The 127,508-nt window shown below is 40.5% G+C and overlaps 2 protein-coding genes and 1 long non-coding RNA gene across 4 annotated transcripts; 2 read left to right on the top strand and 1 right to left on the bottom strand.

Moving 5' to 3' along the window:
- Positions 1 to 18,780: 18,780 nt before the first annotated feature.
- Positions 18,781 to 54,873, bottom strand: LOC142102346 (putative G-protein coupled receptor 34). The gene is made up of 2 exons (XM_075187160.1): positions 54,671 to 54,873; positions 18,781 to 22,681 (listed from the first exon to the last, which is right to left on the bottom strand). Exon 2 carries the CDS (start codon positions 22,676 to 22,678, stop codon positions 21,617 to 21,619), a length of 1,062 nt encoding a protein of 353 aa, XP_075043261.1. The 5' UTR covers positions 22,679 to 22,681; positions 54,671 to 54,873; the 3' UTR covers positions 18,781 to 21,616.
- Positions 35,890 to 45,143, top strand: LOC142101540 (uncharacterized). The gene is made up of 4 exons (XR_012679030.1): positions 35,890 to 35,964; positions 36,267 to 36,361; positions 37,616 to 37,719; positions 44,535 to 45,143. It is a non-coding gene; the product is annotated as an uncharacterized LOC142101540 (long non-coding RNA).
- A 21,964-nt stretch (positions 54,874 to 76,837) lies between the features above and the next one.
- On the top strand, positions 76,838 to 101,307 carry LOC142102349 (uncharacterized). Of its 2 annotated transcripts, XM_075187166.1 has the most exons (8): positions 76,839 to 76,953; positions 86,856 to 87,239; positions 88,153 to 88,248; positions 89,333 to 89,455; positions 91,673 to 91,799; positions 94,060 to 94,173; positions 96,898 to 97,005; positions 97,696 to 101,307. In XM_075187166.1, exons 2-8 carry the CDS (start codon positions 86,862 to 86,864, stop codon positions 98,349 to 98,351), a joined length of 1,602 nt encoding a protein of 533 aa, XP_075043267.1. In that variant the 5' UTR covers positions 76,839 to 76,953; positions 86,856 to 86,861; the 3' UTR covers positions 98,352 to 101,307. The 2 variants fall into 2 exon arrangements, with proteins under 2 accessions (XP_075043268.1, XP_075043267.1); XM_075187167.1 differs by lacking the exon at positions 96,898 to 97,005 and having other exon boundaries at positions 76,838 to 76,953.
- Positions 101,308 to 127,508: the final 26,201 nt, after the last annotated feature.

Genomic DNA, 127,508 nt, shown 5'->3' with positions numbered 1-127,508 from the left:
GACTGGCAGTCTTGGTCTAATTTGCAGTCACATTGTACTGTGTTATCAAAATGGGTTCACAGCAGTACACAGAAGACCAAAGCTTTATTGAGACAGACACAAATATAGGGAAGAGTGCATAAATTAAGTCAAGACATTCAACAAAATTTCAAACAGTGATGGGGGAATGGGTTGGAGGGGGTAAGGGAGGGGGAGACACAAGCCCAAGGTTTTATTGAATAAACAGACACATAGAGGGAGAAGGAGAAGAGGGAGACAGAAAATTAATAATCTTCCTCTTCCTAAGGACTGTCAATGGTATTATAGTCTCTTAGCAGACTGTGGATCAGCCTGTGACAGTCCTGGATTGTCATCTTTTCCCTTTTCAAGATGAGAAGATTCCTGGCAAGTCAAATAGCATCCTTAAAGCAGTTCATAAGACACCAGGCCTCCTGGATTGCCCCAATGGTGTGGGTCCCAGGAAATAATCCATAAAATACCAAATGGTATGAAAGGCAAGTTCTGGGCACGTTGTCCTTAAGTTCATGTTCCAAGGCATCCAACAGTGCCTGTGCAGTGGGGCAGTCCCAAAAAATATGTTGTGCTGTTTCCCTTCTGGTGATACAGAAGGGGCAGTGAACATATCGGCACAGGTTCCGGGAGTACATGAATGTCCTGAGAGGCAGATCCCCCTGGATAGCAATCCATGCAATGTCTTTGTGTCTATTAGTCAGCCTCTTAGAGGCCACATTCTCCCACATGTGTTTTTTTGTTGCAGCAGGGAGCCCTGGACTCCATAATGTCTTTAGCTCTGATGAGCTTGTGGACAGTTTTTGGCTTCCACAAGTCTGGATTAAGTCCCTCCAGATGGTGCTCCCTCACAAATTTTTCAATATCCAGGTAAAACCAAGGTGTAGTCCAGTTGTAAGGGAAGGAGCTGTCCCACTTGTCCCAACCAAGGGTCCTCCATAGAGGCAGGAGGAAAAAGCGAAACATGGACTTCCCAGCAGAGCAAATATTCTTTTCAATAAGAGTTCTGCGGATGCAGTTGGAGACAAAGAAAGCTTGCAGCATGGTGGGGATATCCGAGATCCCTTTCCCACCTTTAAAGGACTCCTTGTACATGAACGCCCACTTCACTCTGTCCATGTATTAGCTGTAGAATTATCACAGTTATCCAAGGAATGGGTGGAGCGATCAAATGAATCATAACTGATTTCATGATTCATTCTCAGTTTCACTGTAGCGGCCATGTGCTCAGGGTGACGGCAATCTCTTCGTCATCATCTTCCAAGGCTTAGTCTGCAGGACCAGTACCACACCCATTTGTTTTCTCAGGTCTTTTAGCTGTTCTTTAAACTGGACATATTTATCGTCCTGCCTCAGGGCCTCCCCTGTATTATTCTTCTGAAGCGCAGTGTATCTCTGGTGTACAAGCTTTCTTAAATCCGGGATTTCATCCGGTGGGTCATGTTTTAACTTAAGTAATGTCTCCTCAACGGCGTCTATATATTGGTTTAAATCTCTGTTCAATGCAGAGTAATCCAACATGACAGATTCCATGCTGCCAACATGTTCAGTGTCACAGTCTGTCTGAAGCAGATCTATTGCCACTCCAGTTGTAATATCCATTCCTGTGTCTACATAAGTTTGGCAGTTCTTCAGGGATGACAGGGAGGTATCCACAGAGGAGAAGGAGATTAAAGATGCAGCATGATCAGACATGGTTTAATAATGTAGAGTTCATTGACAGCACTGTTAGGCTTAAGGCAGCTAAGCTATTGTTGGTTTGTTTGGGTCCCCACAAAACATCTAAGCACTTCAGCCACAGAAGTGGCACTGCTTGTCACTTGAGTGCTTGATTTGCTAAAATGTACATGTTCTTTTCAATATCTTTCATAAGGGTGTTTGGGAGGGCCCAAGAACATTTCCATCTTGCATCACTTTTCTTTTCTGCCACTGCTGTGTGGTAATGTTTCCTAGATGTGTTATGAACTGCCGTGTGTTTGTGCCATTGCTCTGTCGCTTACCATTCAGTCGCTGCAGTCTTTGTCCGAAAGTGTATGAAAATAATATTGTGACCTGTGTGGTGGTCAAAATTGACTGCAAATGACTTGAAATCAGTGTTACTGGGGTTAATAATAATGTAAGGAAAAAAAGAACAAAATTATGTGATTTTAGCAAAAAAAAAATAAGGATCTTTGAAAAAAAAAAAGTGGGATCCAAAACCGAAACCAAAACCAAAACATGCAAGAGCGGTTTTGCCAAAACCAAAACACGAAGGTAATCCAGATCCAAAACCAAAACCAAACCCAGACCACGGTGGTCAGTGAACATCTCTAATGACAACACATACAGAGAACTGACAGGCTGCATTCTTATGAATAGCTTCACACAGGACCTGACTCATCTTTAAATATAAGTCCCATTGTGTGCCGTATCTGGCGTGAAATAGCTCTGCGCATGCTCATAAACGGACATTACGCCAATGAACACAATTGCATGCAGTTCATGTCTGAACACAAATGACACTACATGCCTACGACTTGAGAGGCTGAACAGGGGACAGAAGAGGTGAGCGAACGTAGGCATGTACAGTCACAGTGTGCCAATGCAGATGCGGCCAATTCAAGTTTCGGGTCTCTCTTAAGTACGTGTTTTTTAGTATTATAATTTGCACCAGCTACATATATTATATATATATACTTTTTATTATATATATATATAAATATAAATGCCTAGTGGCGTGTGTTAGTCTGTCTGTGTGTGGGGAAAAAAAAACCAAGCTGCAGCGCTACCTGCTGGGCGGAGTTATACACTGACCTACTAAATTCTTAGTGTGTGTGGGAAAAAAAATCAGAAATGGCTGAAATTTTGTATACTAAGATGTTTTTAATTTGTTAATTTGATTTGTTAATTGTTAAAAGTGTTTATAAAGATTTTAAAAAAATATATATATATTTCTTGAAGTAGAAGTGACAGTTGGGAGTGGTTGGTGGTTGCCGGGGGTGACAGTTGGGAGTGGTTGGTGGTTGCCGGGGGTGACAGTGGGGAGTGGTTGGTGGTTGCCGGGGGTGACAGAGCGAGAGGAGTGTGATACTCAGGACCGCTGAGAGAGATCTCTGTGTCTGGATAGACATCTGGATAGATGTGGCGATGAAAATGAAGGATGCGGTGATGGAGAAGAATGATGAGGTGTTGACATGTGGACAAAACCACGTTAAAAAAGGGCGCTTGCGTCGGGAAGTAACGCTCTTCCCCTGAGGAGGCCTGGGCTATGTCCCAAATGCATTACAAGAACTTTTTTAACACCTTAAGTAGCTTGATTTGACTAGAATGCATGAGTATCATGCACGGGTTAACTTGTATATATATATTTTGCATGCGTTCTGAACGGACTTTATATTGCGCATGTGCATGTGCATACCCTGCACACTGCTCTGTCTGTTAACATACAACATGTACTGTTTAAACAGAATTTACTTATGCCCAGATTCAAATGGAAACTTGTCTTGAGATCTGCTTGGATGTGAATATGGGCACACGTACACTCCCGTTTCATACTAGTTTTAATAACGCAGCTTGCGTGCAGGTTGCGTTCGAAGATGAATCAGGCCCTCAATGTCAACTGTTTAGTTGTATGAACTGTTTATGAACATGTAGTTTCTGTGTAACTACAGTACAGGGGTAGGCTGGGCTGGGGGTCAAGGGGGCATTTGCCCCCCAGGCCAGTCCCATTGTGGGCTACCTTGAGCTAGGTTGCTGGGCCACCTCTATTTGTTTTTCTTTAAAATATTCCTAATAGGCTGCTGAGTTGAGTCTTGCCCCCCGGGCTAAAATTTGCCACCCCTTCCCTGCTACAGTACATGCCATTCCCATAGAGTGATTGTAAGGGACCGTTTGAAAACCATTTGGTTGCATACTTGTTGCTTTTGGCCTTGTGAGTTAAGTAGCATTGTTTGAGACAACTGGATAAGTCACCACAGACCATTCCACAGTTTGTGAATTCTACAAAAACATGTAACCTTCTGTCATGGTCCATTTCACCCAGTAAAAAAAAAGTAAGAAATTGGTGGAGAAACAAGTGCACACAACTTTACACTAAGTGAAATGGGTCACAATGGGAGACAAGGATTGGGATCGATAGCCATTGACCCCTTCATACTTCTGAAATTCTACATGTACTAGCAAGAACATTGTCATTGTAAACCTAAAAAATCAAGGGGTATATTTACTAAACTGCGGGTTTGAAAAAGTGGGGATGTTGCCTATAGCAACCAATCAGATTCTAGTTATCATTCATTTAGTACATTCTACAAAATGACAGCTAGAATCTGATTGGTTGCTATAGGCAACATCTTCACTTTTTCAAACCCACAGTTTAGTAAATATACCCTCAAATCATCTTTGGGTCTGGAATAGTATATTGTGCAGATATGACTGCAATTAGTTTGTGTGACTTAGTACATATGTCTGTGTAGAAGTTTAGTCAATGTGGGATTTAGTTCTACCTAGCTTATTCCTTCTATGTAATCTGTACAGGGTCTAAATAAGTCTTGGTGGAATAAGAGTATGACTGCAGCACGGTGGCTAAGTGGTAGCACTTCTGCCTTACAGCACTGGTGTCATGAGTTCAATTCTCAACCATGGCCTTATCTGGGAGGAGTTTGTATGTTCTCCCCGTGTTTGTGTGGGTTTCCTCCAGGTGCTCCGGTTTCCTTCCACACTCCAAAAACATAGGTTAATTGGCTGCGAACAAATTGATCCTAGTCAGTGTGTGTGTGTGTTAGGCAATTTAGACTGTAAGCCCCAATGGAGCAGGGACTGATGTGAGTTCTCTGTACAGCGGTGCGAAATTAGTGGCGCTATATAAATAGCTGACGATGATGACTGTTGCTGAATAGAATGAAAATAAATAGCATTTCATGGTAGCCCATTGGTAGACAAGATGCCAAACTGTTTTAATAAATCAGTGATGGAAGTCAGTGGCACACGAGGAATAAATGAAGGTACAGCTATTGTGCACTTACTTCTTAAGATAAATGTGGACAAGGTGAAAGGAAATACTGCTTTTTGTGAAAAAGCCTGTGTGCTTGGGCTGCACTTTTTGTCATAGGCATCAAAGACTTTAGTGTGCTGGCATTTCCCCTATTTCAACAAAAATGGGTTGCATCACAGGCATAATAAAGCCACCCATGTGTAATTTGGCTAAAAGAGAAGTAACATAATCAAACAAAATGACATGTATCCAGGGCCGGATTAAGGGAATGGAGGCCCCTGGGCTAAGGGGGCCTCCATTCCCCCGTGAGGGCCCCATCCCCCACGATCCGGCTGCCCGCTGGAAAGTTGGCATATATATTGGTTATGACAGCCTGATATCGAGAGAAAGTCATTATAATACAGTGTAGAGGGTGTTGCTAACCAACTGTACTGCAATACTGTTATTACAGAAAAAATTGCATATTTCTATAATAGTGATGCTCTAATTAGAGTTTTTACATTTCTTGTTTGTAAATATAGTTAGAATTATTTGCATGCTATCTAGAAAACAACATGTGTGAAATTACTGTATGAGAACAGCTTTTCACCGTTTTGGAAGAATCTATTTTTAGAGGAAAGAACTATTTTTAATAATTTTGTGAGTATTATATCTTTCCTGGCATCTTTGTTCACACTTAACTGCATAGTTGCCTTCTCTCCCGGAACATCCAGGAGATTCACAAATTTTTGGGAGTTCTCCTGGACTCCTGGGATAGCAGGGCAACCTTCTGCATTCTGCCCACTTCATTAGTAAACTGGGTGGGGGTGGGGATAATTGTGGCATTCTGGCAGGGCCTAAAGATGTGATTTACATGACCACAGCAGTGAGACCTTTCCTCCAGGACTGGTTTTATGGCATTTTAACTGTGGGTATGAAGCTTTTTTTTTTTTTTGTGGTTACTTTTAGGGTGTCTTTACATACTACTATATGCAGTAATGTGTGTTGCTTTTCAGGTTATTGTAAAGAGCGAGCAAAGCCACTATTTTACATTCATTTACACTATATGGACAAAAGTATTCGGACGTTTGACCAGTACACCAACAGGTACTGTAATGACATTGTATTCAAATATATATACTTTAATATGGAGATGGAGTTGCCCCCCCCATTTGCAGCAATTACAGTTTCCACTCTTCCTGGAAGGCTTTCCACAATATGTTGGAGTGTTTCTGTGGAAATTTGTGCCCATTCATTCTGTAGAGCATTTATGAGGACAGACACTGATGTGGTAATAGAAGGCCTGGCTCGCAATCTCTGTTCCAGTTCCTCCCAAAGGTGTTTGATGGGTTGAGGTCAGGGCTCTGTGTGGGCCAGTCAAGTTCTTCCACACCAAACTCATCAAACCATGTCTTCTTGTAATCCTTGCGTTGCGCACTGGGGCACAGTCATGTTGGAATAGAAAAAGGCCTTCCCCAAACTGTTGCCATAAAGTTGGAAGCATAGCATTGTCCAAAATGACAAAATGGTGAATCATAAAGATTGCCCCTCGCTGGAGATAAGGGGCCTAGCTTTAACCCTTAAAAATAGCCCCATACCATTATCCCTCCACCATACTTCACAGTTGGCATAATACAGTCAGGCAGGTAACATTCTCCCCCATGCGCAAAACCCAGACTCGCCTACCAAGACTGCCAAACAGAGAAGCGTGATTCATTACTCCACAGAACACGTTTCCACTGCTCCACAGTCCATTGTCGGGGGTGCTTTACACCACTCCATCCGATGCTTGGCATTGATCTTGGTGATGTGGGGCTTGCATACAGATGTCGGCCATGGAAACCCATTCCATTAAGCTACTGCCGCACAGTTTTAGTGCTTACGTTAATGCCAGTGGAAGTTTGGAAGTCTTCAGCTATGGAATCAGCACAGCACTGCAGACTTTTACGCACCATGCGCCTTAGCAGTCATTCGCCCCGCTTTGTGATTTTATATGGTCTTTCGCTTTGTGGCTGAGTTGCTGTAGGTCCTAAACGCTTCCACTTTTAATATTATCACTTACAGTTGGCCGTGGAATATCCAGCAGGGATGAAATTTAACAAATGGTCTTGTTGCAAAGGTGGCATCCTATCACTGTACCATGCTTGAAGTCACTGAGCTCTTCAGAACAACACATTGTGTATCACAAATGTTTGCAAATGGAGTATTGATGGCTTGAATTTATAGACTTCTGGCAACGGGTCTGAGTGAAACACCTCAATTGAATAATTAACAGGTGTGGCCAAAAACTTTTGTCCATATAGTGTATATCAAAGCTGTGTATTACTGAGATGAATAATAGCGTTTATGCTTAAATAAATGTCCACCATGCTCTTTCACTCCTCTGCTGCAGGTTAGGAGGGAGGTACTTCTCTACCTACACAAGCAGGCAGTGACTGACAGCTAGGCAGACTTGCTTTGCAGAAACAGTGAATGGTTTGGTAGAATTCTCATTTGACCTGTATGAGATCCTATGAGGATATGTCCCAAAGATGTGAGAGGAGTTTCTGCCATCTGTAGTGGAGTGGGAAGGTAATACTTCTCTTTTTTACACAACTGTAGTGGAATGTCAGGGTAACTAACACCGAATGAATGTTACCTTCCTGATTTTTGTATCTGAAAATATATTCATATGTTCTATGTTTATTTCACTTTTCCAATATATACTTGATGACAAAGCTCGGAAAATTATTTGATTTAAATTTTGCATTCAATCATTTCGGATTTGGTTTGTTAGAAAACGATGACTACTTGCTGAATGTGTTGAAGGACAGGGTGTTTTTTCTTTCTATCTAACCTACCACATAGCCCTTGTAAATGTTGGCTTTTATCTATATTTTTTTTTCTATATCAGCAATCAGAGTTGAAACAGTCACAATAGACAAAGACACGTGGAAGAGCGCAGAAACAGACCAAAGGTACATTTAAGAGATAACGCAGCTAATAACATCACTTTAGGATGGAGATCAGCTCTCACAGAGTTCAGCTTATTTTTTATTATTTTCTATACATGATAATCCTCCATGAGTTCACTCCAGTAACAATACTTCTCTTTCTCTGATGCTTTTGCTGTCTTTTCCTGGAACTAAATATCTCAGCCTTTGTGGTTTGATCGCGGAAACCTCAAATAACTTTCACAATGACTAAGTGTTTAAAACCAAGATGTTTCTGTGAAGTATTGTGGCCCTCTGAGCCTTCAATTGCTGTCCCCAGCTCCTTCCTGCTTTGTCAGATTTGTGATAGTTTATAACACTTGTTTAAAATGCCTTCTGATTGTTTTAACTTATTACCGATATTGAGGGTAATGTGCACCCCTCATAAAGATTACTGGGCCACCCATGTGGCCCCTGAGGTGTATCAGGTTACCTTTTAACTGATCTAAGATGTAAGTGTTATTGCAGTCTAGCTAATCATCAGTTGTTTTTTTGGATCAATTCTCTTCTGTCCAACATCCTGGCTCTTCCATGGGTTTAGCAGGATACATGGGCTTATACTCCATTAAAAGGTAGCTACCTTCACAATTTAACATTTTTCCACTTATGTAGACTCTAAAGCCGACCCGGCCAACCTGTGGCTCTCCAGGCTTTGTGCCACTTACGTAGACTCTAAAGCCGACCCGGCCAACCTGTGGCTCTCCAGGCTTTGTGCCACTTATGTAGACTCTAAAGCCAACCCGGCCAACCTGTGGCTCTCCAGGCTTTGTGCCACTTATGTAGACCCTAAAGCCGACCCGGCCAACCTGTGGCTCTCTAGACTTTGTGCCACTTATGAAGACTTTAAAGCGGACCCCGCCAACCTGTGGCTCTCCAGGCTTTGTGCCACTTATGTAGACCCTAAAGCGGACCCGGCCAACCTGTGGCTCTCCAGGCTTTGTGCCACTTATGTAGACTCTAAAGCCGACCCGGCCAACCTGTGGCTCTCCAGGCTTTGTGCCACTTATGTAGACCCTAAAGCCGACCCGGCCAACCTGTGGCTCTCTAGGCTTTGTGCCACTTATGTAGACTCTAAAGCCGACCCGGCCAACCTGTGGCTCTCCAGGCTTTGTGCCACTTATGTAAACCCTAAAGCCGACCCGGCCAACCTGTGGCTTTCCAGGCTTTGTGCCACTTATGTAGACCCTAAAGCCGACCCGGCCAACCTGTGGCTCTCTAGGCTTTGTGCCACTTATGTAGACCCTATAGCCGACCCGGCCAACCTGTGGCTCTCTAGGCTTTGTGCCACTTATGTAGACTCTAAAGCCGACCCGGCCAACCTGTGGCTCTCTAGGCTTTGTGCCACTTATGTAGACCCTAAAGCCGACCCGGCCAACCTGTGGCTCTCTAGGCTTTGTGCCACTTATGTAGACTTTAAAGCCAACCCGGCCAACCTGTGGCTATCAAGGCTTTGCTACACTGCGAGTCCCAGCATGCGGCTGGCTATCTACTGGCAAAGCATACCGGTGCTTACAGTTTCACAACACCTAGAGAGCCGCAGATTAGCCAGGCCTACTCCAGTATTCAATGATTTTAAAGAGTAACTCTACTCAAAAAAGATGGTGCCTTATTAAAATCCTTATCCTGGGTACTAGAAATTCCTGCCTGTCCTAGTACTTCTGCAAGACCAGGTGAAATCTTCTCGCCAGTGGATTTACCAGCGCCCACTTGATGTATAGGGCATAGCCTTATTGGCTCATGACGGGCCATAGGGCTTTTTGTCCTATAATAAATACGTCCCTTATTCCAGTAGATTGTAATATTCAGCATTATAGTTTTTGAAATAGTAACATACTTTTTGAATGGTGTTACCTTAAAGTTCCCAAGATAATTGCTTGTTTTAGGAAAGATGCAGAAATTCGGTGTAGGACAATGTTATTCATAGGGGGAATTCAATTTCCCCCCAGAATACCACCACGATAAACCTATTACCATTAACACGGTAATTTTAACACAGATTTCTACTCACGGCTCCCTTAGCCAGTGTTGAAATTACAATATTAACGGTAATAATGCGCACTATTACCGTAATTTCTGTAAAAGTGCGCAGGCCGTATTACTTTTTACAGTAACACGGCCAATTGAATTCCCCCCATAGTGACCAATTATATTCTGATTTTTTTTTTACCCTGCCAAAACCGTGTTGTGCTGTAGGGGACAAATTTAAAATATGTGGACAGATTTAGAGTTGGGAGGGGACATTTACTAGCTGATCTTTAAATCGGACTGTTAAATTAAGCTGCCCAGAATGTAATTGCTACAAACAAAGTGGTAGTATTTTCCCTTCATTCAAAAGCACAAAATTGCATTTGCAACCCTTATATCGCAACATGGTCATATTCGCCCAACTCTCCTGGAATTTCTATAAGACTCACAAATTCTGGGTAGGTCTCCAGGGAGAGCAAACCATTCTCCCGAATCCTGCCCACTTCCTAATGGAAGTGGCAAAGTGATGAGATCGTGGCATTGCATCATGGTGCCAAAATAATTGATTTGCGATACCTCGACCCTCTCAACACTTGTATTACACCTTCCCTATGGGATCTCGCAGAGGGGTGATAAAACAAGTTGGCAAGTATGGTCTAGGTGCAAATTTGCACCATCCTTTAGCTCAGTGATGGGCAACATGAAGTAGCTGGAGAGATGCAGGAGCAGCCCTCCAGCCTTTAAAGGGGCCGTACAAAGGAAGAAGGGGGAGCACATTGACTTCCTCCTCCCCTGGGTATGCACTGTGCAGAGAAGGCTACGTGATGCAGAAGTCGGCTGTCCCCATTGTAATCAGATCAGAAGCAGCCAACTGGGGGGTCTGCAAGCGAAGGTTCAGCGACCTGCAGGCCGTCTACTGCCTACTGCTGCTTTAGCTGGATTTACTGTAAATCAGACCCTTAGATAGTAAATACAAGAAACGACAACTATGCCTGTCAAGAAGGAAAGGCGACAGGGAAAAGAAAAACATTAAGGCTTGTTCAATAATGCATCCAGTGCTAAATGTGCTGTAACCCATAGCAACCAATTAGATTCCAGCTGTAATTTGTTCTATCATAGTAGGGGTTTTAAAAGCTAATGTCTGTTTGATAATAGCTTATATTTGTTCAGAATATTATTAGACAAGCCCCACCACTTTCACACAAGGAAAACATGTTCCTATATATAGTAAATACATGAACAAATAAATATGAATCAAGGTTTTCTCATTATGAAATTAATAGTAATGGCATCCTGAACCTATAGCAAACAATAAAGCACATGGAATAAATTAGGATGAATGTGATCTGTATGTTTTGGAAGTGAGTGCACCCTGATTTCCGTGTAAGCAGTGTTCTAGAGCAGGATATGCAAAGTTAGGAACAAGGAAGGACAAACGAAACAAAGCCAACTAAACATATTTTCCTAAATTTGTCTGTTAAAATAAATGGAGGAAGAAAATAAAGAGAGGACTTGACAAACACAAGAGCAGATCTTATAACGTCCAAAAATAAAGTATATATAATATGAATTCTGGAAAAATGTATTATTATAATGTATGTAGGATTCATTGCATCTCAAAAGTGGAACATCATCGCCATAAAAACATACAGGAAATAGGTAAGAGAGGCATAACTGAAAAGAAATATAATATGAAGAGATCATGCATTCGGTCTCGAGTACCTCTACGCTGATGACACCCAAATATATATGTCTCTTCCCCTGACTTATATCAAAATACTCTCCCTCACACTCTCTTAGATTTACCACCGACCTGCGCCTTCTCTCATCTCTGGTAACCACATCTCACTCCCACCTACAAGACTTCTCCCCTGCTGCTCCCCACTTATGGAATTCCCTACCACGCTCAATCAGGCTTTCCCACAGCTTTCAACTCTTTAGGCGCTTTTTGAAAACCCATCTCTTTTTTGAAGGTGACCTTATCCCCTATAATACTATTCACACTAATACACCCTCACATCTGTCCTAATCTCCACTCTGAACCACACTCGCTCCTCTTGTTTCAGCTGTGCCCTCTTCCACTTAGAATGTAAGCTCTCTAATGAGCAGGATCCTCCATACCCTTTGTTTTCATTTCAGTATTTATTTTGTCTACCTTGTATGTCCCTGTTTTGTGTATGTACTGTTTTACTATACGGAGCTGCGGAGCACTGTGGTGCCTTAAAAATCGATAATAATAATAATGCATGCCATATATCATATAGAGTATTAGTATCTATTGTCCAATTTGCTTAGGACTTAGGATAAAGTTATATTTATGTAATCTGAAGCATTATGCCTAATATATATATATATATAATATATATATATATATATATATATATATATATAAAGTTAACCCGTGCATGATACTCATGCATTCTAGTCCAATCAAGCTACTTAAGGTCTTAAAAAGGTTCTTGTCATGCATTTGGGCCTAGCCCAGGCCTCCTCAGGGGAAGAGCGTTACTTCCCGACGCAAGCAGCCTTTTTAATGCGTGCGTGTTCATGAGGTAAAATTACCTCACGAAAATGAGTTTGACCCCTCAACTCGTAAATTTAGCCTTTACTACCCCTCCCACGGGGGGAAGGGGGGATGATGGAAGTTAACTGACTTGACTATTCTAACTTTTTTGTCAAATAATGTCAGTATACCAAATTTCAGGTCAATTGGATGAGCCCTTTCTGAGAAAATAGTTTTTTACACACACACACACACACACACACACACACTAACGCACGCCTCTACACATGTGTGTTCATGAGGTAAAATTACCTCACGAAAATGAGTTTGAGCCCTACCAAATTTCAGCCCTTTTTGAATTTTTTTCCCCACACACACTAAGAATTTAGTAGGTCAGTGTATAACTCCGCCCAGCAGGTGGCGCTGCAACTTGTTTTTTTTTTTTTCACACACACACAGACAGGCAGACGCCACTAAGCATTTATATATTAGATAGATATATATATATATATATATATATATATATATATATATATATATATACTAAATTAGATTGCTCTTCTCATTAAATTGTATAGCAATGCTCCTCACAGTGACTGTGGGCACTCGAAGATCATGTCTGTGTATGATATTTTGTGTGTATATTAATCTGATGGGATAATTACAGCCAGATGTGTCATTAGTATGTTCAGGAGCCTTCTGTTGGTTTTACCTAAATGCAGAACTTGGCCATATTAAAGTTCAAGTTAGTTTAAATCTCCATATATTGAGATGGAAAATAGGTAATATATTACTCCTCTCAATTGTACTTTATCAGCCAATCTGGAAGCTGCCATGATGACCAACAACTTTTAATAATAATGATAATGTCTGCCCTAGCATACATTGCTGCTATTGACCATTTATCATCCTGTGTAATTAGTTGGGGATATGTGTGACCTTTCCAGAAATATGGTAACTGTATAGTAGCAACTAATAAGAGCTGTTGTTATATTCAAAGAAATGCTTGGAATAAACTTAGACTAAACCTGTCCAATTTAAGGGTTGTTTCTATAAACCTCCTGATTTGACGGACTCCCCAAAATACAGTCTAGTTAAGAGAAGGGAGAGTGTTTATCACTCCTATCAATCTCACCCCTCCCTGTGTATGTAGTAGTGTAGTGTATGTGCCTATTAATGAACTGGGAATCAAAAACACTATTGTAAAGAACACGTTTCTGTCTTTTTCCTTATTCTTCTATGCAGGGGTGGTGGAAGTGGTAATTTAGAAGTGGCCGTATGAAAAATTTAATGGGAATGTAAGTGAATGGAATGTAGTAGTTTTACAGTAGAAGAAGTAACGTTATGGAATACCTCCGTATACACCCCCACTTTCATCACTGCTTCTATGTTATAAGACATTTATTTTGTTTTGATTCTATAAGGTTGACCTTTACTAAGGGCTAGATTTACTAAGCTGCTGGTTTGAAAAAGTGGGGATGTTGCCTATAGCAACCAATCAGATTCTAGCTTTCATTTATTTAGTACCTTCTACGAAATGATAGCTAGAATCTTATTGGTTGCTATAGGCAACATCCCCACTTTTTCAAACCCGCAGCTTAGTAAATCTAGCCCTAAATGTGATAAGGCAATCCAACCTTTATCCAGAGGGTGCTGAATGGCAGCAGCAATGTGGCATATTTTTCTTTCAGGCACAATCTGCAGCTGGGTAAGATACATTTTATTTAATTATTGTGCCATTGACTTCTAGAACTTGGAGAACAGGTTTTAATTTTGTTCTGTTAGGGCCTGTACTCACGGGCCTTAATATTATATGTTCAACGCGGTTGTTAAAGCCTGGTAATTGCACTTTAAAGCCCTGTCCTGTGCCCACGCTTCACTTTCCAGTGAAAAAATTGTCAGTGCCAGCTGCATTCAGAAGCTTATTATAGGTGTATTTCAAAGCCTGTGTGTGGGAGTTCTTACTGGAATATAGAAGAAAAGATAACAAAATGATGACACAGTCATTGTGACATTTAATGCAGAAATTCCACCCCGTGGTGCTGATTTGACATTTTAGGTCATTTAAATACAAAAAAAAAAAAAAAAGAAAAATATTCAGATTTAAGGTAAATATAAAACTACAGTACCAGCTCATAGAATGTTAAGAAGATATTAGTTTAGTCTTTGTACCCCAAGAGATCACTAGATCTGGTTAAGGTACATAACATATACAGTCTCTCTCCCCACCAAGTCTTCCCAGCTCAGTCTACCAATCGATCTGTAGTAAAGTGTAGTCACTGTAATGCAATGTATGTCATGTAGGAAGTCATTCTCAGAACCATGAGCTGGTCTTATATAAAAGCCTCAAACTAGGAAGGAGTCTGAGCTTCCCTTGATGGGAAAAACTAAGGCTTAGCAAACATAGGTCTATACCTCCCATCTGTACCGAATTAGATGGGACAGTCCTGATTTGAGAACTCTGTCCTGCCATTCCAATGTGTATAAATTCATTTACTTTCATGCAGCGGTGAACGGGAGCTGTATGAGCATGTAAATTTCATGGTCTTTTAAGGGGAGGGGATGGTAGTAAGAGGAGGCCAACAGCTTGAGAATGCACTCCCACAGGGATGTGGCCACGCCCCCAAAATGATAGACCCACGGCCCGGTTTTCACATGGTCATGTCCCAACACCCTTGCTGCCCCGATTTGAACAGCCACAATATTGGGCGGTGTACAGGTCTGTGCCTGAAAATGATCCCCTTAAACTTGGCAAAAGGTAGAAAGCTGCACAGAGTGTTTAAGACTTCTGAGCCAACACATATTGCTCATTACACAGAGATAACCGGTTGTCCTTGGCAATGAACCCAAGATTTCAACTATTCTCTCCAATAGGGTTGTCAGATGAGATCTCTAAATAAAATCACATTTGAAACGTGTCATTCCCATGTATGCTGTATCTTTAAAGTTTTTACTATGCAGCATTCATGTGAATATATTACAGTGCAAACTGTATTTCATATGTGTCCTGATTTCCAAAGCTGATCTACCTTAAGTCACCAGCATCCACATGTCCTAGTTTATTGCATTGTCTCTCTTTGTACAGGGCAAAGTTAGGACAGCTCCTGGGGGCAGATTAGTATATTGTCTGGGTTCCCACACCTGCAAAGTTTGGAAGGCACTGCTGGAAAAGTCTTCAGGATATCCTTATGCCTTTTATTTGAGAAGCATGGTATATCAATGTAAGAACTGATCCTCCAAGTTCCATATCTTTGGAGCAGATTTTACTCTGATATATAGAGCAATCCAACTATCCCTAGAGCAGGATAGGCCTGCTGTATTGTGCAGCAATAATCCACCCCCCTCCACTCAGTGGTAGCGGGATGGGGGGGGGCTAAGGTTGAACAGCAGGATGGATGCTCTGCTAGTCTCATTAGCACGTGCCTTGTCTGCTTACTCTGTGTTTTGTCTGAAGAATACTATCACAGCAGGCCTTCTACAATGACTCTTTCGATCTGATATGAAATTCTCTGCTCCTGAACTCTCCACTCAGTTTACTATTGTAGTTACATGGGCTGTATAAATAAATTAACAATAAAAGTGTTCTTAAACCAAAATTAATTTGGCACATTAACGGCAATTGCAGATTGAGTGAGTTATGGTCACAGGTGACGTTCCATTGCTGAAGTCTGGAACTTGGGGTGTACTTTGGAGACGCTGTGCAACATACAAGTTTGGCACAATTGTCCACATGAACGAAACAACTCCAAATAGTGACATTAAAAATTATAATCTCTGCTTGTACATGAAAAAAATAATAACAAAGGGATACAGCTATATGAATACATGCATGAAAATGCACCTAACAAACATATGATGATAAGATGACGTTAGAAACTACTGATGCATCTAAGACTCCACAAAGTTTATGAGCTTTGTCAACTTAAGGTGGAGGAGATCTCCTACTTGAGTCAGGAATGTAAATAACAGTTCCCGCTCACTCCTGCTCTAATCTCTCTTCTTAAAGGGAAAAGGTATTCCTATGGTGTCCCCTCCCCTTAGTCAGACCCCGGGAAACACAGCTGCATGTAACAGCCCTGGTAGAACCGGCAAATTAATTTTGAATTTTGTAAACCAGCTTTAAATTTCAGTGGAGGGGGCGTGTGAGTAGGAGGACCAATAACAAGCTGCAAACTCTTCATTGTGGCTTGTGATTGGTCCTTGCACTCACCCCCTGCTACTACAAAACACCCCTTCCTGCTTGATTCTTGCCCTGGGGAGTGAGGGAAACAGAGGAGGCCCAGGGAAAAAAGGCATCTTAGGAAAATATTTACCTAGGTGTTAGTGCAGCTTTAATAGTGGTGTGCAGTATATATGCATAAATTCTGTTTTGTTACTGTCAGATACATATCTAATGCATGTAATTGTTTATCAGCTTATCTCTTAAACTGTCAGAGTGCAGCTGTTAAATTGGCAGTGGATTCAGTGTTTAACCTTCATTAGCTAATTTGGCCTAGGTTATGACAATTGAAAAATAAAGAGACAAAAAAGTATTATTACACCTTACAATGGAGTCTGGTATTACTTTTAGTTGTACAACACATTGCATTTTTCTAAACAGAGTTATCAATTTTATATTAATAAAGGCACACGATTGCATAGGACATGCTGCCTATACTGGTAAAGAGCCAAACACTAACTCCCATCCCACAACTTCCTGCTTCTGCTGCCTGGCAGCCTTCTGGAGTAACAAATAGCACATTGTCTATAACATCTAAAAGTGCTTTGTGTCAGCAGGAAGTGAGAGTTGGCAATTGGCTTTATCACGGCCAAAGCCCACGTGCCTCTAGAGCAGTGGTCGGGGAACAGGGGTAAATTACCCCAAATGGGGTAAAAATGAAATTCCTGGGGGTAATGCTGCCGATTCACATGCTGTCAGTTGGATTGTAGACCCCTTTAAATGTGAAATTGCTGTTGTACCAGAAGAGCCTCAAGGGTTGGCAGAGGCACTTCTTGAGCTTCGATGCAATAATGAAGCACGTATTACATTTGAAAACAAAGCAGATCTGTCATATTTTTGGATGTCAACAGCTGCAAAGGCATTCAAAATTGCACGAGGATGCAGTCAAAAAGTTGCTGCCTTTTGCAACAACCTACCTTTGCGAACAAGGATTTTCCACTCTAACGAATATAAAAACAAAGCAGAGAAATCGATTGGATGCTGAAGACTGTATCCAAACTGCTCTGACATCAAAATGCCCCAATATTGATGCTCTCGTATCAAAAATGAAGCAACCTCATTTCTCCAAAACCTGAACTTTTGAAGTTGAAGCTTTCAAAGAAATTTTGAATAGATTAAATACAATTTTGAATTCCAAAAAGGTAAAAAAGTTCCCAGACCCCTGCTCTAGAATCATAGGTCTGTGTCAGCAATACTTTCTCTTACCTTGTTAATTACTACCTCTGCTCCGACTAGCTTCAGGCTAATTCCAGAAGACCAGAGGTAAAGGAGTACAAGCTTAGTGATATATAATAGTACGGTGGCCTTTTTTTAGGAGATATCTCAATCCATCTCCAAAAACATGTTATCCATGTTTTGTGACCTAAATCCCCCAACCACCTGGTCTAAACTCCATCAGGTATAGGATGTAAGATTTTATTCCTGGTATCTCAGTGGACCTCACCAAAAAAAAAAAAAAAAAAAAAAGCTCACAACAGATGAGCTGTGCTATTAATCTGCTTTTTAATTACATGCCAGTGCTTTGCATTCTCTCTGTGTGCCAGATGTCCTCAAGCTGACAGAAAAAGGTAAGAAGAAGCAATTATGTTCATCTTGCGTGGACTTCAGTTAATGATCCTGGAGCAATGTCTGTAAAACACATAGACCACCAACTGGAGAGATGATGAAACGTACCTCATTTGGAGCTGAATCATCTGCAACAGGGTGTGCTATGTCATGGATTCTTACTAGGCTGAAGCTATACACTAAGCGGTTTATTATGTTGTCTCTGGGACAAACAAGATTTTATTTTCAAACATATTTTAGCAACGGCAGTAACGCTTCTTATCAGATATTGGTTCTTCTCTATCCGTATCTGGATTACAACTTCCTCTCCAGCCAACAATCTTACTCCAAGTTCTCTTCCTCCGACAGCCATGCTTGGAAGCAGACAAGGCAGTTGTGTTGTGTGCAATGAGATGGACGGATGTAGTTTGCATTTTTGCTGTGAACGGATAGTCAGACTTGTCCTGTTACTGATGGCACATAGCCAGTAAACGATTTTGGTCTACAGCTGACTCACTCTGTAGTAGCCAGAGAGTTGACCTATGTTGTGTATAGAGCTTCACACGAGGAAGTGTTATAGTTCTTGTAAGATAGATTTTAGAAAGAATACACATTTTTAAGTGATCTATTTTTTTTATTAGGGTCATCAAAACCAAAATGAAATACAAGTATAAAAGTCACAAATATAATATCACAAGTTTAAAAATATATCAGCAGGACTATACAACAGTCCATCAATTAATGTGCAGACTCTGTGGGAGTCATATTTAAGGCATGTTTTATTTTTAAGCCACTTGGACTAAATGTCTTTTCATTAAAATCCACTAGAACCTTCTAAGCTAACAAGACATTTAATTTGCTACAAGAAAAAATGTGCAACTATTTAAAAATGAACTGCATATAAAAAACGTTTAGCGTTCAGTACTTTTAAATGATGTGTCATTGCTACTGAACTCTTTATTGTATGTGGGATAACATAACTGAAATAAAGCTAATGACAACAGACAATGTGTCACCCAGGACATGACATATCTGCCAACTGTGATAATACTCTGCTTTTCCACTTGTTTTCAAATGGCAAAATCTTGGAATGATTAATTAATTAAATTCAGTCTTTAACCTTCATTAGCTAAAATGGCCTAGATTATGGCAATTGGAAAATAAAGAGACAAAACAAAAGTATTGTCACACCTTACAATGGAGTCTGGTAATACTTTTAGTTGTACAACACTTTGCATTTTTCTAAACAGAGTAATCAATTTTATATTTCCCTATTTGAAAAATAGATAAAAAGAACTTGTCAGTAAGGTTTTCAAATAGACGATATGGCTTTCCTCTGCTGTCTTTTTTTCTGAGGTTGATGCTTAATGTTAGAAGATTGCATAGGGGCATATCAAATTTATGCCTGAAAAGTATTTACCTTTGTGGATAACTTTAATCAACTTCATGAATAATAACCAGGGGTGCAGCAAGGTTGCGTGGCACATAGGGGCAGCATCCAAGTTGAGTGGGTACTCACATGACCTCACGTGCATGCCTGTAATGACTTGATTCACTTGGCATCACATGCGTGTGCACATCCCAGTACCCAGCAGTTACACTTCCATTCTGCAGATCTGTGAATCATATAGACATGCAGGACAGTGATGATAAATAAATGGTGATGATGATGACAGTGAGTAGAGGAGGAAAGCAATGAGAGGGGCCCTTGGCTTGGGGAATGGACTACATGAAGCCCTACTTAAACCAGCTTTCTTGGCGACTGCGGAACCCTAAGCCAGCAGACAGTATCCCTGTCGACCAGAGCCCCCACGGACACCCCAACATTGATTATAATTATTAAGCATTCTCACTGCATGCAGATGCATCCACTGCAGTTCCACCCAGCATGTTCCGCTCACCTCTCCTCCCTCCCAAGTACCTATAGCTGGAGCTAGTAGCAACAGTCCTCAATCAGGGAAGCAGAGAGAAGAGCAAACTGACACCTACATCAATTACCTGTGCTCCCTCCTGCACCTCTCCTCATGGTTGGAACAGCCCTGACTCTATATATAATGCTACATTTATTTAATCGGATAAATAGAACACAGTTATGTTCATACAACATTCTAAAACAACTTCAAGATTTGAAACTGGGCAGCAGAACACCAGAAATCAGGGCTGCAATTAGACAGTATATTTTTTTTCTACTGAAACTGTTCTAATGAATGGTGATTAAACTAGGAAAGTTGCTATAATGACAGGGAGCTAGGAACACCAAATAACAAATTTGGGGGACAAGGCCGCGGGGAAGCGTCATTCTTATACAAGTGCTCCCACAATTTAGATTTGTAGAAGATTTTATTTAGATGCACAAACAATTTACTGACCGACTTTCACTTATTTCTGAATATCACTTTTGAGATCAACTGAAGGTGTTCTGCAAATCTGACCTATCTGCCCATAAAATCTAGTTTAGTGCTATTTGTGTTCATGTATAACACACACACACAACATTTAGGAAGCAAGCACACAATACAAAAATATAGATGTTTATTCAGCCCATATTAAGTGAACTGTGGCCCAACAATCGTTTTCGATCTTCAAAGGAAATCTTTAGCAAGCCCTTGATAGAGATCTCATTTAGAGATGGAAATCATAGTTGAGCACACTGTTTACTTAATATGGGCTGAATAAATTCTGAACTTCTTCTTTACATGTCTGATGGCTTCCTGCAAGTTTTGATACATTTGCTGTCCTACATTGAGTTTAAAAACCTGCTTGAGACCAACTGAGTGCAACCAGTTGTATTTTTAAATATAACTAAAGAAAGCCACATTACAAATGCTCTAAAAAACCTTGCAAACAGTTTAGATGTAATTTGTAAATCTATATTCATTCATTAGTTATCCTTCAAATCTTAGGTTCCCTAGAAATATCTATAAAGGCTATGGTAAGATATATTTTTTATGAATAAGATCCTGCATTTCTACCATGTATAACATGATGTATACAGCCTTTTCCATGAAAAATCTGAACTATAAATCAAAACGTCCTTATAAGTTTACACACATACACTTTGCTTGAGACGTTGGTGGATTCAACCCTTATTGTGACAGACTGTCTTGTTTAATCAACATAACCCATCAATCATCACTCTCAAATAATAGAGAGTGTAAGCACATTCATGCAGACTAGACTTCTACTTCTACGTCCAATGTTTGGGATGTGCAAGCTGTACTGTTGACCAGGGCCGGTGTAATAGGTATGTTCAGTACGTAGAAGACACATTGCAACATTACCATGCTACGTTTTTAATCAACACAGAGAACGTCAAAGTCCTTGTAGTACACCAACAGCTGGAGAGGTTGCATAAACCTCTGCTTCACTCGGTAAACTCTCCAAATTCTTTCCATCAACCACTCAGGAACAGGTGCTACTGTAGGAGGTGACGGTAAACAGAGCAGAATCCGGATTCACATTTCAGTAACTGATCTGTTGCAGTTTGTCCCTCTGTCCTGATTGTTCATAATGAGTTTGAGCTTTCCCTGAATGGTGAAAATGACAGCTCTTTTGAAGCTGTCGGACAAGAAGAAATAAATCACAGGATCCAGGCAGCTGTTGAGCGTAGATAAACACAGCACTAATTCATTAGTAATATGTAAAGTCTGTTTCCAGGACAGGCTGGAAATAGTATCTAACTGGGCTAGGACATAGGGTGTCCTTACTAAGTGATATGGAACAAAACAGACAATGAAGATAATTAAGACAATAAAAGATTTTTTCATTGCCCTGTTGCTATTCCTTTTCGTTTGTGGCTGAGCCCTTCCCAAAGATGCTTTGTGGAGCTTGGCAAAGATTTTTGCATAAAAATAGACAAAAAGAAAAAGAAGGACAAAGAAAGCAATCACGGCACTTAGGTTGATTGCAGCTGCCATAGTCCCCTTTTTCTTGAAATGGAAGCACTTCTGACTGCAAGGTTCATTGTCTTTCTTCTCAAACAGAAATGGTACAATGCAGACCAAGTTAATCGCCCAGACAACAAGAGTGGCTCTAGTGCTCCATGACACACTATGGATTTTGTACTGTTGTAGAGGTCTAATTATTTTCAGATAGCGGTCCATACTTATGAGGCTCAGGAACATAATACTGGCATACATGTTCAAGTAGAAGAAGGCACCAATGATCTGGCATAGGAGCGCATGACCATTATTGTTCTGATAGGCAATGCGGAAGGGCAAGCACAATGCTAGCAGTAGATCAGCTACTGCAAGGTTCCTCATGTATATGATCATGGAGGTACATTTTTGAGAGTTTGTCCAGAAAATGAGGAGAGCCAGTAGGTTTGTTAGGAGGCTGAGACCACATACAAGTGAATAGACAATTGGAAGCACCCAAGACAGGATTCCATCTTGGATATCACAATCACTGAAAGAAGGTGATGTTGATCCATTGGTCTCTAAAAACATTGGTTTTGCGGTCTCCAGAGTCCATGTTTTCGTGGTCACATCAAATGATAAGTTTCTCAGAACATCCATAATCTGAAAAAAGAAGAACATCACATGAACACAGATAGCATCACATGAAACAGCAGAAAATACTAAATCGTTCCACCTTCCTTAATTAAATAGTAAGCTGGAAAACAATCCATAAGGAATGTGTGTTTTTCGCTTATATTTATAGCATAATATTTGGACAAAGTTATCCTTTAATTTGCACAAGCTTATTATTTGTGTTTCTTTTTTACCAACAGTTTAAAATAATGCTTATTATCAAAGTCTCTACAATAGCTTTGCCTTTCTCTGTGCAGTTAGTAGACATCATTTATGAAGCGCGCTAGATGCACACTGCAAAATAGGTTTTGCACCAATCCCCCTTGGATGATTTTCCCAGCACAGTTCAAAGTGCAAGATTATGCTTCACTCTTGATTACCTAGAAGTGCACCAAGGATTCCAGGTTGTAGGAAGAACCTTGAGGCACGCTGCATATGTTTAAACACCACACCAATGTCCAACTTCCTACCACTTTAAAACCAGCCATTTTATTTAATACAACTTTTCTGTTTTTATCTCAATTTACTGTTTAATTTATCGTCATTTATGGCTTAAACTAACCATGAGAGTGAGAGGACCTCAGGGTCGTCTTTGTTAGGTGACACTTTTATGTCTTTTAAGCTTTTCTTACATTAGGCAAAGTGTGTCTAGTAATGTGCTTCTCCAGCTCTGTTAACTCCTGATCAGTGGCGCAAATGTTATGACTCTAAAATAGCTTAATTGTTAGCAACTCCTATCGGCACACGTACAACTTTGATCAGCTGACTAATTTGCTCACTTGGGCCTGATATTGTAAATAAGCCACACTCAGGCCCGGCGCTTCCATAGGGCAGCATTAGGCAGCTGCCTAGGGTGCCGGGACCTGGAGGGCGCCGCAGACCAGTTTTTTTTAATTAGAAAAGTCTAATAGACTTTCTTCATTGTTTTGCGGCGGCCAGCAGCTGTTTCAATGTGCCGTCAGTGTCTCTCACTGACAGACTGTCAGAGATGTCAGTCTGTCAGTGAGCGGGCATGATCTCTAAAGAGACTTTTTGCTTTTTATTTTTGAAGTACCCGGTAGTACCAACGTACTACCATTTACCTAAAATCCATAAATCTCTTGTATCGCCCCCGGGGAGACCCATTATCTCCGGAGTGGGCTCCCTCACTAGTAATCTCTCCTTTTTTGTGGACACTTATCTTCAACCATTCATTGTGTCTTTGAGGTCACATATTAAAGATACCACAAGTTTTCTGAAACTTATCCGTAATATAGTTTGGGAACCCACATATCATTTTTTGACCTGTGACGTCGAAGCCCTCTATTCTAACATACCTCATAATAAGGGCCTGGATGCCATCAAATACTTTTTGGATAAGCAGGAGACTAGGGATCAATCAATGTCAGATTTCATACTTTCCTTTATCAAATTCATTTTGGAGCATAACTATTTTTTGTTTGACTCTCAATATTATTTACAGGATCGGGGGACGGCCATGGGGACCAGGTTCGGCCCGAGTTACGCAAATCTTTATATGGGTCTTTTCGAAGACCAATACATATGGGATTCTGCATTTGGGGCGAACCTGGTCCTCTATGGCTGTTATATAGATGACCTCTTTTTTTACCTGGAATGGAGATTTATCCACCATGTCATCATTTCTGTCTCATCTTAACTCAAATACTTTTGGTTTAAAGTTTACTACCACTCATCATTCATCTTCTATTTTTTTTTTAGATGTAACATTAAAACTATCTGATAATAGGATAGTATCGGAAAATTATTCAAAGAAAGTTGACACGCTGAACTTTCTGCATTACAATAGCAGTCACCATAAACCCTGGCAGGACAATATTCCTAGAGGTCAGTTCTTACGGATTAAAAGGAATTGCTCGGAAGCTGAAGATTATGACCTCCATTCACACAAGCTCTTCAAGGCATTTCAAGAACAGGGTTATCCGGATTCCATTCTAAATAAGGCTCTTTTGGAAGTTAGGGAAATCGATAGGTCCCATCTATTCACTGAGACCCCAAGACACATTAAGAATGATAAGTCTTTATCTTTTGTTACACAGTTTAATTCAGCAGCAGGTGCTATTAAGCAAGCTATAAACAAAAATCTTTTGTTATTAGAATTAGATGAATTTATAGGTCATGACATCAGGACTATGAACAATGTGGTATTTAGGAGAGCTAAAAACCTTAAAGAGAAGCTTGCTCCCAGTTTCTTTAAAAATCCTTCTGTGCCTCATATTGTATATAAATCTGTTCAATTTGCAGACAGATGGCTAAGTAGAACGAATGGCTTCTATAAATGTGGCAAACTTAAATGCATTACTTGTGGCTTTGCAGACCATCAGACTCATGAATTCCTCTCCTTTACATCAGGAGAGAGATTCCCTATTAAGAAAGTTCTATGTAGTAAATTGTGCTTGTGGTGTCCAATATGTTGGACGCACGATTAGATCATTGAATGTGCGATTTTTGGAGCATAGACGCAACATTTTGAACAAAGTTAAAACCCATAGTTTGTCGATGCATATTGATACCTGCCAAGGTGGAATTCTTTCTGGCCTGAAAGTCAGAGCGATTGAACAAGTGTTGAAGACCAAAAGAGGGGGAGACAGATACAATCTACTCTGTAAATGTGAGGCTTTTTGGATTTATAAGCTCAAAACCCTGTCTCCTCTTGGGCTAAATGAAAGTATTGAACTTAATAATTTATAACCCTGTATTAGTCAGATACGATTGTTTTGGATTAATCTATAGATCTGTCTGGATACACTCTGTACTGATATATAGCTTTGATGCTAGATTTATATAAATCAAGCTGGAGAATGACTTAATGTCTATTTTTTAGCTCAAGTTTCTTTTCCCTATAGAATGGTAACCTTTGTTAAGAATGTATTTATATGCTTATTCTAATTGCATTATCTTATTAACTTGTTTTAGGTGGTATATCTTTAAGGGGGGGATGTCGTTGTTTCCATAGGGCATTCATGTAGAATGTAGTTCATATACCAGTGGATTATTGATAGTATAAATTGTCTTCTATTTCACAAATCTTATTCAGGGATTATTTCAAATGAGTTTCATAATATATCCCTATATTCCAATGTATGGATGATTGATTAGATACTAATCATATTTTGATGCTTTTGTTCTAAGAACTGAACTATACAAGAGTTTTTGGCGATGCAATTAAGAACTTTTCTCACAGGTTTTCTGTTATTTATTCAGTGCCTTGTGAATAGAGAGTGAAAATTGGATAAGCTTTGTTATACTCACAAAAGTCTTCTAACTGGTTGATACTTACCACACAAATGGGCGTTCATGCTAATTATTGTACCTCAACATGTTTTTAATTCAAATCGAGACCATATATGATCACTATTGTGTTGATTGGTCCTGTGTAATTAGGGCAGAACAAGATTTTTATCAATAATACACAAGTTTTAATACTGTTCATTAGGAATATTTTCCGTAATCTATGTGTCACGGGCACTAGGAGTCTTTACCCAGGGATCACCAGGTGATAGGCTTACCAGAGCAGTATAGGTGGTAATATGGTACTCTGGTAGCAGGGTGATCACGGAACAGGAAATAGCAGATGATGAGATGCTCAGGAAAGTCTATGACTAGCAGCACTGGCAATATGGAGGTAGTAATACACGAGGAACTGTATGGACAAAGGACACGTGAAGGTAGTCAGTGGTCTGCGGTAGCAAGTTGTACCACTGCTATAGTGAGGAGGAATGTCCAACAGAAACGAGGAGGTGATGAGAGTCAGCGGTCTGCGGATAGCAAGTTGTACCGCTGTCTGAGTGAAGGAATGGAATCCAAGTGGAGGTATCCGGGGAGTCAGTGGTCTGCGTTAGCAAGTTGTACCACTGCTATGTGAGAGGATACTGGAACAGGTGAAACTGTAAACAGGAGTCAGTGGTCTGCCACTAGCAAGTTGTACTACTGAATATATATGTGAGGAGGTGCACGGGGAGAGACTGCAACACAATATATACACGGGCACCTTGACTTTGATCCACAGTAATATGCACAATATAAATGTATAAATGACTGAACAACACTGCCAATATAGAAAGTCTCTTGAAGTAATCCGGCATGAGATAACACAGTCAATGATGGCAGTAGTGTCAGCAGATAGTACACTCCAGAGGAGAACCAACACAGTCAATGATGGCAATAGACTCAGCGGATAGTACACTCCAGAGGAGAACCAACACAGTCCAGCAAGGTATGCAATACACAGCACAGTCAATGGGAAGTATGCATACCGTGGTTCAGGAGAAGGCAGTCAGACAGGAGTGCAGAGATACCTGAAGGGCAGGAGGCCAGCAGGATACAAGTCCCTGGATGGGTGAAGCAGGGGTCTAGCAGGTGCAGCGCACAGGTAGGTAGACCAGCAGGGAACACAGGAAGGCGTGGAGAGCGGATCAGCAGTAGATGGATGAGTAGCGCTGAGAAGTAACAGCAGCGGGTCTCTGCGGGAATACGGAGGTAACCAATAGCAACCAGCAGGTGCAGTAACGATGGGACACCGGAGCAGAGTTGAACTGGAACAGATGATCACGGAGAGTAGCGGGTAGCAATAGTGGCAGCAGACTCAAGGAAACACGGTAGAGTAGACGAGGACTGAAGACTGAAGCGCACAGAGGCAGCGGATAGGAATCAGCTAAACAGTCACGATGAAACACAGACGGGTTGCAGGTTGAAGACTGTAGTGCACGGAGGCAGCGGATAGGAATCAGCTGGCAGTCACGATGATGAAACACAGACGAGTTGCAGGTTGAAGCCTGTAGTGCACGGAGGCAGCGGATAGGAATCAGCTGGCAGTCACAATCATGAACAGGTGAGTGGATGTGGTTGAAGCCTGTAATGCACGGAGGCAGCGGATAGGCATCAGCTAACAGTCCCAATGATACATGGTAGAGTTGAAGTGATTAGAAGACTGTAGTGCACGGAGGCAGCGGATAGGAATCAGCTCACAGTCACGATGATATAGTAGATGGTAGAAGTGGTATGGGAACCACAGTAGCAGAAGTGGTTTGGAAACCACAGAGGTAGAAGTGGTTTGGAAACCACAGGAATCAGCAGGGCTGAATGAACAAGGAAACACAGGAACACCTTCAGAGACTCATGGGGAATGAGACTCCAAGATCAGGCAATGTGGTGATGACCACAGGTGCTTAATATAGGGAGGTTGCCTGATCTGCCAATTAAGTTAAAGGAACATACACTGAAGGTTTGGAAAGGGCTGCGCATGCGCAGTCCCTCAGGATAGAGGACGTCCACGGTTCCTAATAGTCCGGGAAGAAGCACTCACAGTCCGGTGAGTGACAGTACCCCCCCTTTTAAAGGTGGGCACAGAACGCCTGGAACCGGGCTTGTCCGGATTTTTGGAATAAAACTTCTTCAGAAGGGCAGGAGCATTAAGATCTTCAGCTTTGATCCATGAACGCTCTTCAGGACCAAAGCCCTTCCAATGAACGAGGAAACGGAGGACTCCTCGCGAAATTTTTGCATCCAATACCTCAGTAATCTCGAAATCCTCCTCCTGATGAACTTGAACTGGCTGCGGTGCTGAGGGAGGAGTCGAGAAACGATTGATAATAAGAGGTTTGAGTAAGGACACATGGAAGGCATTGGAAATCCGAAGATTCTTAGGAAGAAGAAGTTTAACACATACTGGATTGATAACTTGAATGATCCTATATGGACCAATAAAACGAGGGGCGAATTTCATAGATGGAACCTTCAAACGAATATTTTTGGTAGATAACCAGACACGATCTCCAATTTTTAGTGGTGGAATAGCCCGCCTCTTCTTATCTGCGAAAGACTTATATTTGTTAGATGTCTTCTTTAAACAGGTTTTGACCTGAGACCAGATATTTTTGAAGGTCTGACAAGCAGTCTCCACAGCAGGAACTTGGGTGGGCGGGAGGGCAGGAAATTCCGGAAAAGACGGATGGTGACCGTAGACCACAAAGAATGGAGTTTTGGATGATGACTCATGGTACATGTTGTTATGGGCGAATTCAGCCCAAGGGAGCAATTCTACCCAGTTGTCTTGGTTGGCTGAAGAGAACATCCTAATAAAAGTCTCAAGATCTTGATTGACTCGTTCCGTTTGTCCGTTAGATTGCGGATGGTAAGACGATGAGAGTGCTAATCGTATGCCCAAGGTTTTACAAAGGGCCCGCCAGAATCTGGAAACGAATTGTACTCCTCTATCTGACACAATCTCAGACGGACATCCATGGATGCGGAAGATTTCTTTAATGAAATGTTCAGCCAGAGTAGACGAGGAAGGTAAACCGGACAGAGGGACGAAATGAGCCATCTTCGAAAATCTGTCTACCACTACCCAAATAGTATTGTGATTCTTACTTGGTGGCAAATCAGTAACGAAATCCATACTAATATGGGTCCAAGGCTTGGACGGAATGGGTAGTGGTCGCAGCAACCCTGCTGGAGTTCTGCGGGAGGATTTGAACTGAGAACATAAATCACAGGAAGCAATAAACTCTTTGACGTCTCTCCTCATTGAAGGCCACCAGTAACTACGAGAGAGAATCTCAAAGGTCTTATGTTCACCGGCGTGTCCAGAAAAACGAGAGGCATGGAACCACGAAAGGATTTTCCTCCTCAGAGTAGGAGGCACGAGGGTCTTCCCAAATGGTAGCATTTTGGTGGATGACGCAGCCAGAGAAATACATTTGGGGTCTAGAATAGCATGGTTGGGAACCTCTTCTACATCAGAGGACGTCACAAAAGCTCGAGATAGAGCGTCAGCTTTCTTGTTCTTAGCAGCTGGTTTGAAGGTTATAATTAATTCAAAACGGGAAAAGAAAAGAGACCATCTTGCTTGACGAGGGTTCAAGCATTGAGCAGATTGCAAATATGACAAGTTCTTATGATCCGTGAAGATCGTCACAGAATGGCGAGCTCCTTCCAACAAGTATCTCCATTCCTCTAATGCAGCTTTGATGGCCAGCAACTCCTTGTCCCCGATAGTATAGTTTTTCTCTGCGGGCAGAAGACCCCGAGAGTAGAAGGCACAAGGATGTAATTTTTGTTGCTCCGAGCGTTGGGAGAGAATAGCTCCTAAGCCCACATTAGAGGCATCTACTTCTAGGAAGAAGGGGAGTGTCACATCAGGTTGTCGCAGAATGGGAGCAGACGAGAAGGACTCTTTGAGGATTTGAAAGGCTTGGAGAGCCTCAGATGACCATTGCTTAGTATTAGCCCCTTTCCGAGTTAAGGCCACAATGGGAGATGCAATGGATGAGAAGTCTTGAATGAAGCGTCTATAGTAATTGGCAAAACCTAAAAAACGCTGGATGGCACGAAGAGTAGTTGGCTGAGGCCAATGTAGTACAGCATTTACTTTGTCTGGATCCATCTTCAGGCCAACTCCGGAAACTATATACCCCAAGAATGGAATCTGGGGTAACTCGAATGAACATTTTTCCAATTTACAGAACAATGAGTTTTTCCGTAGTCTGGAGAGGACCTCTGCCACATGTTGGTGATGAGAAGGCAGGTCCTGTGAGAAGATCAATATGTCGTCCAGGTAGACAACGACACATACATATAATAAGTCCCGAAAGATCTCATTGATGAAACCCTGGAAAACCGCGGGGGCATTACACAGCCCGAAGGGCATTACTAAATATTCGTAATGCCCATCTCTGGTGTTAAACGCGGTCTTCCATTCGTCACCGGAACGGATTCTAATTAAATTGTAGGCACCACGAAGATCCAACTTAGTAAATATCCGAGCTCCCTTGATGCGATCAAATAGCTCAGTGATCAGCGGAATGGGATACCGATTCTTGATAGTAATGGCGTTGAGTCCACGAAAATCTATACAAGGGCGTAATGATCCATCCTTCTTTTTGACGAAGAAGAACCCAGCTCCAGCGGGAGAGGTGGAAGGTCGAATGAACCCACGCTGGAGATTCTCCTGTATGTACTCAGATGTGGCTTGAGTTTCAGGTAACGAGAGAGGATAGACCCGACCCCTGGGAGGAGTCTTGCCAGGTAGAAGGTCGATCGGACAATCCCAAGAACGATGAGGAGGAAGACGTTCAGACTGAGCTTTATCAAACACATCGGCAAATGAAGCATACTGAGGAGGGAGTCCCGGGGAGGACGATGAGATGGAAGATTGCTGTACTTTAAGAGGAATAACTTGAGAGAGACAACGATGGTGACATTCAGGCCCCCAAGACGTAACTTGAGGGGTGCGCCAGTCAATCTGGGGAGAGTGACATTGAAGCCATGGAAGGCCTAAGACAATCGGACTTGTCGTAACAGGAAGAATTAAAAACGAAATTTCTTCATGGTGTAGTACACCAATCTGAAGGGTTACTGGAGACGTACTCTGGGTGATGAGACCATTGATGAGACGTGATCCATCTATAGCCGTCACAGTAATGGGTGTTTTTAAAGTGATCACTGGTAGGGACCATTGATTCACTAGTGATTTAGAAATGAAATTTCCTGCTGCTCCGGAATCAATCAATGCCTGTGACTCAAAGGATTTGGTAGCAAAGGAAATCGTAACATCGAAAGCGCAGACTTTAGATTTCATAGACAATGGAGAGGACTCCAGGGACCCTAACTTCACCTCTCCAGAACTAGTTAGGGCCTGGCATTTCCCGATTTCTTAGGGCAAGAACTGAGCATATGTGTGGAATCAGCACAATAGATACAGAGTCTATTCTTTACTCTTCGTTTCCTCTCTTCTAAAGATAATTTGGAACGTCCTATCTCCATGGGAATCACAGAAGGTGAAACTGGACGAAATTGAGGGTTTAAACGAAGAGGTGCTTTAGCAGAAGTTGTTTTCTCAGATTCTCTTTCACGAAATCTCATGTCTACACGATGGCAAAGAGAGATCAAATCTTCTAGTGACGAAGGAAGCTCTTGGGTAGTCAGTGCATCTTTAATTTTATCGGAGAGCCCCTGCCAGAAGGCGGCAACTAATGCTTCAGTGTTCCACTGAAGTTCAGAGGCTAAGATCCTAAATTGAATGACATACTGTCCTACTGTATGGGAGCCTTGTCGCAAACGAAGAATGCTGGAAGCAGCGGAGGTCACACGACCTGGTTCATCGAACACACTTCGGAACGTGGAAATGAATTTGGCACTATCTTGTAGAATTGGATCGTTTCTTTCCCACAGAGGGGAGGCCCAAGCCAGGGCTTGTCCAGAAAACAATGAGATAAGATAGGCCACTCTGGAACGATGGGTAGAAAAATTTTGAGGTTGGAGTTCAAAATGGACTGAACATTGGTTAAGGAAACCTCTACAAGTTTTGGGGTCCCCGTCATATTTTGACGGAGTAGGCAGGTGAAGCGTAGGAGCTGTAGACACCTGGGATGGCACTGGGGAAACGGAGGAAAGCACAGGAGCTTCAATACTAGCTGTAACAGTCTGTCCAGATGTTCCTTGGGAGGTTAACGATTGGTAACATTGAAGTAACAGCTGTTGGCGAGCATCCTGTTGCTCCACACGGCTGACCAGATGCTGCAGCATCTCTTTAGCAGTAGGTTCCGTATCTGGGTCTGTCATGGCCTGATCTTACTGTCACGGGCACTAGGAGTCTTTACCCAGGGATCACCAGGTGATAGGCTTACCAGAGCAGTATAGGTGGTAATATGGTACTCTGGTAGCAGGGTGATCACGGAACAGGAAATAGCAGATGATGAGATGCTCAGGAAAGTCTATGACTAGCAGCACTGGCAATATGGAGGTAGTAATACACGAGGAACTGTATGGACAAAGGACACGTGAAGGTAGTCAGTGGTCTGCGGTAGCAAGTTGTACCACTGCTATAGTGAGGAGGAATGTCCAACAGAAACGAGGAGGTGATGAGAGTCAGCGGTCTGCGGATAGCAAGTTGTACCGCTGTCTGAGTGAAGGAATGGAATCCAAGTGGAGGTATCCGGGGAGTCAGTGGTCTGCGTTAGCAAGTTGTACCACTGCTATGTGAGAGGATACTGGAACAGGTGAAACTGTAAACAGGAGTCAGTGGTCTGCCACTAGCAAGTTGTACTACTGAATATATATGTGAGGAGGTGCACGGGGAGAGACTGCAACACAATATATACACGGGCACCTTGACTTTGATCCACAGTAATATGCACAATATAAATGTATAAATGACTGAACAACACTGCCAATATAGAAAGTCTCTTGAAGTAATCCGGCATGAGATAACACAGTCAATGATGGCAGTAGTGTCAGCAGATAGTACACTCCAGAGGAGAACCAACACAGTCAATGATGGCAATAGACTCAGCGGATAGTACACTCCAGAGGAGAACCAACACAGTCCAGCAAGGTATGCAATACACAGCACAGTCAATGGGAAGTATGCATACCGTGGTTCAGGAGAAGGCAGTCAGACAGGAGTGCAGAGATACCTGAAGGGCAGGAGGCCAGCAGGATACAAGTCCCTGGATGGGTGAAGCAGGGGTCTAGCAGGTGCAGCGCACAGGTAGGTAGACCAGCAGGGAACACAGGAAGGCGTGGAGAGCGGATCAGCAGTAGATGGATGAGTAGCGCTGAGAAGTAACAGCAGCGGGTCTCTGCGGGAATACGGAGGTAACCAATAGCAACCAGCAGGTGCAGTAACGATGGGACACCGGAGCAGAGTTGAACTGGAACAGATGATCACGGAGAGTAGCGGGTAGCAATAGTGGCAGCAGACTCAAGGAAACACGGTAGAGTAGACGAGGACTGAAGACTGAAGCGCACAGAGGCAGCGGATAGGAATCAGCTAAACAGTCACGATGAAACACAGACGGGTTGCAGGTTGAAGACTGTAGTGCACGGAGGCAGCGGATAGGAATCAGCTGGCAGTCACGATGATGAAACACAGACGAGTTGCAGGTTGAAGCCTGTAGTGCACGGAGGCAGCGGATAGGAATCAGCTGGCAGTCACAATCATGAACAGGTGAGTGGATGTGGTTGAAGCCTGTAATGCACGGAGGCAGCGGATAGGCATCAGCTAACAGTCCCAATGATACATGGTAGAGTTGAAGTGATTAGAAGACTGTAGTGCACGGAGGCAGCGGATAGGAATCAGCTCACAGTCACGATGATATAGTAGATGGTAGAAGTGGTATGGGAACCACAGTAGCAGAAGTGGTTTGGAAACCACAGAGGTAGAAGTGGTTTGGAAACCACAGGAATCAGCAGGGCTGAATGAACAAGGAAACACAGGAACACCTTCAGAGACTCATGGGGAATGAGACTCCAAGATCAGGCAATGTGGTGATGACCACAGGTGCTTAATATAGGGAGGTTGCCTGATCTGCCAATTAAGTTAAAGGAACATACACTGAAGGTTTGGAAAGGGCTGCGCATGCGCAGTCCCTCAGGATAGAGGACGTCCACGGTTCCTAATAGTCCGGGAAGAAGCACTCACAGTCCGGTGAGTGACACTATGTGTATCTGTCTCTGTCTTAATATTAAGATGGGATTTAGTTAGACTTTACCAACTATGCTGTACAACCCTATACAATATATGCTCCAGCCGATCACAGGATTGAGCTTGTTTACGAGCAAATACCTCTATGAATATCTTTGGTCTTTTCATATTGTCATCGTTATGTTTATTAGTTACTCCATACCATGTGATCGTGGTAGTATAAGATCGTATTGCTACAACAACAAACTAAGTTTTGATACTGTAGGCAATGATTGTATCCCGCAGCCTATATGTATCTGTCTCAATGTTAAGACAGCATTTAGTTAGATCTTTATCAATTACGTGGCAGAACTCCCTATAATTGTATATGTTTGTAATTTTGTTCAAACCGATCACATGATCGGGTCTGTCAGCGAACAAATACTTTTTATGAATGACTTTAGTCTTTGATTGGAGAAACACTTTCCATGACAATCACAATGTGGATTGGTTGTTTCACACCACATGATCGGAACAACAGAGTATTTAGTGACCCCCTTATGATTGACCATCTATACCTCTGATGAAACGGCGGTGAACACCGAGAAACGCGTCAGGACATCTGAGCTGTATTTTTCTTGGAAATTTTCACTTTGTGGACCAGTTCCTAAACCCCGGGGTTTGAAATTGTCTTACAATCCCCTTGTTTTTATCACACGGAACTCAATGCTGACGAGCGGATTCCAGTTCAATTTATCGGAGACAACTACAGGTTGGAATACATTTTTTCTATACCCAATATTGTACAAGTCCTTTTTTCAGATATATCCGCTACATCTATATACATGGCTATGCACTATCCATAGTGCGGATTTTTTTCTACCGGGACTATGAAATATTAGCCATCTATAAATTATGGCTTAAGTTTTTTAAATTTTTTTCTCTTTTTTTATATTTTGTATAAGCAATTACAAGTGGTCATACACAATATATTGTGCGGACAATTGTCATAACCAATTCAATTAATTTACATTTTATCATCAAAAAATATATTGGGTTCTACTACATCTTCATTGGATTCTACAACCTTATATTAGATTATTTGACTTACCAATTAAGGATCATACCCACAATACTGTTATTTCTGGTCTTTTTTAAGATTATATTGCAGTTTCAGTTTTTCAAATGTATCTATAAGCATATATGAGATAATAAATTGTTTTATATCAGATTTCAAGCTTTGCGCTATTTCTGTATTTTTCCTGTTTACATGTTGTGCTTTAGCAGGACCCAGAACATGCACAGAACAGCTGCAGCTTGATATCACCAATTAGGTTGATTAGCGCCCGCTTATTTTGTTGTTTGTGTCAGTGAGAGACACTGCCGGCACATTGAAACAGCTGCCGACCAATGCAAAACAATGATCACACTGTCTGTCAGTGACAGTGTGTATAAAGTTATTGTCAGGACCTGCCCCCTCCCCTTCCAGAATGCTGTGCTCCGCTCCACCCCATAGTTGCCAATTCCGCTTATAACAAGCGGAATCGGGCTTCTTTTTTTGTGAAGTTGCGTTTTTTTTTCCACTGCTGCGGGTAGCTTGTTTTTGGGCTTCGACACGGTCTCCAAGTCCTCAGGCTGCATAATTGTTTTTTTTGGGTTTTTTTTCCCTCTGTTACCATTTTGTGATTTTGTGATTTTGCATTGCAGCGAATTCCTCCAATGAAGTGGCGCTTTGTGGGTGGGCGGAGTCAGAGGAGGACGTGGAATAAATCACAGGAAGACGGATCTACAGCAACCTACTGAAATAAGTGCTGTGACAGACACACGATCGCTGCACTAATAGCAGGTAACATTGCTATATAACACCCTCCCCTCCCATTCAGTAAGCTGCTTTCAGAGCCTTATTTTATACTGTTATATCATGGGGCTGTGTGGTATAGATATACCAGTATCCTAAATTACAGCATTTGCTTTTTTATTTGCCCTATCAGTGTATAAATGTGTCCTCTTGTGTTTATAAAGGTTATCTAAATGGAGATTCAGTGTAGAAATTAGTGTTATAGAAAAGGACGGTCCCATCTAAGTTGGGCTTTTTAGGATTGGTTTGGGCTTGTTTTTCACTAACCGGTTGCTTGTTTTTCATTTCAGAGTTGGCAACCCTGCTCCACCCCTCCTCTGAGAAGAATGTGAGGAGCGGCCATTGCTGACTGCTGTGCTGATTATCCAGGAGGGAAGAAATATAGGTAAGTAAATGTTATATTGTAATTAAAATATTTTTTTTAAAAAACTTAGGAAATAGGGTGATCTATCCAGGAGCAAAAACTGAGGGAGTGTAGTGGGGAAGTAAAAGCTATGGGGGCGGGGGGTATAATGATTATTTTTTTGTTTTTTATGTATTCTCCCCAGTCCCTCTCATCTACCCCCCTGTGTCACCTTCTCCCCAAGCCCTATCATCTACCCCTCTGTGTCACCTTCTCCCCAGGCCCTATCATCTACCCCCCTGTGTCACCTTCTCCCCAGGCCCTGTCATCTAACCCCTGTGCCACCTTCTCCCCAGTCCCTCTCATCTACCCCCCTGTGCCACCTTCTCCCCTATGCCACCTTCTCCCCTGTCCCTCTCATCTACCCCCCCCTGTGCCACCTTCTCCCCTGACCCTATCATCTACCCCCCTTGTGCCACCTTCTCCCCTGTCCCTCTCATCTACCCCCTGTCCAACCTTCTCCCCTGTCCCTCTAATCTACCCCTGTGCCACCTTCTCCCCTGACCCTATCATCTACCCCCTTGTGCCATTTTCTCCCCTGTCCCTCTCATCTACCCCCTGTCCAACCTTCTCCCCTGTCCCTCTCATCTACCCCCCTTGTGCCACCTTCTCACAAGGCCCTCTCATTTACCCACCCATGTGCCACCTTCTCCCCAGACCCTCTCCTCTACCCCTCCCCCCCTTGGGCCACCTTCTCCCCTGTCCCTCTCATCTACCCCCCCCCCTTTGGCCACCTTATCCCCTGTCCCTCTCATCTACCCCCCTCTCTGCGCCACCTTCTCTCCTATCCCTCTCATCTACCCCCCCCCCTCGCCACCTTCTCCCCTGACATTCTCATCTACCCCCCTGCACCATCTTCTCCCCTATTCCTCTTACTTGTCATCCTGCAGCCCACTTCCAGCACTGGGTTTATATGGGTTTAAAAATCCAAATTTATATAGTGTATGTTTGGTAAAGTACAGGAAATAGAAAATTTGTCATTTTCATATTCATAAGCTATGACTTCTATTTTTCTCCACATAGTTAGCTTCTGTTGCTGTGCAAAAGATACAGGTGTAGCCGAGGGCTCTTATATTTCTTCCCCACAGTGAGAGAAATTTGTATAGGTTACACCTGTATTTTTAAGGCTACCAGCTACACAACAATACAAAAGAATGATGTGGCCAAAAATAGAAGTCATAGCTTAATTTCCAATATATATCATTATATCAGTAAGTAATTTTAAATAAATTACAGCTGTTACTGCAGTAACTTGCCATCGGGCAGAAATGGAGCTTGGACAGTGTTGAAAGCATCAGGCATCAGTGCACCTGGACTGCAGTCTTGCCAGTCAGGAGAAGGTAAGAGTGGTTATTTTTTTTACACTCCACCTTGAACCAAATACTTACATACTTCTTTATATATTGTTTGTTTTAGACCGCCAGAGTATGGGGGGGGGGGGGGGGCGAGGGGCGATTGGCTGAAAGTTTGCCTAGGGTGCCTAGAGACCTTGCACCGGCCCTGGCCATTCTTGCATATTGTGCAAGTCTTTCTAGGAAGATGCATTTGTGATTCTCAATAATGCATTGTTCACCTTCCACCACCCCCACATCACAGCCCTTTATATATTTATTGCCACCTCAATATTCCACTCACCTCTAATAACCACTCAATAATTTCTTTCTTATCTTCATTTCTTAACTACAATATCCTCAACCTGCCAGCAAAAAATAAAACAATTTAAATCTTAAAATGATCTTCTTTACCTTGCAATCTTTCTGCATTTAAGAGCCAGTGATATATACACAAAATCCAGTTTTTTCCCACATCTCCCATGAAATGTATTCTGATCTTGTACACTATAGAAATCCAGCAAAAATATCACATGTCCCATGAACGCTTTCTTTTAAACAACCTCTAACAACTCCCAATAAAGAACCATAGGTCACACAATCAGACACTGCCTCACCTGCTGACCTTTCACACAGTGGTCTCTACTTCACCCGCACCTTCAGGCCTGGAGGCAGACAAGGAGGTGGGGATGGACTCCTCCTTTCTCCAGGCTGGAGATTCACCTGTTCCTTTACTTATTTTTCCTTCTTTTCTTCTTATCCCTTTATACTACTGGGATTTTAAACCCTTCTTTTAACAATTCTCAAACCCCACTCCCACATTTTTTATCCTCTGACATCCCTGCCATAATCTTGAGTTATTTCATATCCTAATACATGGTCCATATTCTCCTTTTGCCTCTAAACTACTCTCCCTAACATCATATTTTGGCCTCTCCCAATATATCAACTCCCCTACACATTGTGATGACCACTGCCTTGGCCTCGTTTTCTTTAGTGTAGCCCTGGCATCAATGCAGTGTAACACTGGCATCAATGTTAGACTCCATGCCCTCGACATGGGTATTTTCAACCTAAGCAAGTCACAGGATCCTAACTCCCAGTGTGTTCCTGATACATCATTATTCAACCATGCAATAATTGTACAAATTATTCTGAAAAAATAATTCTGAGTCAAATTATCTCTCACCTTACTGTCCAATCTATGTCAATATCCCTCTTGATAAACTTACCTGCACATGCCTCACATGCTTCCTTTTTTCACGCAACCCTCAGCCATGCTTTCATTACCAACACTCCATAAAGACTGGACTGGTTTAAGTATTAAGTGATTTGCTTCCAATGCTCCTTCACCTCTCTGTTGCATTTGACACCATCAACCACTCACTTGTCATACAAATGCTGCAATTCCTAGCTCCTCAAGGACACAGTCCTATCCTGGTTCTCATCTTACTTATCAAACTGCTCCTCCAGTGTTTATTTCTCTGGATTCACATCTTATCTGCTTCCTCTATTGGGTCATTAGAATACTACAACACTTAGTCCTATTCCCTCTGCTCTTCTCAAATTTTACCACTTCTCTTGGAAAACTAATAAGCTCCTCTGTGTTTCAGTATCACCTCTATGCAGTTGACACCCAAATGTATCTATCCTTTCACTATCTGTGTTGGCCCACATTACTAAATGTCTTTACGACTATTCATTTTGGATATCCTCTAGCCACCACAAACTTTCAAAAACTGAGCTATTAATATTTCCACCAGCCAACAACACTCCATGTTGACAACACAACAGGAAATAAAAGAAAGAGATATGCATATATTTGCAAATGTGTGTGACTAAGACTACGGGGTAAATGTATCAATCTGCGGGTTCTTCAACACCCGCGTGTTCAGCCTCTTCTGCGATTAAATTTCAAGCTGCGCTGCATTGTAAAGGGAAGTTAACCCTTTACAATGCAGCGCCGCTTGAAATTTAATCGCGGAAGAGGCTGAACACGCGGGTGTTGAAGAACCCGCAGATTGATACATTTACCCCTACATCTTATTTCTAAATTAGAGGCAGTTTTAATTATACTTTTTTTACTGTCTGACAGCAGTATGCTGGAGGATTCTGTGCGTTTCTTGCCTAGATAACCCCTCCCTTTCAAGCACCTGTTGTTCCTTATAAATTGATTGAGTCACTTACATTTTGTGTATTAACATGAAAACAAACCCTACCCAACTCAAACACCCTGCCTAGGTGTCAGATTTGATTAAGAATTGTCCTTTGTTCCCCTTATACAATTCTGTTATATGCTCTAAGATACATCTCCAGAATATGCATACAGCACACAGGCATATATATATATCACTTCACTTGTCCCAAAATATTACCTAGCTCAATGCCTCTGCCATGTGCCTCTCATCCTCACTCATAACCTGCCCTCATTCCTGGTTGTGGGACTTTTTTCACTTGCGTTCACTCCCTTGTATAATATTTTCCCCTGACACCCAAACCTTCAGGTGTTCTCTGAAAGTGCATATGTATCAAATTCCTGGACCACTTTCTTACCCTCCCTAGGCTATTCTACTTAATTGTCACTGCTCTACACCATTCGTTCAAAAATTACATTTATTTTCTTTCTATACGCATATAACCTCCTGACCCCTGCACCAGCATTGCTGTGTGACTGCATTATATAGCCCCACTTTTAATATACAAAGTCATTAGCAAAATTGCACCAAATACATCTTTTCCCTTGTTTCAAAATATCTCCCAACTCAACCCCTCCTCTATGCTCAAAATCAGCTCCTCTTATTCACGTTCATTACTTGCTCACATTCCAGGTCACTTGCCTTTTTTTGGGCTGCATCCACTCTGTGGAATTCCTCTGTGGTTTTCGTACAGCAAAACCTAGCCGCTAGGGGAAAGTTTTGCTGTACGAAAGGCTTGCAGGCTAGGCTAGGCTGCAAACCAACATGAAAACTCACCTCTTTGGATGAGCTTTTCCTGACCCATCTCCCTAGGCTATTGCACATGATTATCATCCCTGTACAAAGTTCATTCAAAACTTAACTGAATCATAGTGCTCCACTTTTACCCATTGCTGTCTGGCTTGACCAATATGCAATCTGTGTAATTTAATCTCATGTATAAGGCTCCTATTTTCCTATAGATTGAACACAGGCAAACAAAACAGTCTTACCCCCTTATATGCAGCAAGGAACCCCCTGTAAAATGTGCCTTCTCTGCCCCCTTATCTCATTTCAATAATCTCGCTCCACAATATGTGATCTCATTTTCATGTTTCTTGGCAAATATAACACATACTTGCCAACTCTCCCTGAATGTCAGGGAGACTCCCTGAAATAGGGGTGATCTCCCTCACTCCCTGAAGAGTCTGGCATTCTCCCTGATGCTGAGCCAGTACAAGACGTGGTTGGCTTCGCCATCTGTAGCATGATGACACAGTTCAGAAATTGTGTCCTATGTCCATGCATTGATGCCTATGGAGGTGGCCATTTTCATGGAGACCAAGAATCAAAGACTGAAAGGTAAGACAACATGACTTCAGTAATGGAGACAGAAATGTAAAAGACACTTCAGTCTCCAGAGATTAATTAGCTGCTTTTTTTTAACGCATAGTTGTCTGCTCTCCTAAAATGTCCGTCAAGCCCCATCCCCACACGCCCACCTCCCCCGGGATCTCCCTGAAGCCAAGGAAGAAAAGTTGGCAAGTGTGATATAACAGCATACTTCATATACAGCTTGGAAGGCTCTAACTCCACCCAGCTTTGCTTATTAGTTTGTGCAAACATTTCCTCCTCCACAAATGCTGTCATATTTCTCCACAAACCCATGTGCTTTGGTGGAAATCGAGATACACAGCACCAGTAAAGTAAAGTGGAATTTGCGCTTACTGTACCGTAATTCCTAGATATTACTCATAGCACGTGTTTAGGAATAACTGACACAAAAGGTCACAACACAAGTACAAAATATTTGGGTCCACTGGGTTTTTTGTTATTTGTAAATACCCCTATCCTTCCAAGTTGTAAATTCATAGGTTCATACCCACATCCTGCTTTAGGACCTGCGCACATTAAATCAAAGTGTGTCTTTCTTGGGAAAAGTGAACAGTGGAATCAGTTTAAATGTCATTTTGACATCAATCCTTACAAAGCAATCCTTTCTTAATTTCACATTTCCATTTTTTTTTGCCGAATTCTGCTTGGTTTAGCATCATGTGTGTCTTAAGTAAATCATAAGAGTCAGGGATGTATCAGGACTGTATTAATTACTTGAGTTTATTTGTTGCGCTCCAATGTTTTCTGTTTTTTTTTTATTGTCTGAAAAGCATCTTCAAAATCCACCTGGGATGTGTCCTATTGGAAACTATAGTTCAATGCCTGGTATCTACCATCTCCAAGGACGTGTTCATCTATACATAAAATAACTTACATAATGTAATTTTGCAGGGATAAAAATGCCCCTTCTAAATAGAGAATGCCCGTCCTCACCAGCACACATTCTCCACCCTCACAATCTCATCCTGCAAAACAAAATCAGTTTGTTTTGCATTTTAGTGCACAAGTAGCGTGTTTGCCAGGCTCTTCCCATCAGAAGATGCAAAATGTTGTAACCCTGCTGAAGATGCATCCTTGGCTCACACATACATGCATTTCTTCATAAGCACAGGTGCATTCATGTCAATATAGACATATGCACACAGAGCATACTTGGCAACTTTTAAAACCTTCCATGATTTGCAGCTTCATGCAACAGAGGAAAGCGCAATGATGACATAAATTACGTCATTAAGCCCTGTCTTCTACTTTACCAGTGAAGTAAGCGGATGCCTGCTCTTCCCGGGAGTTTGAGAGAAGCACCTAGACTAGGCCTGTCCAACCTGCGGCCCTCCAGATGTTGTGAAACTACAAGTCCCAGCATGCCCTACCAGCTATCAACTGGTTGTCTACCTGCAAAGCATGCTGGGGCTTGTAGTTTCACAACACCTGGAGGGCCGCAGGTTGGACAGGCCTGACCTAGACAGTCCTGGAGAGTCGGCAAGTATGACTGAGAGGGGTGCATCTTTTTACACTTTCATAAATGACCTTAAGACACAATATAATTCTCACTTCTCCCTATTTAAAGCAGCATCTTTTCCTTCTCGTTTCGTATATCTTTAACCCTTCCCTATGCCAACAAGCATCGCTTGCTTTTATACCTCTTGCTTGTTAGGTGATACTCAGAAAAGGCCAGTCTTCCAATACAGACGTTTTGAGCAATAAGAAAAGTATCATGGCATATGATCAACTATATTCCAAGAATACAGAAGTGGTTTAAAGAATGAAACAAAATTTGATCAGTATCCATGTGTGTGCACATGATAAAACCACTACATAACTTTTTGTACATATAAGGAGATTACAGTGATTTTTAAATTAAATTGTTGCAATAGTAAATAACACATTTTTCATTCATCTACTAAAACAAGCTGGGCAGTTTAATATAAGATATTGTCATAGCTCTCAGAGTAGCTGCAGGTTGCCAGATTGGAATGGTACTCCATTTATAGGGGTTGACTTAGCATAGGGGGTGCCAGGAGTACAGCAATGCGACTACTCTTTTTGGGTGATATTTGATTATTCTTTTCAAACTTGAGATGAATACATTGTACGGGTTTCAGAGGCACAGAAATAAAGAAGAGGAAGACATACCATTTAGGAAACTAGATAACCTGCAGCGTAATTTCAGAGGTCAATTATTTTTCTAACCCCAAGCCTGGGATGCACAATAGTGTCTAGAAGTGGGATCACATGCATTCTATGTGACAGTCATACAAAATGCATCGCTGTCACAGAGAATTATATTTTGAGAGCTGGGATGGGTCTGTTAGTATTCATGCCCATCAGCATATCTGCAGCAGCAAATCACTTGCAATAGTGATCTAATACTATATTATATGCCAGCTAACATATAGTAATGGTCAGGAATCATAAGACCCCTATCCATTATACTAGGATCACTGGGATGGCTCTCCTGGGATCCCCTAGCCCCGTACGCTGCCAGTTTTTAAATTATTTATTTGTTTTACACAGTCCTCTGTATATGGGAACTGTTAATTTCATTATTTGCCATTATCTATTTACTATACATTAAACTGTTCCAGTCCTGCAACGTGAGGTCTATGGAATTGAGGGTGAGCTGATCCAGTTACCGCCAGGGGCAGGAGTCAGGGTAGCAAAGGACGCCTGGCTGGTTCTATTGAGAACTGCCTGGGTCGTCCCTAGCAGGGATGGATCTAAGCATGGACATACCAAGCTGCCACCCGGAGTCTGCCAGGGCAGGGGCCCTAAACTAACAGGGGCCTATTTTTCCTTTTATGTAACCTTGGAGGGGATCCTGGCTAGGCAGCCCGAACATTGCTGCGCTTCCTGGTGACTTGTCTCACACCCAGGACAAGCCATCCTGTTTTGTTCCTCCTGTTCCATCCCTCTATCCTTACTCCTTCTAGCGTCTCTCCACATGGGCCAACTCCCTATTCCCCCTTGTTACCTGCGGAGACTTCACTACTCCATCACTTCCAGGAGGCAGACAGAGGAGTCTGCCTCTCACAGCATTCTATAGTGATGGACTGCAGGTTATTTATGTTACGATTTAATATCGGGGTTGGTTGATGGAAAATAGACCTATTTAAATATGAATGCTGTTTAATGACAGACCTTGTTTGGTGGAACAGGCCTATTTATTAAACATAAATTCTATTAAGCTAATGTCAGAGCTAGTTAGTGGGAAGGAGGCCTAGAGTGTTCACTCTTTGCTCTGCTTTTCTTTGACAGAGCCCCAACATTCCAGGATCCAGACAATCAGCAATCGAGCTTAAGACACCAGAAGTTGCAGGTAGCAGCCAAAGCTGTAAGACCAAGTAGGAGAAAGCAGCATTGATCTGTAAGGATTTAGCTGTGACTGCAGGAACAGTTGACAGGTATATATCGCTTCATGCTACTCTTCTCCAAAAAGGTGGAACCACATGTACCTGTTATTCAATGGAGAACGCTACCTGCTCAGCTATACATGAAATGATGCCCTCTCCACTTTACCACACTGCTAGCATCATTGGTCTGGCCATAGACCTGGAACCATTATGCCAAGGAAAGAACATACCCACATATTATTATTTACTGACAGTTTCTTACTAACAGGAATAGTAAGGATCATCATTTCTAAAAGTGCACAATTGTGGGCCTGCAGTGCAAATGATGTCTTGTGCTTTGCATAGAAAAATAATAGCAACTGTGAGGCGGCTGCATTTACCATGTTTTTAAAGTCATGTTAAACAACCAAACTATGGGAGGAGATGGGTGGATTGGGCCATGGAAAATGAAATACGGGCTGGACTCACTGATGTACCACATGTTATGTCCACAAGCAAAAAATGAATTTATTAAAATTATATTTAACAGGTGAAGATGGTGCATTTATAAGGGCATTTCCAACTTTGCGGGCAGATGCAGTGCTTTTTTTATCTGGTGTGGAAATGGTGAGGGAGTGGGTGGGAGGGTGGTCTAGTGCTGGGAACGCCTCCTGGTCATTTATCCTCTGACGGTGGCTACTGCTATATAGACTATCGCTGGTCCCTGCTACTCTGTAAATGAGGATTGGGTTACCCAATTCTCCAATGGGTGTTATTTATTTGGGACCAATTTGCTCTATTCACAGTACACCTCTGAGTCTGTGTAGAACATGTACATTCTCTATCAAAACCTAAGTATAGTATTCTGCTTAAGAAGGAATCTACGATGAAAAGACTCACCCGTGTCTACCCACAGACACAGGATCCCTTATGGGAAACTTCTCTTTACAAGAGTTTCAAGAAAACAGCTGTGTCATTTACAAGCGCATGTAAAGCCAGGAGTCAAACACAGTGTGGTTAACTGAATTAACAACCACCACCGAGCAAATACAATGCAATGGTTCACAAGCAGGCTAGGAACAACGTTTGTTCCAGAACTTCCAGTTCAAGAGGATAGTCCTGTACTGAGCAGAGTTCTGAGGGCAGGTACACTTGTCCTGGACAATAATGAAGAGGCGAGTAGTGGAACTGACATCTCCATTTCCTTTTTCACAAAAACAACCCAAAAACTCTAATATGAATTGAAGACGATATGTGGTTTATTTAAAAAAAAATAAAAAAAATTTAAAACAATATTACTTGTATTAAAAGTAAATACATTAAATTATATTTATAGGGAATTCCACCTGCAGGAAATTTTTTACTGCTGGTAATCCATTGCCTATGCAAAATAATTTCTAATGGACAGTAATTAGAACATACTTACCCCATCTGCAGAATACAATCTGAGTGTGGTGCTTCTCTGTCCCTATATACAAACTGTATAATTGTCCTATGGTACTGGATGCTTGCCATGTTTTCGATGTGCATTTCTGTGTTGCACACCATAATTCTGCCCCCAAAACTTGTTGCCTTTGGGGCCTATTTAGGAAACAGTATTCCTCTATTCATTCTTTGAAAACTATTTGCACATTTAAGTGAAATTGACATTTATGATCATTGCAGCAGATATATACAATATCTGCTGCTTTGCATCTGTGTTTGTTTTACTGAGCAGTCCCCATAAAAGTGTATGGGGACTGCAGGGGCAAACGCAGGATTTGTAGAGGGGGGTTTCCACACCACGCCGCCAGTGGGCGTGACCAGCATGCATGGGGGCGTGGCTATAATTTTAGACAGTGCTTGGCTGCTCTCCAACTCTTCCTATCCCCATAATATACATGGGCAATGCTGTGTGCACTACTGTTAGGTGCACGCAACTCTCCCTTTTCTTTCTCAAAAGGTTTTTATTAAGTTTTTAGTAAAAGAATATGTAACAAACAAACAGGGCCGGTGCTAGGGTCCTTGGCGCCCTAGGCACATTTTCAAAATCGGCGCCCCCCCCCCGTCTTTTCTTACCTAACTTGCCTCCTCTCTGCTCCGTCTGCTCCCCTCCACTCTCACTGACACTGTCGGGCCGTGATGATGATGTCACGCCCGACAGTCAGTGAGAGTGGAGGGGAGGAGACGGAGCAGAGAGGCGGCGGTGGAGATGATCAATAGTCCATCCCCCCCTCCCTGTTGATGTAGCTGAAGCTGTGCGGCGGCCGTGAAAGGTATGGTCAGCGGTCGCCGCACAGTTTTAAAGAAATTTTTAATCTGTGGCGCCCTCCTGAGCCCGGCGCCCTAGGCAACTGCCTAACCTTGCCTAATGGGAGCACCGGGCCTGCAAACAAAGCAACTCTCCCTTTTCAAGCAGAGCTGTGTGAAGCAGGAGCAGGGTCCAGCCACCTCAATTATACAGTGCCCCAGCCTTGGAGTGGGGTTTCCAGGCACCAGGAAACCCCCCTTGGTTTGCATATGAACTGCTCAGTAGCGCTATTTATCAATAGCCAAAAATAAATAAAAAAACTCTTTTTTTCATGTTAATGTACACCAGCTGAAGATGACGTACATTTTCATAATTGAAAACTTTCAATTACTCCGAACAGCAGAGCTTGACAGTGCAAGTGTGGAGGGATCACGTTATTCCTCCCTGTCACATGATAATAGATCCTCGTTATTACATTGGGACAAGTCTATGTGTACATGGCTGATACTTTTGGTCGGCGCATGCGCACTAGGATTTGAGGGAAGATGCCGTAATCGCAGTTTTCTTCACACTGAAGAGGCAGTGAAAAGGTAAGTGATAAACGTCACAGGGACAGCAGTTTATTGTGACTGCTGTCCCTGTTGAAGGTTTTTGATAAATATGAAAGATAGTTTAATCCTTATCTATGCGATAAGGATGAAGATCATATTATGCGGGTCTAGATCAATTCGTTTTTCTATCGCCAAACCGCAGTGCATGTTCCATTCTTGTAGAGGGGGGCACTTGTTGACAACTCTGCAAACGATTTTAACCACTTTTTCCTATTAAAGAAGCCATATAGCTTATCTCTGATGAACACATGAGAATTTGCATTATGCCTTTGCTAGAAAATATCATATCAGATTTAACAGCTCAAAATACAGGAAATGTATGTGAAACAACACTAAAACCCTCAGTAGCTCAATTTTCTGCTTTTAAATCTACTACTGTGTATTACCAAACAATGAAAATAGCATTAAAGAAGACTAACAACCCTTCTTCAGTATAATCTTATATAATATCTACCTCACATTGAAAAAACTAAGAAGGATTTAATATTTAAAACACAGGATTTCTGTCTTGCATGGTGACCAGTTGTACACAGTAACAAATAGTGATTTATATGAATCCTTCTAAATCAATATTACTTTATGAATGTATGTATAGTCTAAAGACTTTTTCTATCTATCGGCTGATATATTTGGTTTCATGCACCAAAAGCACTCACAGGATTTTAATAGAGCTCCTAGTTTTAAATTATTATTATATGTTTTTTTAAACCTTAAAAAAACTGCTTTTGGGGATTATTTTAACATTCAACATTCACAGCTAAACTGTGCTAACCTTCCCTCTGTTTCTTATCAGCATTGGAATCACTTCCAGTGCTTCCCAGACCTTGACAGGGGTGGTTCCAACATGTAACCTTGCCAAAATATTCATACTTGATGTACAAATATAGTACATATAGCAAAAAATAAATATATATATATATATATATATATATATATATATATACTTGCCAACTCTCCCGGAATGCCCGGGAGACTCCCGCATTTCACGTGAGTCTCACGGACTCCCCGGGAGAGTGTGACAATCTCCCGCATCTATCCACTTCCTAGTGAAGTGTACAAATGTGGGTGAATTTTGGAGCCCCGTCTCCCCATCACGCCCACCTCCCCCGGCAGGCTCCCGGGAGCCAACGTTAGCAAGTTGGCAAGCATGATATATATATATATATATATATATATATATATATACACATAGATATTATGCTCTAGAAAAGCTTACAAGTTACACAGCTGTGCAAAATGCAAAATGGAGTCAGTAGAAGTGATTGTGCAGTGCTGTGATTGTCAATGCCAGTATTTTGCTTCTACACATACACTGATGTCATGTCTATGGAAACTTGACTTTCTGTAGGAGGATTCACAAACACCTCCCTAAGAGATTGACATATAGCCTGTTGTTGCCTGTTGTGCTTAAAAGATGTCTAGTGAATGGTCAAGGGGAGTTCACATAAAAAAAGGATTTGTAACAAGGAAAAAATATGCTGTACTAAAAGTTTTAAAATAGGCTTTGATCACCAAATTTAAAAGGTATGATTTTAGGCTTTAGAACCTCTCTAATATGTGTTGGCAGAGAGTTTTTGCGTGTTATATATAAATCATTTTAATGCAGAATGAGGATAAAATAATGTGCAGTGGTCCTAATATCGATGGGAGTCATTAACTAAAATTGTTCAATTATCACAGAATTAAATTAAAAAATAACAACTAATCAGATATCACGTTTGATTAGTCTAGTGCAAGGAAGTCTAATGGCTGTTAATAAATGATTGCTAAGGGTTACTGCACATTTTAGTATATGAATCCCAATGTGTTCTATGGGAGTGAAGGGCTTGTGGCCTGGGGTCAGTGGAGTAACTACCACTGGAGTAGCACAGTGAAGCCCCAGAGTTGTGAGGGTCTCGGGGCCTCTAGAGCAGATGGACACATAACGTCAGGACATCACAAATTTCGTTATGGGGCCTGGTGACCACAGGGGTAAATGTATCAAGCTGAGAGTTTTCCGCCAGGTTTGAAAAACCAATCAAATTCTAGCTATCATTTATTTAGTACATTCTACAAAATGATAGCTAGAATCTGATTGGTTGCTATAGGCAACATCTCCACTTTTCAAACCCGCTGGAAGACTCTCAGCTTGATACATTTACCCCAATGTGTTATGCCCTTTCCTGTGTTCCAGTATTTTATGGTGTAAATTCATACAGTATTCATTTTTTTATATTAAGTTCTCCATCATCCATATTAAATCAATTGTGTTAATAAAGGTCAACCACAATAGCAGCAGTAAAATGTAAATTCATTTTAATCATATTTGTACTTTTTCTTTGTTTTGGTCTAATAGTAATAAATGTGAATGTATAATAATATATTAGGGAATTTAGACTGTAAGCTCCAATGGGGCAGGGACTGATGTGAATGAGTTCTCTGTACAGCGCTGCGGAATTAGTGGTGCTATATAAATAAATGATGATGATGATGATGATGATAATATGCTTAGCATAGGATATGATCTATTTGCTATGCATGTATTACTAGGTGTGCATTTCAGAGATCAGCTTGCAGTAGACTGCCATTCTTTTTGTCTCTGTCCCCTGATGCTCCTGTGAATCCCACATGTTCACTGATCTTCTCACAATACAATACAATAAAATGGCTTTGAGTCAAGTGATGGGTATGATTCAATTGGAAACTGGGTATGATGCCCTGAAAGCCAAAAATGTGACAGAGTTCAACAAAGGAGTGTCAGACACAACTCCCTAAAATTATCAGTAGCCTATATAGAAAAATAGCATAAAACTATGTTTTATATGCATCGCCTTTAGTAGACACAATTAAGGCTTGCTCAGACAGGCCCTTGTAGAATGTTTTCTTGTGTCTCATTCTCCTTCCAATAAGTCATGAGCAAGAAAGCTCAACAATTACTGCAGGATCCGGCATCATTAATACCAGAACCTGCATATCTTTGCTATTTAGAGGAAGCAGTACAAAATACGGGTTACCACGGTAATATAGTATCTATGTGATCCTGCATTGTTTTGGTCGGATAAATTCTAATGCAAAGAACATGTTTGAGGTTAGAGTACCTTTAAAAGAACAGGAGAAATCCTGAATTGTTTGCTCTTGTGACAGCCCATAGACATCAAATAAAGAATATTCTTACCTCCTAAAATGGATCTTGTTCAGAACAATGCCTTATATTGTACAGTGTAAGTCATATGACATCATAAGTGATGATCCTATAGCACTAAGGCTGTATATATAAAATATAAATTGATAACATACTGACTGTGTAATGTCATTTTTAGAGCAGTGAATATGTAAAATAAAAAAATAAAAAAGTAATTTTCATATGTTTTGATTGTCTTTGCTGCCTTTTGAAATTTGTTTACAATTTAGCATGTGGTAGCGCTGTTTTATTGTTTTCTGTGTCTGATACATAATTTAAAGAGTGACTAATACAGAACCTTTCATTCCCTTTAATACAAATAATATATGCTGAGAAATAAGGCTCTCTGCTCTGTACTGAATAAGTAACGTTGACCTGTATACAGTCTAAAATTACTCATATTACCCAGCACACATTGTTCTACTCCCTATTTTTCACAATAATTTCCCAACTCAATTAGAGTGATGTTCTTATGATGACTTTTAGGAACATTGTGAGTGAACAGCTGAAGTGCTGTGGTCTGAAAGGAGAACAGTGTTAGGATGTTTTTGTATATACAGCTTGTTAATAACCACATTGTTTGTGCAAAACATGGACTTTTATGATGTTGCTACATAAGGAGTTTTCTTTTATCAAGATTGGATGTCTAGGGTAGGTGCAAAGGACCCCCCCCCCCCCCAGAGGGGTCCATTGGGCTCTATGCTTATTGATAGGTGGCACTGGACCAACAGGAAGATACTACTGTGTTGTACCCTGGGAAAACCCCTGTTTCAGCGTGCAGTAACCATACTGAAGCATGCAGCTTTAATATGGGCTGAATGAAAAAATAGACGTTAGGCTTTCCAGGTGAAATGGGCCATGTCGGTAGGCATGCATAGGTTTAGTTAAAGCGCCCAACTAATGGGTAATTGGTGTGGGGCAAGTATTTGATTACTTATAAATGTAATTACATACTTCCTATGCTCCCGGAATTCACGAGAGGCTCCCGAATTTCAGGAAGTACTCCCGGACTCCGGGAAGAGTAGGTAAACCTCCCAGAATCGCCAAAATTTGCGGCATTGAATGATGGGGCTTAATTGGGTCGTTAAACCCTGCCCCACTATTCAATGCCGTTAGTTTCGGCATTTTATAGTGGGGGTGGGGCAATGGTGATGGGACAACGTCACCACACCCCCTGTCATATGACTTCTACCCCGGGAGGTTTTGAAAGTTGGCATGTATATGTAATTATGTTTGCATGTTTACTGAATATTCATGGATAAAATTGTAACCCCTTTTGAGTAGATAATGTTTTAAAACCCATCTGGTTTTGCCTTTAATAAAATTGATATTTTAAATAATGACGGCAAACCACAGAGAATCTTGCCTATAGGAACCAATCAGATTCTAGCTATCATTATGTAGAATGTACTAAATTAATGATAACCAGACTCTGATTGATTGTTATAAGAGCGGTCCCCAAAGTGTGCGCCACAGCTCCCAGGGGTGTTGCGGCGCTGTCACAGGGGTGCTGCGGCCAGAGGACAAAAAAACAAAAAACAACTTACCAATATGGCGGCGTCCGGGACCCCGGAGGCGGGGGCAGACACTGAGGATAAAGAGGGGCAGACAGTGTGTGGATGAAGAGGGGCAGACAGTGTGCGGATGAAGAGGGGCAGACAGTGTGTGGATGAAGAGGGGCAGACAGTATGTGGATGAAGAGGGGCAGACAGTGTGAGGATGAAGAGGAGCAGACAGTGTGTAGATGAAGAAGGGCAGACAGTGTGAGGATGAAGAGGGGCAGACAGTGTGAGGATGAAGAGGGGCAGACAGTGTGAGGATGAAGAGGGGCAGACAGTGTGTAGATGAAGAGGGGCAGACAGTGTGTAGATGAAGAGGGGCAGACAGTGTGAGGATGAAGAGGGGCAGACAGTGTGAGGATGAAGAGGGGCAGACAGTGTGAGGATGAAGAGGGGCAGACAGTGTGTAGATGAAGAGGGGCAGACAGTGTGAGGATGAAGAGGGGCAGACAGTGTGAGGATGAAGAGGGGCAAACAGTGTGTGGATGAAGAGGGTCAGACAGTGTGTGGATGAAGAGGGGCAGACAGCGAGGATGAAGAGGGGCAGACAGTGTTTGGATGAAGAGGGGCAGACAGTGTGTGGATGAACAGGGGCAGACAGTGAGGTAGAAGAAGGGCAGACCGTGTGTGGATTATTATTATTATATTTTATTTGTTAGGCGCCACAAGGTTTCCGCAGCGCTGCACATAGTACAAACAGTAGACTATACAGGGTATAACAGTATAGAACAATAAACAAAAAGTACCAATACTTCAGAAACTCCAGGCAGGCAGATGAAATAGACACGGAGCAGAAGAACGGGTAAGGAGACAGGAGGGGAGGGGGCCCTGCTCATACGAGCTTACATCCTAAGGGAGGGTAAAACAGACCAGGCACAAGAGGAGCCAGTTGAGGGAATGGGAGAGAGGGGAGAATGAGCGGAGGAGATGGGGGTTAAGTGGACGGGTGGTAGGCTTTGAGAAAGAGGTGAGTTTTGAGTGCACGTTTTTGAAAGAGCACAGAGTAGGAGAGAGGTGGATGGAGCGAGGGAGGTCATTCCAGTGAAGGGGGGCTGCACGGGAAAAGTCCTGGATTCTGGAATGGGAAGAGGTGATCAGAGTGGAGGAGAGGCGGCGGTCATTGGCCGAGCGAGGGAGCGGGCGGGAGTGTGAATGGAGAGGAGGTAGAGTGTGGATGAAGAGAGGCAGACAGTGTGTGAATGAAGAGAGACAGACAGTGAAGATGAACAGGGGCAGACAGTGAGGATGAAGAGGGGCACAGTGTAAAGGTGAAGAGGCACAGTGTGATGATTTTTGTACATGTTGTTTTATTTTCTTTGATCTTATGCCTCTTAATATTAGCTGTAAATTATTCTTTGACAGAAATATAATTGAAAAAAATATTTAAAAATATTCTTTTTCCTTGGATTTATGTATATTATTTTTGCAAACAACTTGCTAGGTATTTCTGTCCTTACCTAAATACTTATTACGTTATTTTGACTCAAATACTTAAAAAACTGGACTGCTCTGTAATTATTTTGGAGGGGTGCCTTGAAAAAATTATGGAGACTCGAAGGGGTAGATTTACTAACCTGCAGATTTGAAAAAGTGGATATGTTACCAAAAGCAACCAATCACATTCTAGTTATCATTTATTTAATGCATTCTACAAACTGACAGATAGAATCTAATTGATTGCTATAGGCAACATCTCCAGTTTTCAAACCCGCAGTTTAGTAAATATACCCCTAAGGGTTCCGTGAACTGAAAAAGTTCAGGAACCACTGCTATAGACAACATCTCCAATTTTGCAAACCCGCCAGAAACTCACAACTTGATACATTTACCCCCCTATCTTAGATACAAATCTGCATTTTCCTCACTGGCTTTGGTTCCTACTCATACCCTGAATTTATTTAAAATACATATACATGCCTAATATGCCTTTTTTGTTGTTCTTTTGTTTGAAAATGTATAAGTAAACAGGTGATTTTATTTTTAAATAAACATACCTTTTATACAACTTACTATTATTATATGTGGGGGTCGAATTATATTTATTCATTTCGTCCAATATCATCATGACATTGTCCTTACACATATATGTACCGAGACAATGCTGAACAGAAGAGAATGCCACTCAAGCCACAACAGCTGTGTTAACCAGTTCATCCTGTAACAATCTGCTTCCTTCCCAATATCCTACACATGTGATGCTAAAGACCCCCCAGTGAGCACCACTGTTGTCTTTGATATGTATAACTGCTCCGGCAGTCATCAGAATTCTGAGTTAAAATCCATTCCACCAACTTACTCCTAATATCCAAACATGACTAACTCAATAAGGGCAAACTCAAATTAAACTCTGTACTGTAACAAACACTCGCTGTCTCCGCAAAAGTTTCTTATCATTAGGAAATAGTTTAGACATGAGCAGAGGGAGTGCACCAAGCAAAGTGCTTTCAAATATGTCACAGACACAAAGTAAGTCAGCAACAAAAAGTAAATTGATTTACTCACCGCTGAAGCTCATTACAGACGGCTCCTCACTGTGACATGGTGTCTCTGTGATAACTGAAGACGTGAACTGGAATCCCCCTCATCACCTGCTCTCCTCCATCTGAGGTCTCCTGATTTTCTGCTGTGGTTCCTGTTTGTCACTGATGGGAGGGTGTAAAAATACTTCTCTCCTGCCTGTCTCACAATCCTCTCCCCTGTCACAATGAAACAATGACAGATGAGATCTGCACTGAGGACAGACACTCTGCAATATCAAAAGTAACAGATTAAACACAGTGACACCTGCTGTGCTTATTTGTTTCAGTATGGATATAAAGACTTCAGTTTGATTTGCATCAGATTTGTATTTACATATTGTTTCAATAGTAACATTTTATGGCACTTTGATATATTTTTCTCTTATGATTTGTAGTAAAATTAAAGTTAGTGTTGATAGCTTGGCAATGCAGACACCATACTTATGATTTAGTCTACTGATTATCATTTATTTATAGAAAATATGTAATAATTCACATCAGCCTCTGCCCCATTGTAGCTTACATTCTAAATTCCAGACCACACACACACATTCTAGGGGGTATACTTAATTTACTAAACTGCGAGTTTGAAAAAGTGGCGATGTTGCCTATAGCAACCAATCAGATTCTAGCTTTCATTTATTTAGTGCATGCTACAAAATGACAGCTAGAATCTGATTGGTTGCTATAAGCAACATCTGCACTTTTTCAAACCCACAGTTTAGTAAATATACCCCTAGATTCCATTTATGTCAGAAGCCAATTCAGCTACCACTATGCTTTTGGGCAGCTGGAGATAACTCACACAAACATACTCCAGCGCTAGTTGGTATTGAACTCATGACCCCAGGACTGCAAGGTAATTATGTCAACTACTGTGCTACAGTTCTGCCCAGAAAGCACCCTGTCAACTACATTTGTTATATGTATGTTTCATATTGTGTATTATTTCTACTATTATTTTATTTATACTATTTTTTTTTGCAATTCCAAGAGAATCCAGAATTGTCCAAAGCTAAGCTGTTAAAACTTTAGAAGAACTTATATTACAATCCCTACCCTCTCTATTGGAATTACTAGGGCTGATTTGCTAATATTTAATGGGCTCTATCCTGTCCAATCAAGTTTGGAGTAAAAAACAAAGCAACACGGATCTTGGCACAAAGTTACGGCTTTAATAAATCAACCTTTTATTTCCATGAAGGGGGGGGGGTGGTGGTTGATACCTCAAGGGAGAAACTAAAACCATTCAGCAGCCTGAGTCATCTGCTTTTGTTATGCGTTACACACAGTAAAATAATTAATTATTTGGTACATCATAAGCTGTAAGCCAAATATCCCTTTGTTCAGTGTTAGATTTTTATCAACTATTGCATTAAAAAGTACATTATTAAAGTTGATTCTCTACAATTTGAGTTCTCCCAAATCCCACTGCTTGCAGCATGCATGCCTCAGTATGCATAATTATAGGACCACCTCCTGTTAATATGTCAGTTGCTGTTTATAGCCCAATAACTAGTATAGATCTGTTACCATCTGCCTGAAGGCACACCTCCACCCTTCCACAAGAAGTCTGGATTCCCAGGGGCATATTGAATTGTTGGTGTTTTCCGCTGCGGACAAAGTATTACCGTTATTACGTTAATACTAAGCCAGATTTCAGTTCGCAGCTCCCTGAACCGCGAGCTGAAATCCAGCGTGATTTACGTGCACTATTACCGTAATGACGGTAATAGTGCACACGCTGCGTTACTTTAGGCAGTAACTCCAACAACTGAATATGCCCCCAAGAATCCTCTAGCACTGGAAAGTGTTGCCCTGCTTTATTTCAGCATCAATTATTTCAAATGAGTTAAAAGAAATGTATTGCCCTAACAACAAATGTTTGTGTGGCATTTCAGTTGGGTTATAACACTTTTTACCAGCCAGTGACGGTCAATTAATACTTGTGTACACGGTGTGGTGCACCATTTTTAAAGGTCCTTGAACCATTTCAGTTGTGTAACTAGAACTTTGAGGACCCAATGACAAAGCTTTGAAGGAGTCCTCCAAATGTCTAGGGTCACTCAACTTAATGGCACAACCGTCCCTCTCCTCATCCTTCGCTGCTGTGACTGCTCTACAGTTTTCTTCCTGCTCGCAGAAGCTGGGAACACAACCTTATTACTGGTTCATACTTCTGTAGATTTGTTATTAATACCATAACATAGACAGGACATATCTCTATCCACTCATTACCAAGTGAAATCTATCAGCCTCACTTAAAAACACAGAGGGGAAAACAACTATTGTAAGCAATTACTTGTGAATAATGCCCAATGTTTATATATTACAATAAATGTTTACTAATACAGTTTTACCAAGTACAGGCTCATAATGCTGTTGGTTTGATCATCATTGTTGTAGAAAAGTGCAAATGCTCCATAGTGTACACAAGTCAGATTCAGCTGTTACTTGCAGCTGGTCTGAACTGTATCTGTTACTTTTGCTGGTCTAAATTTCCTCTAATTGATTATATTATTTCAGTTGTCTTCTTAAGTAGTTTTTTTACCAGTGAAATATGGATTATCTGGAGTTGACTCCAAAATTCGCTCCACCTGTTATCATATCAGCTGTATAATAGTAGTCTCTAGATGTGTGTTTGCATGTATATATTATAGTAAGATAGTATGAACATAATACGATTATGTTCTAGTCTAGCTACACAGTGGGGAACCTTTGTAGAAACAAGTACAAGCTCTCGTCATTAGAAATGAGAGGAAGTAGCAAGTCTAGACCTACAGTACCAAGAAACGATAGCAGTCTACACTGTGTATGTATATTAGCAACCAGAGAAGAGGAATTGTTAAAGTTATTATAAGAAAACATATAGAAGCATGATCGAAAGTGTAACTCTCACAGTTCAACAATCCGTCTCATTCAGCTCCTGCTTCCTAAGAATGCACCAAAATACTGTAGAATTGGACCGTACCAACCCACCTACTATATAAAATAGGATTATGCCCAGTTTATTAGTCACCAGAGAATGGGTGACTTCCCTGTATACTAGCCATTAAAAAAAGGTGCCCTACTAATATATTAGTCATCAGGGAATGGGAGTCTGTCAAGTATATTAGCCACCAGAGAATGTGATTTGTCCAATATTTTAGACTCCAGAAAATGGGAATGTATTATTAAAAAAAAGGGCTTTGCGCAGTTTACTAAGTACCAGAGAATGAACCTGCTCAGTATTAGCCACCAGATACTGGAGCCTGCACAGTATACTATCCACCAGTAAATAGCAGAAATGTCTATCTGACAGAAGACAAAAGGAGTTTGGACAATATGCCAACCACTAGAGAATGAGAATCTGCCCGGTGTACTAGAATCCAAAGAATATGGGTCAGCATTGCACAATACCCCTCCAGAAAATGGAGGTCAGGACAATAGGCTAGCTACAAGAAAATGGTGGTCTCATCAGTAAATGTGATTTTCATAGTATATTAGCCACTTGAGAGGGGGGATGCACAGTACACAAGCCACCAAAGATTGTGGCTTAAAGAGTATAACAGCCACAAGAAAATTATGTCTGCGCAGTATATTAAAGACCAGAGATTGGAGACTGTACAGTGTACTAGTCACCAAAGACTGAGAATCTGCTCAATATAATAGAAACCAAGGATGAGGGCCTGTATTGTATACTTTCCACCAGGGAAGTCTATCTGTATCTGTGTTGTAGAGCAGCCACCAGAATGTCACCTGTATTGTATATTAGTTATATTGAATATTGGCTCTGAAGTCTATATAAACCCCTGGATTATGCTCTGCTTTGTAATTGGACTCTGTGTTTTATAGATCCCATCATAATGGGCTCTGTGTTTTGCACTGATCATCACACTATGGGGCTCTGATTGTATACTGGTCATCAAAGTTTGGGGTTTTGCATAGTATAATGTTCATTAGATTATTCAGTTCTCCATAGTATACAGGTCATCAGATTTTGAGGCTCACAAAATAGCATTCACACTGTGGTTTTACACTTTTGAAGTTCATTCATGATCCCTACTCTCTTCTACACAAATGTATATAAAATAGCATAAAAAACAGCCAATAGTGACACATTTACTTTCTTGCATGCAACATATATAGGAAAAGAAAACTGTTGGAATTGGTGCCCTTTAAACTAACTTAAACTAGACGGATTCTAGTTAATATCTGGTTGGAGTGGGTTACACACAATAAAACACCTTGCACAATGCTATTTAAGTAAAGCCTGTCAGCTAGACAAAATGGACCACTCCTGAAAGTGGCAAATCAATGGGTGTTACTCATGATCGGGTCAGCAATGCTGTATTAGCATGTTGAATTGTTTCTGAATGTATCACTTTAACATTCTGCTGTATCTTTTATGTAGAAAAGGTAAACATGCTCTGTTAGTGAGTAAAGATATAAACTCATAACTTATAAAGAAACTCTATCGCCACCTAGTGTTTAAATTACTTTATGTTTTTATAAAAATATCAATTGACCTAAAGCGGTTTAATAAATTAATATTAGCAGGTGTTATTACTCTATTGTTCAGGTCGAACAGGTCTGCTATGTTTCAGCATTAATAAATCTAATGCAAATTGGATCTAGTTGTAGCTTGTACAACACATGTTTAGATTCCTTATCTGTGTAGAGTTTGTATGTTTTCCCCGTGTGTGCGTGAATTTCCTCCCAGTACTCTGGTTTCCTCCTACACTCCAAAAACATACTAGTAGGTTAAATGGCTGCTATCAAAATTTACCCTAGTCTGTGTGTGTCTGTGTTAGGGAATTTAGACTGTAAGCTCCCATGTACAGGGAGTGATATAAGTCACAAATATTCTTTGTACAGCGCTGCGGAATTGGTGGCGCTATATAAATAAATGATGATGATGATGATGATGATGATGATCCATTTTGAACAGATCTGTTAGTAGTATTATCTTGCATGGGAAGGCTGATTAAGAATTGACATACATTTATTAGGTAATAATATTGTACCATTTAAAACCTGGAAGTGCTGTAGGCAGGATGGAAACTATTTGTCACTTTTCCCATTTGAGGAGATAACAGAGCACAAGCCAGAGGCAGGTTGCAGACACTTCTTCAGAGACTGTTGTTCTGCCTGGTGTGCTAGAAGACAGCAAAGCCATCTGCATGCCTGCATCAAGCTGAGAATAATCTTGGTACAATCACTGACCCATTCAATGCTCCTGGTCCGTCCTTGCAGCCACCTATCCAACCCAAAGCCAACAGTCTGGTAGACTGCACAGAAACAGAATACCAGAGTTTGCATACAACCAAACAATGCATAACTGTCTGCTTAACTATCTGGCTAAGTATATTTTGTCATTTGCTGCTCTTAGTATCACAAAGCAAATGCAGTTGAGCAGGCATGTCAAACCCAAATCCCCAATTGGGCCAAACAATCAAAGTCTAAGGCCCAGATTTACTAAACTGCGGGTTTGAAAAAGTGGAGATGTTGCCTATAGCAACCAATCAGATTCTAGCTGTTATTTGTTTAGTACATTCTACAAAATGACAGCTAGAACCTGATTGGTTGCTATAGGTAACATCTCCACTTTTTCAAACCCGCAGTTTAGTAAATCTGGCCCTAAGATTGTTTGGGCCACAAGAAAACTAAAATGAAATAAATAACCAACGTAAGCACAAAGGGGTAATACATTTGATAAACAATTGACAAACTGTCATATAAATGTACTTGGACACCAACTTACCAAATTAATAATGATAATGTTTTGAGCACAAACAGTCACAGATTACCAAGTACCAAGCAGTTCGCTTGAATTAGGAAAGCGTACTGTTCTGTCTGCGTGCGACAACATATAGCGTGGGTGGAGGGAGACGAGCGGAATCACTGCGTACACGTTTCACGTGACACTGACGGGGAAGGTTGACTGAACTCACACATGAACTGTTCTATCGTATTCAGTGAATTTTTAAGTCATTTAACTAAATAAAATAAAATGTGGGTCACATTCCACTTGTTTTCCTATAGTAATACTGGGCCACAAAAAAAGTGTTTGGACCACATGCGACCTGCGGGCTGCAAATTTGACACATCTGCAGTAGAGTGTTGTCACATGCAAAAATTGTGGCTTTAAAATGTATTTAATCAACTACAAACAGATACTTTAAGACACAGTCTCTGTTAATAAACATCATGCTACCATAAATTTCACCTATTGCTGCACCCATTCCCATAAAGCTTGTGCACAAGTTAGAGGTGTTTACTGGTAAGGGATACATATCAGACCTAAGTGATAAAGGTTGTCTCAATACTATGGGCCTAATTCATTAAGGAAAGTAGAGCAAAAAAAAAGAAGTAACTTTGTACCTTGGCAAAGCCATGTTGCATTGGAGGGGGGGGTAAATTTAAACTGTGGGGGCATATTTACAATTAGGGTAGAGCATGTCCTAGATCAACTTTAAATGTCAGCGTACAAATAAGCTATCAAGTATTTGTGTCCTACATAAAAAAGCAGCCACTATTTTCCTTACGTGCAAAATAATAAACTAATTTGCACCCTGTGCATTGTAACATGGTTTTGAAAAGGTGCAAACTTACTCATTTTTTTGTTTTCCTTTCCTTAATGAATCAAGCCTCATAGGTAAATATAAGGATGTGTTAATTATCTATGAAAAAGGCAGATAGAAGAATAAACTTCCCTATATGCTAAAAATAACAATTCAAATAAGGGATCGAAAAAAAAAGAATGTCTTCTCATTTAAAATAGTAAAGTCCGGTTTTGTAAAGTCCAATTTGCAATGAAAAGTCTAATATCTTTACGTACATCCATTGATAGACTTCAGTGAGCAGGAGTATATATCCTAACATCTGACGTTGCATCGTGCCAGCTACCTGTGATACGGGTGTGTAGAGCGTCTAAAACACATAGTGGAACGCACAGCAAGTGCGGACATCGCTTCCTCGTGTGGTGGCCTATGATTCTCAAACTTGAAAGTGCATCATTGTTTGTCATGGAATACTCACTGCCAGTGTCTCCATTAGACCCAGCTTCCACCCCTGCCTGGTGAAATATATATTTATTTTTGTTTATTTTTTAAATCGGAAGAAAAAGAAAAATAGAAATTCCATTTGTGTCCTCTAAGCGGCTCCAAGAGGCCACAGACCTACCGGGAAAAGTCCCAATAGGGTCTATAGCCAACCCGGCACTAAATAACCCGTATGTGACAAATGAAAAGTTGTAATAATGGTTCCAAATATCTTCAAACAAACCTTAGTTTGAGTGAAAATGCTATGGAAAAGTAAGGGAAAAACATAATTTTTTATGTATATATATATATATATATATATATATATATATATTTATATTTGATGTGTTTCATGAAACGTATAAACAATACAGAGCCGTAACGACGGCGGTGCGGGCGGTGCGACCGCCCAGGGCGCAAGCCCAAGGAGGCGCAGCCGCCCGATACCAGCCTCTGTGCCCAGATGAATCGCGGTTCTACAAGCTCCCCTACAAGCAACATTCCCGGCATCAAAAGCAGTGCAGTGGAACGCATATGCGTTCCACCGAAAGCAGGAAGTTCGGCATTTGGAACGCATTTGCGTTCCAAATGCCGAACTTCCTGTCATTGGAACGCACATGCGTTCCACTGCGGAAAGGCAAGAGGCTGAAGAAAAAAATCTCTCCCCCCGCCCCCACCCCCACGCCCACTGTGTGGACAACCAAGTCATTGTCCAGAATGTCAGTCTGCATACACCTAAGGACATATCAGAAGTACTTAAGATGATTATGGACTTTCTTATGCTTTCTAATGGTTAGTAAAGTGGTTTTAATTGATTTTCATCTGACATTGTGGTACTATCTCTCAGCTCCCTGCTAGGTTTAGATGTTTATAGACAGCTGCAAGAAATAATTATAACCTTATTTCCCTGTCCTCCTCAACTGCTTTTTATTAATGAAGTTCAATAATCATATTTCGAAATCTGGGTTTTGCAAAGTATCTGTTAACAAGCACGGTAAGCTCGACCATGAGACTGGCTCCACATGTAAAATATTATGTAAAATAATCCAAATGTATATTACAATTTGTGGGTCATTCGTTATTACTAATAATGGTATTTATAAGGAATGCCCTGCAGGGTGCTACAAATTAAATAAATGGCTGAAAAGCACATGAGAAAATCAATGTATCAAACGTTGCAGGAGGCCATACAAGCTAATACATTAAAGTCATCTAAGGGTGGTAAATGCTTTAAATGTTACTATTGCTAGATTAAAATAATTATGACTTAATAATAGATAACATGCCAAATATTATTATTATTATTATCATGAAACTGAATTTCTTGACAAATCAATGCAGATTCTGACCCCTTTGCAGAGCTGTAACTAGGCATGTGTGGGCGGTGCCATCGCCCAAGGGCGCAAGCCCAAGGAGGCGCAGCAGCCACCCACTACCTGGCACTGAATTAGACTGAGACTTTCCCGCAGAATTCTTTAAGTAAAGTGATAGCCACACCCCCACATTAGGTTGGCCACACCCACTTGGCAAATGTCACTCCCATTTAGATGGGGGGCGCCAGTGCCCTGTCTCGCCCAGGGCACTAAAATGTCTAGTTACGGCACTGAAACAATATTAATGTATTGGAGAAAGACAAGTAGACTTAACAAATGGAACACCGGTGTCCAAAAAATCCCATACCTATTCAAGTCCAAAGTCATAATGGTTTGTCGGGGTTTGTAATCATCATCATCATCTATTTATTTATATAGCACCACTAATTCCGCAGCACTATACTGACAACTCAATCACTTTAGTCCCTGCCCCATTGGAGCTTACAATCTAAATCCCCTAACATACACACACAGACCGAGAGGGACTAAGGGCAATTTAATAGCAGCCAATTGACCTATCAGTATGCTTTTGGAGTGTGGGAGGAAGCCGAAGCACCTGGAGGAAACCCACGCAAACATGGGGAGAAAATACAAACTCCACACAGGCCATGGTCAGGAATCAAACTCATGACCCCAGTGCTGTGAGTGCTAACCACTAAGTCGCCGTGCTGCCCACAATGTTAGTAGCGATATGTCATATTCTGACCAATGAATATCGAACCTATATTTTACTGACTGCCAGTATGGTAGTGCCTCCCATGAAAAAATAAATAAATATATAATGGTCACAAACGCTTTTTCAACTGTCCATCAAATCCACTGTGACCTCCCCTCTTAACTTTCTGTCCCTGGCTTGAGCATTGGGATCAATTCTTATCGATTGTGCTTAGTAACTTACAATATTATTGTCTGATTCCATTTAAATAGCACATGCGGTCAGCCCTTTTTAAACTGAACCTAAATCTATCTACACCGAAATCTGCACAGTATCTACATGTTGCCTTCATCCGTGCAATAGAATTCTTTTTAATCACATGGTACAAGCATTTTCACTCCATCAATCTGCACTGATATGAGTAGTAATGGATATTTAAAATGAAGTGTAAGTGTCTTGTCTCAGACACCAAGTTAATCTAACTGAGCCAACACCCAAATACTTGCATGATCCTTCATACACAGTACAGTGACTACATCTGATTGGCGATGGAGCACACAGTATTTACTTTATTTAACAGCAAAGTCAAGAACAAGAACTTAGATTGTTTGTCATTAAAGAGGAAGATGGAATGTATCCAAAATGCAAAGGATTATGGGTTGTTTCAAAACGACAGAGCAAGAAGCTTGTTTATTGTTCAACTTTATATGCACTGAAATCCTAGTAGAGTCATATTACTGGAGACAATGCACCGTCTCGTGGAGGAATCATTACTGTCAGCTTGCTTGAACCTTGGGAAGAATGTCATACAGCAGTGTCTTCAGCAGGAGGATTTGCCTTTGGATGGCACAAAACATGTTTTATTAGGAGCTTGTCAGGCTCTAGCTGAAGACATTTTGAAGACTGTACAGCTTAAAATCTGGGAGGATGGATGTGTCACCCAGAAGGAGGTCCTGTCATACGCCTGCAGAGGGTTGGCAAAGCTAATTAAAACTCAATGTCCTAGAGGTCCAGGTGAGATTGTCCGAATGCAAAGAGATTTGGAGAATATATTGTCAGAGAGCTCACTGGCTATCAAGCTGGCGGAGGTCATTAATACAAGGGAACTTGTAGAATGTGTATGTAGTCGTCACGAAGAAGGATTGAGGACAGTGCTCTCAGCGGCATGTCAATGGCTCGTTAATGACATTAAAGCTCTTTTCTTGTGTGAGGAAGTTTGGAACAATTTTTTTGGTGATGAATACATGGTATGTGCTGAATTTTACACTCAACTGAGACCTCTACTGAGCACTATGATATTCCAGATAAAAATCGGATCACATATAGAAGGCAAGAATTGCCAAGAGTCACATATAACTGAAGATGTACCAGAAACATACCATAAATTTAAAGGAACACTGAATACTGTTTGCAAAAAGCAATATGTAGTAAGGAATATAAGTCCAAGAGATCCAATATTATTTGCCAACGAAGATCATCAGAAACACACAAATTATGAAAGAAGTCACAAAAGTTCATGTGTGTTAAATCAATCAAACCACGTAGGATCAAAACAACATTTAAAGGAACCAAAGGAAAAATACATCAAAACAGGTCAATATATCCATCATCATCATCAGAATTCCAGTATTGTTATCATTAATAGACAAACACTCGTAAGCTATCTCATTGAACTTATAAACACTGAAAGTAAACAAAGGTGCTATGCCACAATTTTGAAATCATGGCAACTTCTCACAAAGAATGATGCATCTTCTTGCACTGCGGAGAGACTGTATTACCTTATTACATTCGGAAGGAATCCACTTAACTCTGCGCAGTTGTTGTCTTTGGGGGATTTTGGAGACAATGCTTTTGAGACAGATGTGAAACTACAAGAAATAGGGCGGCCAATTTGGCCTAAGGATAAATCAGTGATCAAAAGATGGTTCCCTGACTCATTAGATCAGGCGATGGAAGAAACTGAGGATTATGGAAACCAGTGTCTGCAGATATGGAGAATTGGTTCCAAAAAAAGGGATAAACGACGCCCAAAACCATTAATTGGCCGAGTCATAGAAAGCAGAGAATGTAGTATAAGAAGCTACAATGAGCCACATGTTATACAGCCAAAGAGCACTGTTGGATGCTTTAAGTTCTCCAAAAACAAACAAAGTCCTGATGATTATTAATTTACTATTTTTGTATTATTATTGCCCTACTTTGTAATGCTTGTTTATTTGAAATGTGTGTTTTTTATGTTCAAAATCAATAGCTACTTACACTGTGGGTTTGACCGTGCTTTGTTACATCAGATGGGATTTTTTTTACTTGAGACAGTAATTAAAATCATCTGAGTATTGTAGTATCTGGTGATATTTTTTATTTAGACTAACAACTCAATTTATCAGGACAAGCTTTTGAGACATGAATTAGGGGTAGATTTATCAAACCTTTTAAAAAGGAACAATGGAGGTGTTGCCCATAGCAACCAAACAGATGCTAGCTGTCATTTATATAGTACATTCTAGAAAATGATAGCTACAATCTGATTGGTTGCTATGGGTATCATGAGGTTCAATGACATGCAGAACAAGTGACAGAATTCAGAGAAAGATGAGACAGAAATTGCTCTGATAGTGGCCAAGTACAACATTGACTCCATATTTGTCAAATAGAATTACCATACTTATTTTAAAGGTTTTCCTTTCCTTTTGTCTACTCCGTTTTCCCTTCAAAGCCATGATTTTTAAATTGTAGCCTGTTACTGAGAAGCGATGTCCTATAGTTGTAGTGCATTAGCTATCTCCAGGGCCATCTTTTCCATTGGGCACGATGGGCAGGTGCCCGGGGGCCCCACGGGCAAGGGGGCCCCATAGGCAGGGCTCTTAATTAGAATAAATAATCCTGCAAAAGAAAAAAACCTGCAAAAAAAACCTTCAAGGGTCAATGAGCGAGTACATCTATCTCTATCTCTATATATCTATATCTGTATCTCTATACATGTATATATATATAGGGGCCCCGGTGCACTGCTTTGACCGGGGGCCCATAATGTTGTTAAGATGGCACTGGTTATCTCAATTATGTTATAGTGTTTAGGTATATTCATAGTTTTTTGTCATTTCCGTCCTGTTTTACTAATGTAACAGCTATAGCCGCCCAATTTTTATTATATTAGATACACAACATTGGTGGAAGCACAGCTGTGGGTTATTATGAAAGAGCCACCATTAATGTGTTTGGTGATTCATTTAATCAGTATGAGGGATAGATAAGACACGCAATAGGTATACTGATATCTAAAAGTCCTAATTATCTATTTTTTTAAGACTCTTTCCTACTAATAAACCCATCTAGGTTTCAGTAATAGAGTACAAGATAGGCAACAGTGGAGGTATTGCAATATGGATTAGTTACAATGGACTTTTGCTATGCCCACACTGTCTGTACTCACTAGCATACTAGGGGAATAGCAGGCAGCACAAGAACCATTAATGTACTATCTACGTTGGCTAATTCCAATGTAATTCTCTCATATATAGAAGTTTAGACTGATTCCCTAATCACCCAGTGATTAGTGTTTATAATGACAGTAGCTGATTACATTGCATTATGAATTCAGTCCACTTTCACTGAGCAATTTGCTCAACTCTCTTTTAAATGTATAGAATAAAGGTTGTGTTTTATTTTTTATTTTATATGATAGCTAGAATCAGAGGAGGGCTGGCAAATTTAGGCCGGGGGGGAGGGGGTGACAAGACACAACTCAGCAGCCTATTAGCAGCATCTTAAAAGGAGAAAACATGCAGGTGACCCAGCCCAAGGTAGCCCACTATAGACCCGGCCCAGCCAGCCCCTGGCTACGATGCAAATACATCAAAAGAATGACAGCAGCAAAACACTCTAAGGCTGATATACTAACATTTCATATAGGCGCAAAGCCTCCACTAAACACCGGCTACCAATCAAAGAATTGCTTACACTGTCTAACATGCACTACATCATACTTGTCAACTCTCCCAGAATGTCCGGGAGACTTCCGAAATTCGGGTAGGTCTTCCGGGAGAGCAGGCAAATATCCCGCATAAGGCAACATGCTCCTCAAAATGACGCGATTCGCGGTGAATCGCGTCTATTTGGCCCCCCTCACGAAAAACTGCATTTTGTCGTGGGGGCGGAGCCAAGATGACGCGAATTACCGCACACTGCCCCTCCCACCCTCCAACCATGCCCCCCTGCCTGAGATCTCCCGGAATTAGCTTGCCAAAGGTATGATATATACCCCCTAGTGTTTGGAAAAGTGTCATTGTACCAACGCTTTTACCATGGGGATTAAAGATCTTTTTTCTACAGGTTTCCAAGCTGCGTTCACCAAGTGATAAGGCGAGGTAGATTTATGTCTAAACCCTAATGTCAGAAATACACTGCTGCCTAAGTTCCTATATGTGCACTGGAAAGCACTAGATGGGCCATGGAGTAGCCCCTATTTTATAACATGGACGACAGCCATCTACAACTATACCTCATACTTGCCAACTCTCCCTGAATATCAGGGAGACTCCCTGAGATAGGTGTGATCTCCCTCACTACCTGAAGAGTCTGGCATTCTCCCTGATGCTGAGCCCGTACAAGACGTGGTTGGCTTCGTCACCTGTGGCCTGATGACACTGTTCAGAAATTGTGTCCTATGTCCATGTATTGATGCCTATGGAGGTGGCCATTTTCATGGAGACTAAGATTTAAACAAAGACTGACAGGTAAGACAACATGAATTCAGTAATGGGGACAGATATGTAAAAGTCACTTCAGTCTCTAGAGGTTCATTATCTGCTTTTCTTTAACGCATATTTGCCTACTTTCACGGAATGTCCTGGAGACTCCCGCATTTCTGGGAGACCTCCCGGGAGAGCAGGACAACCTCCCTGGTCTCGCCCCCGCAATAGATAAGTGGCAGAGGGCGGGGCTTAATGACGCAAATATCGCGTCATCTTAGCCAAAATTATGTGATTCATCAAGGCCCACCCCATACTAACACCTCCCCCGGGATCTCCCTGAAGCTAACGAGGAAGAGTTGGAAAGTATGCACTATATAGACATTGCTGATTATATTTCACTTATAGGCATTGTTGACAATTAAGCCTATAAACTATTCTATGTAACTATCCAAGTGGAGACACTTCAAATGATGTTTTAGTATCAAAACCTTCTTTTTAAAGCCAATCTAAAAGAGCAATAACCGTCAATTTCAAAAAGGTGCCTAAGTAATGACAGGTGTTATTTAAACCACTCTGGGTAGGCAAATAGCCCCTAATATCAGATTGGCTGCACTAAATAAATGTGTGTAGTTCAAATAAATATACTCCATTATTACAGACATTATGAAATGCATAAACAACTCTCATATGTCTACATTCAGCTCACTCCATTCTACAGATCACTGAATAAAAGTTCCTGCATGTCACAACTGGTCTAGTTTTTATAATTAGAAGAGAAGCAGGGTAATCACTTAATTGCACTTAACTTGAAAATAACAGGAATTTACAAGCTGAAAAATAAAAGACCAGATCTGTCCTGACCACAAAAAAGAAAATTTGCATGAATGTACTGCAGATAATTGCAAACAAGAGCCAATGAAAAGAAAGCTAAAGGGCCATCTACAGGTAACAGCTGGTATTACACATTTCATTCATGCCATGTGGAATCAATGTATTCAGAGTATAAAGCCGAGCAACGAGTGAATACTCTATGCCTCCCTGATATTAGATTAATAGCATTTAAGTTTAATAATCGTTAAAACATCACCTGACATATCACCACTTGAATAATGACACAGAGAAGGTCATTTAAGAAGTTCACCTCAGCGCAACGCAAAATACCTTGGTTTTGTACCGGAGCACCAGGGCAGTCCACCCAGCACACATATCCCTATTTGAATTACATTAATGTTTCCACTTTTCTGCTAAAATATTGCTCAGGTTAGCCATTAATTAGTCATTTATGGCAAATGACTAATTACAAATGTTATTGTTTCCTTTCAGAAACATATTAAGGGTAATTTACTAACTGCAAAAAATGCAGGGCAATATAACTTTGTTATTTGCACAAATGCACCTATTGGCCTAACAGGAGCATTCTAAGATGTACCCTCACTTTCTGCTGCTTGAAACTGCTCCCAAAGGGGATACACCTACTTTTGCAGTTTTGCTGATCATTTTGCTTAGAGTGAAAAACGGAATAGATCGCTTCAAAGTCCAACCTATTACCAATTTCCACACCTGGTACTGTAATACACCTCACACATAAAATTGCTACTTGTAATGAACCAGTTATCATGCACTGTGCACTATTTAACATAACATAAAAAGCATACCCCTATCCTCAAATTCATTATGTGCTGCCATCTTTGACCCTGAATACTACAATGTTTTAGGACTATGTAATATTTGCCAGCCAATTGCATTACATTTTGACCTTTTCCCCTACAGATAATGAGGGGGTGCTTGGGTAAGGGACCCCTTTATTGGCCATGTGGGAGGGCATGTCAGACATCCTTTATATACTATGGTGAGATTTCTAATACAGGAGGTGATCCAACCCTACAAATTCTCTAAAATGTATGAAGATGTTGATAATGACCCCCTCTTTGTATCAAAAAATGACTGTTTTTAATGTTCTAATTAAAGTGAGGTTCTAATAGAGATTTGTCATTTACTACTGCAGCTATTTGTTTAGATTTTGTCCTTTTTTGTCCTCAGGCTTTTCAATTAAAACAACCAGTTGATCAGGTTCTTGTCCCCACTAATGAATCTCTCTTTTCTTATACTTTTTGGCTGTTACTGTTGTTTATTATTTTCATTGAATCCTTGTTATCATTCATTGCCCTTGTCCTCACACGCAGCTTTTAATGAGTGTGACCACTTTTAGTGGAAATAACTTTTTCAGTCCAGATTATGTTGTTATCATTTTTTTATATAATTTTATAATTAGAGAGAATGAAGTAGGAGAACACAGAGGATCTGGATGGGGAAGAAAGAGAGCTAAATGCAGGGGGCGACCGCTCAGGGTACAACGCTGAAGGGGGCGCAGTGTATGAATATTTTAGGTTCATTTGGTTAACATTGAGGGCTAGGGGGTGGCATTTTTCTTTCTCTTACCAAGCGCTAAAATTTTAAGTTACGACTCTGGCTCCACAGCAAAATTTGGGTTTGGGCCCCGTTGATCCCCTCTATCTTCCTGGCCCCCCTGTTCTGCTCTTTGGAGAGCAGTGGGAGAATCTTTGAGATTACATGGTCCAATACATGTGCACCTACCCTTCCTGTGATGCCTAGGTTCCAAGCCCAGAAGTTACAATTTACCAAACATCTCCGTGGAACTTATTTCTCCCACTAAAATGTCCCCTTCTCATCCTAGTTAAATGCTGCACAGTCTTATAAGCTGAATTAATGTGCCCCAACACAAAATACAAAATCCTAACAGCCATGGGCCTTGTACCAAGTAACTGTGCCACAGGCCTAGTTTCGGAAAATATGTGCCCACTGGCCTTCTGTCCGACAGTGGTGTCAGTGGGTTCTAAGAAAAATATGGAAATCATACTTACCTGCTCTGTGCGGGAAACAGATCTTCTCCCTGCCGCTTCCTCTTCTTCCAATCCTCCCAGCCGACGGCGCCTCTTCCTCTGTTCGGAGCTTCACTTGAGTGGAGAGATTCGCCATCCTCATAATTGATTGGCTCACTGTCCTGGCCACTGATTGGCTGATAGCGGATCTATTCAGATACGCTCTCACCAATGCTGGGGAGCGCTGCAGAGCATCCAGACTTTCCTGCGGTGGTGGATCAGAGGTCTGGTAAATAGAATCTTCTTTTCTTTGCCTCCTGTCCAGCTCCAGATCTGTCCTCTGTGTGACTCCTCTTCTTTGCACTCTTTATGGGTCCCTCTCCTGGGGGACACTCTTTTACATATGAACAGTTTCAGAGTATATTTAAATAATAATAAGGTCCTATATGGGATGTTTCCACATATATAATAGTCCCAGGGTCTATTAGTGCCAAAGATTAGTATGTGTTTCCAAAGCCAAGTTAGTCTCAATTTCAATTCCACATGTTTATAGTGTCACATTCACATCAAACTCTTGCACGCTTCATGAGCTTCTGATCCTATCCCAAGGGAAAGTTACTCACAGTGGGACTCGGTAACTGATCCTTTTGTTGGTTTGGAAACACTTAGGGCCTGATTCAAATCGGAAGCACTTTGCACGTAAGTTGTGCAAATGATACGTCTGAAACCAAGCGTACTTATGACAAACCCAGGACATTAATCAGCCGCATCTGTGTTGGAACGCCCTTGGCACTTCCTCACTATACGTTGCCTACATTAGCCCTGACATTTCAAAGTGTGCTTGTTGGAATCCTATTAAATTATTGCAAGATGAGACTATAAGATATAAAAATCACTTTAAGTGACATACGAATAAACAGGATTGCGGATTGTGTATTCAGGTCCAAGATTTCCTGACTGGCCTACTCATGGTCAGTCTGTTATCAAAGCCTTTGGCAATGAACTTGAAAGACAGGGAAAACATATAAAAGTATACAATATATATTTGGAGATTATGTCCCACATTTACAATAGACTTAATTAAATGTTCTTTTTTTATTGCAAGTGAAATATGACCAGAAATAAACATTCACATATGGAAACTAAACGTAGCACATGTGACCCTCACCTATAGGTCCCTGGGACCTTCCAGGACCACACACAAACAAATGAAATTGGCAGATTTACAGTAACACTCTGAACCTGTATTGCCTCAGCAAGGCCTAAACAGCTTTGCGATTGGGGATTAGTCCAAAACCTGGACTGTAGGGTTGGGAATGAGATCCCACCCACCCCCTTTCCTACAGCCCAGGTTCAGAATTTAACAACGTCCCAGTGAAGTAATCTTCGCCTGGAAAATACATCTCCTTGAACTTATCTAACCCTGATTAACAGCTTGGGTTAAATATATATACTCTCCAGAACTATTCCCCGGGGAACATTCACAGGTTATTCCAAAAGTTAATTTTGAAGACTGGATGAGTTAAAATTTTTCTCAACATACTGTAAATGACCATTTCAAAACAATACAACATCACATTATGGGAGGTGAATGTCGTGATCATGTGTCAGCATTGCAAAACAAGTTCCACTGTGTCCTTGTGAGAAGTCCTACAATAAAGGGTAGTACTAAGCAGGACATTTCACTGTCCATGAGGCTGATGGTACCAGGAATCTGGCATTCAGTGGAGGTTTGTTTATGGAACAGAAGGACAACAGATCTACTATAAAAAGTGAATGGTGTCAAAGTGTCATTCATAGATTTATAAAATAAACAATTGTTGGCCCTATCGCTGTCATGATAGGGCCATTTATTTAACCCAGTTTATGAAAGTGGTTGAAATATACATACCCTCCAGCACAAAAGAAATAACATTGACCTGTATGGGAAAACTTCTATCCCAACTCCAGCTTGTACCAGCCTATTTCTGCAGGTAGTGGTTTTGGAGGTTAGTCATAGGGAAACACACCGTCTCCACCTCTGCTGACCGGGTTTATCATTATAAAACGCACAATCTGCAGAAAGTGAGGGCTATCCTTACATTATGCTAGCGCCGCTCCTCAGGGTCTCCGCTCCCTGCACCTATTTAGAAAAACAGCATGTTCCCTCTTCTAGAAGCTACCGTAATATAAGCTAATAATAGTTTTTTTATAGCTCATTTATAATATTGTTACTGTATTGTTTTATGGATTAATACAAATAAATATTTTGTTTTTAAATGAAGGTGAGTTGTTTCAAATGATTCCATTCAGATCCATGTTTGAATATGTTATTTTATTCATTATAATTAATCCTTTTGTGGCTTTCAGTTGAGGGATTGCAGAATTCTCCCGAGATATACAGTAGTTGCTAGATTTGATACTTGGAATTCTACTTTCATTTTTTAAGGCCCTTATACCGGCAGAATAATGTGCTATAATAACAGGAGCAGGAAACAAAGCCAGCAGGGAACAGCTCCAGGATAATGCTGGCAGGGAATGGCACCAGGATATAGGAACTGCACCAGAATTTCACCAGCGACATGGAACTGCATGAGGATTATGCCAGCAATAAAGGAACAACGCGAGGATTATGGCAGAGATATGGAACTTCAGCAGTACTATGTCAACAATACAGGAACTGCACCAGGATGCCAGCGATATGGAACTGCACCAGGAATATGTCAGCGATATAAGAACTGCACCAGTAATATAGAGCCAGTAACAAAGGGGTCCCAAGTAAACAGAGCAAGTTTAAATAGTGTAGAGAGAGGGTGTGCAAGGGATACAAGTGGCCATGTGACCAAGTTCATAAAAGATTGTAGTGCACGCGCACCCACACGTTCACATCGGAGTCCTGGACCCGGAGCAGACGCAGCTGGACGGAAGAAGTCCATTCAGCTCCACAAAAAGAAAGAGCATAGCAGAAGTATTTCCCTGCAACACAGCATGTTGCTGGCAATTGTTTTCTCTGTGCAATGTATGGCTGGGCATCATGAAGGTTATATGTGCAATATATGGCTGTCAGTGGTGTGGGGTATGCCATCTTCACAAATTAATAAGAGGACTTATTCCTACCCTAGCAGTGAAATCACACGCTAAATAATGTGTGCCCGCGGCAAGATATGCAGAGTACAATGATGATGGCTGTTTGCTATGTATAATAATACTGATGCCATTTCCTGGACAAGGAACTCAAAATAAAGCCACATTATTTTGCATAAACACAGCCACCATAACATGTGCTAAAATAAAAATCCTATTTTTCTGCATGCTGAATTCTTACCATCGTTTCTTATTCTCTAGGTTTATTCATTAAAAATAAATATTTAAAATTAAAAAAATTTACTATTAATAAATTCACTAAACATCATACTTGCCAACATTGAAGACCTCCCCTCTGGAAGATACCGAAGGGGAAGTCATTTGGCAAGTGCGAGGGAGGGGGCGAGACACAATCGTGTTACTGTGGCCACATCTGCTGCTGTACAATGCCATGACTTGCAGCCTTATGCAGCGGGGCTATGATGATGAGAATTGCGTCATCAAGCCCGTCCTCCCTCCACTTCAATAGGTGGGATTCGGGAGGCCTGCTTTTCCGGGAGACTCTCCGAAATTTGTGAGTGTCCCAGACATTCAGGGAGAGTGGACAAGTTAAGCATGCCATGATGGTGATTGTAGTGCTCCACTATTCATACTTCCCAATGTTTGTCTCTACGACAGCGGGACGGGGGAATGCCTAGCAATTTTGAAGCTCTAGGCTGCCCTGTTCTCTCCTCCCCTCCAAAGCGCAGAGCACCAGTGGACAGAATCTATCCCAACTTTCCCACCAATCGGGACAAGGTTTTCCCAATCGGGGTGGGGGGACAGAGCCTTCAATCTGGGACGGTTGGGAGGTGTGAATCTCCACCGAGACAGTATCCCTTGTAACTTGTGTGGATGCATTCGCTCAGCAAAAAAGCGTCCCTGGAAATTATTTCCAAATCTTGGCAACTATAAATATAGAAAATAAGTTTTATTGAAGTAATTGGTCAATACAGAAAAATAGTTCACAGCAGAGTGCATCATGCAAATATCATTAGACTCACAAGCACTTCAGCCACCCAGTTCAATTCAAAAACATCTTACTTTTATTTTGGTGTTTTGAAAATAAAATCACTTTAATAAATATTCCCATAATAAATATGGCATCTAAATGATTTGCATAGAATGACATCACAGGATGCCTCTGTGGATATCTAATGTTACTCGTTATTAACTGTAATATATATTGACTTTGACACCCTTTACATTTTTAGGGGGGGGGGAATCAATTCCCCCGGATTGTCCTTTAGGCCGCGCTCAATTACCATTACTACGGAGATTTCAATGCTGATGTTTTTCCTCGCAGCTCTGTGAACCATGAGCAAAAATCTGCATTAAAATTACCATAGCAATGGTAATTGAGCGCAGCCTAAAGAACGCAGAGAATTGAATTCCCCCTTTGAATGTGAATTTACCTCATAGCAATTATTTTTCCACAATACATATTTTTTTGCTTTTGGTCTTTACCTGTCAAGTAAAGGAATATAAGTTATATTACCATAGAGAACCATACAAGGCCTATGTATACTATTTATCAGCATGAAAAATAAACAGTATTCACATAGGACTGTTTTGCAAAAAACCCTCAAAGCTCTCAAAAAGCACTTGCTAAATTTTGTCTTAAGCTAGGTACACACTACAGAATTTTCCACCAACTTTTTATGCCGATCGATTTTCCATACGATCGATGTTCCGATCGCTCTGTCCATGGACTGCATACACACTAGCCTTGTTTAGGACGATAAAGGGAAGAGCGGACGTCCCTTTAGCAACTTTTTACAGCCATGTTTTCGTGAGCAATGACTGTAATTTCGTACTCACTGTTGTGGATCGGTCGGAAGTTTATACACACTACACAGCGGAAACGAGACTGGAACGAAAATATTAAACGGTACGACCAACCAAATGAGGCGATAATCGTCCATTTGGGCAGACTTTCGACCATCGTGTCACTGCACACACTGACCCGACTTTTGAATGAGCGGTCGTATGTCGGCTGATTGAGCCATTATTGGATGTACCTAGCTTAAAAGTGTTAAGTAAATTTTCCTCCCTCCATTGTTAGGACAGGACCTACTGTGGAATTCACTATTGGAGTCATTAGAGGACTACAGCACATACAAAGCACAATTAGGATCAATCACTGTCCATTATTAAGTATATCTCATCAAGTGCTAGCAATAAAACATAGGACATACAATGCAACTTTGGGAATTCTCATTCACAATGCTGGAATATTCAAATAGCTGACATGTAATCTAACTAATGCACTTCAATGTGTCCTGAGACTAATGCCTGAGAAGCCCCTCACACGTGAATAACCCTGACAGAGAAGACCATTTGTCCATCTTGCAATCTCTGTTGCTAGAACACTGCTCTACCTGATTCTACATTACTGTCAGTAGCTGCACAGGAACATTAGCAGCAGCTGCCTCCTCCTCCCCGGTGCACCACGTGACTCCAGCGGTCACATGACCGGGTGATGTCAGAGGGTCCTTTCATGAAGGGGATCTAGCCGTTTCCGCTTTGGTATCACCCGGTTACAGTGTGATCTAGCAGAGGGTCTGCGGCCAGCAGGTGAGGAGAGCACGGAGTACTGTGCGGGGGGACTCGTGCCTGGGCCAGGTCCTTGTACCTGTAGGTGCACAGCAGCCTGAGAGCCATAGATTGGCCGGGATCATGTGTACTGGTGAGGGTGGTCCTGGGGGGGCTCAGCACAATGCCCATGTCACCCCCCCAGGCCGCTTCACTGCTGGAAAGTGTCCATTACATTGTAAAGGCCCGTATGTAACAGTATATCTGAGCCTACCACACACCTATGTATTAGGTCTAGGGCTTTATACCCGGGAGCTTCTAGTGTTTTATTGTGACTGTCTGCTTCTCTTTGTTATTATGTGTCTGGATTTGTGTTTCTTCACTAATGACCCTTTTCTGCATAGCTTGACTTTTGTTTTTATTGGCTGATGTTGCTATGTATGTATGTATGTATGTGCACATATATATATATATATATATATATATATATATATATATAATTATTTTTTTTCAATTTTCTTTTTCTTAAAAGGTGCTTCTGGTTCTTAGATTTTTTTGGAGGGGAGGCTTCTAGCCCAGACATAGATATTGCATGGTTAGCACTTCTGCCTCACAGCGCTGGGGTCTTGAGTTCGATTCCCGACCATGGCCTTATCTGTGTGGAGTTTGTATGTTCTCCCTGTGTTTGCGTGGGTTTCCTCCGGGTGCTCCGGTTTCCTCCCACACTCCAAAAAACACTGGTAGGTTAATTAACTGCTATTAAAAAAATTGACCCTAGTCTCTCCCTCTCTGTCTGTGTGTGTTTGAGTGTGTGTCTATATTAGGGAACTTAGACTGTAAGCTCCAATGGGGCAGGGACTGATGTAAATGAGGTCTCTGTACAGCGCTGCGGAATTAGTGGCTCTATATAAATAAGTGATGATTGCTTTGTGCATACCTGGAGTAGGTTGATGTTCACCTAAATGCCATTGTGTTTTGTTGACTTGACCCTGACTGGTCTAGAGCTATTTCTTTGTTTTGGCTCTGTAGGGGGTCGTAGCTAGACAGTGGATGATTTGGCTGGGTCAGGGAATTGAGTATAGGCAATGGCAGACCTTTCTTTCATGGTAAATTGTGGTCAAGTGATGTTCAAACTAGCTCCATTGAGTGGTCCAGGCGATGCTTGGTCTGTTTGTTTGATCTGGCTCTCTGCTTGGGTTGTGGCTAGACACTGGTTGATCTGAATGTGTAAATGTATGGAATTCCTGTCATGATTTTGAATATAAATAGGCTTTAGTTTTGATAATTTGGTGGCTTAAATCTCATGCAGTTTTGCAAGAAAATGAATTTCTTTATAAATGTTATACACATGTAAATAAAGTATTCTTCGTTAAAAGCCACATTAATCAATTTAGAAACAAAAAACAATGGGTAAACTGAAATATCTGCTGGCTATACAGAATAATAACTTTTGCCTCTGAGTACTTTTTACTGAAAATGTAGAATTGGGTATTTTTATAAAACTTATATTGATGAGGTTTAGTGTAATTTACTGTATACTTCAAAACTGGGTACAGATGGTCAAGTATGAGAATAAGTAGTAGGGCTAGGACTAGAACCTATAGCAAATCAGAGCATTAGGCAGGTGTTGAATTCCCCAGACATCACCGCTCTGGAGGTATCATCATCACCATTTATTTATATAGCGCCACTAATTCCGCAGCGCTGAACTCACTCACATCAGTCCCTGTCCCATTGGAACTTACAAACTAAATCCCCTAACACACACACACACACACACACACACACACACACACACACACACACACACACACACACTAGGGTCAATTTGTTAGCAGCCAATTAACCTACCAGTATGTTTTTTTGGAGTGGGAGGAAACCAGAGCACCTGGAGGAAACCCACGCAAATGCGGAGAGAACATACAAACTCCTCACAGATAAGGCCATGGTTGGGAATTGAACTCATGACCCCAGTGCTGTAAGGCAGAAGTGCTAACCACTTAGCCACCGTGCTGCCCGACAAGGCACTTCACAGTACATTGAATTAATTTCACCCCTAGTAGGTAAGTTTAAAGTTGTGCCTAGGTCATCATGAAGCCTGTTTGAGCATTCTAAACATTAACAGTGTAGAATAGTGCTGTGAGTCTCCTGTCAAACCTACACTAAAATATATGAAATGTCATATATCAAGTTTAAATAGATCTTATAGTATTTTTCTCCAGGCATCACGCAGTGTTACTATATTAACCTGCTTTTACATGAAGCCACGGCATTGCAATTTTTAGGCTTAATAAATTAATGAGACAGGGAATTTATAGTAGCTCAGCCCACAAAATGGTTAGCTGCCAGCTTTGTGTTTAGGCAACAGGTCAGGTTTAGTCAGTACATACAGAGCAGCCATTATCTGTTATAAATGACCTCTATATTTATTGTCACTTTTTTTTTTTTATATATATATTGCATTGACTTTTTTGTTGTCCTTAATGTTTGCTGGGAACAGCATGATACAAAAGTGTTATTTTACATCTCATTCATTATTTTATTGTATGGCTTGTTCATATAGTATTTGCATCTCTTTTTTTGAATCTTTTGTCGAAAGATATAGCAAACTTATCAGATAGAGACAACAGGCATCCATGATTCACCATTTCTGAAGCTTTTGTTTTGTGCGGTATTTCTAAATGATAGAAGATAATGCGAATATTCTTTCCTTTGTCTTTTAAGTATTTTGACTGATGTAAATAAAACATGAATTTACATAAAACTCATTAAAATAGGCTTCAGTGGATGAGGTTTTCGTTATGACACTGATATTGCACCATTGGTTGCTTAATTGAGATACTGTAGAAACATTTTCCCATATTGGCCTTTGTTTTGGTTGAACCCTTGTATGAGACTTGTGTGTGTGTTCAGCAGCAGAGATGATTAAACTGAGCACTACATGGCTCTGATTAGAGGGGAATTCCTACTGACTAATCTCCATCCTAGAGGATTAACAGGTTACAGCTGGCATTCCTTTATCCTCCAGGGAATCGCTTATGATTCAAGCTTATGCTAAGGCTTCTTTGAGACAGGTTATCTGCAGCTCCAGCAGAGTACAGGTTATTGGTATTTATTGTATTTTGCATAATGTACAACTGTGTACGTCACTGGGAATCTCTGGAACAGGTAACTTAGTGAAAGTGTCGGTGGCGTTCCCTCTTTGAACCTTTGAAGCTTACAGTACTGACAGATGGACTGAGTGATACGTGACAATGATAGGATGGGTCTGAGCTCTGCGAGGGTTTATCATGGTTGGTGGCAAATAATGAATAAAGAGGTCAGCAGCTGTCATAGTATGTGGAAACTTCTCCACTGTATGGTTTGTTCAAGCCTATAAAAGTAGGGATCTTGTGGCAATGTATAAAGAGCAGTAGACCAAACCCTTATACATTTTGCTTTCAAAGCTTATCGAATTTGAACACATGTTTGATCATGGGGTAGGTTTATTTTCTGTGTAGATCAGATAATTGTCTGTCAAGGTCTAAATGAAGATGTTGCAGTCTTTTGATAGATGGACTGAATGAATCTACATGGAATCGGCAATGGTAACAGAATAATAACCTACAATATGATGTCATGTGGAATTCAAGAGCCACTCGGTCAAAGTCAGGAGCCCAGCAGGGTCTTTGAATGGGTCAAGAAAGATTTAAAAAAAAAAAAAAAAAGTTAGGTATTGGCTATAATTTTTGTTTGTTGGGAGGAGGCTTGATCCACGTACGGCAAACTTGGCGAGATCCAAATGTTTGTGTTCAAAGTAAAAACTGCATTCTGATTCAGAATAAAGTTGGCCGCATGTACACATCCACTTATTTTTTTTTCCCCATTTCATACTGCTTGACTGCTTGTGGATTTTAATCACTGTTAAAATACTACTCAATCAGCTTCAATCCAAACGTGTCTGGTTGAAAATGTTTTCACTGAAGACCATCGGATTGTAGGTTCCTTAAACTGTCTGATAAATGGAATTTATTCTCAGCCATTCAACATGTCTACCACTCTATTGTTTTGTTTTTTGTGAACCGCTCAATATCAAATCTGATTTGATTGTAAAGTATGGGGTTGCTCTACTTATCTGACCTAAAGGCATGGACATTTGACAGTAGCCTGCACACACAGCAAACAATAGCCCTGGACTTAAACCAATATTAATCTCTTGTTAATGAAACAAGCTACATTTCATTAAGAGAAGTACATCTATATATATATTAATGGTCTGTTCAAAGACCTGCTCTGGGGGGGGGGGAAAGCTTACCCCCCCCCCCCCCCCCCCCCAAAAAAAAAAGCAAGAAAACTAACATGCTCTTTGTTATACAACACACTTTACACACACTATGCATTTACCAATACAAATCATAGTAATAGTATGCTTTACTGCATTGATAAATAAAACAAGTTGTCTTGTAAAGTTTAAAACACTGCAACGCTACTCGTTTCATGAGAAACACATTAAAAGTGGATTGGTGGCAACAGACCATTGACCACACATATTAGGATCTGTCCTTTTTGCCCAATTGCTGAATGGCCAATTCCACATCCAGTTTGGGAGACCATATCGGGCAGACCGTCCTGTAAAGCCGAATGGTGAAATAATATGTGACTTCATTAATGCCAGTTACTGGCCAACTGCTCTTATGTCTGGGATCAAATTAAATTGGTCAATTTCAGCAATGATTTTGTCTAAGTAGGTTAAACTGACTGGCAAAATAATGTGTGCCATTGTTGTAAGTTCCTATAGTAGAAAATTCAACCCCCCTTCTCGTTTAAAACAACCTAAACTGCAGCATTTTCAATCACTTTGTCAAAATAAGTAAATGAGCTAAAATTCACTTTTAAATTGCACCTGTTGTCTATGTAATGTGGAGACAAACGTATCTCCACTAAGATCACTGAGGTAAGAGGCTCTTGGCTTGAGTGATGTCACTGGTTCCTAGTGTATTGGCTTACTGCATTCTAATGAATAGCCCACAAAATGGCCACCTTGACTAGGAGTAGGTGATGGGCGCACTTCAATTTTTGGAGATTTCTTAACCTCGTATAGCACCAGACCGTGTTCAGACTGAGTATTTCATGCAGGAATATATATCTGAAAAAAACCCCAAAACAAACCACATTTTGATTGAATTGATTTTCTCCCGCTGGTCACGAGGCGTTCCTGAATGTGTAATTAGTCTTGGAGTTAAATCCTCTGTCTCCCTGCTGAGCCTGGGGAAAAATGTCTACAGCATGAGATACGGTGTCAGGAGTTCAGAAATGTGAAACACTTTTAGTGCAAAATACATCCAGATTATTTTATTGACTCTCTTCGCTTCTGCACACGTCACCATTGCATTTCCAGTCCTCATATTGCAGGCGTATGTTGTCAGAAAAACATTCACACACCTAATGCGTCTGGAATGTGGGACCTGGCACTTTATGCTGTTGGAGTCTTGAGGAGGAAACATTAGATGTTCTGTTTAGAATGTATTTGTGGCACATTTACTACCAGAATTTTGTTTTCTAATTATTACGATCAGCATTTTACATCTGGGAAGCTGAACACAGTGTATCGGCATATACCGGGACAGCTCAGCATAAATAGATATCTGTAATGCTCAATATATTCCAGCAGTGTTCCTTTATAGAATACACAGTATAGCAGCATTGCCAACATATAGGACTTTAATGCTGAGGCATCTTGTAGTTTTATGTGCTGCCACCCTTAGTACAATTATATGATGGCATACATTGGCAGCAATTATTTTTATGTGAATGCACTTTATATAGTGAGGGGAGAATACTGCTTACTTTAATACCAGGTCATGGCTGGTTTCACAGAACAAAATTATACAGACATGATTTCAGGTCTCGTGTCAAATGTGACCATAAGGGAACGATTTATAGAAGCCACCTCTTACTACTTTTTGAGTGCCAATGGCATTAAAATTGTTTTAGAAACCTGCCCACTGCAGCCCCAGGTGCATTAGGAGCTCAAGGTAACCAAACTGATTGGATTAGTAACAGCCTCTACATAGGTGGTCGTCGTTCATTTTCCAGGACCCTGTAAATAGCTTCAGAAGCTAGTCTGTGTACAGTCTATTGTAGATTGTTGTCAGTGTACCTGCAGTACCGGGCCTCTCGTTTACCATCTCATTTCTTCCACCTTACAGGACATCTTGCCTGCACAAGTGCACAACAATCCCACAACCAGAAAAAAAATACTGACAATACATACACCAGGCTAGTGTTATTCTTGAGTCCCCGTTACAAGTGGTGCCTGTATAATAAAGAACTACCTTTTTGCTCTTCCCACTATTGTTCCTTTTGGCTCAGGAGCCTCTGTACAACCTTTATGCTCTATATGAGTGATCAACAGGTGGCCTCTAAGGCCTTTTTCCATTCTTGCACTTCTTGTTGGGCGGTGGGGATCTGTATTACCAGCTAGTCTTGCTCTAACTTAATGCGTAGTTTGTGTAAACATAATGATACCATAATAGAATACAATATCAATAGGAGTAAGTGTTATGGCTCCTTTAAAATTCCTCAATGCTTCTCTGTAAACGGTATGTAATGTGTGGCCCTCTTGAGTAACCAGAGCCACACATGAGGTCCTTTAAAAAGTATCCCTTCGCCCCTCACTGCTCTATATTGTTATCTTGTTTCTTTTTGTACAAACAAAGATTAGAGAATAACTAAAAATACTTTATATTATGTTTTGATCTTTGCTGGGTAAATTCCAGTCACCGGGTCGCTAAAATATGTGCCCTGGTAGCTGCATATTGTTGGACTGGAGCCATGATGTCGGTCCCATCACCAGTTCACCAACCAGGCATTTAGCTTTGACTAATATAACACAGTAAACAGCTGGTACTACTACCATGACTGAACTTGACAAACTCTGGTGAGGACGTAACTGGGGCTTTCTATAGGAGCAAGAGCGCCTCTGTCCGTAATTGCCAAATGTCTGGGTCTCATTCTAATGGTTCTCAGCAGATTCATTTGGTTGGGCAAGTACTCAGTAGTGCTTCAACCTGATTTTTTAAAAAAAATATAATTGTCTGATGCCCTATAAAAATAAATTCTACACCCGTCTGGACAACTGTGCAAAGTGTTTTGTTTTTTTGTTTTGTTTTTTGCACTGGTTATGTGTTGGGCATAGTCTGCGTTTAATCTGATTGATTAGGCTGTATAGCAGGGGTAGGCAACCTGCGGCTCTCCAGGTGTTGTGAAACTACAAGTCCCAGCATGCTTTGCCAGTAGATAACCAGCAGATAGATGGCAAGGCATGCTGGGATTTGTAGTTTCACAACACCTGGAGAGCCGCAGGTTGCCTACCCCTGCTGTATAGTGTATAACATTCTGAGCAACTTATTACTAGTAGACGTTTACCATTCAAACTGGAGCTGTTACCTTTTGAAATTCCCCAAATTCGTTTTGCATGGTGATCTGTTTAGTTTAATTATCAATTGTATTCATCATCAGGGAGGGTGATGGATAAATGATTCCAAAAGCTGGGACATTATAATGTGGAAAATATTAAAAATATAATTAGTATTTGTATGCTTTTAAAAAGTTACTATCAAAATCTTTTTATTTGTTTAGTCAATGAAAATAGTAATATAGTTAAATATTTTTTAAAAAAAGAATTAGTTATGCGTATTATTTGGTACTGATGTTCAATAGCATATATAGCATATATTTCAATCTGCACTGTCTGTGTAATTCTTAACAATTGTTTCAATTTATACACTGGTGCTTTGGGATCAGGAAAAAAAAAAAAAGGTTTTCGTGTTCCTAAAACATCCAATTTGGTATTTTAAAACATTATTGCAATACTATCAGCTTGTTGTTCAATCTCTTCTTTGTAGCATTATATTCTTGACATGCTGTTCAATGTTGCAACATTTGAAATCCTCATTTGGTTATGCCAGCGTTTGTGTATAGTAGATACTGCCATAGCATAATATAGGTGGTTATATAGACCATTCCAGACTATTGACCATTTTTTGGGTCTTTGTTATGATGCGAATACCTGCCAATGTATGTAATGTCATCAAGCTTTAGGTGTAAATGACTAAAATGAAAAGGTTTGTCATGTCCATAGCAAATGCATGGGCACAACCAGTCCTTGGGAAAACTGTGGAGGATTCACAGGATTTGTGGGGTTTGCTTGGTGGACACAGATATTGTATAACATTCATAGTGAGAAGATCACTATCCACAACATAGAGATCAAGTATACTAGGAAGCAAGCTGGGACAGGGGGTCGGCAGTGAGGCACTTTAGATTTTGTTTAGAAAGAGCTTTTAGTAAAATGTTTCCATTCTTGGCTGGAAGCAGCAGCACTAATAGATGATCCCAGGCACAAAGGACCCAGGGCATTCCAGGGAGGTATCATGTGCGGGACGTTAAGCCTATGGTGAGGGTGATGAGCTGCTGGAAGATAAAGTCACTTCTAGACGACATTGCTTTTCATCAGCCCAAATTCTGCCTGAAATTCAATGCAGAGAACCTTTCGGTGCCTAAAATGGCTGATAACGGGGGATAATCACACCAGTGAGGTTGATTGCAAGGTTACCTGCAATGTAGCCAGTGTTCTCCCCTGCACCTATTTCCCGGGTGCTCCGTTTTTACTAGCCACCCGGCTCTTTTAGCCAAACAGAGCCCTATTATAATATAACAAACCATTGTTGCTCCTATTATAGCAGGCACTATCTGAGCACTGCAGCCAGCAGTGTGTGTTAGACCACTGACCAGTCCTGGCACCGTCCAACATTTATCAATATTATTGCAAAGTATTACAACTGCCCTCACCTGGGTACTTCTTAATGCCACCCGGGTGACAAAATCTTCTGGGGAGAATACTGGTCACAAATCTTAATTTCTCTCGGTGTTTGGGGAATTTTATATGTATATTTTTAAAAATTCTTTGGGTTGAGGGTGGATTCGCTTAGCTGTGAGATGCTGCCAGATATCGCCTGACGATACGGTAGAGAATCTTCATTCATTTTCACTCGCATCTCTACGGAACACGAGGAAAAGTGAGCTGAGATTTTAGTAAAAACGGTGACGTGTGTCTTGCGGACTGTTCCGGGGAAACCGCGGCACCTCGTTGCCAGATGGATTCTCCCCTTATAATGAGTTTAATTTCTTTCTTTTTTTTTTCTAAATAGTGACTCTTTAAAGGGGCTGTCCAGTTTCAGATGACTTTATACCTATCCTTCTGCAACTTTTAATAGTCTATCTTATCTTTTTCCACCTGTGTTTGGGCTTTACATATCCTGATGTAATCAAACAGAGGTGTTTATTTCGTTGCCCTGGGGTATTTTTCCCATGTGTTCCAGTTTTTCTATGTCAGACCCCATTTTTTTTCACCTCCATTTACCTCTCAGTGATTATTTTGCGAAATTTCAGGCTCCTGATGTAACAAAATCAATTGCAGAAGTTGGAACAGGTTCATAAAATTGTTTAACTTATTTGGCTCCTAAAAGGACATCTGACCATTTTAGTCCTGAGCAGACTTAAGGTCATATAGGATTCCTGGTTTTGAATTTCTAAGTGATATGACCCAACCTGCTCTCTATATACAATTGTATCAAATGCAGCAAACACAAACTCGAGAACTACCTAATGACAGTAATATATGACAGTAATATATGACTAAAAATCACAATTTGGAACAAAAAATAAATTTTATTTGATAAAAGTTTTTGGATGGTGCATACAAGCTAATAAATTATTCATGTCAAGCTGGAAACCCTTTAAATGCAGTTTGTTTGTTTTTATTCTTAGTGTATCTAGTCTGATCTGTGCAATATTATTATGTAAATATGCTTCTTCTTTTTTTTCCCCCCTCCTTTTTCTTTGTACTATCTTGAGATTTGATGTTCTACATTTAATTTAAACTATTTTTTTTCCCTGCCCAGGTGGAAATGCCTCACTGCTTTGCCTATGGCTGCACGAATCACAGTGGGAAGCTTCCCATGGCAGTCTCCATGCACTCCTTTCCCAATGAGCTGCCTCTGGCAGAAACCTGGGTACATCACAGCCGCACAGACGTGGGTAACGTGCAGGAATTTGTACGGGACACTCTGATGAAGAACCCAGGGCACTTTGTACTGTGTTCAGAGCACTTTGAAGAGGGGATGTTTGAGATGATTGGAGACTCTCCTCTTATTCCATTCGAACCGAACCACAAACGAACGAGGCGAAAATTAAAGGTCAACGCGGTGCCAACACTGTTTGCCACTGGGGCTCCTAAGCTACGCAAGCAAGCAGCTCATCATTCGAAAATACATGAAAGAAAGCAGGTAATAGTAAAAACCTCAGCTTTTTCAAACTGGAAACCATTCGTGTACTAAATCATACTTGCCAACTCTCCTGGAATGTCCAGGAGACTCCCATATCTGCCCACCTCTTAGTGAAGTGGGCATGTATTTTTTTTTTCTCTCCTTATACTTGAAATTTGAGGACTTTTCAGATTCTTTTTCTATTATTACGATAAATAGTACTTTCACCAATTTTCCCTTGAAAAAGCATAACATGTCACTGTATGTGGGGTTCAGTAGAGCGTGGAGGTGTTTTTGTAGACCGTATGGGCCAATGGTGTAATATACCCATAAAAATATCACATCACATAACTGTAGCCCAAGTCTGGTCCCCATAGCAGAGAAATCCACCATGGTGATTGTTAAATGTTCTTTGCCCTCCAGCCAAGGTTTCTGTGCATGGCAAGGTAGTTAGTCCAGGAACTGAATGGTCCCTGGTTGCTGCAGTGATTGTGCGGAGTATATGGTCTAGGAATACATGACGACTATTATATGAGCATCTGACTGGCATGTTGTGTGGTGCACAGGCCGATGGGTTGTGTGCAGGGAACAAGCTGGTACAATAATGAGGTCTGTACTTAAACTGATCCCATTGTCCGCCGCAATAGAGGGACTTAGAGCTGCATATGTGAGGGCACAGGGCTTGGTGTGGCCTTCATCAGGACAGGGCTTAGTTATTTGGGTTCTTGTGTTAAGTACTGGAGTGAAAATAAAATAAGAGATGAAAGCGATCTTCAGGGAGGAGCACATGGGTCATGTGCTTGTATATCCTTAAGGGAAATATTAAAAAAAAATAAAGAAATAAATAAAATATATATATATATATATTAGACCTAGACAGATAATCACACATTTTTCTTCTATGTTATAATATTTAATGGCTCTTTTGTTTCAGCTCTTGGATAATCTTCTTGAGCAGCAGAAACGACCCAAGCTAGAATCTGACCAGACAACCAGCCCATCAACATCCCAGGACGCTGCAAAGGAAACGGTATAAGATAACAATTCAATACATTTCCTGTGCAACTTTTTTTTTCCGATGCTTCTTTTCAGTCGGTTGTTTAACCCGGTTAAATCCACATGGTACTAAAGTAGAAGTTGCTAAGCTCTTAGTACAGTTATTACTGTCTTGTCTTATAAACATACTCCTTTATGATTGGTCCAAGACAGACAGGAGATCCATTCTAATCTTGCATAGCTAATTGTGAGCATAAACTCAGTGATGAGTCATTTCTAATATCTATTAGTATAATCTACCATCAACCATGGCAAACTCCCCATATAATACTTCACTATTACTGGAAGCCAGCCGCATCAGCCCTGCACCCGCCCCAGTCACTACCTTATGCAGCATTGGCTTACAGAATTTTCGCACAAGACATAGGTTGTGTGACAGGCTGTCAGCTTTCCTTTTTCACATAAAAAAAAAACCAAACAACCAAAAAAAAATACATAATTATACAAAATATGAAGTATCCTAAAACATAATTTAACATTGTGTTAATTAAAATGGCAGGATTCATTTATTCTTAAAATAACTAATGTATTACAAGGAATAGCATACAACTACTGTGAAATGTAAGGATAATATTTATTGAACACTAGGGGGAGCTTTGGCCCATATATTCTTTTGTCATCACTTTTTATATGTGCCCAGGTAGAGACAAGCTTCCTTTGTTCTATTTAACTCATCCATTAAAAAATGAGCCTGTTACTACTGCTTTCATTTAAGTCTTTAATATCTTCTGATATTTCTGCTCCCATACCATGTATTCTTATGTGCATATACAGACACAGCATTTTATCCACATGCTTTAAAGATGACGTACACCACCCTTGTTTGCGTTGCTGATTGCTGCGTTAATCTATGGGAGACATTTGTGAGTTGGTTGGGGACATTTATTGCTGTATAGAGTGGAAAATGATTGCTTGTGAATCCGTATACTGCTTTCTCTGGGCCTGAATTTTGCCTCCCCCTTTCAAACGGCTTTATCACCCTAAGGAGCCTATATTCGTTTTTCAATTTTTATCCAATTGCTGTCACTGGAGCTTAATGTACAATAAATCCCATACAGGAGGATGATGGCCTAAACCATCGTCCAAGAAAACCCCAGTTGTGGAGAAGAAAATTGCTTCCTCTAAAGTCCCAATTTCTGAAGGAAAGCTTCACCCCAGTCCCCAGAGCGTTACAAAGAAAGGTATGAACAGTACATTCTATTTGTCTTTGTCCTTTAGTTCAGAATTTATGGACACCCTGTGTTCCTTGGCAGGTATCCACGTTATTGTATGATCCGCTTAGAATAGGTAGCTCAGCATTTGTATAGCTTGGTACAAGCAGTAACCGGCAGCTACTGTGTTACAGTCTTGTCATTTTGTTCAATAGTTTTTCTGTATGTAATGCAGTTAATTAACCCATCTTGTCAGCCCATTTGGCTGCTATTGGTTTATGCTCATGAAAGGCCTGTATTTAGCCAAAGACACCTACTTATAGATGAATAGCAGATGCCTGCCATACTTGCTGTAAACCAATATTTAGTTTTATATTCCTCTGAGCCACAGTTAGCCTTACTGTTGATATTCCTGTGTTGATGAATTGTTCAGGCACTGCAGTGGATCACAATTTGGATGACGCAACATGCACAAGATGCCACAACTAAGCAGATATCCAGCTACAGCAATGAGTTAACCCTTTCAATGGCTCCACCATAGGACTAAGATTATGGCTGTCCAGTGCTTATAGGACATGATATTTGGTAAGTCTAGAGGGTATATTTACTAATCTGCGGATTTGAAAAAGTGGAGATGTTACCTATAGCAACCAATCGGATTCTAGCTGTCATTTAATTAGTGCAGTCTACAAATTGACAGCTAGAATCTGATTGCTATAGGTAATATCTCCAGTTTTTCAAACCTGCTGTTTTGTAAATATACCCCTAAGGCTTCCATATGTGTACCGTCCAGTTGTTTCTTGAACAAATGTGCACAGGAGTCTCTGAGGTTGCTTTGCACCTAGGGTCAGCAGGAAAACCTGGTGATGTGATCGCCTGCATGTACTGCAGTTTATATGATCTCCACTCACTGCCACTGTGATAGAGCATATGTTTACATGCTATAGCATAAGCTTAGATTTCAATTAAACATTGTTTACTAATAAAGTGCTAAAAAATACATATTAATCTTTTTGCTGCTAGGTAAAATACTAATAAAAGAATGACTGCACTCTTTTGATACTGCTGAAATAAATTCTCTAAATATACCTATTATCATTTTAGTTGGTTTTTCAACAGTTTTGTATTTGGATTTTATCTTTATTACATATATAGCAATAAACGTTAGTGTAACATTAAAATAAAACAAAACGTATCTATTCAGGTGAAAAAACGGGGTAGAATCAAAGCTACAAACTTTATTGCTGTTGAAAATGTAAAAAATGGTTGGATCGTCCAGAAATGCAATGTATGGCAGCAGAAGGGTTAAAATATGTTGGGTGTTTTTAGCAGCCCTAATTTTTGTAAATTCTTCTTTCATAATAATGTCCCCCATAAGCAAACTGTTTTGCAGTAATATTGGTACTGTTTTTACAGTACCAATATTACTCATACCATATAAACTTCCTGTACATTTACAGTGTTCTCCCCAGCACATGTTTCCCGGGTGCTCCACCCGGCTGTTTTTACTAGCCACCCGGCTGTTTTTACTAGCCACCCGGCTCTTGGAGCCCAACAGAGTCCTGTTATAATAGAATAAACTATTGTTTCTCCTATTAAAACAAGCACTATGTAAGTACTACAGCCAGCAGTGTGTGTTCTACCACTGACCACCAGTTCTGGCAGCTGTGGGCAATAACCTCCAACATTTCTCAATATTGGTGCAAAGTATTACAACTGCCCCCACCCGGTTACTTCTTAATGCCACCCGGCTGGCAACATTTTCTTGGGAGAACACTGCATTTGTATTGTTTAAATCAGTAAGAATTGAAAAATTGCAATGTGAGATTAGTGATGTTTTCATAGAGTGACTTGTAGTTTGCACCATTGGGAACACTGTATAGAATCATATCTTAATGAAATGTATCATGTTGTAGCAATAGAAGCCATGACTGTCTCATAGCATAACTTATGTACTTATAAGTTCACCTAGTGTACCAATGGTTGCCGTTTGTCTATCAGGTGCTGAAGCTGCGTTGGTTTTAGTGTACAAATTGAATATTTTTAGGCAAGGTTATAAAATAAGGGTTTTTAAGGCATGTCTTGTTACAATCTACAGTGGAATGTAAATGTCATCTCTAGGATGGTCACAGTATTCGTGTCCTGCTGTGTGTTCTCATAGCATGGTATAACAGTGACCTTTATTATCACAATGATGCTTGCTATGTGGATGTTGCTGTGCTGACAATCATATGCTGTACTTCCCAGACTCCAGCCACTCTAAACAGGATAGCTGTGTATTTCTCAGACGAAGAATGGGAAATGCTTGAGGAATGGCAAAGGGAACTCTACAAGAACATGATGAAAGAGAACTATGAAGCCTTAATATCACTTGGTGAGAATGTAAATCTACACTTGCCTACAGTATACCAGGGGCGCACGGAGGATTGTCGGGGGGGGTTCCGCCGACCCAAAACCCCCCCCAAAAAACCAGAGAGAGCTGCTCTGTTTCGCCAGCGCTGTCCTATACAGCAGCCGCGGCGCTGTCTAAGAAGCGTCTGCGGCGGTGCTGTATACAATACAGCACCGCCGCGGACGCTTCTTTGACAGCGCCGCGGCTGCTGTATAGGACAGTGGCCACTTAGTGCAGGGGGGGTTTCTAGAGACTCAGAAACCCCCCCTGCGTGCGCCATTGTATACATAATAATCTACAGCCAAACCGGCGCATGCTCGGGTTATATCGAACAGATTTAGGGTCAGAGTTCATGCCCAGATTTGGGGCCTATTGTGTATGATGTAATAAAGTATATTGATATGCACAGGAGAAACTTGTTGTACCTCATGCTCCTGGTACATTTTAGGGTTTTCTTTTCTTCACAGAAGGGAATGAAGAGCTAAAGGGATCTCATTGCACCTATTTACTGCAGTTAACAACCTGATGCTTATATTCTTGAGACCTGTCTTTGTTCACTGTAATTGTCTTGTTATGCAGGGCTGATTTCCTCCCCATTCCCAGTGTCCACTTAATTGATGACCGCGTTGGTTCTCTAATTAGATGCCACATTTATTTACTATTTGCCGTCCTGGCTGATTGTCACACGGATGGCTCCATTACTTCAGCGTTTTATGCCTGCTATTATATCATGGGTCCGGCTGTCGACAGGTCCTACTTTAATGCAGTGTTGCAGTCAAGTGCGATTCCAAGGAACCAGTGGAAGGTGGCTGCCCAATAACTTCATACACTTTAATATTCTCTTTGTAGCACATTGTAAATTGTCACTATACAGACACCCATTTTTAGTTTAGTTTTTATTTATATTTTTTTTTTCTGTCTTTTGATGGGTTAAAAGCACAGTGAGTGCTGAACTGTTCTAGAGGTCTGAGTAATGAATGAACAGGGCTACAGAAGAGACGACTTTGCCTCGCTTGTGTTTTCTGCAAAATGAATATGTGGTCAAAAGACCTTTTCCATTGTACCTTATATGTATTAAAAAAAAAAAAAAGTTAGACTTAAACCCACATTTCTCCAATAAAACATGTTAATTGTGCAGCTTGCACTCCCCACAACCCTTTGTTTCATGAACCAAAGGCCTATTTAAGGTTCCCACAGGCAGCTTTCTCGAATAATTGAAAAGTTGGGTTCATCATGTTTTCTTTGTACAAGATGCACAGTCCCAGCGTCAGAGATAGAGACAAGAAAGAACAGTTGTCACGGTAATGCTGGCAGCAGCAGAGAGTATTTTTGTGTTGATGTTGTGGGAGCTGGTGACCTGTTTACTAGCGTGATGATTTTAGTGAGGACAGGATCGGATGTGACAGGGCAGTGTCCTAATGTGACAGGAGGCTATCAGGAATCCAGACGTAATTGGATAGTAGATGGAGCAGGGTCCCCTAGCAGCACAAAGTGGTGATAACAACAACATCTATAAAAACAACGTTCACATGTGAAACTTTCTAGTTTTTGGGGGGTTTTTTTGTTAATGTTTTATTTGAAATAAATTGCAAAGTGCAACATTTAGTAAATGCAGTAGTAATACAGACAGAGAGGTAAGAGGGCCCTGCTAGCAAAGTTACGATCTATGGGAATAAGCATCAGAAGTCGATGGCTGTGATGGAAGATAATGTACAGGGGTCAACAATCTCCAGGGCATTACACGAATTTGGCCTTTATAAGAGATTCACATAGAAGAAGTCTTGACTGTAAATAAATAAAAATATCTTCTTTGCCCGCAAAGCGTTGCAAAATACCACCTAGAATCCTTCCTCCCCCTTTCAGGATTTAAACTTGCTTTCTATTGCTGCTCTCCAAATCACTTGGCCCAGCTTGAGATATTTTGCATCGGTGAATATTTCTCAATCTCTGTTCAGTTATTAGGGACATATCCAAAAAGACTGACTGTAATAGCTACCAGAGGTGGTTCAAGTAAGTATTGACCAAGGAGGATTAATACATTAGTAAATGATATATTTCAGTTATTATTTTTTTTATTATGTTATGTTTGTAAATTATAAACGTGTAACTTGCAAATAACAATTCCCATTCTAAAATAAATAAAAATTTCAGACTCTGAGATTCTTAAATGTGTATTTAAGCTATTTGGGCTGAATAACTTTTCAAGGTGCTCTATATTTATTTAGTGCTTTCATGTTTACAGGTTACCCAACAGTCAATCCAAACATATTGCTGAAGATCAAGCAGGAAGAAGTTATGCGCTACACAGCGCATTGTTCTTCAGATGACCTGGTGCAGCCAGAAAGTCCCGCTACTGGTGAATGAAGCCTTCTAACATAATATCATGGTTCACCTGTTATGCTGCAAACTGTAAATGTGAGACTTTGTATGTGGTCTGGTGGAGGGCATGTACCACAAAAACATGTTTGAGATGAGCTCAAGACGAAACTTTCATCCACTGTTAGAAGAGGCATTCTCTGCACTGCTGTAAAGTCAGAGAACTTGCAAATGACGTTGAACGTTAATTAAAAACAATAAATAATAGCAACTAGGGAAACCAGGCAATAACCGCCTTAAATTAAACTGAAATATATTGACTAAATTACTTTATTAACAGAATTCAATATTTTTATTTTTTTTGTACACTACATTACATGTAGGAATGTTAACAACTGAGTATACTGAGGCAGGCTCTTGGCATGTTTGTTGTAAACATAGCGAGGATAAGTGAATATAGAAATAACACAGCTGTCTGTGGTTGAGGTGCCCACAAGATGCGCTTATATATGTGGCTGCAAATAACGGTCACAGTTTCCAGACCACCCAGCAGGTCACATGTTCCAGGTCACTCACCAGGTGCACAGGGAGAGTTCTCTACCTGTCAGTTTCCAGAGCAACCAGCAGGGACGCAGGTGTATTGACAACTCTCACATTTTCCAATGGACAATGGTAATGCATTGTTGTAAATGGCGGATGGGCGTTTTGTGAAATAACTCCAAAACAATGCAACTGATTAATATTTTTCCGCAAATCTACAGACCAAGACCTTTAATTTAATATATGATATGCCCTACGCAGACAACGGCATCTTAGAAATAAGTCACTCAAAAAAGTCATACTTTTTTTTTATGCTATTAATATATAGGTATTTTATAAAGACGAATGGAGTCTGGGACTGATGCAGAGTTGGCCTCCAAATGAGTGTAATTTACACTAAAAAGACACGGACGTTAAAAAAAAAAAAAAGTGTTTACAATGCTGTCCGTACAAATCTCAAGATCCAGCCCGGTCAGCACCAGTAACATATGTGCCCGGTTTACAGACGCTTATGTCCCAGTTGTGCTCATGTTTTTATCCATTTGTTTTATGTAAAACAAATGCATTCACTACTAAGCCTCAATAAAAATTGCTTAAACACGCACACAAAAGAATATTATATGTCCAAGTTACTGCAAAAGCACCAGACGGCATTTGCAGTGCAGACAGCCAATCAAAAGCGCAGGAAACCATTCTCGTACACTATTTTCGCACAAACCTGACCACTCGCAAATAATTCTGCTGTCTGAGGCCTATAGACATCTTTTTCCCAGTCTGCATCCGTTTGCTATTGCACAAACATGACCTTGCAGCACTTGACCTATACTAGAACTCCACGGACTCACCCCAAGCCATGCTTTCAGGCACTGGTTGGCTTGAGTAAGAATCATAGAAATCTGTATGGGTGTATATATGTGCGCCCAATTTCTGGATTTTTCATGCAGAACTGTTTTATGTGACATAAGCTATGCAAACTGGCTTAATACTAACTGCATTAGTTTCTCTGTCTTCGGTTGAACAAAGGGGACCATTTAAAATTTGGCGGTATATGTGGGCAGCAAAGGTGGGCAAATCCAGCTTTTTGACGCCCATACCAAATTGATAAGTGATTGCGCACAGAACGCATGTGGTAAGATTGGGCACCGTTTACGATATTGCTGCTTATGTGACCAACATGTCTTTTCCTTGAATCTCAGAACAACGCTCTTTTGCTTATAAAATCATTTAAGTTGTTCATTGCATGCTGACGCATTTGTGTGCTTCCCACATCCCATCTAACTAGGACTCCTTTATTAACATTGCAAATATGTGCAAAACTAGACCGTGATTAGCCTTTATCGGTCTAGTGCACATGCAACCAATGTTTGTAATTGAGCTTCTGCCTTAAATACAAAGCATGTGTTACTGCTAACTAGACAGTTGTGGTATTTATCTCCTTGTTTACATAACACTTAAAATAAGAGAAACTTATAGCAATACATTTTTGTTGTCCATTTTCCTTACTTGCAATATATATTGCACAGTGCTTTTCCCATGATGGCAGCCTATCCAACAAATTACCCATTCATACCTTTCACGTTTATGAACAGTTTGTCTATTTTCTTCTTTCATTTTTCATGATTCCATTCAAAATGCATTGTTATATGGAAATTAGTATAAGGGCAGCAACCGGCCTATAGCAACAGAATGGGGGTTGCATTATTTTGTCATATTCTGAACTTGAAAAATGTAAATTAACTAGAGTAAACTTAATATTGCGCATGGGGCTGTCGCCAGTGCATTGGATCTTAATCCTTCAGATAGCTTTGGTTTCTTAGTATGTACATGCCCTCCTACAACTTTTATTACATTGTTTTGCATTAGTTTTCTTCTGGCTTATTTCTGTGCTTTTCTCCAAAGTATTTATATCGACCAGTCAGTATTGTTTATTATCATTTCCCTTGTATATGTACACAGTTCAGCTTTGTATCCACTGAGCGGTTTTGTGTTGTATTCAGGGGCAACAAAATTAAGCATTTTACTATTAAAGGTTGCTGAAATACAGAATGTAGCCAGATAAGTACTAAATACATATCTTAAGTATCTAAGATATGTATTTAGTACAAGTTTTGGAGGGGGGGGGGTGTACAAGGAAGGTGAAACTTCCATGTAATGTGTGTTTTTGGAGAAGCTACAAAGAAGCATTAGTGACCGCAATGTTTTTTTCTTTTTTTTTCTTTTTAAGGTTATACCAGTGTGGATCCTAATGTTCTATCAAGATTAAAACATGAGGATGATGATTTAAAGGGTGGCCTAGAATTGGAAGAGGAACGGAATGGCTATATTAACCCATGTGTGTAACTTGGACACAGATCTGTTTGAGTATTGTGAATTGTTTTTGTATCCCTCCCTTCCCACCCATCTTTTATGTGTCCTTTTAGGTTATTAAATTTATGTCTCTCTATTGGGTGATGGACACCTCCTGTGAGTAGGCCAAGTTTGGAGTGGGAGGGGCTACAGCAGCACGTGACCAACGTGAACATCTAACCTGAACAGATTAGTGATGTCTTGTCTAACTGGTGCAGGAATAAGGAAGCAAAGCTCAGACCTCCGTATTACATAGAAGCAGCAGCTATTTATATAGCGCCACTAATTCCGCAGTGCTGTACAGAAAACTCATATTATATGTGAATGTAACCTGTCTTATTGCACAGAAACGCCAAAGGATCGCTGGCTGTGACATGGCATCCTGTGTGTCACAAATTGTCACCATATTTGGTACTGTCACTTTATACGATCACATACATGTTCTCCCTCATACACTCTACGCGCACTCACGATACGCTAGCAATATAATCTTCCTTTCAAACAAGCACTCTTCATTTTTTTCCACAATTCTCTCTCCCCTCGTTCCGTCTGTGTAATACAAAACTGGTGATAAGCTGAAAAAGATAGAATATATATTCTATTTAGTTAAATTGAGTTTCTCTAAAAAAAATTCTGTCTAGAATAATATTTAAAATGATTTATTTTTTTTAAACAGATATCGCTATAGGTACCAGCATGGAAGAGGACAACACGGAGACATGGAATGGCCACCTGACTCTACAGGAGCCGGTTTCTATGACGTATAATCTCTCGCAGTGTTTTGGTAAAAGTATAAATGGTGACTTATATCCTGCATCCAAATGGAAGTCAAGAAATGTGTCGGCCAATGGGTTTGCTACACCCCATACCGATGAAAGAGCTTTAAGTCCTATCACAACAGTACATCAAATAGAAAGTCCATATGGCTGGTTCTTTTGTGACAAAAGCTTCTCGCATGCCAACCTGGCACCCAGACAGGGGAAACCCGTAGAGTTGAGACCATTCAAATGCTTAGAGTGCGACAAAAGCTTTACAGTTAAATCTAACTTGATCAAACATCACCGTATTCACACGGGGGAGAGACCTTACAAGTGCACGCATTGTTCAAAAAGCTTCAGCCGCAACTCGCACTTGATCACCCACCAGCGAACACATACAGGGGAGAGGCCTTATAAGTGCAATGAGTGTGACAAAAGCTTTATCCAAAATTCTGTGCTGATCCAACACCAAAGGATCCACACTGGAGAGAGACCATTTAAATGTGACGAATGCAATAAAAGCTTCAGCCAGAAGTCCTGTCTCATCCGTCACCAAAGAACTCACACCAGATAAAGTGATCAAAAGATTGAAAAGTGGGAATGACATACAGGGATTTCTATGTAAATGGGTGTTTTGGAATTTTAGTACATGGCAAAGGCATAAGCCAAACCGGTTGTGGTAGAACACAAGCAATAAGAAGGTCGGCTTTCTCTTTTCATGGGAAGCTAGCTTAGTTGTGCAGTAGATCTCCTAATTGGAATATCCATATCAGTTCTAGCGTATCAAGCTTGCGTTCTAGCACACTTTATTTTGCTACCACTTGAAAAGCGAATCTGTCCAATGAACACTAAGTGAATCGTTCAGTTATAGCTTTTAACATACATTTTCCAAAAGGGTAATACTTGAAAAATGTTTTACGGTAGGAAAAGACACAGACCTCTACATCTCAGACCTTTTTAATCGTATGACCAGAGCAGTCAACTTTTATCCTTTTGTATGTATTGAATATAAAAGCGCTCAGCTGTTTTGTGAAACGCTAAAACCTATTGTTACCACATTGTGTTTGCCATATTACACTTATAAACCATGATCAGTATGTATAGAAGCTCTTCCTCAGACAACTTTAACTTTAAACCAGAGGAGCACAGTTGGAACTACAAGTGTGGTTAACAGTCTGTATTTCGGGACCTCTGACTGTCAAATATGCAATACATTTATTGTGGACCGACTCTTCTGGGGTTTTGGGAATAAAAAGAGGTTCGCTACTGCTTTAAACCAAACGCAACTAAAAACAATAAGAAATTTATAGAACTTTTAAAATAAGTAAACAAAACCTAAATAATTTATGCAATTCAAGTACTCTGTTATAAAGCAATGTTTAACGTATTTTTCATTTTGAATTTGGCTCCAGTCAGGAGGTACAAGCGAAAGTCAGTGTTTACGCTTTTTGTAAGTTGACATTTTTAGTGTTTTGGTAAAATGATTTAAAGAACTGTCTTATAGTATTTTTTAGTAGGTGAACAAATATTCTTACAAATGCAAGAAGAAAAAAAAAATGTAAGTATTCTTTGACAAATGCAGAGTAGTTTTACTTTGCAGGATTCCCCGTAGTATGAGAAACGGCTATATGAAAAAAATGTGTTGAAGGAAAGCAAAGTGTGATGGTGTGTAGTCCATCTTGATGGCTTTTGGCCTTCTGAAAGGTGTTAAGCCTGTGCAAGTTGATTATCGGGTGCATTGTACATGTTTTATATTTTATTTTATATTCATTAAATTGTACCAGTAGATGTTAAGAACTTTTGACTTGTAAAAAGTCACGGGTAATTTGGCTGTTGATTTGTCGCGTTCTTAGCGGAGACGTCACTTACACACTTGTGTGTGTGGACCAATATTGGCGAGACTGTATATGCAATAGGAACTAGTTTCTAGTGAATTCATAGATTGAATATTGTTTACCACACAGGATGGTTACCTCACCTTTCTGTAGATGATGGGATACAAGACTTTTATAAACATTTTAAGCATTCCTGTCTGTTCTGATCATGAACACATATGTTTTTGAACATTGGTATTGGTACACTTTAATTTTGTTTTTCTATTTCGTCAGTGTTTGTAATAACTTTTTTTAATTAGATGCACTTGTACACGTAGTAGGACCAAATAGTACATGAATGAAATAATCTAACACTATTTTAACTCTGATCAGAATGCAGTTCTTATATTGCAAATGGTTGAGCAACAAGGAGCAGATTTTCATGAGTTTAAAGGCACACTAACTATTCCCCCTTTTATATTTATCTATTGTAAGTATTAAAATATGAATGTAAAATGATAATCATGTCGCAGTAGTTTCCCTAACATCTGTAAATGTGGCACCAAGTCTGCTTCAGTTTAGCTTACCTATCAGGCCTTTTTTCCCCCTCTTTCTTCCATAATACCAATATCTTCTCAATACCTTCCTGCCAGTTTTATTTATGTGGATAATCATTTAACAATACAGTAGCACAAGATTAAGATCTAGTGATTGTAATGATGGGCTGAGTTTGACCTCATTGGGGGGGAAGTGTGGTGTCATTGAGGGCTTGGCCATGTCCAGATGTAACAACAAACCTGTGAATGGCTGGCAGACATAAACTCATAGGTTTGATCATAGCTTAAAGAAAGCAACAGTATAACACTACATATAACAAATGCATTACTCTGTATTAGCCACAAGTCAGCAAACAAAAAAAAGGTTAGATTGTCTGGAAACCTACTGCAACGTTAATGAAATGTTATAAAACTATTTTTAATTCACAAATAGTTATATCCTTGAACACACCAAACATTATCAGTATATACATTTTTCTGAGATTTTGCACATGAAAATGGAAATGTATTCTAATTGGGAATACAATGGTTTTCAAGTACTGAGCGATAAAAGTTATCAAACGTGAAAGATCACATAGTTTTGTCACGCGCATACTAATTTAAAATAGTTGCATGCGTGAGCACTTTAATATAAGTTCACTTCTCTATATGCGTATTCTGAATTGCATCGTTTGAGTTATTTACAAACATAGGTGCAAATGTGCAGTTACCCTTAGCAACTTGCTATAATATCTGATGGGTTGCGTCACATTTGCGTCATGCACGTAATTTTTTTTTATTTTTTTAAGTTTGTCCTGTTAATCTAGGATCATCAGAAGCCAATTATGAGTTGTGTATGTAATTATATTTTGTGTTACTGTAATCTTAATTGGTTGCAAACTCAACATTGTGTAGGGCACGTTTACAATCTCTGTATAAGCCCGTACATGGAACAGTTGCTTGGTGCTGTTATCTGTTTGTTTTTTATGCAAAATGTTTTTTGTTCGACCAAATCTACTCTGTTTTAGTAGACTCGATAAGTAATAAAGCAGAACATGTTAAAAATATGCTAATGTTGGCATATCTATGTTGTAAACAGAATTTTTTTTTTTTTCTAAAAATACTTTTTGTACTGAAACCGTGTTTTAAGATATAAACCAGAATCAAGTTGTTACCCACATTAGTGTTCTTGTATTCATTCATTCATTCTATATGGCTCGCCTAATGAAACACACACACACACACACACACACACACACACACACACTTCACCAATATCTGCCTGTAAACAACAACACCATTTATTTATATTCCTACTGATTCCGCAGCGCTGTACAAAGGACTCATTCACATCAGTCCCTGCCCCATTGGAGCTTACAGTCTAAATTCCCTAACATACAGACACACAGACAGAGAGAGAGAGAGAGACTAAGGTCAATTCTGATAGCAGCCAATTGACCTACCAGTATGTTTTTGGAGTGTGGGAGGAAACTGGAGCACCCGGAGGAAACCCATGCAAACACGGGGAGAACATACAAACTCTACACAGATAAGGCCATGGTCGGGAATTGAACTCATGACCCCAGTGCTGTGAGGCAGAAGTGCTAACCACTGAGCCACCATGCTGCCCTGTAAAGAAACCCAGTCCCCAGTGACCTCTAACTCTTTAACTTAATACTTGCCTCTCTCTGTATTCCAAGGCATTTGAGGCTTTGGAATGTCTCTGTTGTCTTAAGTCTAGTCAAAGCCCTGGGCACCGTTTCGTAATGGTGAATTTTATCAGCAAGGCTAAGTTGAGGGAATAGGGAAGGCAGACCCAACATTACAAAGACACTGCTGCCCAGTTTGCATTTTTAGTCCTGCACAGAGATATACATTCATTTGGGGCCTCACCAGCAGAGATGGAGAGTATTTCCTCCACACAATATGCTAGGTACCTACTACAATTAAATAGGAAATGTCAGAAGACCTGTTCCTTAATACCACAGCGTAAGCTGCTCATATTTTTATAATGCTGTTTATAAAATAAATTCTGTTGATTGAGAAGAAAGGAGAATGCACCTTCAGAGTCCTGTTGTTTTAACTATTGACATATCTTAACATCTTAGAAATACTCTTAGGGGGAGATTCATTTCAGCATGATGTGTCTCCCGATCAGTTTATGGCGACACATGGCTCGATATTGGGGCTGAAATCTCACCTGTATGAGGAAAAGTGAGCGGAGTTTCCATACCGTAATGGCCCGGCAATATGCTCAGCCAGACATTGCAGCCAAGTGAGTCTTCGCCCTAGAATAATAAGGATGTGCGTGAAAATCCAATGGCAGCCGCTAGTAAGATTGGCGTATGTCAAAGACCACAAACATATTCAAGACTCTCTTGAACTGGTGAAATTTGATTGAATTTTAAACTGCTACAAAATTTCCTGTCCTCTCTAGCAGCCACTGTGAAGAAAATTCCAAGTGGTTCTTGATCTAAAAGAAACTATTGTGCATAGTCTATCCATATAGAGCCGATCCCATCTCTGAAATTGAATGGAAAAAATAGTTTTGGTCTCTGTTCTTTTAGAAAAACGGGAATATCTACGGCACGTATAAAATAGCGGATTTCTGCATTTAACATGATTAGCTGTAACATACTTCGCGAACTAAAACCAGAGGAGCCTTCTGGACCAAAGAGGGTGACTTCATTAGATTGGAGCAGAAGAACACTATATGTGGTCGACTCCTATCCATTTCTGTGCCGCCTTTTTAGACCCTGAATGTCACACTGGTTTCAGTAATTATGGTGTTGGACTTGGGGGGACTTGGTCAATACTGTAATAACAGATTATTGGCGGGGTTGGTTTTATGGTACATATTAAATGTAATGTAACTAGATAAAACCTGACCTGGATGGTCTTTTGGACATTTTTGTAAACTGTTGCTAGGAAGATGCTATTTATGATAAATTCCATGTGCGGCACTATCTGTAACAATTATGGCATCAAAAAAACCACAGCATATCTGATCTTATAGGCATCCACCAACTGCTAATGGAGGATATCGCACCAGCAATTTTCTTCTAGCAATCCTCTTGCAGTTGCTTTGGACAGCAATTGAGCCCAGCAGGTAAAATATTACTTTAAAGAGATTTTTCAGCTGTAGAACGCCCCTAACTGACCCCTGAATATAAACTCGTCAATGTTCCACTGTGGAAAACTATTGCTGAAAAATTAGCAGTGTGACACTACCCTAACTCTGTGTGTGCAGTGGATGGTCAAACTGCTATTTAATTTTTTTTTTACTTTCTAATTGAAGATTTTATATTGCTTAAAAGATACAAATGATGTTCTGAACAATGGACATTTTTGTTTCCACTCCTACCTGAAATATACACCATTTTTATGATGCAGATGGTGAGTCGTTATTTGCCTCATCTATGCTTGTCCATAGGCAGAGACTTGTTTCCAAACATCTCGCCTGTTGCCAGCGATTTGGTGCTTTCAGGTACTTTAATAACATCATACTTGCTGGTTCACTTACCTTTATAGATGGAACCCGAGGGTTGTTTACATAATTTAGGTTGTAGACGGAGCCAACAGTGACTTGATTTTAGTTTTTGAGTTGTGTTTTTTTTTTTCTTATCTTTCGGAGTCTGATAATATTAATGTTGTATGCAAAACCCTTTTTATTATAATTTGATATTGACGCTAGCCACATGGGGCCTGAGTCATTAAGGCAAAAAAGGAGTAAATGTTCTCTGGGACAACCCATGTTACAATGCAAGGGGTGCAAATTAGTTTATTATATTGTACATAAGTTAAATACTGGCTATTTGTTCATCTAACACACAAATACTTGATAGCTTTATTATTACACTGAAATTTAAAGTTGATCTAGGACATGTCCTACCCCAACTATAAATCTGGCCCCACATTTTTAATTTACCTCCCCCTCCAATGCAACATGGTTTTGCCCAGGTGCAAATGTTACTCCATTTTTATGCTTTGCTCTCCTTAATGACTCAGGCCCATTATCTCTTAAAATATTTTAGAAGCTGTGTAAGCTTAAATATAAAACCATGTATTTGTTTAGACAGTCAAAGTTTTTATAATTCCTACACCGACCTTGATATCCTAGGGAGCATAAATCATAAACACTTAGATGTAGGATGGTGAGGTCCTAGGGGAAAATAAGTGCTAGGTTTCAAGGCCTTAGTAGTGTGGCATGTAGCAGTGATGCCCAGAGGAAGTACATGCTATGACCCCTCCCCCCCCCCCCCCCCTACAGTGCCAAGCATGCCAGTGGAGGGGATATGGCCTGTTGAGGGCGAGTTGGACTGGGTGCTCTCTGTATGAATAACTATTATATTGCTGCCTTTGCAGACCACCACAGTCAGTCACTTGTGTCTTATGAGTTCTCCTATAGTACATTTAGTGCCCAGACCGCATGCTCCACCTAAATTATGCCCTGCAAGACCTCTTAGTGATGGGCTGTGTGCTTTAGGTTTGGTGTATACACTGCTATAGTATAGGCTGTATAATGCAAATTAAGTTGTACTGTATGTAGAGATTCTATTTTAGTAGTTTAGTACTTTCTTGTGAGGTAAGTTATATGTTTTATGCTTTGGTTGGGAAGATCTGGCTAGGAACCGTGTAGGGACAGGTTTGCAGAGAAGTAGGTGGTCAGTTTGGCTTTACTTGGTTAGATTTAGGCCCAATAATCCTTGGCTTTTTGTCAGAAGGGTTGCTATTTAATACACCAAATCCCCTATTTATCTATGCTGTTTTTGTATTGCAGACAAATATGGTTTTACTGAGCAGCAAAATGTGCTGAAACAGAAGGGACCCAATGTATTGATATGATCGCTACCTATGCTGCTTGGAGCAATCTGTTTCTATTGGATGCAGGGGGCTGGAGGGTGAGAGTGGAAAGGTACAAAGTCCGTGCCTAATGGAGGTGCCTCCCTTATGTCATCAGGAGGTGTGATGTTAAGCAGGAGAGACTGTAGGGAAAATTGATGAATTGTACACTCCACTGGGTACCAGATTAACATTTACATGGCCAATTTTTATTTTTTTTCTGTATGCTTTGTGTCCTTCCAATCTCTCCTTAACTTCTCGGTACGATTAGTTGTTCTACCTTCTTCACTCCTGTGTTTGTGCCAGTCTGTATCTCATCACATTACTGTTTCCACATCTTTGTTTTGTCTGTGTATTCATATATGTTTTGTTGGTCTATCTCTGACCTCTTTGTCTATCTGTTCAGTCAGTATCTCCTTGTCCTGATAGTTAAGCTCTCCTGTCTTTTTTTTCTTTCCATGTTGTTATTTCTGTTTTGCCAGCATGTCTTCCTGTCCTTACTGAGCGCATGATGGAGTTGGACACAATTTATGCCAAATATGTAGGTATAAATAACGTGTCTGAGCATTGTAATCCAAAGATACCTGCGAGGCTGCATAGTACCTAAATTTGCTTATATTTGAGTAAGATACGCTTAAAGGGTCGGTGAAGCTAAAAGTGTATGATAGTCTGTTATACTATCTTTCGCTGCAGACGCAGTCATTATAATCATATGCTTGTCTGACTATATAGCCCAGTTTAAAATTATGAGGCTGGTATAGGCAAAATCGTATAGATGAAAAGCAAGGGGTCCCGATGAAAGGCTATATCATAAATAAGGATAAGAATTGTCTCATTCCAGCACTGCATGTACAATCCCTGGCCATCTACATACACTGTGTGAGGAAACGGGAGTCTTTACCAAAAGGAAAGATGCATCAGATCTAGTCCTACTTGTCAACTACAGTCTCAACAACAGATTGAAATAGGAATGGGCCTTTGCCTTCTAGGAATGTATCCTTCCTTGTGTAAGGTGGCTCATACAAATCCTTCACTTAGACTTAAGCAGTGAGATTGCAAACAGTCATTCGAATAACAAGAACCAACATAAATAAAGGAATGAGGAGGGTCTCTTCTAGAACCAGTATGGACAATAGACTGGGAAGTCCGTCTACTGGCAAATATAGCACAAGGTACGTGTTGCAAAGCGAGAGGAGATTACATGTTAATGTTCTATAAATTAGGACTTTCATCTTCTCATGATATCTCTGCATAGTGGCAGATGACAGGATGGTAGTTTTATTCATAAACTGTCAAGTATGTACCAGGAGCAACACCATGATGGTCGAAAAGGGGATAGAGGCTCTGTCAATCTCGTGGACGTTTCAGATCTAGAAGGGCTAGCGTTGATGGCATGCAGATTGAGCGGTCACTGATGAGGGAATCTCAGGAAATATTATTTGCATAGTCCTGCAAGCAAGGAACTTTTCTCTGGTATACTATAACATTTGGAAGATGGATCCAGTTTCAGACAATATTACATATATACATAATTTTCTTCTTGATGGCCTTTGCAAAAGTCTCTCAAGCTTGAAGGTACATTTCTGATTTTGTAGCTTTTTGGATAATAAACACTTCAGAAGACCTTATTATCATTGCTTTTCAAGCAATGAACAGGATTTGTTCCCCTATGAATACCTTTGTAGCACCTTGGGGATCTCAACTTAGGTCTCAACATGTTGTTTGATCCCTTTGAATTATTGGATTGTTTGCCATTAGGTGGCTTACACTGCAGTTAAAGTTTCTTGTGGCAATTACCTCTAATTGCAGAATTGGGGAACTGCAGGCTTAATGGTGCAAAGAAATATTTTTGAATATTTTTATGGATGATGTGGAGCTCAGGATTAATCCAGCATTCTTCCCTAAAGTAGCGTCCTCCTTTCATCTTACTGAGGGAATTATGTTTCCATGCTTCTGGTTGCCATCTACTGATGGCAACAAAAGTAAATTATACACATTGGATTTAGTCAGAGCCACCTCTGTGTATCTATCTAGAATAGAATAATTTAGGAATTCTTGGTGATTCCAGCAGGATCTCGAAAACTGTGTGCCCCATGCAAACATTCAATCTCAAATTTGTTTAGAGAAGTTCTTACCTTACATGCGTTCATCTTGTATGCCCATGTAACAGAAATTCTGAAGGCTCACTCTGCTAGAGCAGGAGCAACCTTAGCTACACAAGAGAAGATGTCCATCACAGATCGATCAACTAAGTCTGGATTTGTGGGCACCATATAGGCATCCCAGCTAAGTAAATTTAAAGATCAACCCTCATACTGAACAGTATCTCTGGGTCAGCCTATACAGGGCCAGTCTGTAATGTCATTGTTTCTTCTGTAGTGAATTCCAGTTACTCTATTACCACTGATGGCATCTGAGTTCTTCCAATTGGTGAAAGGGATGGGAAAATAAAGCAGGTGGGCTAGTTTGGACACATGTGTTTGGGACTGATCGCTACTCTACACCTTAGACCAGATCTGGTTTTGTAGTTATACAGGGCAGCACGTGGCTTAGTGGTTAGCACTTCTGCCTCACAGCACTGGGGTCATGAGGTCGATTCCTGACACTTATCTGTGTGGAGTTTGTATGTTTTCCTCGTGTTTATGTGGGTTTCCTCCGGGTGCTCCGATTTCCTTCCACACTCCAAAAACATACTGGTAGGTTAATTGGCTGCTATCAAATTGCCCCTAGTCTGTGTCTGTGCTAAGGAATTTTGACTGTAGACTCTAATGGGGCAAGGACTGATGTGAGTGACAAATATTCTCTGTACAGCGCTGCAGAATTGTTAGCACTATATAAATGATGATACTAATCACCAAGACAGGATCTGTTTTTTTCACACCAGCCATCTGGATTGAGGTTTTCTTTTCATTAAGCCACCAGGATTATTAGGTCTAGCAATGACATATGCACATCAGTGAGAGCAGTGCAATAAACCCAGAAGGCAAAAGAAATGTATAACTGGTTCTGTTCACAACTCAAGATGTGGATGGCTTTTTCAAAGATAACATAGACATCTTCTGCAATTGATGGGTTGACATTTCATGTCAGTTGAGAAGTGTCAAGATTTATCTTGTGTCAACATTGTAATATCACTCCGAGACAGTGATTAAGGTCATAGTTATTGATTATAACACAGGCCGTGAAGACATATAAAAGCAAGTCCATATGATGAATATACTGGCGTGGCAACACACAGGTAAGCAGTCTCTGATACGGGTGCGAAAGGACACAGAATCCACAGAGCAGCGCACAATATGCAAAGTAAGGAGAGCCAGACTCATGGGAAACGTAACCAGTGAATCTTTTATTCAGAATGAGTTGATTGAGAAATGCACACTCAAAATTTTCCAAAACCATTGTGATTTAGGACCCAAACAATGGAATTTAGGATGAAATCTGACATTTCTAAGTGGCAGACTTATTGACTAGGCAAACCGAATCTAATGAGACTCTGCTCTATTTAAGATAAAATATAACAAAACTACAATGTTGATGGGGTTGAACTATTTTTATTGAGCAAGGAATTCTTTTTTAAATGAGCATAATGGAAAGAATTGTTATATAAACCATGGGTGATGTATATCCAGGATTCAACGGTGTGCATCTTAGAAAAATGTTTAATGTCTGTAATAACACACCTTAAAACCTAAGTAACATTTATAGGGGAGAGGACTATCTTTTTTTCTTTAATGATGTAATAAAATAGTACAGTATTAAGACCAGGAGTGATGTAGACTGTTGTCATTTAGGTAACATTGCTATGTTTGAACGTCTAAGCATAAAAGTTATTAAATCTATCGGGGTCTGTCCAAAGATCTAGGTAGACCAAGAGGAGGGACCTACCAACATAACAGCACCTGACGGGTACAGCATTATGAGAGGGAGATGTTGATAAACAGATATAAGGAAGTTATGATTTAGGAAGGCTTCTACAATAACCCCCACCTTCCATGCAGGTTCCCTTGTTCAATTTGGGCTTTTTACAATCGGCTGAATTTGGATTCTCACAAAGTACGATTTTGCCTTTACAGTAAAATATAAATGGAAAGTAACATTTGCAGGCTGTGTTTGGTGGTGGAAGGACTGATACTTTGCATCCAAAGGGAGAAATTAATTTGCAATCGCAACTAAATGGATAACCACCACAATCTCCACCACCTTGAAGACAACTTCCAATAGAGGTGTCTGGACGAGTACAAAGAGGAGATTTATCTTGTTGACATTCTATTGAAACACCTTCACACTTTGATTCAGACCTTTTAAAACATTTGCAGGCTGAATTATTTTTAGCTGGTTTCTTGATGACGCATCCCCCACCAGCGTATTCACATTTACAGTCCGTATTGTTAAACATACCTGAAGAAAAATAGAACATTTTAATTTTCATATATTGTTTAAATAAAACAAAAAAAAAACCGATCTCCCTCCCACGCGTGCTAACCTCTGGAGTTGAGCAAATGTTTGAAATTTGTACAAATTTTTTAAGTTAGGGTTCGCCAAATAATTTCACAAATTAAGCCTGATTTGGATGAGATTCGGCAAATAAAAAAAAAAAAACCCCATCCCTTTCAATCAATAAAAATGAGCCAATTGCAGTATAACATTCAACATCACAGAACTGAGAAACAAAAAACTCTTCAGCGCTCAAACCCAAGGAGACATATTAATAGCTTTAAAAAAATAAAAACCTTTTGCAACCTTATTCAAGGGTGCTACCCCTTGTAAAAATTGAGACAGATAAAACACAATATGTGGTGTACCAAGGTAATCAGCTAAATGAGCCTAAATAAATATGGTGGATTCCGTCTTATAATAAAACAATACTTTTATTTTTACACAAAATGTATATTGATTTAAATTTTTGACCATATGAAACAGATATAGTAGGAAAACAAGAATATTTAATATCAGACACATAGTTAACGCTATATATAAAATGCACTATTCCCAATGAAGGGTCTTTAAAACCGAAATATGGCAGACATATCACTGAAGGGCGTAATAAGCAAACTAAATACAACAATCCACAATATGAATAAATAAAGTTTCCGATGCAATGTCTAAGTGTTGATGAAAGCTCAATGAAGTGAGTAGCCAGTTTGCTTGTTGGGGTGTAAATAAATTATATATATATATATAATCATCCATATATCATCCATCCATCCATCAATGCCCTCCCTGTTTGCGGTAAACACATCACAGAACAACAGCTTTGTATAAATCAGCATGTAGAAAGAAAAAGAAAGTGCTCATTGCACTGACATTACGTTTGAAATCGTTCCAAAAATCCAGCCTATTATCAATCTAATGCTCAAAATATTTGCCAATTGTTAACTTATTAGTATCAATACATTTAATAGTTATCTAGTTATAGGTCAATGGTGCCCACTAATAAATATAAATTTCAGTTTTAAACTCCTGAACTTTATCTCATGCCATGTTAAGCAATTGATAGGGGATTATGGATGTCATTTTTTAATGATAAATATGAAATTATTTTGTTTTAATAATCTGTTATTCATTACTAAATATGGCATTATTACGCATTTCACCAGTTTAGTTCCGTGCTGTTCATTGGTTTCCCTTGGTTACCGTTCCTCTATCATCGGACACCATCTTGCCTAGTGGTCTTCGCATGTGCTACCTCAGGAACCTTAAAAACCTCTGCTCCGCAGTGATTGAATCATCTTCAGCCAGTTCCCTTTATAAGGGCCCTCCTCCTTTTAATGGGTGTCAGATCATCACGTCCCCCCTACCTGATAAGAAACATCTCCTTTGACTACTGTTCATATACTTCTGTTGTTCCTGACATCGTGGATTGTGCAGCTTATCGCTTCTCAGCATCACCTGCGCAGCTCATCGCTTCTCAGCATTGCCTGTTCAGCTTATCTCACAATAAAGACCTGTGGTTTCACTGCAGAGCATTGCTCATCATCTATCCTGTTCCAGAGTTATAACACCTTTAGCTTCACATCTGGACTCACAGCAGTAATCATTACCAGTCTCTCGGACTGATTTTTCAGCCGAGGTTAAACCCACGGTTTCTGTCAGTACCTCCTCATCCCTGGGGTTGCCTACTCCCCCAAAATTTGATGCTGAACTCAGAGATTGTCGGGGATTCTTGAATCAATGATCAATCCAATTTGAGCTCCTGTCTCAGAACTTTTCCACAGACCACACAGTCTCTTATATTATATCCCTTTTGTCAGGACAAGCTCTTGCTAGGGCTTCGCCTCTTTGAGAGAGGAATGATTCTCTTCTGCAAGATGTTGCCTTCACATCTGCATTTAGAAAAATTTTTGATGAACCAGGTCGTGTCTCTTCGGCTGCCTCTTGTCTTCTCAGACTGCGTCAGGCTTCCCAAAACCCTCACTCAATACGTGATCCAATTCAGAACTCTGTCATCGGAACTTCAATGGAACAATGAGGCCTTAGTATCCACCTTCATGCAAGGCCTCGCTGAACGAATCCAAGATGTATTGGTGTACCAAGAGTTACCCTCTACACTTGACGCTCTTGTCTAATAATGTCACAAGATGAATATCAGTTGTCGGGAAAGAGCATCTGAAAGGGAATCTTCAGGACGGGCTGTCAACAAACCTTCTCGTCCCCTGTCTCCCAAGTTCCTCCGAAGAGCCGATGCAATTGGTTCGAGCCAAGCTGTCCCCAAAGGAGAGACAGAGAAGAATCTCTAAAAAATTATGTATTTACTATGGTGAACCCGGGCAGCTTCTTGCTTCCTGTCCAAACGGCAGGGAAATGCCAAACCCTAACTTGTGATCGGGGAGTCAGGTTAGGGACGTTTACATCCTCTCCGAGAATGTAAACATTCCTCCTCTATTTGTGCTATTCCTGTACATCTTCATGGACCACCTGGTTCCAAACTTTTATCGGCAATACTGGATTCTGGAGCAACAGGGAACTTTATTTACTCTTCGTTAGTCAAAGCCTTATCTCTGCCCACCTGTCCATTAGCTACACCTGTGGTCCTTACCGCTATTGATGGAAGCCCCATTCCCAAAGGGAAAATTCTGTGCCAGACAGGACCTTTGTCTCTGCAGATTGGAGCATTACATTTCGAAAAAATTTCTTTTCATGTAATAGCGTACACCCTTCCTGTCATTGTAACTGCCTGTTACAAGGGAAACCTCTACTCAGTGTGACGCCTCCCTCCGTGACTGCCAAAACTTTGTTTCCATCCCAGTATCAATCGTTTGCAGATGTATTTGATAAACGAAAATCTGAATTACTACCGCCTCATCGCCTTTGGGACTGTGCTATTGACATTCTTCCTGGCAAAATACCACCTAGGGGTTGTGTCTGTCCTCTGTTCCTGAAAGGCAAACCATGTCAGATTTTGTTAAAGAAAATCTCTCTCGAGGCTTTATTCGACCATCTTCTTCTCCAGTGGGTGCAGGATTTTTTTTTTTTGTTAAAAAATATAGACGGGACATTGTGTCCCTGTTTTTGACTACAGAGCTCTCAACGCTATCACCTTAAAGAATCGCTATCCATTCCATTGGTCACCAAATTATTCAACCGAATTAAGGGGGCACAGAAATTCACCAAGCTGGACCTGAGGGGCTCCTTTAATCTTATCAGGATTCGTGACGAGTGGAAAGCAGCATTTAATACTAGAGACGGCCACTATGAATACCTGGTTATGCCGTTCGGTCTCAGCAATGCGCCAGCTGTGTTCCAAAGTTTTGTGAACTAAATTTTTAGAGACCTTCTGTATTCTTCCGTTGTCTATTTAGATGATATTTTGTTTTTCTCGCAGGATTTAAAGTCTCATTGGGCTCATGTAGTGGAGGTGCTGTCCAGACTCAGAGCTAACCAGCTCTTTTGTAAGCTTGAGAAATGTGTTTTTGAAACATCAGAAACTACCTTCTTGGGTTACATTTTGTCGGGACAAGGATTACGCATGAACCTCGAGAAAGTCAAAGCCATTATCAGCTGGCCTATTCCTTCTAAAAGTCATCCAACGTTTCTTGGAATTTGCCAACTACTACAGGCAGTTGCCCTCACCAAGAAAGGGGCAGATACCAAGATATGGCCAACTTCAACATTATCTGCCTTCAATGCTCTCAAGAAGACTTTTTCCACGGCTCTGGTGTTAAGAGAACCCAACTCCTCTTCTCCATTCTTTGTTGAAGTGGATGCCTCAGCGGTTGGAGTTGGCGCAGTGTTATTCCAAAGAGTTCCTCCAGAAAAACATCTTCACCCATGTGCCTTCTCTCATAAATTTTACCGGCCAAAAAGAATTATACAATTGGGGATAAGGAACGATGAAGCTAAGCTTTGTCGGAATAGAGATATCTGTTGGAAGGAGCATTGTTCCCTGTTACTGTTTTCACCGACCACAAAAATATACTTAACCTTCAGACAGCTCAATGCATGAATCCCAGACAGGGTCGCTGCTCTCTCTCCTTTTCACGTTTTAACTTATATGTTACATTTTGGCCTGGATCAAAAAATAAGAAGGCAGATGCATTGTCCAGAGCCTTTTCCTGTGAACCAGGACTGTCCGATATGACTGACCAAAATTTTTGCAAGCCACATTGGTGTTTTACCCTCTGAGGAAAAGCTTTGTACTCCCAAACCAGCGTAAAAAACTTTCTGGTGCGACCAAAGTTTTTGAACTAGTTTCCCGAAACTATTGGTGACCTACTCTTAGATCAGATGTTAAACAATTTGTGGCAGCCTGTCAAATCTGTGCGCAACATAAAATTCCTCGTCAGTCTCCAGTTGGTCCTCTCGTGCCACTTCCAATTCCTTCCAAACTTTGGACGCATATCGCCATGCATTTTGTGACAGGCCTTCCGCCATGCAAGAAATTCAATACTGTCTGGGTGGACTTTAATCACATTTCGAAAATGGCACATTTTATTCCTCTGACTGGTCTGCCTTAAGCTCTGCTTCTTGCTCAGTTATTTATTAAAGAAATATTCCACCTGCATGGATGCCCTCTGGAAATTGTCTCTGGGGAGTTCAATTCACTGCAAATTTCTGGAGATCATTGTGCAAACTTGTGGATTATAAATTGAACTTTTCCTCATCCTATCATCCACAGTCCAACAGTCAAACCGAGAGGGTAATTCAGAGACTAGAATCTAGAGACTTTTATTCGGTTATACTCTTCTGCTTCTCAAGACAATTGGGTGGATCTTCTACCATGGGCAGAGTTCGCCCATAGCAAACTTTATCATGAATTTACGTTATCTACCCCATTTTCTATTGTGTATGGGTTACATCCTAACCTACCCAGCTTCAAGACCATTTGTCCAATTCAAGTTCCACCAGCCAACGAACTTCGGGATTTTTTTGTCCATTTGGGATCGGACTCTCAAATGTCTTAGGAAGGCATCTCATTGATATAAACGATTGCAGATACAAGATGTTGTGCAGTACCTCCACTGAAAGTGGGAGACAAAGTTTGGCTATCAACCAAGAACATTTGTCTTGATTCCCATCCATGAAATTTGCACACCTTTATATTGGTCCATATAAAATCCTCCGAGTGATTAACCCTGTGTCAGTCAAACTAAAACTATCAGATTCACTTCGGATTGCTAATACGTTCCATATCTCTCTCATCAAACCTCTTATTATTAATCGATTTTCCTCTAGTTTTACAACTTTTGCTCCTCCGGTTGTACAGCACTCAGACGAATTCGGAATTTCTCAGATATTGGATTCTAAGAACTCGTGAGGCAAAATTAAATATCTAGTGGACTGGAAGGGATACGGTCCCGAGGAGCGTTCTTGGATCAACGCCTCCGATGTTCATGCTCCAGCTCTGATAAAAAGGTTTCATAAGAAAGCTCCCAGGAGTCGATACCTTAGGTGTTCAGTGCCCACCTTTTTAAAGGGGGGGGATACTATCACGTATCTCGCCAGTTTAGTTCCGTGCTGTTCGTTGGTTACCGCTATCTGCTGTTCGCCTTGCATTCTATCATTGGACGCCATCTTGCCTAGTGGTCTGTGCATACGCTACCCCGGGAAACTTTTAAAATCTCTGCTACACAGTGATTGGATCATCTTCAGCCAGTTCCCTTTATAAGGGCTCTTCTCCTTTCAATAGGTGTCAGATCATCAGGACTCCCTGCCTGATAGGAAGCATCTCCTTTGACTCCTGTTCATATACTACCATTGTTCCTGACATTGTGGATTGTGCAGATCACCGCTTCTCAGCATTACCTGTTCAGCTTATCTCACAGTCAAGACTTGTGGCTTCACTGCAGAGTATCGCTCATCATCGGTCCTGTTCCAGAGTTACAAGCACCTGTGTGGATCTCAGTGCTTCTGCTCTCTGCAGTTCATCTCTCTGCTACACCTATTCTGCCTTACAACTACTTTGGTGGTTAAGCATATTATCTGCTCTGCGCCCCCTAGAGGACTGCGACCTGCGGTTGAGAGCAGCTAGACCATATTCCCTTACGGGAGCCTCTCATGAAATTGATGTCGCCGTGGCTTAAAATGAGGATGGCCACGTTTAGATTAGAGCTGGGGGTGAGCTCTGAACTCTTTTAGCGTTTCCAATTTGCATCTCTTTTAATGTTATATATTACCTACAGATCAAAAACGATCATCAGCTAATGATTGAACAGGAACACTGTTTTTTTTGGGTTTTTTTTAAGAAAAGATGGGACCTTTTCCCTTCGAAATGAGGGTGCTCCCAAGTTTTTCTAAGTCAGATATATGGGCATTGAGACTCTGAGACCAGTGCAATGACTGACAGAGATTGGGATAGCTGAGGTTGTTTGGTTGGTGAGGTGAATAAGCTTGGCAGCAGCATTTATAGTGGTCTGTGGGACAGTCTGTGAAGGGGATTGTCACTTAGTTGTGAGTTACAGTAGCCAATCTGAGATGAGTACAAGAACAATGACCTTGGTTGCATCATGTGCCATAAAAGGTGTAATTTAGAGACCTAACATCAGGATTTTAGCTGCCAGAGCCATTGTATCTTGTGGGAGTCCTGGGACAGCTGCAGCAGCTATTCTACGACACATAAATCCCCTTTTAACCCAGGCACCCTCAAAATGAGAACTGGGTTATATAGGTAAAATTTGAATAAATAACTAGATAAACAAGCCTACTGTTGATGGCTGTAGTGCTGGTCCCCCTTAGTGCACAGAAGCTTGGGATAAATGCAGGAGTGTAACTAAAACATAGCAGGCTTTAGTAAGGGCTCCTACAGTCATGGCCAAAAGTTTTGGGAATGACACAAGCATCCGTTTTTGCACAAATTTTGCTGCTTCAGTGTTTTTAGACCTTTTTGTTGCTGTGGTATACTGAAGTAAAATAACAAGCATTTCATAGGTTTTTATTGACAATTACATTAAGCTTATGCAAAGAGTCAATATTTTCAGTGTTTACAATTCTTTTTGAAGACCTCTGCAATTCACACTGGCATGCTGTCAATCAACTTCTGGACCACTTACTTGACTGATGGCCGCCCATTCTTGCTGTTACGATTCCTTCTGCATTCAGGAGGCAGCAACAGAAGTATGATAAACCAAATGATGTTATTCAGGCAAAATACATAAACGGGGATTCAGTTTGTGGGATATGCAGATTTCCAGGTAGCAGTATAAACAGGTATAACTCAAATCCACAGATATGAGCAGGTGTAATAAATGGCAGGAAAGCCCACAGAGCAACAGGTTTCAAGTAATGGCAGATACAGTTAAATAGCAGGGGCAAGAATAATGAGTTATCCCAGTCCAGGAGGTACAAGGTTGTCCAGGGAAGCAGACAAAGTAAGTCCAGTGACCAAGCAGAGATCTGGGTAAGCAGAATTCAATAGTCAGAAAGAGGTCGGGGTCACAAGCGAATAAGCAAAGTCCAGTAATCAACCCGAGGTCAGGGCAACAGACAAACAAGCAGGGTCCAGTAATCAACCCGAGGTCAGGGCAACAGGCAAACAAGCAGGGTCCAGGAATCAGGCAGAGGTTCACAACCGGAGATAAAACAGCAGCAAAGCAGAACAGGAACAAGCATAAACGATAAACTGAACTGAGCACAGGTTGAGGCAGATATTAGTAGCTGAGACACAGGTACAGTTCTAATTAGGCAAGGAGGTTAACCCCTACAGGCATGGCGCAAAGCTCAGGAGCAGAACAGCAGCACCTCTGGTGGATTAAAGGTACTGCTGCCACATACAAATCCTAGGCAGAGTCTTAACACTTGCCTAATGAATGCTTGGAGTTTGTCAGAGTTTGTGGGTTTTTGTTTTGTCCACCTGCCTCTTGAGGATTGACCACAAATTCTCAATAGGATTAAGGTCTAGGGAATTTTCTGGTCATGGACCCATTTCAATGTTTTGATCCCAGAGCCACTTAGTTATCACTTTTGCCTTATGGCAAAGTGCTCCATCATGCAGGAAAGGCATCGTTCGTCACCACTTTGTTCTTGAATGGTTGGGAGAAGTTCCTCTTGGAGGATGTTTTGGTACCATTATTAAAATTGTGCATGAGGCCACTCCCTTGCCTGAGAAGCAACCCACACACATGAATGGCCTCAGGATGCTTTACTGTTGGCATGGCACAGGACTGATGGTAGCGCTCACTTTTCCATCTCCGGACAAGCGTTTTTCCAGATGCCCCAAACAATCTGAAAGAGGATTCATCAGAGAAAATGATTTTACCCCTGTCCTCAGCAGTCCCTTCACTGTACCTTTTGCAGAATATCTGTCTGTCCCTGATATTTTTCCTTGAGAGAAGTGGCATCTTTGCTGTCCTTCTTGGTACCAGGCCATTCTCCAAAAGTATTTGCACTCACATTTGCCTGCTGCCTTCCTGAGCAAGCTCTGCACTGGTGGTGCCCTGATCCTGCAGCTGAATCAACTTTAGAAGACAGTCCTGGCGCTTGCTGTACGTTCTTGGGTGCCCTGTAGCCACAAAAGATAATGTCTGCTGCAGGCATATCTACGGATGCATCCACCTCTAATTGTGTTGCAATTATGTGAACATGCCCTTGCTCTACTCAGCCTACACTTGCCTACCTATTCCCTCCCTCGTTCTGCCTGTGTAAGCATGAGAGTCGTAAGTGTAAGATCTGCATAAGGACGTATGTGTACACATCTTGGTGCACACGTGCAGTATGGAAATGCAGATTTTTACCACTGTGTGTTCAGTATGTTACATTCCCCTAATATTTTGTATTGTTGACATCATTCATATTCATATGTTTTTTTTATGTTTTTACATTAACATATATAATATAGTACTGACAGTAAATGTGTATGAATTCTATCAACTCGGAAAGATTAAAAAAAAAGAGCTGCATCTATAACTGTATTAACAGTAAAAGAAATAAAACAATTATCAAATAGATTGACAACTTACAGAGTCTGGCAACAGTGACTAAAATGAAGAAGATCCGCAGCATTGTGCTTCAGAATTTGGTGTATTGAGGCGCTGATGAAAAAAAGGCAAAATGCAGTTTAATATGATTAAGTATATAATTCTTTATATGTCACAGGTGAATTGTGAAACAGATGTCAACACAAACTTTGATAACTGACAGCTACTACAAGAAAATAATAAAAAAGACATACACAGTATATTCCAGATCCTGTATTCTGGCTTAACTTTAAAAACCCTTTGTTATATTCTGGAGCTTTTTATTTACTTGTGTGGTATATTTTGTGACTATTTGTCTTCCTTTAGCCAGAAATTGAATCTATTCATCAACTGCTGTCTCTGAGCCATCAGGATATAGTCTCAAAGAATGGTTGCAAATAATATAAGTGCTGGTATAGGTTGTACCACAAAGGCTGTAGGATAGTTTGTTTCTATTCAAATTGTAGCTGAAACTCAGCAGGAATTGTTTTATTGGGTTGTGGAAAACGTAATTACTAAAGGTTCTGTTACTTTTTCACCAACAATAAATTGGACAGATTTTAGTTGATGTTTTAGGAACCAGTGTGTTGAGTGATAAGGTAAAAGCAATACGTAATGAACCCTCTTTTGCTTATGTTTATATAGATTAATTGATGTGATATCAAGATGAAAATACAATGTACTTCAGCTGAATGTTGTACTTGTTTCTTGTGCAATATTCAGTTTACACTAGTACTGTTGAAGTATGTGTGTTACTGTGATGCACTAGACAGTCAAGGGGGTATATTTACTAAACTGCGGGTTTGAAAAAGTGGAGATGTTGCCTATAGCAACCAATCAGATTCTAGCTGTCATTTTGTTGAATATACTAAATAAATAATAACTAGAATCTGATTGGTTGATATAGGCTACACCTCCACTTTCTCAAACCCACAGTTTAGTAAATATAACCCAAGGTGTGTAATCACATAATGGACTGGAGGTAAAAATGAAAGTAAAGCCCTTGCCCATGGTAAAATACATAACAATCATGATTGTTTTGTCCTGCACATTCACCACAGGGCCGCTTGCAGGGGCACCGAGAGGGGGGGGATGGGTACAAATTATCGGGGCCCAGGCCTGCCAGTGGGACTGCCAGGTACTTAAAAAAAAAAAAAATTAAATGATGGATATCACGCCGCGCACATTGCTGGCAATTACGGTAGAAAACTCCACTCATTTTTCCTCGCACCTCCATGGGGATGTGAGCGTATATTTCTGTCAAAATCTCAGCTGTGAAGTGTCTCATGGACCTTCACTTTGGGGCTGATTGAATTTCCCTCATAATGTCATGCGTAAAGAGACGCAGCCAAAGTCTATGTTGGCCACGCCCCCATCACTGTGTGGCCACGTCCCCTTCGACGGTGGCACACATCTCTTCTCCTATTATGTGCCTGGTGGAGGGGGCCCAGAAAGTTGTTGTACCAGGGCCCCAAATTCCTCTTGACAGCCCTGCCCACTTGAACTTCATAGGAAGCTACAACCTCTCTGCTTGTGTCCTCCTTTTGTTCTGTCCATCACAGTCTCCTAGGCTGTGTGCACAGTATCAGACTTTGCTGGTATGTGGTACAACAAAGTTATAGCCTCAGGGGAAAAATGCTGTCAAAATGTACTTCCAGGGGATCAGTTGTTAGAAAGAAACTTGATAATTAATTTTAATGTTAACAGGTAGTGTTCCTTTATAAACAATATATATACTTGCGCTCTGTCTCACTTCAAGAACATTTTTGTCAGCGCTTATCAGTACACATCTGAATATTTCTAGCACAAGAGAAATATTGGTTATTGGTTTATATTCAAGCCAACACGAAGGCAACAGTAGCTCAAATAACACTGTGTTCCACTCCTGTCAACTAATAACAGGAAACTGAGGTGAGAGTGGGCACAGGCTCCCCAAAACTGGACAGTTGAAGATTGGAAATTCTCTATTTCTTCTGCGACATGTAGATGGTAGGGTCACAATTTGGAATAAGCAAAATGAATCCATGAATCCATGTCTTGTGTCAATGGTGCAGGCTGGAGGTGGTTGTATAATGGTGTGAGAAATGTTTTCTTGGTACGCATTAGGTCCCTTTTATTATCAATTGAGCATTGATTAAATGCCACCGCCTACCTGAGTATTGTTGCTGACCATGCACATCCCTTTATGGCCACTGTCTACCCATCTTCTAATGGTTACTTCCAGCAAGATTATACTTCATGTCACAGAGCAAGTCATCTCACACTGCTTCCACGAACATGGCATTAAGTTCAGGGTACTCCAAAGTCCTTCACAGTCGCAAGGTCTCAATCCAACAGATCACCTTTGGGACGTGGTGGAACGGGAGATTCGCAGCATGAACGTGCAGCTGACAAATCTGCAACAACTGCATGATGCAATTATGTCAACATAGACCAGAATCTATAAGGAATGTTTCCAGCACCTTGTTGAATCCATACCACAAATACTTTAGTCTGTTCTGGAGGTGAAGCAGGTCCTACCCATTACTAGAAAGATGTGCCTAATAAAGAATATTTATACACTATGCACACACACAAAGTAATGTCACATAAACCACTTTTATACTACAATTAAATATCATGCTACACTATTCAGACACTTGTATGAACTAATTTTGATATTATACATTTTGGGTTTAAAATGAAATATATATAAACATACAATAATACTGCTATGAAGATAATGCAGTAGATAAAAAAAATATTAAAGGTAAACATTTCTTGAGAAAAATAAATCAAAACAGCTAATTACAGTTATTTTAGATGCGTTATTAAATAGTATCTTAGTATCATATTATATGGGTCAGTTTACCTGGGAATCCACTCTCCTTATCTTAAATTTGCTCCTTCCTATAGTAACAGCAGAGATAATGAACAGACTATATTTTTCAGTATGCTGCTTAGCCATTTATACTGTACATGGTAAATCCTCTCTCGTGATCTGTCCCTGACAATACGTTACTTAGCTAATGATTAACCTTTTTAATATCAATTGAGAGAACAATACAAGCGACCTGATTTGATGAATATGGTTTGTAGGCAGAACGTGTACATTAAACGTAATGTATTTTGAAAGTTACTTGTTTCCAGAGTTTGCTGATTGGGATCTTCTTTGACGACATCTGTCAAAGTGGGCAGTGTTCTTAAAGCAAAACCTTTTAAAATGGCAATGGCATTGTTTTGTTATCTTCAAAACAGCGACTTAAAATATGGCTTACAGACAATTTAACATATAAACAAGTTAAAATAAACAATATTTAGTAGTACATACTGCAGCTGTTCAGCTAATTTAAAACCGCAATCCAATAAAAAAAAATTCAAAAGTGCTCCTCTTCGATCCTCCACGGCAGCTGTTACAATGGGTGGGTTCCCCTTCCAGATTAGGCACAGACAGGTTATAAACACTCCCATATGGTATATATACGGTGGTAGTCAAAATCCCGACAATGGAAATATCGACACTTATGCTGTCGACATGACAGTGTGGGAACGTCCCTGGGTATAAATAGACCTTGGGGTAAATGTATTAACCTCCGGTTTTGTCAAGTCCGGCGAGTTCGGCGTCTTCGTCACTTAAATTTAAAGCGGCGCTGCCTTGTAAAGGTAAACTTCCCTTTACAAGGCAGCGCCGCTTTAAATTTAAGCAACGAAGACGCCGAACTCGCGGAACTTGACAAAACCGGAGGTTAATACATTTACCCCCTTGCGTCTTTCATATTTCATTATGCGGAGGGTTGCTTCTGCATACAGAAGCAAGTCTGCATTGCCTGACCTGGTTTTGTTTTTCATTCCTGTAGAATATTTTGATGGATTCAAGCAAGAAGAAAAGAAGATTTTTTTTTTAAACATATTTGTAATATTTTTTTTTATTATTTTTTTTTACTTTTTAACACGCCAATTGGATTAAAAGCTTACATGATTTGGATCGTACAGAAGAAAAACACAGATGTTGGTAAGTATTACTGGGTTTGTTTATTTTTTAATAAAATAGTATGGTGTGAACGAAGTGTGGGGTTTGTAAAATTGTGTTTTGTGGCACAGCAGGCCCTGAGTGCCAGGGGTATGCTGGTGCTTGTAGCAATACAAGAATCAGCATGGCCAGGTTGTGCTGGGACCTGTAGTTCCACAAAACCAAATGGTGTCTATAGTTAAAATTACACTTTTATTACCCCACACCCACTGTTCAGGGGTATGGGAAGAGCCCCAGTGCTTTTCACAGGACTGGGTACCCCTGGGTGGGTGCACTTTTATTTTGTGGACCCCAACTTCATACAGACTCCAGCTCTGTGCTGACCTGCCTGGGGCTGGTTTGCATCATGGCAGGGGGGCCCACACTGCGAGTTCCCCTGCTATAGTATGACCAGAAAATAGAAGGGGGAGATTTATATATAATCCCTACAGACTTGAATCTGGAGGGATTAAACCGGCGCTCAGATAGAGGGGTTCAAACTTTCATTACATATTAAAAAGGACTATACTTAAAAACACTAAATATAGTGTCCCTTTTCTTGAGATATTGTGTATTATCCCCACCAAAAGTTAAATCTTAAAGAAGAAAAAAGTAAAAGAGAAAGGGGGCACTGTTTTCAAGTCTCACGGACGTCAATAAAGACCACCAATCAATTTTAAATCAAATCACAAATATTTATTAACAGCCAAAACCATAAATACATTTCCCACATATAACCATAATTAATAACAAATATCTAAAATCTATCATTTCCACATTTTAGATGAAAAATTTATAAACATAAACAATTGTATATTCCTGTAAAGATCAAATTATAAAATGGGGTGCACTCCACAATTAATATATTGTTCCCTATACCAAGAAGCATTGCAGTGTCCTTATTTCAATCAAGACCTGTTGTTTTAGGCAGCAAATAGGGTATTTCAACGATATAAAATACACACTGTGTATTCTAAAGACATATTCTTAGCCACAATAAGACGATTGGAATAGAACTTATGCGCTCCTATATCATCCAAACCACGACCTTAATAACTGTGGCACAACATTTTCAATAGTGTCTTCGGGCCTGATTCATTAAGGAAAGTACTTTTTTTTTTTTACTTAAGTTTTCTTGTGGACAAAACCATGTTAAAATGCAAGGGGTGCATATTAGTTTGTTATTTTCACATAAGGAAATTACTGGCTATTTTTCCTAGATCAACTTTAAATTTCAATGTACAAATAAGCTATCAAGTATTTGTGTGGTACATAGAAAAACTGCCAGTATTTTCCTAATGTGCAACATAATAGACTAAATTGCACCCCTTGCATAGCAAAATGGTTTTGTCCAGAAAACTTAAGTAAGAAAACTTACTCAATTTCTTGCTTAACTTCCCTTAATGAATCAGGTCCTTTGTCTGTAATACAGTATTGTGGATAGTCTATATTAGAAAGCTGTGTCTCTCAGTTGTAGGTCTCAAAATAATCAATGTTCCATGGCTTCTTTTCAGAGGCTGTCAGTGTGAATATAATAACTTACCTAACTAGCCAACAGCTGATCTTGCTCTTAATTTCCCGTGCTGCATGAAATCACATGGAGGTTGTTAGAGCTTGCTGGCATGTAGTGAGTTTAATCGCCGAGATCTTACCAGGTCAAGGATACTTTTTAGACTTCTTTAAAATCAAGGTCCTGATTGTTTATCCGTCCAGGAAATGTTCTCACTTAAATCACATTTTACACTTTTACTTTTAATGTCTTACAACTATATACCTCTGAACCTAGCCACACCGCTATACCCGTGTGTAACCCGGTCTTTATATATATATATATATATATATATATATATATATATATATATATATATATATATATATTATGGTATACGTGAGGTTAAGGGGTTTCATATAAGTTTGTGAGAAGTCTATTCTTTTCACTGATCATATATTATTATTTATTTGGACGCTGATTTGAGTACCATATGTGCAATATATCCTCATTTAATAGTTTTTGAAATTATATTAGTATAAATATTTTGAATTGACGAAGATGGATTGCTCAACTGTATGGACTTGCACCAAGCCATCTCACTTACAAGATCCCAGTGACGAAACGTGTTTGTTGGAACATGGCTTCAAGCAAGTTTTCTGAGACGTAATGCTATCCTGAAAATGAGGTTTGGTTCTTTACTGTTGTCGGCAAATAACATTGAAAGCCTTGTTGAATGGTTCTATCCCTGTGCATTCAGGTAAGTGATTTCTTATACTTGTCGAGAGGAAAATTAATAATAAATTATCACTATATTATTATCTGCACCCTCTCTTCTTTTTGTACATATATATTATAAAAACTAGTGCAAACAAATAATCAAACTTTGAATATATGTCTAAAATAAGCTTTAATAATGTTTATAGTATATATTTGTCAAACATTTCAATTAATAAGAAAATTAGAAAGCCAGTTGAAAAACAGATTATAATGCAATAGTTTCACCTCCTGAAAAGCTTATATCCTCTAGGGATATCAATTACAACTGACTGCCTAATCATAGTGATTGCACATTCCCTTCTGCTTTTGACTAAAAGTAATAATTATCTTGCCCAGTGAATTTAAATTACAATGTAACAACTTACAATTGTTTCAATCATCCTTTTCTGTAGGGACTGTTGGTAGTGTATTTCTTTCCATTGCAGCAGATAACTACTTGCTAAGAGAAGCTCACAAAAAAAGAATATATATGGCAGGAATATTTTAATATATATAGATCTATCATAGATAGTAAAAATCTCAATAAATTAAAATAGTGTATGCGAAAACTGCTAAATGAAACAGATTAAAGTATAAACTGTTTTATACAGTAAGGAAATTGAGACTGCCCCACCTGCATCAGTATCGTTATCAGACTGTACTACTATCTCCTACCTGTTCTTGAAATTTCATTGCTGATTTTCTGGATCCTGGATTGCTGGGGCCCTGTTTGCAAAAGGTGAAACATGAAACAAGAAATATGGACAGCCTAGCAATAAGTGAACATACTAGGCCTCCCTGCCCCCAACCACCATTGCTGAAAAATCAGTAGCACCCACGTTTCATAATTAGGCACCCCCCTGCTTCATTTAACAAATAAAAAGACAGTTGTCACTGGTTGCCCTTAACACTGCTTATCTGTGTCTATTTTGCAAAATGAAAAATGAGGTTTTGGTCCATATTTTTATCAAAACATTTAAGCCTGTCAAGGGTACTTTATTTTAAATACCTAATACACAGATCTATATGCTTGAAACACCATTAAAATGCAGTTATAAATAAATGCACTTAATTCCCAGATATAAGGGCTTGTAAACCACACTCAAATGCCTTAAATAGGCCTGATAGACAGTTGCCTGGACAACATAAGGCAATATTTTGAAACAAAACCAGAAAAAAAAATGTGTGCACAGTTAATCCCATGTACCAGCTGTATGGCAAAATAACTGCTCTATATACATACAAAAAAAAAACAGTTATTGTCAGCATTTGTTCTTAACACTACATATCTATGAATCCAATATAAAATACTTTTACTAACCTACAAGACCATCAACAAAGCTGCACCAACATACATCTCCTCTCTTGTCTCAAAATATCTCCCAACTCGGCAACTCCGCTCTACACAAGATCTGCATCTCTCATCCACCCTCATTACATCCTCCCATTCCCGGTTACAGGACTTTTTTCGGGCTGCACCCTCTCTATGGAATGCTCTCCCTTGCACAATAAGACTCTCCTCTGGTCTACAAACTTTCAAGCGTTCTCTGAAAACCTACCTCTTCAGACAAGCTTATAATATTCCTCAACCACCCTCTTAACCTCACTACCTTAGCCTATTACCGCCTGTTACACAATTTCACACAAGACAACTACCCCCTGACCAACATTGTTGTGTGACAGGATCATTTAGCCTATAAGTCACTTTTACCTTTGCAGCCTGGCTGGGCCAAAATGCAAAATGTAGACTTCAACTCAACTCCCATTGTCCAATAGATTGTAAGCTTGCGAGCAGGGCCTTCTCACTTCTTTGTTGGTTTTATCCAGTTTGTTTATTAGTTTATTATGTTTGTCCCCAATTGTAAAGCGCTACGAAATATATGTTGGCGCTATATAAATAAATGAAGATGATATCTGAGTGTACCTAGCAAAATGAATACTTTTCATTTAACCCATATATTGGCTTCATTATTCAGCTTGTCATCACTGAAACCTGGCTATACCCTGAGGACACAACCTCTCCCACTTATGCTTCTTGACCTCGCTACTGCCTTCAATATTGTTGACCACCCTTTCCTTTTGCAAACTCTAAAATCTATATTCATCTGTAACATATCCTCTCCTGGTGTTCCTCTTCCCTCACCAACTACTCCATTTTAAGTCTCAACAACTGACTCTGCATTGTCTTCCCTGTCCAGAGCTCCCTAACCCACCCTTTCTTTCTGTTGATAACACTACCCTCCTTTCTGCCTCTCAGATATGCTGCCTAGGTGTCATCTTCAACTCCTCCCTCTCCTTCAAACCTCACATTCTGTCCCTCGCAAAATCCTGCTACTTCCACCTCTGGAAAATATCCAAAATCTGTCCCTTTTTCACCATTGATGTCACAATCAAAAGGTCTTGGGAAGCCCAAAATGTTTGCCCGGTTTGACACTACCCCCATTAAGGTGTGGAGTCTAATGGAGAGGGAGGTCTTCACCAGAGGCTCCCGCAAGGGAGCATGGACTTGGCAGCTCCCTAACCGCAGGTCACGGTCCTCTCAGAGGGTAACGGGCAAAACCTGAGGGAGAGCCTGGAGTACAGAGAAACTGGGGAGCAGGAGGAGAAGTCCAGAAACAAAGACTACTGATGAAATCCTGAGGGCTTGGTAGCGCCCAGAATCAGGAATACAGATAGATAAGAGTCTCTGCAGCAGTGGCTACTGGTGGAATCCTGTGGAGCTGGGTTAGCACCATTGAATCAGGAGCACAGATAAGATGGTCTGCTGCAGCTGTTGCTGGTAGAATCCTGTGGAGTTGGTTAGCGCCGTTGAATCAGGAAAACAAGTAGATAAGCAGGGGTACAGGAGACAGTACTGGGACACGTCTAGCCAGGAGGAGAGACCTGAAGATCTGGAAACTTGGTAGAGAAGCAGG

This window comes from Mixophyes fleayi, chromosome 9 (assembly GCF_038048845.1).
Source record: "Mixophyes fleayi isolate aMixFle1 chromosome 9, aMixFle1.hap1, whole genome shotgun sequence".
NCBI classification, from domain to species: domain Eukaryota; kingdom Metazoa; phylum Chordata; class Amphibia; order Anura; family Limnodynastidae; genus Mixophyes; species Mixophyes fleayi.
Note: the sequence above shows the minus strand (reverse complement) of the source record. Positions and strands in the feature narration are given on the sequence as shown.

What these genes read in the sequence shown, in the direction of transcription:
- LOC142102346 (XM_075187160.1), bottom strand. Translation starts at nt 22,678, where the DNA reads ATGGATGTTCTGAGAAACTTATCATTTGATGTGACCACGAAAACATGG.
- LOC142102349 (XM_075187166.1), top strand. Translation starts at nt 86,862, where the DNA reads ATGCCTCACTGCTTTGCCTATGGCTGCACGAATCACAGTGGGAAGCTT. An exon ending in AAATACATGAAAGAAAGCAG is followed by an intron (nt 87,240 to 88,152) that starts GTAATAGTAAAA and finishes CTTTTGTTTCAG; the next exon opens with CTCTTGGATAATCTTCTTGA. An exon ending in CCAGAGCGTTACAAAGAAAG is followed by an intron (nt 89,456 to 91,672) that starts GTATGAACAGTA and finishes TGTACTTCCCAG; the next exon opens with ACTCCAGCCACTCTAAACAG.